Source organism: Micropterus salmoides, unplaced genomic scaffold (genome assembly GCF_014851395.1).
Source record: "Micropterus salmoides isolate LMB-PRFRI ecotype aquatic unplaced genomic scaffold, ASM1485139v1 Ms_hic_scaffold_2, whole genome shotgun sequence".
Classification (NCBI taxonomy): Eukaryota; Metazoa; Chordata; class Actinopteri; order Centrarchiformes; family Centrarchidae; genus Micropterus; species Micropterus salmoides.
In genome coordinates, this window is record NW_024041150.1 from 19,682,603 (window position 1) to 19,804,498 (window position 121,896).

General features: G+C 41.2%; 2 protein-coding genes and 1 long non-coding RNA gene across 3 annotated transcripts; 2 read left to right on the top strand and 1 right to left on the bottom strand.

The window, feature by feature from the left end:
- Window positions 1-13,584: 13,584 nt before the first annotated feature.
- On the top strand, window positions 13,585-14,189 carry LOC119912926. The gene is made up of 3 exons (XR_005446297.1): window positions 13,585-13,713; window positions 13,819-13,919; window positions 14,133-14,189. It is a non-coding gene; the product is annotated as an uncharacterized LOC119912926 (long non-coding RNA).
- Window positions 14,190-33,970: 19,781 nt separating this feature from the next.
- LOC119911479 (carbohydrate sulfotransferase 12-like) lies at window positions 33,971-38,799 on the top strand. Its single transcript, XM_038730372.1, has 5 exons — window positions 33,971-34,317; window positions 34,645-34,817; window positions 36,302-36,445; window positions 36,599-36,903; window positions 38,064-38,799. The coding sequence occupies exons 1-5, from the start codon at window positions 34,215-34,217 to the stop codon at window positions 38,302-38,304; spliced, it is 966 nt and encodes a 321-aa protein (XP_038586300.1). The 5' UTR covers window positions 33,971-34,214; the 3' UTR covers window positions 38,305-38,799.
- A 20,782-nt stretch (window positions 38,800-59,581) lies between these two features.
- On the bottom strand, window positions 59,582-120,405 carry sema4f (sema domain, immunoglobulin domain (Ig), transmembrane domain (TM) and short cytoplasmic domain, (semaphorin) 4F). Its single transcript, XM_038732122.1, is given in 16 exon segments — window positions 59,582-60,740; window positions 60,743-61,304; window positions 61,503-61,693; window positions 61,841-61,896; window positions 63,770-63,921; window positions 64,030-64,139; window positions 64,565-64,778; window positions 64,902-65,043; window positions 65,631-65,812; window positions 65,909-66,063; window positions 66,205-66,324; window positions 66,477-66,588; window positions 67,318-67,416; window positions 73,460-73,519; window positions 74,158-74,303; window positions 119,592-120,405. Coding segments are annotated over 16 exon segments (2,550 nt in total). The 5' UTR covers window positions 119,686-120,405; the 3' UTR covers window positions 59,582-60,585.
- Window positions 120,406-121,896: the final 1,491 nt, after the last annotated feature.

Here is a 121,896-nt window from a genome sequence, read left to right on the forward strand (position 1 = left end):
GTGCTAGCTAGCTAGCGGTAGCTAGCTACGTTCATGATAAAGGTGGTGACAGCCCCCGAAGCCCCTACCCTTACCACAACCATCAGAAATGTTAGTACCTAAATCTATGTCACTGAATGTATAATGCATGTCGACCAGCTAACCCTACAGTTGCGCACATCGGCCTCAGGGCAATTAATTAATTGCGTTGCTGCAGTGAATGAAACGGTTGCGTTTCATACGGACGCTGAAGGGTACCTTTAGCGTAAAATCCTTACGCTTTGTCACGCTGTCTGAAAGCGTCAGTTATGACGCATTGAGATGAGAATGTGTTGTTCTGACACATCGCAGACGTCTGTCAGATATCTAGCATGCCAAAAAACTGGAAGAGTCGGCCTACTCAACATCCACATCCAGCCAATGAGAGCAGAGCAGGCAGCTACTTTTTCACCGCAAACCTTTTACTCACCTCCAGCTCTCTCTGTAGCTCAGACAACCCCTGCTACCTGCGTGTGCTAATCCATTCTTTCACCCATATTCTTTGTCTTTATAATTGCTATCTTTATAATAACAAACAACAGCTGTTTCATGTAGGTTTACGTCATTTCCCATTTCACGTGTGTTTTCTTGACAAAATGCGGTTTGGAGACCAGCGTCTGGACTGGGCTGGACCGGGACAAAAAATGTGCCATGCCAGATAAGGATCAATGATAGAATTGAACTTGTAAAAAGTAATTTTTAAAGTAAACGTCTACAGTCTAACACATCTTATAGTGGGTTACAGTTTCTGGTCTTACCTGTGATGAAATTGGTAAATGGAAGGAGAGCTGCTGTACAGTCGAAGAAGGAAAAACTAATGACACCAAATCATGCTTTATATACCCCTGGTGTGTGAGTGTGGTGGTGGTGGTTGGGGGGTATTTGTCACTGTGTCATTGTTGTTACAAGGTGTGTGTCAAGCAGTATTTACCTTGCCACTATGTTTACTACTTCTGTCCGTCTCCTTAGTTTCATTTTCACAGAAATTGTATTTGACAGTTTCGCTTTACAGGAATTTGTAGGGCTGCTCTCTTTGTTTACTTTTTTACTGGTACTTTCTTAACTTTTACTTTCTTTTTTTTTATTTTTTTATTTTATTTCTAATGTATGTTTAATACCTGCTGTGTAGCTTTCACAAGCCATGTCACATGATTTTCTCTGCTTTGGATGATGTAATATTATTTATATTATAACAATAAATTACTTTGACTTGACTTTGGAATGTACCAACATCAGTTATGGCAGGTACATACTGTATGACAATCCAGACTGTTAGACAACAACCAAGTACAAAATATGTAGTATAAACCGACCAGCACCACAGAATACAGTTAATTACAATTGTGAAACAGAAATTACAGAATTACAGAATAAATCTGCTACTGTAACAGACAGCAAATAATGTAAATATAGTTTTCAACATGATATGTTTTAGCTCATCTTCTGCAGTGGATGACAGCTGGGGACTATGGTGACAAAATGTATTCATTTGACAGCTTTAGACAGGCTACCAGTTACTTCCAGGCCTTAGAAATGAGTGAGGTCCAGCAATTTATTTTTTAATAAAGCTTATTTACAGTAATTCATACCAAAATTACACCTAAACACAACCAAAGTTATACACTACAGTCACACAAACAAAAAATAAAATAATTTTATTAAAGATCAATTTTGCTCTCTTCTTCTGTGTGTGTGTGTGTGTGTGTGTGTGTGTGTGTGTGTGTGTGTGTGTGTGTGTGTGTGTGTGTGTGTGTGTGTGTGACACGTGAAAGTAAAGCAGTTTTTGTTATGCCATCAAATGTTTGTATTTAGAAAGTCATTGTGTGATTGATTGATCTGGGCCTTTTGGAAAGAAAACGTGCTAGTGTTTTTGATTTTGAGTCAGGTTTGCTGTGTTTCGAGTTTGTATATGTTATTTTGCATTTTGACATGTAGAGTTGGTGTTGGTGAGTTGGTGTCCAAAAATGTGGTTTTGAGCAGAAAATGTACTATTTGGCTAATTGTGTGAGGTAGGTGTGTTGCTGTGTTAGGAGTTTTGATAAAGTATCTAAAGTTTAGGTAAACGCTTGTTAGCAATTGAAAAAAACTGTAAATTTCTTTTTGTAAATTTAATCAAGATAGTAAGGTATGATGTCAAATACAAATTTAAAGCAGAGGCCAGTGTAAAATTTAAGGCAAAATTTTATTATTGCTTTTTATTATATTATTAAGAAATAACAGTAAATTGTTTTCTAAACTTACCAAGATGCATGTTGAAGCCACTTTTTCAAAACTCTTAATACAGTCTGCATTACCAACAGAGCTCACAGCCAGGAGCTCTGTGTGAGTGTGTGTGTTTGAGTGTCTTTATGTTTGGGTTGCGTGCTGGGAGCTTGGTGTGTTCTTGTTTGTTTGTTTCTGTTTGTTTCTCCCTCTCTCCCTCCAGTCTGGGAGCTTGGGGCGTGTCTGTTGCGGGCTCCGCTCACTCCTGAGATTCATCCTCATCAGCACACCTGACCTGTGTTCTGCTATCTGCCACAGCTTAAAAAGCAAAACTCAGACACCCAATCTCCGCCAGATCGTAGCCCTGCCCCTTCCCCAGCTGCCGTTGGCGCCTCTGCCTAGTCCGATCGGGAGCCAGTGTTGCCAAATATGCTATTGAATTCTGGACCTTTGCGATGGAAAGTGGCTGGAATAACGAGGTTTGACTGAACAGTTAAAGGATGAACTTGTTTTATATTCTGAGAGCTCTAGTCTGGATGAATTAATCACTCTGTCCATCCATATAAACAACCGCTGCCGGGAGCGAAGGAGAGAGAGACGGCTAGCAGGAAACGCTAACAGCTCTCAACCCCGAGCACAGGGGTTGAGCTGGTTGTCAACCAGAGGGAGCAGTCTCCGGAGGCCGAGCCCATGCAACTGGGTCGTTACCAGCTGAGCCCCGAAGAACGCTAGCGTCGCTGAGAGACTAATTGCTGCCTGTACTGCAGCCAGCCTGGACATCACCTCGCCACCTGCTCCAGAAGGCTGTTAAAAAGGCGGGCTCGCTAGAGATTGGAAGTGCTCTAGCGAGGCGAATTGCCGCTCCACCACCTTCCCGTCGACTATCTTACTGCCAAGCCACCATCACTCACAGAGGTCAGTCAAGTGTCTTGCAAGCCTTAGTTGGTTCTGAAGCAGATGAGAATTTTTTGGACACTAATGTAGTTGAACAGTTGGGCCTAGTAGCCCTGGATGGCAGACATCTGTCACTTCCAGGACCTCGTCGCTGCAGCTCCAGCTTTCTGGTAACCATCAGGAGCAAATTAGTCTGTTCATTATTGACTCACCCCCTTCTAGGACACACTTGGTTAGTAAAACACAACCCCAGTATCGATTGGTCCACAGCCAAAATAACTAGCTGGAGCCCCACCTGTCACTCATTGTGCCTTAAGCCTCACCTCAGTCAGTTCTGTTACCCAGCTCCTCTTCCCTGACTCCTGACTTTGCTCATGTTCTCCCAGTTTACCATGACCTCCAGGACGTGTTTAGTAAACAACAGGCCATGACCTTGCCACCTCCTCGTCCCTATGATTGCGCCATTGATCTGCTGCCCCCCTCCGGGCAGCCGGCTATACAATATTTCCAGACCTGAACGTGGGGCATAGAAAAGTATATCAAGGACTCTTTGGCTGCTGGAATCATTCGACTTTTCTCCTCTCCCCTGGGACAGGGTTCTTTTTTGTAGAGAAGAAGGATAAGAGCCTGCGGCCTTGTATCGACTACAGGGGTCTCAACAATATAACCATGAAAAACAGGTATCCCCTACCCCTTATGTCTGAGGTGTTTGATTCCCTGCAGGGGGCAACAATTTTCACAAAACTTGATCTCCGTAACGCCTCCCAATTGGTCAGAATTTGACGGGGAGATGAATCGAAAACAGCGTTTAACACTTCTTTGGGTCATTTTGAATATCTGGTGATGCCCTTTGGTCTGACAAATCCCCCGGCTGTGTTTCACTGTCTCATTAATGACGTGTTGAGGGATATGCTGGGTCGCTCTGTGTACATCTATTTAGACATTCTGGTTTTCTTAAAGAACGAAACTGAACATGTCTGCCAGGTTCAACAGAGATTGCTGGAGAACAGCCTGTTTGCTAAACCTGAGAAGTGTGAGTTTCAAGCATCTACTTCTGAAATCTGTGTTTGCTTTCTGACAAGTAAGTAGTTTTGCGAAATCTAAACTGTGTCTTCCTCTGCTTCAGATTACCTCCGTAAAGCCTCAGTTAAACCACCCTGCCAGAAACACTGTTCCGCCAGCAGCCTGGACCTTTTTTTCAGTCCGCAGCCCGCCAGCAGCCTCCCTGTGTTTCCCTTAGCCCTGGACCCCTTCTCTCTCGCCCAAATTCCCTGCACTATTCTCTTTGTTAAATAAACTGAACTCTCTGCCATGATGTGCGTTTGGGTCTTTCTCTGCCAGGACAGCATCTTGGCCAAACAGTTATCACACCTCCAAAAGTCACTAAAACCACCAAAACACTTCATGGAAGTCTCAAAATAAAAATTTTCAACCAAAACACTGGCACCAATTCTCACTCAGAAAGCATTAATTGTCACTTTTAACCAGTGGTGGAAGAAGTTCTCAATTACAATACTTAAGTAAAAGTACAGATACCTCATGAAAAATGTTACTCAAGTAAAAGTGAAAGTCATCCAGTATATACACTTATAACACAATTACCTAAAAAACACTAACAACAGGTAGCATTACAGTGGATGCATCATTTTGTTGGAATCTTTGAAGTAGTAAATAATTTTGAGTTCTTTATTTTTTGGTTGTGTGTATGTACATTTATATTTTTTATTGTTGATAATAGAAGAAACGTGTACATTGTCTTATTTAACAGTAAATAAAGTTCCACTTATGAAATATAGTAAGAATGGTAAATCTTCATACAATGTACAACAGCATACAACAGGAAGTTGCATCGAAATGCAACAGGAAAACAGGAAAAGCTTCACAGGGCTTTATTCTACAGTAAATGAAAATTGCGAGGGAAACAAAAGTCAGCACAGTAAATGCTTGCTTAAAAAACTCTTGTATCTGTGTAGCAGCACTCCATCAGAGGATATCACTGCACACATGGTAACATTGGCACCCCTTTGGCCCGGGACACCCACTTTAGCTCTTTTGCCAATCAAATTCTGTCCTCGCAAGCGTGTTGTGGCCATGTCCACGTAGATAAAGCACGGGTTGTGTGATGGGCTTCCAGCTCCATGACTCTCTAAAAGATATCTCCCCTTTGGGGGTTAGTCATTGGGTCCTAAAGAAGAAATACAAGAATTTCTCCTCCATCTCTTGCAGGCTCCAGTGGAGTGGATGTGAAACAAAACATTCTAAAGATGTCTCCTTTTATAGGTGGTAATGAGATCACTAGGTGAAAAGACCAGGGTAGGGCTATACAGTTTTTTTCAACTGCTAACAAGCATTTACCTAAACTCAAGATACTTTATACCTACCTCACACAATTAGCCAAATAGTACATTTTCTGCTCAAAACCACATTTTGTTCTTTCAACACAAACTCTACATTTTAAGATGCAAAATAACATTCTCTGCATACGCAAACTCTACCAAAACACAGCAAACCTGACTCAAAATCAAATCATTCTGTCAAAACACTAGCACAATTTCTTTCCAAAAGATACAGATCAATCAATCACAACCTTTTAAATGCAAACAGTTGATGGCATTACTGAAACTGCATTACTTTTCATGTTTCAGATCTACCAGCAAACAGTAGACAATGCGAAATGTGACAATGTGTTTTTTGATATTCAGCTTCCTTTTACTGTAAACCACCCTACATTTTTAGCTTGAGGGTTGAATGTGTGCATTTTTGTCAACAAACTATGCAAAAGTGAATGAGTCATCTTTACTTTATAGAATGTATAGTAGAAAAAAATAGTGACAAAATTACAGAAGTTAAAGCTTTATTTTCAACATGAAATTCAGCCAGTGATCAACAAATAATCCAAACTATGTGGCCTTTGGTTCAAAATGTGGCAAAATATTGTCAGATACACAATTTGACAACACAAAAAGAGACAGATGGGAAAGAAACAAAATGCACAGTCCTGTTCTAATCCTCAGCATTTGGCCACATGTTCTCATCCACATCACATCAAATGTCATCTCTTGCTATGCACCTTGGATAGAAACGCTTGGGATGCCTTATCCACCCCTGGCAGTCTTCAGCTGAGATGTCTCTGCAGCCGGCATCCATTGCATCAAGTAGAGACATTTGGTCATGTGGCTGATGATCGTACACTTTCCACCTCCAGGAAGAAAAATATTCCTCAATGGGGTTGAGGAAAGGCGAGTAAGGGGGGAGGAAAAGGGAAACCATTCTTGGATGGGCCGCAAACCAGTTTGTGATTGCATGTGCATGGTGATATGCAACATTGTCCCATGCAATTACAAATGTCCGCAGGTTTCCTCCAACCTGTTCCCTTTCTGCTTCTGGCACGAGTTGTTGGTGGAGGTCATCTAAAAACAAAAGAAGTCTCTCGGTATTGTAGGGACCAATCTGGCATTTGTCCAGACCCAAACCAGCACTTGAGATTGCAGCACACATTGTAATATTTACCCCTCTCTGACCCGGCACATGAATGGTGGCCCTTTTTCCAATGATGTTTCTTCCCCGCCGACGTTTCTTTGCCAGGTTAAACCCTGCCTCGTCCACATAAATGGTATCATGTGGGGTTTGATTAGTCTCGAACTCCATGACTCTCTGAGGGATATCCAACACAGTATTAGTACCGTAACTCATGTTTACATGTAAAGCAACAAAACTCACTATAGAACAAGACATATTGGACAGACACCATACCTGGACGTATTGGTGTCTGAGTTCCTTGACCCGCTCACTGTTCCTTTCAAAAGGAACTGTTTACAACTGTTTCATCCAAACTCTGTGTTTGCTCAGAGTCCGAGCAATGGTGGTCAGGCTAATGCTTTCCACATTGTGAAATACCAAGTTGTCTTTAACAATTCTGGTCTGAATTTCTCTCAGTTTTATTGCAATGACCAGTCCTACAATGGCATACTCTTGGTCTTCACTGAGAAGTTTTCCTCTTCCACCAGATGGAGGGATACGTTGCATCTAGAGGAACAAAAATACAACATACTGTATTTGCATTGGGACTGGTGGCCTACAGTTACTATGAGAGATAGCAACTTTACTGTAATGATAGAGGAAGCCCATGTGAAATCACTGTAATTGCTTACCTGTTGGTTTGTTGAAAAATCTGGATAATGGAAACCACGGTAGACCATCTGAGATTAGGCTGGACTCTTTCACCAGCCTCTCTCATTGGTTGCTGTTATTTCATTAGTGACAACAGCTCTCCTTTGAACACCACCACGCATTCTTACTCCTCTCCCCCTACCTCTCCTTCTCCCTGGTTCTGGTCTAATTACTCCTCTCCCTGGTTGAGCTACTCCTCTCCCTGGCTCTCTTCCTCTCCCTGGTCCAACTATTCGTCTGCCTTGTCCAGACATTATTTTTTCTTTTTCTCCTCCTCTGTTTTGGTCTGTATCCACATTGAGTAAACTCAGTCCAGAAAGTCCCCTTTATTATTATTGTGTATTTAAATGAAAGAACTTCCACATCTGGCTATGTCTCTGATTGAGATTGGAATTAGCTGTGGTTGATCTATTTTACCCAAATTACAATAAATCAGCTATTTCTCAATGTTTCATTGATATGTTCATTAAGAAATGCTCATCAGCTGTTTCAATATATATTTTGAGCTTCTTTTATTGCAGAAGTAGAGTCTTTATGCAATATTTAAGGTTTTGATCATAAGGTCTTCATTTCTGACATGTTGTGTGCAAGCATTTGTAAATAACACAAAAAACATACATAGTTTTGGTATTGGGTAAGCTTGTGAATGAAAAACTTAACTTAGCTTAACTTGTAGAAATGGGTTAATTGACTGCATATTTAGTGGAAAGAGTGAAAGAATGAATTGTGTTAAAGGTATGGAATGAACAGACCAATGTGGGGCTAACTGTGTTTAGAGTTTTGAAACTGTGACTACAGATTGGACAAAAGGATGTTAGTGGTTCTAAAAAACTGTAATTTGTATTTACTTGATTGATCTGTATTTATGTTAGTATTAGTTTTGTTTTACTCTCAGTCATATTGTTAGTGTTACTCTTACTATCTATAATGGTAACTATCATATTTTGTTTGAATGTAAGACAATCAGACAAGCCAAAAGTTTTTTTTAAAATGGGTGTCGTTTTGAAGAATGTTCTTCCTTTGTTAAGTAACATGTGCTAGATGAAATGACATAAATACAGTGGAGTAAAATGTTCTGGTTGTGGAGGTGGCTTAGCAACAGTTTTTAAAAACTAATAAAAACTATATATATACTTCAATTTTGAGGTGCAACTTTTAATAATCAATGTCACTACCCCTGTCCTATGTGCATTAATGTAAAGACTTCCTACAACTAACTAACTCTACTGATCTCCTGTCAATTATGGTTTCCCGCTCTAACAAACTGTTTGTTTTTTTATGTAGGAAATTTTATTATTCATAAATGTTGCCCATCTAAACCTATGGTCAGTTCTCACACCTTGTTGATTCTTTTAATCTGAATTAATCAGTATCAGGTCCAACACTTCATAAAGGTAAAAATAGATCTTGTGCTATCATCCGTTTATTCAGTTTCCAATCTTGGAATTATTGATACTGCTGTCTCTGACCATCTTATGGTTGTGTTTGATTCCACATTGCCTTCTTCCCAGTTATCTGAGGTGGTCTTGCATAGGAATCTTGCTTACTGTTCCTAAGACATTTTACAATCCTATTTAAGGAAGTTTTTGTTACAATCTGCCCCCTCTTACTGGCTATAATTAATAGCAGTTTAACAAATGGTGTCATCCCTTCCACTTTTAAACATGCAAATGTAAATCCACAATAAAAAAAACTGTAAAAACCACACTGTAAAAAATGCCTGTGAAATCCACAGTAGTTGCAGGATACTAATACTGAGTAACTGAGTATATTGGGTGATCAAAGAGTTACTGTGAAAATCACAGTAATCAGGTTGCTACCCTAAAAAATCACAGTAACAATGTACTGTAGATAATCACAGTAACTAACAGTGTACTGTAGATAATCACAGTAACTAACAATGTACTGTAGATAATCACAGTAACTAACAATGTACTGTAGATAATCACAGTAATGATCACTGTAGTTACAGTATACTAATACACACTAACATATTGTGTAATCAAAGAGTTATTGTGAAAATCACAGTAATCAGGTTGCTATCCTAAAAAATCACAGTAACCAACAATGTACTGTAGATAATCACAGTAACCAACAATGTACTATAGATAATCACAGTAACCCACAATGTACTGTAGATAATCACAGTAACCCACAATGTACTATAGATAATCACAGTAACTAACAATTTACTGTAGATAATCACAGTAACCCACAATGTACTATAGATAATCACAGTAACTAACAATTTACTGTAGATAATCACAGTAACCAACAATGTACTACAGATAATCACAGTAACTAACAATTTACTGTAGATAATCACAGTAACCAACAGTGTACTGTAGATAATCACAGTAACCAACAATGTACTATAGATAATCACAGTAACTAACAATTTACTGTAGATAATCACAGTAACCAACAATGTACTATAGATAATCACAGTAACTAACAATGTACTATAGATAATCACAGTAACTAACAATGTACTATAGATAATCACAGTAACTAACAATATACTGTAGATAATCACAGTAACCAACAATGTACTATAGATAATCACAGTAACTTACAGTGTACTGTAGATAATCACAGTAACTTACAGTGTACTATAGATAATCACAGTAACCAACAATGTACTATAGATAATCACAGTAACTAACAATGTACTATAGATAATCACAGTAACTAACAATGTACTGTAGATAATCACAGTAACCAACAGTGTACTGTAGATAATCACACTAACTTACAATGTACTGTAGATAATCACAGTAACCAATAATGTACAGTAAATAATCAAGTAACCAACAGTGTACTGTAGACAATCACAGTAATGATCATTGTACTGTAGATAATCACAGTAACAAACAATCTACTATAGATAATCACAGGAACGATCATTGTACTGTAGATAATCACAGTAACCAACAATGTACTTTAAAAAATTACAGTAACCAACAGTGTACTGTAGATAATCACAGTAACCAACAATGTACTTTAAAAAATCACAGTAACCAACAGTGTGCAGTGAATATCACAGTTTATTAATTTAATACCTGCAGACCTCAGTGTAAAGAATAAAAAGCAACGGTAAAAGGACACAGCCTTGCAGGGGACCAGATGACATGTACAAGACATCAGATAATGGGACACTGAGCAGGACTCTCTGTGACCTGAAAGTCCATTATCCACAAAATAAGTCTATCATCTAGGTGGAGAGTAGAGAGTTTCTCAGCGAGAAAATGTGGGTGCAGGGTGTTAAATGCTGAGGAGAAATCAGCAAAAAGGAGTCTGGCTGTCATTTTGGGAAAATCCACATGTTTGTGGATGGTGTCTTTAATAAAAACCTTTGCATTGTCCACCTATGTACCAGCGCGATAAGCAAGCTGAAGTGGGTCTGTAAGTCTGTTATCTTAATAATATGATTTTTGATGACCCTCTCCATAGCTTTCATCATCAGAGAGGTGAGGGTCACTGGCCTGAGGTCATTCATGATCTTGATAACACCTTTTTTTAGGTATGGGAATAACTGTGGAATCCTTCCACAGCTGAGGGACTGTGCCACCATCCAAGGATCTCTGGAAAAACAACTGGAACACCCCCCCAGCTGCTCGGCACAGTACGTCAAAGTACGACCATTGAAGGCCCTGTTGCTACACTGTAAGAAAAGATACAGCATATCTACTCAATAAAAATGAGGCAACAGATTACAAGCAATATTATTAATAAAATTTTACAATGTTTGGTATTGAATGAATATTAATTAAATGAGACCCTTAATAGTTATCCATTCAATATGAGTAGATTCAAATAGAAAACAGTACAGAATTAATTATAACCTAAACAAAAAGAGTTGATTTGAAAAAGACAAACTCCCTAATGTGTAAATAGTACTACTGTTATGAGCTGGCTCAAAGGCCACAACAAAAGGGAGACGCACCATGGTAAACATTTAACAAAATATGGTTATTTAAACCAATAAACCATAGACTGTATAGAAAAAAACAAAAAACAGTATATTCTAAACAGACACGTTTAAAAAAACATAATTCACACAGTACATTTTGTATTTCAAACAAATAGGAGACTTGGATTTTAACAAAACTCCCTTCACCGCCATGCTTCATGGGAATTATTGACAGGAAGTGCTTTTCAATTAAAATTTGCCTGATCAAATTAATTTGAATTCACTCAATATCCTCTCTATTTAGGATTAGATAAATATAATGCTTATGCTTTTGGATTTTATTCCAAACATCCAACCAACCGCCTAATCTGCGTATAGGGTTGTGGGGGGCTGTAGCCAATCCCTGCTGTCATCGGGCAAAAGGCGGGGTACACCCTGGGTAGGTTGCCAGTCCATCACAGGGCCACACACAGACAAACAACCACTCACACCCAAGGACCATGTAGGGTCACCAATTAACCTAGTATATGGACGGTTGGAGGAAGCCAGAGCACCCGGAGAGAACCCACGCAGACACGGGGAGAACATACAAACTCCACACAGAAAGGCCGAGGCAACCGCTGTGAGGCGACAGCGCTAACCAATGCACCACCATGCCGCCTTATTCCAAACATTTTTATTTAAAATTTAATTAAATATTTGCCTAAAAATCAAAAACACAAACATATTGAACATATTTTACCTAATACATTAATTCAAATCTACATGACCACAGAATCCTTTTTTAGTGTGTATTGAGGGGTCAGTATTCACAGTTGCCATGTTCTTAATACCCTGCCAGCTGGTGCCAGAAAAATAGTGTGGTGTCAGCTGAACCAAGAGGTGGTAGGTCAAAATATTTATTTGCCCGTGGAACTGAGCAATAGTATTTATCCAATGTCTTCCTCAAGGGGTAGTGCAGAAGACTTATTGGTTAAATTTTTTTTATGTTTATCAAATGAACAATGATTAAAATCACCCAGAATGAATTTGGGAGAGTCTGGAGATATAACTTCAATTTTTTTTAATGTTCTCTTAATGTGTTCGATGACTGTGGTTGCATTCGCTCTGGGATGAACATACAACAAAATAAAAAAGAGCTGTGGAATTTCCCTAGGTAGGTAGAATATGCCTGGTCTCAGCTGTTAGTAATCACTAAAGAATAACCTCGTCGAACTACATGGAGACTTTGATCCTCGACAATAAAGATCCAAACACCATATTAAATGTTAAAAAGTTGCATTGAGCAGTGTCCCAGAAGCATATCAGAAGCAGAAAGATAAAGAGAGTAGTAGAAATGCAAAGATGTGGATGCAAATTAGAAGCAATCCTACATGTACATGTCTTCACACCACCGAGATTGCATTCTCTGATTGACCCACCCAATATTAAATACTGGTCTGAAATCAGTGTATACAGTGATTTAGCACTGTATATCCCTGTTAAGAAAATGATAGGAGTGTTGTATTATGTACAGTATTTGTAATGGTTCAATTTCTTTGTTTATTGACATAAACCACACACACACACACATCTCCTGAATACAATCACGTTCGCCAACCTTCCAACTCAACCCTTATTCTCATTTCCTGTATGAAGTCAGTGCATGTCTGGGTACTTCAGAAGTGAATCCTGGCCTTAAGTAGTGTTCTGGCCAACACTCTAGGTTGAGAGCGGTGGTAAATACGACTGGTGCCTTACAGCCCTGCAACCTAGCTGTTATGTCAGTTACAGTTGAAGGTATTATAAAATTTGAAACGACCCTAGCTGTTACTACTATTATACTAACTATATTTATCTATTTGCTGTCTGTCACAGTATCACAGATTTGTTAAATTTTGTTTCCCATTTGTAATTTACTATATTCTGTGGTGTTCAGTTTATGACACATTTATACTTTATTTTTCTTATTTTACATTTGTACTTGGTTGTTGTCTTAGTTTGTTTTGTCATACAGTATGATTACCTGCACTAACTGGTGTTGATATATTCCAAAGTCAAGTCAAAGTAATTTATTTTCATATGCACCAAATTACATTACATCATCAGGAGCAGAGATAATGTGACATGGCTTGTGATAGGTAGGCATTAAACATATATTAGACATTATCTATATGCGTATGCATTTGAAAGAAATACAAAATATTAAAATACAAAATTAAACTTAAAAAATGTAAACAAAGAGAGCAGCCATCCTACAAATTCCTGTAAGGAATGCTATTTCTTTGAAAATGAAACTAAAGAAGAAGTAGTAAACATAGTGGGAAGGTAAACAGATCCTGCTTGATACACCTTCTACCAACAAAAACACAGTGACAGATGCACGCACGCACACACACACACACACACACACACACACAGGTGAAGTTGTGCCATGGGGAGGTGACACCAGGAGTATATAAAGCAAATCTTGTAGTCATCTCTTTAGTTTTTCTTTTATCACCTGTACAGCCGCTCTCCTTCCATTTACATCACAGGTAAGGTCAGAAACTCTAACTCACTATAAGATGCATTGGACTGTAGACTTTTAAATATTACTTTTTACAAGTTAAATTCTTTATTGATTATTTATGCTTTGTCAGTTTTATTTAGAACAGCGATGGCAGCTTTGTCCAGGAGCAGAGGAAGCCTGTTCTTCATCTTCACTCTGGTTTGCTTTGCATGTTCACACAGGAAGAAATGGGTAAATTTATTGTTGCTTAACCTTCCTTAGCAATAGAAATAAATTCCACATGTATATGCAAGTTCACAGCCATTATAAGTAAATTTACTGTTCAAATTTTCTGAATTTTTTTATCTGCATTTGTTTGCGCCAATGTGCTCTACAATACAGCTACAGTAAAGCTTACATGTCTTAAAATGCAACTGCATGTTGATTCTCACCCTGAATGTGCAGGAAATTTACAAGAAATTCATTGAAAAGCAACAACAAACACTGGACAGTTTAAAGGCAAGTCTGTCAGTCTGTTTCCATGTGCTCAAAAGGCCGGTGGTAGTAACTTTTGTCATGAAATACTCAGGGAAAACAGGAACACAGGAACTCATTCACAAGTGAATGTAACAACATAGAAAATTGAGTTGTATTTTTTTTTCTCCCCATTAGACAGAAAGGGCCATCACTGCAGAGCTCATGAGTTACTCTATGAGTATGATGGACCCCCTGACAGCATTAGTGAAGAAACTCACGGAAGAATCACCTGACTTTCCATCACTGGAGGGATTTGTGGAGGACGTCAGGGGCTACGTGGAGAAAAAAAAGACTTACGTAGATGAGCAGAATGAGCATTTTGATGCAATAATAGAGACCACTGAACAGAGTCTGGCAACATTGAAGAAATTAATCAAATTCCTTGAGGAGCAAGAAGCTGAGTTGTAACTTCCATGTCAGTTAGTGCCTCTATCTTTGATATTGCATCTAATTTACCTGTTAAGAGTCTCTTTCTCAATGTGCAGGTATATTTTAATGTTTCTATTTTCAATGTTTCAACTCCTCTTGAAATCATAAATCCCTTTTAGTTGACATAAAATAGGATGTTAGAGAAGGACTCACTATTGACATAGATATGGGATGTGTTGATATATTGACAACTTTTAATGAATACATTTACACACCAAGTGTAACCATTACAACTTGGGAAGTGGAAACAATGTTTCTGCAAAATGACACAAAATAAACAGTAGTTAAACTGTTACTTCTGGTAAGCTCAAATATTAAGGTGGCTAACTCAAGTTAATTGTGCATTTTCTGCATTGCGTTTTCTTTTGTGGGTTTATTTTTGACAGAAACCATAAAGCAAACTATATGATGTTCAATCTACTTTCTAACACTTACTTTGTTGTTAAATTGTTAAAAATATGCCATAATATTGAGGAAAGATGCCTTAGCTGTTATTAAATGCAGTTCTTGGAGTGTGAAAAAAGGTTCCAGTACTCTCCTTTTACATGTTGGCGTGTGTTCTTTAGCAAGTTAGTTTTGTATTAGTTTGATAAGGGCTAATGTTAGTGCGTCCTTTATAATTTCAGAAAATAGGACTACTTCTATATAGCTTACCACTAGTAGGCTACAATATTAATTACAGTGTGACAAAATAGCCGTTTCATTTATGTGTGTTGCTTTCATTCATTAAATTATTGTGGAAAATGCTCTAAATGGTGGTTAGTCTCTAATTTGTTGATGTCCATAACCAAGTACTAACTTGTCATATTCATAACCATTTATAGAGAATAACAAGCTCAACATTTCAAAAGTTTGCTTATTGCTGTCAACGCTGTGTTGAAAAGTGGTGGGTACATAAGGGCTCAGATTAGGGGTGTGACCATATACTTGGGTCACGAAAGCAATACAAGATGATATTTTTATAGAATTGGGAAGAAATATATGATGGTGAAGTTTAAGAGTGTGGTGTCTGGGGGTTGTCCCCCAGAAGATTTTGATAATTAAACTCTTAAATTACTGCATTCTGGAGACATTTTCAGCACCAAGTATTTGTGGAAATGTCTTTATATGATGGAAAATAAAAAAATGGCCCATATAATTTGGACAATGCACATTTGTTTGTTGTTTATTTAAATTCACTGCATGTTTTCTTATTGTGCAAATAAGCCTTTTCAAATATTTTCTTTTGTCATTTATTCTTTCAGAACATTTTTATCAAATGCTTTCAAAAAGTGATGGAGATTCTGATTCTGACATGTTCCCAGGGTCCTCAGTGTAAATGACACCTATGGCCACCACCGTTTGTCCCACCCCATCCGGGCTGTGACTGGTCGGTTCACCTAAAGTGACATTGATGAGCTACTTTTTGCAAACAGCTGCATGAAAAGCACCCAAGCTTCTCCCTCGTCTGTCTCCTGCCAACAAATATTAGCAGGCAGGAGAGGAACAGGTGAGCATTACAAGATGCCCGGATAACCTGATACGGAGAGGGCTTAAAAGAGTACCAGCAACTTGTGAGAAGTGCCAGTACGCAAGAAAAAGTCGCAATAGGCCAAAGAGTAAAATGTATAAGTGCTGGTACTGTGTAGGCCTACCGGTGCATACCTGCACACTTTAAGCACAGATTAAATGATGATGTAACTATTGAGTGTATGTGGGCAGCCCAAATTAATTAAATATTATTGTCTGATGCCATCCCTCTTGCAATCATACTATATAAAGCCTTGAGTAAAATTTTAGTCATTTATTTATTTATTTTTCTCTCTCTCGCATATGTAATGCACTTTGACAAATAGATGTGTATTGTTTTAATCTTGATTTTATTATCTATTGCACATTAATTATCTAGCTTTATATTATAAAGTACCTTTGTATCCGTTTTTGGATCTTTGTGTCTGCAAAGCACCTTGAATGACTGTATTGTTTGGAAGGTGCTATATAAATAAAATTGCTTTGCCTTGCCCTGTCCAATAAAAAATATTTTCTGTGAAGATACAATGTCCAGCTGGTAAGTTAGCTTCTCTGTTGCTTCTAAAGCTTGATTTGTACTCCTGCGTAGGGTCTATGCCATGCATTTATACTTGTGCGTAGGTGTCTCCGTCATTCTGCAATTACACCCTCAAACTCTACTTGGCGGTAGCGCTACAGCATCCAGTGTGCTGACTTTTGCTGGCCGAGCAGGCTAACTTCCGGTTTAGGCCTCCGCTACCGTGAATGGGGGTAAAATTGTATACGTGAGGCTGTTATAGCCTTTTCAAATGTTATCGACCGAATGGATGACGAAACTAGTCATTTTGCTGACTCGTCATTTTACTGACATGTGAGCTGCCGCAGCATCTCATCTCTTATCAACCCACAAAGTTATTACATAATAAGATGTGATAGGGTCACTGGTTCTTTCATTTTCAAAATGACTTTTAAGGAACTACCAAGGCCACACCCTTGCTTTTGGGAATTGTTTGCTGATGAAGTACAAACATTAATAGGGCAGTCTGATGATGTTCTTCTTCCTAGTGTAAAGAAATACCAGGTGCAGATGCACTCTGAGGACAAATAGAACAGAGAGGAAAACATGGTGAGCACGAATAGATGGGCAAGACACTAATAATTAAAGGGACAAATAATTTCCGAACTTGAATTGCATTTTTTTATGACTATGTAATGGAGACCAGGGGTTTGATTACCTGAAATAGTTAATTGAGTATCTAGGTGGGGATAATTGATAAAGCAGGAAGGCATACACATTCTTATTTTGATTGTTTATTTAATTAGTGAAACTTTCTTTGCTGTGAGTAGTTCCAGAGGTGGCAAATATTAGTATATTAATTGATAGGCTAGTGAGAGACAGCGATTTAGGACAGATATACTAACATATTTATAGCAATAGCTAGGATAATTTAGTGACATAGAGTGAGATAGTGATAGAGACTAGGCTAGCACTAGATAGGTGTGTAGATAGATAGATAAATGTAGATTAAGATGGAGAATGCACAAAAGAGATCCCGTTCTCTGATGTGGGAATATTTCCATTTGGAAACCCGAAATAAAGTGAGGTGTATGATTTGTGATAGGCAACTTGCCTACTGCAACAATACATCCTCGATGATACGTCATTTGAGATGCATTCATCCTACCATTTTAGAGGGTGCAGAGGGTGGTAACATTCCCCATGCACAGGCCTGCCATCTAAGCAAGGTATGCATTGTTTGAAAGATAATTCAGAAGAAGAAATCCCAGTGTGTTAAAAATCTCACTGAGAAAGTCTTCAGTTTTAAAAATGTTGACCTGGTAATACATCTACAATGTCCAAACCACAACGACAACAACACTTAAAATAACTGAATAGTACTAAGAGGCCAAAAATGGTGGCTAAAATGGGCCTTGTATTGAATTAAAATGTTTTCAAAGCTACCTGCTTATCTAAGCAACAAAGAGTAATGGCCCCATAGTTGTAAGTGTGTTTTATATAATAGATATTTTAGTTAACATAATTATTTAGAATTTGAAATGTGAGTTAATTTTTCATACTATTTGGCCAATGCTGTCCAGCTTACAAATAATGGCCTACTTGGCCTAATAGTCTAAAGCCCTAGGTGCTATTTCAAGCTAGATCTGTTCCGTTTCAATAATTTTGTCAAACTGAAGGTTTTATGTTCTTTTTAAAGGCAGACAGAGAGAGCTGGATGAGGCTTTGGTGAATCTGGTGGTGAAGGATCTACAGCCCTTCACTATTGTGGAGGATGAAGGCTTCAGGATCCCAACTACATCCTCCCCTCTACGAAGACGCTGAAGGAAATGGTCAGTGAGAAGTACAACACTGCCAAAGAGAAAGCCAAGGCTGACCTAGAGAAGTCTTACTTTGTCAGTCTTACGACTGACATGTGGTCATCCATTCATATGGATGGGCACCTTGGAGTTACTTGCCACTACATAACACCAGAAGCAAAGAGGATAACTGTGGCACCATGTTCCCACAGTCCCACACAGCCCAGCACATAATGGAGGCAAAAAGTGTGCTCATAGCTGAGTGGGGAATAACCTCAAAGGTTCAATGCCTTGTGACCGATAATGCAGCAAACATGGTCTTACGTGCCCAGCTCCTGAACCTACGTCATGTTGTGTTTTTTGCCCACACCCTAAATCTTATTGTGAAGAAGGCCATTGATCAAACACCAATACTTCATGAAATCCACAACAATTCAAGGAAGGTAGTTGGATTATTCCGACCCAGCTGCAAAGCCAAAGACAAGCTTGTGGAGATGCAGGGATTAATGGGCAGACCAATACTGAAACTCACAAAAGACGTGAAGACTAGGTGGAACAGCACATTTGACATGCTGCAATACCTGTATGAACACATGAGCCAGTTGGTGCTGCACTTGCCAACCAGATCAGTGACACTGTTCCTCTTACAAGCCTGGAATATGAGGCAATTACAGAATGCTTAACACTGCTCGAACCTTTCAAGCTATCAACAACAGAAATGTCAGAGGAACAGAGACTGAGACAAGTTGATACCACTTTAGAGGATGTTGCAGCGCAATCTCACAGAGAAGATGAAACATGCAACACGAGCCAGCTGCACAATTAGGTAGACTGCAATGACCGCAGTGCTTCTGTAATTGACCAAAAATGTTACATATTATGTTAATTAATATAATTAATATGCCATGATTTGCTCCTGTTGTGTATATTAGGCTCGTACCTGAAGGATGGCCTGCACTCCAGATGTGGGACTTATGAATCATTCTGGGTATTGGCCCTGGCCACACTGCAGGATCCAAGATTTAAAAATCTGGCATTTGGAAATCAAGTCAAAGCCCAGGAAGCTAAGAAGAACCTAATACTGGAGTGTGCTGCATTAATGCGTTCAGTAATTACTTCCATAACACCTGATGGTGAGCGGTTTCAGGCTATATTTTATTGTATGTATGTGTTGTAAGACTAATGTAATTAGGTTAATGACTTAGACATACCTATGCTGCATAACTAACTTCAATTTCCATTAAATCAGCGCCACAGCCATCAAGTTCCTCACCACCACTATCCACCATCACCATCCACCATCTGCTGCAGGAGCAGCAACAACAGCAACCACAGCAAGCTACACAGACAGTCTGTGGGAACATTTCGACAGCTGTGTCACTGAGACACATCACATTCACAGTGCAACTGCTGATGCCACTGTAGAAGTAAAAAAAATATTTGACACATGGTTTTGTTCCAAGGACACACAATCCTTTGATGTATTAGCAGGAGCGACTTGCTGTGTATCCGCACCTGTATGTGATGGCAAAATACTTGTGCATGCCAGCAACAAGTGTTCCATGTGAACAAATGTTTCCAAGGCTGGGGATGTCATTTGTAAAAAAAAAGAGAGCCTCAAAACAGCCAAACAACTAAAATTTCTGAATAAAAATCTTGAAATAGAACAAATGTGAGCATTGTTGTTCATCTTTTAATTTATAATTCTTGAAATAACCATGACACAACACAACATTTTCTTTATTTAAACACACTGTTCATTGCAATCACAATTTGCCGTCTCTGACAATCTGAAAGTGGGTTTTTTTTATGTGATTTCTCAGAAATCCTAAGGGTTTTGCATTGATATGCATTGATCTGTATATGCTTGTAAGTCATTGTTTTACTGAAACCACTATAAATATGTGACAGTATCAAACAGTGGAGACGGGTGTTGAATTGGTTCGAAGCCTTGACACAAATCCGGCAAAATTGCTTTGAACGTTTCAGTGTTTCAGAAAGCCTCGTTTTTCCCATCACTAGATAAAGCAAACAATGATAGTATTCACCTCTTCCTGGTTGTATCCACAGCAGGGGGCAGAGGCAAAGGAGTGTGGTAGGCCCAAGACCCTGCTTAAGAGCTACAGGAGCAAACCACGAAGCAGAGGGTTGGGGGTGTAAAGGCATCAACAATGCTGATATATGTGATTATTATTATTATATGAGTGTAGTGTTATTGATTTATTGATAGAAATTTGTATTTATGTTAATATTCATTCTTTGTACTCTATTTTCTATGGTGTTGGGTTTTAGGTAAATATTTATTATTTTATATGGTGGTGGTCCCACCTAAGAGGTTTTGTCCACTTAATTACCTGCAGTAGGGAGTGAATATAAGGCAGCTAGTTGCTTTTATTTGAAGTTGGTTGTAGTGATGGGCAAATTAAGCTTTTGTGAAGCATTAAACCACTTGAGCCAATTGTTTCGAAAATGGGTTCATTACTCGAAGAGTCAGTTATAGTGACCTCTCCTGGTGAAGTGCAAGCCAAATCAGGCAGTCTAGCTGGAGGACAGGAGACTTTAAAATGCACGCACGCACCTCAATAAGCAGTCTTTGCTTTGATTACTCTCGGATTTAAATGATCTTTACTTTGAAAATTCTTTGACAAACATTAAGACTGAAAATCGTGTTCTATTTACAAATTAAGATTGGTGAATGCATGTATTGTGTTATAGAGGAGAGAGTGCAGGGAAAATATGGCATAGGTTAGGTGTGCTCTATGGCAGGGGGCAATTGTGTGGGGAACACAAACATTCAAAGATTTCGAGACGACTGATTAAAATAAAGTAAAAAATAAAAAGTGTGTGTGTTAAAAAAATAAAATATTAACATAAAATAAATCAATACAACGTGCGTCCAATAGACAAAAAATATATAAATCAGTATCCAATGTAGGGCGGCGCGGTGATGCAGTGGTTAGCACTGCGCCTCACAGCAATAAGGTTGGGGTTCAAACACCGGCTCCCCTGGCCTTTCTGTGTGGAGTTTGCATTCTCTCTCCGGGTGCTCCGGCTTCCTCCCACCGTACAAAGCCATGCAGGCTATGTTAATTGGTGTCTCTAAACTTGTCCTTAGGTGTGAATATGAGTGGGAGTGGTTGTTTGTATATGTGATGGACTGGCAACCTGTCCAGGGTGTACCCTGCCTTTCGCCCAATGGCAGCTGGTATTGGCTCCAGACCCCCATGACCCTGTACGCAGGATAAGTGGTTGGATGGATGGATGGAGAATCAAATGTGAAATAAAAAAACAATTACAAAAATAACCGAAAATGAAAATAATAATAATTAGAGTCTGTTCTGAGTTACCACTGGTTGTCCTCGGTTTGTGGCATGAGGAGACATATTTTGCTGCAATTATTTGGCATTCTGGCATTTCTCCCAGTAAATAGGGGAGTTTATGTCTGTCTGATTTGAATTTGAATTCAGGGTATATTTGGGAAATGTTTGCAGTGTTTGGAAAGGTTAGAAAGTGTAGCTCTGTCTCTACCTGTCCTGTGTCACACTGGGAGCAGAGTCTCTCCTCTTGTGGTAACCAGCTTTGTCTGTGGCGACCCTTTTCTATGGCCAGGCTGTGTTCACTCAGTCTGTATGTTGTCAACATTTTTCTTAGTTTAGGACATTTTATTGTGCTTAGGTAATTTGCCAGTGTGAATTCTCTTTTTAGGGTCAGATAACATTGTAATTTACTTTGTGTTTTGGTTGTTTCTTTCCAGTATTCAATATATATTTTTTGTTGATAATTTGGTTTTGTCGGCTTGAGTTGGTGTTGCTGTCCTGAGGCTGTTGGGGACTTGTTACTGCAGAGAGCCTCAGGACCAGCTGGCTGAGGGGACTCAGCTCCTGGTATGTTAGGGATTTGTGATGGTATGTCTGGGGGTTAAATAACTTTAAGTGATTGTCAAATTTAATTGATCTTTTCTGTATTTTTAGTAAGAGGGAGTATTGGCCGAGCTCTGCTCTGCACAGATTATTAGGTGTTTTTCTCTGATTCTTCGATTCTATGATTGTTTTGTCACATTTGTCAAATTCATTATTTAGTTTTGGTCCCCGCAAAAAAATACAGCCATGTTGAGGTTTCCTGTGTATGTAATGTTGAGGCCAAGGTAGTTTTTTGTGTGTTGCAATTTAGTGGTGTCTAAATAGAAATTGTGTATAACCTGATTTCTGGATTGTTTTTGAAAGATCATTATCTTAGTCATTGCCGTGTTTACTGTCAGAACACAGGTCTGACAAAATCTCTGCATACAGCAGACCTCTGATCTCTGTGTCGTTCAGGGTGAGGCCAGGTTCTAGTTGGTTTGCTAATTCATTGATATATAGATTGAAGAGAATTGGGCTGAGATTGCATCCCTGTCTCACTCCCCAGCCCTGGGAGAAGAACGGTGTTTGTTCTTTATGGCACATTCACTTTTTGTATTCATGTTCTTAATCAAATCATGTGTTTTTCCTCCAATGCCACTTTCAAGTACCCCTTAGAAAAGGCCCTCATGGCAGATGGAATAAAAGGCTTTTCAGAAGTCAACAAGACAGGCATATACCTTTCTTTTCTTAATGTTTAATTCTTGACCAATTAGAGTCTGGAGGGTAAATATATGGTCCGTTGTGCGGCAATTTGGCAAAAAAAACAATTTGGCATTTATGCAGAATATTGTGGTCATCAAGAAAGTTGACTCATGGGGAAAAGAAGGCTGTTCCGCTCGTTCGTCCTACTTTGAGGTAACTGATATTTCAGTTTCATATTTTCTCAGGATTTTATTGTTTGTTATTTTATACTTATTTGCTGTAAGCATCATCCCTGATCAGCATGACAGTCTGGGCATTCTAATTGCATCTCATACTATATTGTACAAACCAAATGTTCATGTTTGGCCACTTGGAGGCAGCAAAGACAACCTATCAACACAACACTGGCATAAAGTGGGGGAAATCCAAATCTCCTTGCCTGTCTTCTGATTACAGCTGGATCAGCTGATCAAAGCTGTCAGCTGTCAACTGGCTTTAACAGCTGGTTTGATTGAGTTTGGATCTGCACATATGTGCACTGTGCTGATACAAATAAAGACACACAGGTATTACTGCCGGAGCAGCATGTTTTCTCTCTGTACCTGTTTAACAAACACCTTGGTGGTGTAGAGGTCTTAAAGTAAAATGTCTTTAAAAATGGAGAAGGTATTGAATTTAACTTTTCTATTTTTTTCTAAATATATTCTGTTCAAGGAAGGTTAAAATCGAGGGCACCTGGACTAGGTTGAAGATACTTCAAAACATTTTGCCTCTCATCAGAGATGCTTCTTCCGAAGTCTTCAAATATCTTCAACCTAGTCCAGTTGTCCTAGATTTTAATTTTCCTTGGTTTTATGTTTTTTCTGCACTTGAAACTTGGTGCAGTTTGTATGTGTATCTTTCACGATTCATATATACAGTATTTAATTAGAAAAAATAAATAAGGTAAAACGGTTTTTTTTACCTTCTGTGTTGTAGCATGTCTACTTATGATCTAATAAATTTATGAGAATTAATACAAAATTATGAATTTTAATATTCAGAGAATATTAATTCATAAATCTCTCGCGGGGCACTACCTGAGATTCCATTCACCCAGGGTCTCGGGATTCCCTGGGCATGGTTAATATTTATACAGTTATTCACTAGTGATCAGTTAGTTAACAATCGCTCAGTTATCTTAAATCAATCAGTCAGTCTCATATCGAAGGGGTAATCGTGGCAGGGACTTGGAGACAGGCAATACACACACACAATTCCTGTGATTACAGCGAAGTCTATTAACTAACTAAGGTGACATAAATGCGGTTAAATATACATCAAAGAAATAAACAATGGCTAAACAATGAGAATGTGGGGTTCTATTGTGGGGAGAATTTGATTCACACAGGCAGCTAATGAACGCAAGCTATGAGTTTTAAGGACTAAAGATAATGGATTAACAGACTATTGGACATCACTGATCACAGAAAGTGTTGACCGTCCTCCAATTAGGCTGTTCTGTTTGGATGTCCTTTGTTACTCCACGTGGCTGGTTCCGGCGTTGGTGGGATTAGCTCGACGAATAAAGCTTAAAAAGAACTTGGTCGTTCTTGAATTAAACTAGTGTAACTTAACGGTCTGATAACTTTTAACAAACAAAAGAAAAGAAAAGAAAAGCAAGTAATTTGCTGGAAACGAGGGAAAAATCGAGTTTGCGGTGTGGCTTGAAAACAAAAAAAGGGCCTTTGCTGCGCCGGGTCAAACTTCTTAGGGCGTGGCCGGGAGACGGGGCACGCTGGGCATGTGCCGAAGTGCAGTTGGAGAGAACCAGACAAGAGAGAACAAGAGAGCGTGCGAGCATGGGTCGCTGCTTTTGTCTGTTGAGGTGTGGTTTCCAGAGAGCAGTCCTTTGTTCCTCTGAGGGAGGGCTTGTTTTCGGTTTCCTGAGGGACCGTCATTTCTTTAACTTTTAATATGTCTAATCAAAAATCTATTTGCGCGTATTGTAATCAAATATCTTCCCAAAATCAAACCTTAATTGTCAAACGGTTATACTGTTCTTAGTTTAAGCATTTGATAAAAAGGAAAACAACTGTTAGTTAAACCTTGAGGTTAGCATTTCCTAGAAATCACATCAGATGAGAGGAACTTAACTAGCTTTCTGGATATATTGGCTGTTACACGTTCTTAAAGAATATAAGCAAGATACACGAATGGCATGCAATACTTATTTTGTCCACTTAGGGGAGCTCTGGTTACATGAGGATAGCTTTGATTAATCTTAAAACAATCTTCTGCTCAGGAGCTGGGGAATTTAGTTATTTAACCTTAAATTCGAGCTGGAAAATTGCTTGAGTAGAATAGGATGACATTTCTTTATCATCATTTCTAAAGGAAGTGTCATAAAGTGTTGGGAACAAAGCATTGGTTACAACATGAAATAAAGGTCAGGGATCCTTGCTGAAAATTAAAACACTGCAAAATGAAGTTGTTTAGATTCTTTTCAACAACAAATAACACCAACATGGTAACATAACTATTCAAATGGAGTGGAGAGACTTAATTAAGTAACTTAAAGATTATTTAATTAAATAAGGTAATGCTTTGAGTTTTGAGGAGACAGTGCTCTTTGTTTACACAAAGAGTTCAGGGCAGTCTTTCGGGTGTCCTGGAGTTCCTCACGAATTTACAACTGGGTGTGAAGAGGAGAATATCCTTTGATGTGAGGTAATTAAACAAAGAGGGAAGACAGTTGCCATGGTTACGTGTGTAGGGGGCAGTTTAGGGTTTCCTGCCCTCTTTCCAAAAGAGTTTTGATAGGCTGGTTGTAATCTCTGGTTAGTGTTTCTTTGTCATTTTAACAGTCAGGCACCGAGGCTTATCTGGCTGCAGCATCAGAGTTGGCAAGTTTTATGATCGAACTGCCCAGAAACCTTTTACCTCTTCCTTTGGGGTCTCTTCAGCTGTCTGTTGAGAGTTGATAGCAATAAATTTGGACAGTAACCCCCACTTGTGACTAAGTGGTCAGGTTGAGAGCAGCTCCCCCTGGTGGGTAAAAATATTTTGGAAAATCTTTTCAAATTTAATTGGTTAGAGACCCCCAATTGTAACCTAGTGGTAGGTGAAATTGCAACAGGGAGACACAGAATAGTGGCTAGAGCTGTGGGTGGCGGACCAAGATACCTGGCTTCCAGGTTCTGTTTTACAAGGCACGCACGTGAATTCTAATATGACCTTTTTAACCACTAGCAGCTATCGTCCCTAATTGTTTCGGGATTTCTGTTAATTATTAATTTATTAGGACGTTATCGTTCCCGACAAGTCCCATGGGATTTTTCTGAAGCTTGATTTGGTCCAGAACAGGTGGATGTTTGTCTGTGACCACAGAAGGATCGGTCCAGTGGGGATAGAACTTGTGTGCAAGTCTTCCTGTTCTCTGGCCGTCCTTTCCTTAATGGGGCAAAGATGTGGTGACAAACTTTGTCCCGCTCTCAGAGATTGTTATGAGACATGTTTTGGTCATAATAGACTTTGCATCTTTGTGTGCTGTCTAAATTATTTTGGCCTGTGAGGAAATGTTTATTTCCTCTGGCTGGTTCAGTTAGGGGTTCCCTCTTGTCCAATTGTGGGTTTGACAAGGGAAAAGAAATGCCTCTCCGTTGTAAGGAGGCTGTGTGTGATGGTTTTGCTGGTTGAGACTGGCAGCAAACCTTACAGGTTTTGATGTAGTCTGCTACGTCTTTTTGCATGTTTGGCCAATATGCTACTTGTTTAAGTGCACTGTGTGTTGCACTGAACCCTTTGTGGCTATTGTAAGGTGAGTCATGGGCGTGCATGAGCATCACCCCCCTGTGGCTCTGAGGCACCACGAATGCAGGTGAAGTGCGGGCGTCTGAGACATACGAGAGAATGCCCTTGATGACACGCAAAGGAGAGCGCACCAGGTAAAGGTGTTTCAAACCAGGGATGGAATCAAGCTCATTGTTGGAGACAGGCTCTGCGTCAGAAAGGCAGAGGAGAATTTTGTGAATGGCGGGATCAAGAGTTTGAAGTCAAATTAAGTCAGACTCACCGAGAGAGTCAGGGACTGAGATGTGTGGCGCAGGGGTGGCTGCCTGGGCTGTGGTGTCATTGCAAGTGATATGGGCGGGATGGGTGGGGAGCAAATCCGCCTGGGAGTGCTGGGGTGTGTCTTTAACAGCACCCTGTTTGCCTAGTGCTGTAAACTTAGTGTCAAGTTCAGCTGTAGGATTACAATATGTGGTGTCTGACCCCCCTCTCATGCATTTATGTAACGTCATGGAGGATGACTCTATTGAATTGTTGACAGAGAAGGTGGTGACAGTTTGTGCACCCATCTGTCTGTTATTGGTCATGTTGCCTCTGGAAACAGAGTCATTGGTAAGCGGCAAAGAAGAAAGGCTGACAGTAGCCTTTGAAGGCTCAGTGTGATTCACTTCCTTAACAGAGAGGTCAGGAGGCAAGGAAGAAGGCGTGTGCCACATCTCTGGAGTCCTGAGCTCACAGTCATGAATGTCTGTGCTGATCGGCCAATCCAGTGGAGTGGTTTTGGGGATCAGTGCGTCATTTGAGGTGGTAATTAAAGCACAGAAGCAGGCTTCTCGTTCTGTGATGTGTTCAGATAGTGAGATAGGCAGGGGTCGTTTCACCTGTGCCCAGATTGTCAAGTTCTGGAAGTCAAGCAGTGGCTCAAAGCGGTTAAGGAGGTCTCTGCCGATGAGCAGAGGTATGGCATTAAATGGTGAGACATACACCGGGTGGATGAGGTCCATGGGACCGATAGACATGTGGATTAATGCCATGGCTGTCAAATTGAAGTTGGCTAGACCTCAAGATCACAAGTCTGTAGTCTCAAGTCTTTGCGAGAGCGGGTCATAGCCTGTAGCTTCATGAAGAGAGCTGACGACATTACAGTGATGTATGCAGCTGAATCAAGAAGTGCTTCGTGCACCAGAGTGTTTTCAAGTGTTACAGGCAGGTAGAATTTCCCCTTTCAGTCAGGTGACACAAGAACTGTTGGGAGGGCGGACTGCCCTGAGTGACTTTGGACTCGGGGCAAAGTGAGAGGATTCTTTCTTGAGTCAGACTGTACCACCAGGAGTGTGCTGGAAGGAGTGGTTCTCTCAGTCCATCTGTGTGATCGTGTCGGTCGTTTTGACAAAGTGTCAGCAGAAGGGGACGTTGGCTTTGCAGCAGCTGCAGCCAAGTGCTCTGCCTTCTTGTCTTCCTTTTTGGACAGGGTTTGGAGCAGGCGCTTGAGCGCTTTAATTTCCTCCTTACTAAAAGTGGGTGTGTCAGACTCACCTTCAGTGTCATCGTTATTTGTGTCTCTATAGTGAGATCTCTGGAGTGCAGCTCTCTGTCTCTTCAGCCGTCTGTTGAGAGTTGATATCTCACCCCCCCTCTTTCTCTCAGAGAGAGAGAAGGAATTTTGGGTCTCCAAATTATTTGATATAAAATATCCTTAAACATTTGTACATTCAGTGTACTTTTATTGTTTCTGGTTCATTGATAAAGGCTGACATGTTGTATTACTCCAGATGCTTTTGATTTTTGATTCCTGCTGTTTCTCGGATTTCTGGAATCCATGTTCCTCATCACGTTGTGTAAATGACACCTATGGGGTCAGTGGACCAGTTAGGGTCAGACAGCAGAGTGGAGAGGTCAAACCTCCAGGCCGCCCTCCTGACCTTCTCAGTCTGTCTGGTTGACCTCCAGGTCTTCCACGTGAACTGTCTTCCCCCTCTTTCCTGCCTTCAGGCCCTTAGGCCGTCTGCCTGAGTCTCCCTATCTGTTCTCTCTTTCTGCCCCTGACCACCCGCCTGCAATTCTTTGCTGTGCCCCTTTCTGACATCGACCCTGGCCCTCCTCCTGTGCTCCCTCCACCCACCCTGGTTCAGTTTGCTTTTCACTTGTCCTGCTCCCTGTTTTTCACCTGTTCTGAAGCACTTTTTACATCATTAAACTTCCTTTCCATTCAGTCGCGTGAGTCACGTCAGCCTTATAATTCCTGAGGGACGGGATTTATTTGAGTTACATCATTTCAATTTCCCCTGAAACATTTAGCCTAATAAAACATTTCTAATGTTCAAAAGACACTGTGATCATGTTCTGGGTTATTCAATAAATTCAAATTCACAATCACTATATCAATACACAGATTAAAATAATTAATAAATAATATCAGGCACGCGCACACATGGACATCAAAAGGGGATTCAGCTTATTTCTGGGATACTTTTTTAAAATTTATTTAAATAAATGAATATACAGTATATGTTTGCGAACAGATTCCCTGTCAAACAAATATATTTATTGGGGATAAAAATCTAAATAGGCTATCAGGTCGGAAGATGAGACTTTGGAGTTCTGATGCTCTCTCTCTCTCCCTCTCGCTCGCTCCGCATCTCACTGCGCAACCAGAGCGCAGCACACAGACAGCAGCCCCTCCAGCTTCTCTCCCAGCAGTGTTTTTCTTGGCTTGTGTGGAGGTGAGTGGTGATGAACAAAAGACTAAACTACCAGTGCCTCGTTTACCGCTAATTAAACAAAAGACAGTAGGCCTATGTCTTGCTAACATGCATGACTCATGAGCTGAGCTAATGTAAAAAGTTAGCTGAAGTTTAGCTAAGGCAATATCTCATGGCCAGACAGGCTAATGTTACTGTAGAGGGAGACACTTAACATTTGTGTCTAATAGCGTCATCACAATCGCCACATTGATATGCAAATAAGGCGTTAACTAATTAAAATGCGCTAATTTGCACACATTTGACAAGTCACTGTAGGTGAATGGGATAAACAAAATAACTAAAGCATGTCACCACAGAACTTCCCCAGTTAATGACTTACATCAAGAGTTGGCTATTTTCCTCTGAAATGTGCTGTGTCAATATGCAGGTTAGCTTGTTTTGGGTAATATAGAATAAATCTACAGATGCAAACAGACAGAGTGTAGAAGGCTTAAAACCGACACCATCTAAAGGTGTATTCTTGAAGTTTTATTTCCATTAGAGTAAAAGAAGACATGGAAACAAAATAGACCAAAGTCTCAAAATTGACCACTCCATGAAAAAAGTACCTTAAAGAGTAACTTCATCATTTTGATGATAGGCTCATCATCTAATAACTCTCCATTCTATTGGTTTGTTGTATGCTGATAGATCCTTATATAATACAGACAGCCCTCCCTCAAATGTGAAACTAAGTCCATGTCACCATCAGTAATGTGTGTGTGTGTGTGTGTGTGTGTGTGTGTGTGTGTGGTAAATGAAATATAATAGCGATAATAAAGTTTTTGATCAATACATTAATGTATTCACGCAATTTAGTTTTCTGTTGCTTGGCTGTGTGAAGCTGAAGGTTATCTGTACTCATTTGGCGACTTGTTTGTGAAACAAAAAGTAAAAGTATTTAAATTACATTTATTTTAATTATGCCTGCAGCCCAATGCCACAGTTTAGTGTGAAGATTTATGTCAAGTGTTATTTATTCCAATAACACCAAAAGAATTGAAATGTTTATTGCCTTGTGAACAACTTATTAATGAAACTATGTCATAAATATATACTTGAAACTAGTAGCATAGAAAACATGAACATTGTGGCATAATTTGCTTTGCTGTCGCCTGCTCCTGTTATAAACCTAGTGAATACTAAAGAAGACCGTGGTCTCTGTGTGAACTGATTATTTTGTAGAAAAGTAAAAATGTTGTTGAGTTAATATATTTGTCTTGTTTAAAAAAATGCCCTTTTTTTCACTTGTGCCCCAGCCCACCAAAATGTCTGTGCACGTGCCTGAATAATATGTATTCCACCAGCAGAAATGCCTCTGAGCATGACACAGTATAAATTGGAATGACTTGACATTAATTTGACTAAACACTTGTCAGACAATAAGCCATGAGGTGTGGCTGAATTGTACAGCCTGGATGAGGACATTGAACAGTCAATATTGGCTGTTGCATCTCAAATATGTTCATACTTGTTTTGTCCTCTGCTTTAAGAGTCTATTCATTCACATCAGTGTCATTACAGTGGACACAAAGTAAATATCACAGTAGACTGAAACAGTATCTGGACATGTTTTGGTAGTCTGGTGTACTGATCTGTGGTTTAATTGGATCATCAGAGAACACAAATAAGTCTAGTTCTCTGAATGAAGCAGCAAGTGCCTTTCACAGAAATTACCAAAGGAATATGAAATCAGTCTTCATGTTTGTTCAACCCTTTCTCATGAGTTTCTCTCCCCGAGAGCACTTAAGTTCTAACCAAATGTAAATGCTCTGTATTTGTATAGTGCCTTTCTAGTCTTTTTGACCACTCAAAGCGCTTTTACACAACATTTGCATTCACCATTCACACACTGGTGGAACAGCCGCCAGGGGTAAAATCAGGATCTTGCCCAAGGACACTTCGACATGCAGCCTGGAGGAGTCGGGGATTAAACCGCCAACTTTCCGATTACCAGATAACCCACTCTACCTCCTGAGCCACAGTCCCCCCATCTTTAGCAATGAAAACTGTCCATCCTGGTTCACAAGAGAATGGAGAGATGAGGGAGGTTGAATCTGATTAGTAGTGGATATAAGGACTGAATATAGCAGCAGAGATCCAGTGAGCAGTGAGAAGATGATGGTGATGGAGACCAGGAGGCGGAATGAAGGCAACCTGAGCAGCACAGTTCTGTCCATAACAAAAACAGCCTGCACAAAACATGCAGAGTAACCACTCAGTTATTCATATCAACAGTTCACTTGTGTTTCTTCTGACACTAATAATATCTTTACAAACTAAATGTATCTCAATAACTATACATTTTCACAGCATTTCACTTCACTCCAATTTGTTAGGTGAAAATAAAATGAATTAAATAATTTGAATGACTTGACTTTTATCTGACTAAACACACCTGATAAACCACAAGGCGAGGCTAAACCATAAAGCCTGGATGCGGACGTTGTACAGTCAATATTGGCTGTTGCGCCTCTCCAATTATATATTGAAATTTCTATTGTTCTCTGCCTTAAAGAGTCTGTTCTTTTTACATCAGTGTCATTACAGTACATGTAAAGTAAAGATCTCTGTAGGCTGCAAACAGTATCTGGACATGTTTCTGTAGTGTGGGTTTAACTGGATCATCTATTAGAGACCTTTGCAGCAAGCTGAGTAATGTTATGACTGATTATGTGGGCTATTTAGGTTGCAGAAAACCAGTGCAGGAGTTATCATAAATTAATTTGAAGAACATTGAAACAAGATTTTTACACATTTTAGACAGTTTGTATGTGTTTGCAATTGCAGGTCTTTAAAGGGGGCAGGATCTTATGGCGCCGCTCCATAGACTGTATATAAGAAATGGACGTAGTCATCGTGACGTCACCCATTGGTTTGTGACTGCCGTTTTGAAGCCTTGAGTTTGGCCGATAGGGCGCCGCCATGTCGAGTTTTTGCAACCAGGAAGTGCCCGGAAGTGACTATACGGCGGAGCTAACGGCCGTTTGCGGAGCTAGCTAGCTTGCTCAGCTAGGTGCAACTGTAACTCACGTTAACTGTCATTTTAACCAGGCTGATAATTTTGTCTAGCGAACAACAGTCTTAAAACTAAATTTACTCACCAGAGAAAGTGAACAGCCAACTCCTAATCAGCTTTTGCAACGGCGCTGGTTAAATTTACACAGTGCCGAGGGTACGAGTCGGCTCTAGCCTGATTGACAGGTCGCCATGTTAACGACTTCAATCATAGATAATCCCGCGCTGAAACATACTCTGCTTTGTGTTCTATTTTAAAATAATTGGGACCATAATTTACTAAATGAACAAGATTTTGTATTGAAGAAGACTTGAAACTAGCGACTGGGACCATAAACTCATCAGGAAAGTGTTTACTGAGGTAATTATTCAGCTGAGAAGTAGGTCATTTTCCCATTATTTCTAATGGAGCCGGACTTCTTTTTGCAACCAGAAAAGTCGCCCTCTGCTGGATTTTCAATAGAATGCAGGTTTCAGGTACTTCCGCATCGGCTTCATATTGTAGACCGGAAGCTTCCCGCTTGAGCTGCTCCTTTCCAAGAACTGGCTTTTTCGGCTCCCAAGCGGCTCTTAAATTAGTCCTGCTTCTGCTGGGTTACTTCCTAAGTTACATTCTTATTTGTTGCAAAAAATAATACCAAAAAACTTAAATTAAAAGCGGGGTGCTAATTAGACTCCTGTCCCTTTTACAGGCCTGGTGTGGCTACACTTTGTGACAGTTAAACGCAGGTCTCAATTAGATACCTGGACTGTTAGAAGTTCTTTGGATGTATAAAAACTTTTAGAACTTACTGGATAACCTGCTTGAGCTAGTTCTAGGCTGCTTAGATGCATACCAATATAAATGTTAGAATTTTTGTCAATACGGACATGCTACAAATGTTAGATCCGTTAGATTCTCCACAATTCAGTCATTTAGTTCATTTCATGGAAACAATGAGCACCAAAGTATCAATTGAATGCCTGTCCCAGCAAGGTAAGTTCAGTAAGTTTACGCTATGTAAGATTCTTCATCTACACATGAAATCTTCTGTAATACTGATGTAGTTGTAGAAAAAATAAGTGTCACATTTCTGGTGGTGTGTGTCTGTGATTTATGTTTCCTGTTTTACTTTGAACTTCTGTCTGCCCCTAGTGTCGTTGTCATTTTACTTCCTGTCCTTGTGTTTCTAGATTAATCATTTTGCCTGGTCTTATCTCCACCTCCCTTTGGTATTTAAGTCTCTGGTATCTAGTTGCATGTGCATTGTTCTACACTGTTCTACTGAGTGTTTCTTGTTTCTTGTGACTCATCTGATTATTCTCTGTGTTTTCTCCGGACGTTTGAGGATCACTCACCTGGTTATTTTAAGGATTACCTTAGTTTGTTTTTGGAACACCAGTTTCACCACCATCAGTAAGTTTATTCACCATTTGTGCAAATAAAACAGCACTCAAGTCTTTTTCTCTTCGTGTCTGCATCTGGGCTCTAAATGGGAGCTGGCTCCCATCATTCACTTAAAAAAGCAAGCTCATAGAGCCAACTCGTTCATGAACCATCCCTACTATGTGCATCTTTTGTGACTGGTAGTATTTAAATAAGAGTATAATGGCTTTTTCCCTTAATCACTTACGTGTACTTAAACATTTATACATGCAGTGCATTTCTATTGTTTCTGGTTCATTGACAAAGGCTGACACGCTGAATTACTCCAGCTACAATGGCAGCATGTAGAAAATTCCTGCTACTCCTCGGATTTGTTGGATCCATGTGCCTCATCATGTTGTCCTATCACATACGGGACATGTCACAAGAAAAGAGAGGTACAATATTAGACCATGTGTGTGTGAATGTCTTACTGTTCCTGCTGTGTATCCTGGTCCTGGTTAGGAATGCATGTTTTTTGTTTAAATAATGTTTGGTTTGGTTTGGGAATTGTGATAGAGGATCTGTGACCTCACCCCTGATTACTTTAGGATTTAGCTAAACACGGTTCATTTCTGCAGTACGGCTTTGAAAATTACAAATGTTTGGCCTTTGGCTTTAACCCCTGCCTGTCATCTCTTAAGAGAAAAAATACTAGAAAGTTAATTTAGCACTAATAATATTCGAAAGCTAAAATACACATATTCTTCTTCCTCTCATCACAGCTGCGAGGATCCATCAGCTGCAGGACGTGAGAAAGCAGCTGCTAAGAGAAATATGTGAAGACAAAGAGGCATTTTCTAAAGGGAAACACCGTTTAGAAAACATGAGTAACAAAGAGCTGGACAATCTCATTGTGGATGACAAACATGGCATTATCTACTGTTACATCCCCAAGGTGATTTATACATGTACACATCACACTTAAAGTACACAAAGTGGACATACAGTAAAGTCTTTCACAAAAGTTTAAATGTTGGATTTATGTCTGTGAAGGTTCTCAGTCATGCAGGTCATAGTTATCCAAGGAAGATACTAGAAACTGTCTAGTATACAGTCAAGTCCAGTTGCCCTTGATTTAAACCTTTCTTGGATAATGTTGGATTTAGTCTTTTTCCCTAAAGATTCTTTTACTGAGCATTTCAGACCTTAACAGTACGAAACTGGATTTGAGCACATCATATTTTTCAGCTTTTTCAGTACATTTCACAAATCTGTAATCGGAACTACTCTTCGCAAAGATCACACACAGTGCCATCAAGTCAAAAGCAAACAAATGAATGACATTCCTATCAGCATCACAGACCTGCAGGGCTCTATACCCTTACGTGGCATTCAGACCAACTGCTAATTTTTGCCTCGCGACGCTTTGCCCGCGTACATTCGCCTTCACGAGAAGGCGATATTAACGCGATAACGTGAATAAACACAACTCACCATTATTACAGCTGTATGAACCCAAAGTAAACATTTTGCTGTGATTAAATAGCAATAAACGGATTAAACTGATGCCGAAATATCTACAACATGATGCAGATTTGGTAAACATATGAGTTCATGCTTTGTCAGGTTTGTCAGCAAGACAGCAGGACAACAACTTCTAAAATGTTTGTTTTCTGATTGGAGTTTGGATCGATCAGGGCTATGCTATGCTAACTTGGTCACAGTAAAGTACAATGGTAGCTGGAATAAAGTTACAGACACATGTTTTCTGAACTTACCAGGTAGTTCAACATCCTCGCTTTCTTTTCTCCAAGTAATGACCAGTTTTGTCCAGTTTTTATATAAATATGAAGTCGTAGTCCGACAGAGCTAACGACGCTAACAACAACACTGGAACCGGATGTGCATGGAAGCAAGCTGCTGAGAAGCTCCAGTGAAGATAAATCAACGTTGAAATCCCAAAAACTAAAGTAAAAAGCTAATTTAATAAAATTTAACTCCGAGCTCCTCCTGCGAGTAAACGGCGTAGTTGTCAGAGCAGAATCCAACCGACTACAGGTGTTTATTTGTCCAATGGTTGAAGCGCTGCTCCCTGCTCCTCTCCTCAAAGTTTAGAAGCTCTCAGCCGGCCAGCAGATTTTCAATCCCCCTCTCTGTCCGGCCCTCTCCACACATCGCTCTGAAGCCTCGGTGACATACGCAGAATCTCAACACTGACAGGCTACCGCGACTCAGCATCATGCGACTTCTTCACTCATTCACCATGCACCATTAGGCCCCATCCACACTACTGCGTTTTAAAACGGAGACCTTTTGCCACGCCCCCCCACCCCCACCAACCAAAACGCTGGTGTGGACGGCAATTATATTCGTTTTAAAACTCCGTTTTTAAACTAAAACGGAGTAGTGTGGATGAGGCATCAGTCTTCTTATGTACAGGTGGCGTGTACCAACTGGAAGAGAGTCATGATTGTCCTGAACCATAGTGAGCCATATCAGGATCCCATGTCCATACCTAGTGAATTCACCCACAATTCCAGCAAGCTCACTCTCCTAAACAGCTTCCCAAGAACAGAAATGGAGGTCAGTTTGTACAATGACATCAGAAGGGTCATTAAAGTTACAAGTAGAAAACTTACCCACCCAACTAACAGACATGCAATATTTAGTCCCACTGGTTGATTCAATCAGAATAGTGTGACAGAGAGTTGATGTGTACTCATTTGATGACTTCAGGCAAAGCTGAAGCACTACACCAAGTTCCTGTTTGTCCGGGACCCGTTTGTCCGTCTCATCTCCGCTTACCGAGACAAGTTCCAGAAGGAAAATGAGTACTTCTACTCGTTTGCCCGGGATATTCTGCGCATGTATGGCAACCAGTCTGATCCACCACAGACAGCGCATGAGGCGTTTGCCTCTGACATTCGCCCTTCATTTTACAACTTTATTCAGTACCTGCTGGACCCGCGGACAGAGAAAGAGCAGCCCTTTGAACCCCACTGGAGGCATATGCACCGCCTGTGCCACCCCTGCATCATACAGTAAGGCTGTTTTTGCCAGTAGAACTGTAGCTATAAAGGTCATGTCGTATGTGTCTCTAAAAATTTAGAGGGTGCATTGTTTTAGGAGAATAACAGTGGGGTTTTTACAGGCTGATCAAATTATTTTTAAAACTCAGCATCGCTAAACAAACAAAAAAAATTTAAAAGGGATTTATTATTTCAGCAGCAGAGTTCTATTCTGACAAAATTAAGCGAAAGTACCTAGTTATGTTACTCGTTATGTTGCTATAATACTTTCACTAATCATCTAGTCTAGATCCACAGATGATGCTATACAGTATAGGCTATGTATCTAAAAATAATAACTAAAAAACAAAGTGTCTGCCGCCTTTATAACTAATAGCATATTCATAAAAGCAGTGAGGAGTTATTTTATTTTTTATTTTTTTACAAAAAACTTCTCTTAATGCTACCGGCCTAAATAAAAAAATAAAGCAAGTCAATCCCAAATTTTTAACTAATATTTTTCTGCACATGCATTTATAAGAGCACAAACGGAGCTTTACTTGGATTACTGGTGAAAATAATAATATTACCCAACACTGGACATCACGGAAGAAAAACAGAATTTACAATTTAAGAAATTATAGAAAGAAAGAAAAAGTAGAAAATGTAAATGGTGAAAAACTGAATTTTAGCAATTCCAAAAAATTCCAGCTACAACCAGGGCTGGTGTCTTGTATTATTCATCATTTAAGTTATTTTAATGTCTGACTTTCAAGAGTCTGATTCCTGAATTATCTAAATTGAAAGTTAATTTAGCTCAACCTAGGTTTATTCTTTCCATCATGTGACTTTCTTTGTAGTATTTTAAAAGTTCAGTCCAGTGATTTGTAAGTGTGTCCTCATAAAGTTAGGGGAATTATGAGACACACGTTTTAAACAGTTGAAAATTGATGTAGCAGTCGACTTTTAGATCCTAGAAAGGGTCAAGTACCAAAAACCCTGGACTTCCCATGTTGCAACTAAATATATTTTCACAGGCTGATTAGTACTCCTCATGGCGCGTTAACTGATCATGATGTTTAAAATTTTTGGAATGCCCTTTTGACATCCATAAATTACCAATTAATTAAATGATAATCCAGAACAATGCTTGTTTCATCTGTAGTTTGACATTGGATTCTTTTACTTCTCAGATATGATTTTGTTGGCCATCAGGAGACTCTTCAGCAGGATGCTGAGCAGCTGCTGAAGATCTTAAACCTGGAGGATGAAATTAAGTTCCCTCCTTCCTATGAAAACATGACTTCCCTTTCTTCTGTGTTGGACTGGTTCAGAACAGTGCCCCTGGAGGACAGGAGGAAGCTGTATGATCTCTATGAGAGGGACTTCACACTTTTTGGGTACAGAAAGCCAAGCGAACTGTTTGATGGTTGAAATGAAGTCATGGTTTGGACAACTTCACTCTTTCCTCTCCAGCCACTGGGTGAAGAAACCACAATTTTTAAACTCTGAACAAGAAACTAAGATTTTCTGCAGACACATAATGACAAAGAAATGACTTAGGCACTGGTTGCACAACAGTTCTGTTCTTGCATTTGTCTGATCTCTAGCTTTTCTACACTGCACCACTGAAATCTAGATTGTTCATCTCATAAATGTGCAGTGATTTATATTATTTTCAACTCAATCACTCACTGTTAGGGTGATTAACTTCACTTGTTAGTGAACATAGTTGTCAAAAAGCATCTACTAAACTAAACAAGAAACAGCACATTTTAATTTCATGCTGGAGATTTTCAGCAATGGCATGTTTCCAGACACAGTGCATGTTTGTAAATGTCTTTTTTCCAGCTCTTCCTGTTTTCAAACTGACTTTTTAAACAAAAATCTGTGATATCAATGTAAAAAATAAAAATTAATGTAAAAGGTGTCACGCGTAGTGAGGAAAACAGAATTATCACCCAACTCTTCCCCTTTTGCTACATCCTATCCTTGTTGTTTTGGTTTTACATCCAGTGATACTGGATTTTGTTTCACTCTTTCCGCTCATATAGTGTAATTTTTAGTAGCACAATGTAACTCTTTTTAGTGAAAAGGAATTGATAGACACTCTAATACTACCTGCCCCAAAGCAAAGACCAAAGTGGCAGAGTTGGTAACTAACTAGTCGCTAAGTGTAGATCAAATCAGAATAAGAGCGTTTTGCCTGCATGATTTTGCTTATATGTTTGGATTTTGTTCAATTGGTAATTAGTGCTTGCTTTTTGTGCATTTTCTATGATTAAGTAGGCTATGTAGTTTTTTGTTGTTTTATGATTGTGAGTCTGCACAGGGTATTTTATTTTTAAAATTGACCGGATTCTCTATGCCATTTTGTGTCTGACTTCCTGCCCTGTGCTGCTCTGTGCTGCTTCCGTCAAAAATAGACTAGCTACATATTCTCTGCAGAGAGGAGCAGAGAGCCCCTGGGACTCTTTTTTCTGAAATGAAGGAGCGAGAAAAAACACTTAAACAAAATATAAAATAAACAGCAATATTACATTGTGTTTCAAAAAACTTCCAAAAACAGTCCATCTAAACAATGAGAAAGACTTATGGTCCTGTGAGGCCCCTGAGCATATGTCTTTTAGAGGCGCACAAAAGAACAAATGCCTCTAGTTAAAATTGTTTGCCACCTAAGTAGTTAGACAGCTGCATTTGAGGCTGATGGCTAGTTAACTCACTGATGGTTACAGCAGGTGATTGATTTCAGTTATATTTTCCAGAGTGTGACAACAAATATTAAGTTGAGGGTGCCAATAATTTTGTCCGGTCCATTTTTGGAGTTCTGTGTGAAACATCTCAGATTTGCTTTTTGTTTTTTTCTTTGCTTTTTTGTGTTGTTCCAATGCAAACAAAAGAAATAAACATGACAATACAAAAGCATTTGTAATTGCAATTACAGTTTTCTGGGAGAAGTAGTGCATTATGTGTTAGACATGCCCATATTTTTGCCCATGACTGTATATCTGTGTCTTGTGTGTGTGCACATGGCTCACTATTCCTGCTGTGTATCCTGGTCCTGGTTAATAGATGTCATTTATGTAAACAATGTTTTGTTTGTATCTTTTGTTCCAATGCATGTAAAATGGTTTGGGAATTGTGGTACAGGTTTTGCGACCTCACCCCTGTTTACTTATGCATTTTCTTCACAGCTTTGAAAAATACAAATGTTTGGTCTTTGACTTTAACCTCTGCCTGTCATCTCTTAAGAGAAAGAAACTAATTACATTTTATAAGCTAAAATACACATATTCTTGTACTTCTCATCACAGCAGTGAGGAAGCAGGTGCTAAGAGACACGTGGTCAAACAATGCGCATCTTTTCAGAACAATGTAGATCAGCCTTAAATCTATTTATTTATTTGTAGCCTATTTATTTAAATGGATTTTTGTCATTATATATGTATGTATGAGTTTAAGAATATTACATTACAATATTACATTATGGCATAGGAAATTAATTGTGTGGTGGTGTATTGTAGCCACTGACCTCCTTGGGATTTGGGATCTCGCTGCCCTCGCTGCAAACCGTTTTCCTAGTTCAAGACCCATTATTTGGCTGCAAGTATTCAGGTGGTCTCACCTGCAGCGTAGTGAACTCTACCCTCCTCCTGAAGTGTCTAAATGAGGTAGCGTGGTTTACCTGTGCTGCTGTTGTTGTGATTTATTTAAGAGCATTATCATTAATTACTAGAGCGATGGTGGTCTACATTGTCATCATTTTAAGTGTTATTTTATAGTGTAAAGTTAGGTTTAGTGTTAAAACTCTATAGCTCTGAGTGTACGTTATCCTTTGTGTATCTAACTGCCCAGGCTCAGCAGTAGCACGTGTGTGTGTAAGCAGGCACATGTGCTTTGGGAGCAGAGTGAGGAAGCACAGCAAGGCATCATCAAAAACATCAGCAAAGGAAAATGTAGAAGCAGAACTAGTGAAAATTGTGTTACAAAACATACATGAATATAGTCCATCACAGTAAGAATGTCTTGTCTCTAGCACACAGCACAAAAGACACCAGCTTATCCTGTTGAAAACAGGCACCTTTTTCCAGAAAAAGCGCCTAAAATAACATACCCAAAATGAATCAGGAATAAATCCCCAACCATTTGGCCTGGATGCATAATTCTGGTCTCCTTTGAAAAGTCAGACGCTAAGGAATATAAATCCATTGTATATTAATATATTTATTTTACTATTATAAAGAAAAAATCTGATGTTTTCATCCTCGCCTGGTAAAAAAAGCTATATTTTATGCAATAAACCATCAAAACCATCATAAGGTAGCTTTTAATACAACTGAATATCTTCTAATACACCTAGAATGCAACCGATGCGGCCACAAAATTGCAAAAAACACAGTGTGTACTGAAGCAGTATGTTTCCTCTCTACAGAAGTGCTGCTTCCTGCTTTCTTACAGTGCAGACGCTTTGCTGCTTGCTCTTGCCTCTGCTTGCATTCCACAGGTTAGAAGTGAATGTGGAAGTGAATGGATTATGTGGGAATGACCACAAAACCCACCCAAAACAGTGGACAAGAGCTAATTAGCACCAACAAGACTACCAAGAAGCTGAAGGCCTGTGTACTGGGTAATAAATCTAAAAGTGGTGGTCCTCCCTTTACTCTTGGTGCAAAGCCCAAGAGTAAATCATTTCCTGGGAAAATGGGAGGAGTAACAGGCAGAACCCAGTGCCCTGAGATTTGTGATGCGACTGGCTGGCCTGCATTATCATCCAGGCAGAGCGCCTCTTCAACCCCTGTTCTTGGTAGGACACAGCCGTGGAAGTGGAGTGTGCAACAGCAGGACCCTGGATCTCCATCTGAGTAAATCAGAAAGTAAAAGGCTGCAGGGAAAGCTAACGACTGGGCCTAAAACTCTGACTGTGGGTGACTCTACTGTAAACGATGTAAGAAGCATGTGCAGTAAGAACACCAAAGTTCTCTGTTTTTCGAAGGATACGGTGTCTGACTTGGCAGAAAGAATCCTGCATATTGTGGCTGAACATCCTACTGTGAAAAACATCATACCGCACATCAGGGTCAATTATGTTGTGAAGCAACAGTCTGAAGTGTTGAAAGAGGATTTTAATAATCTGTTGAACACAGTCAGCTCTTTGAATGCTGAGGTGTTTATCAGTGGCCCTATACTGCCAATCCGAAGAGGAGCTGAGAGATTCAGCAGATTGATGGCTTTGAACACGTGGCTCTCAACGGCCTGTACTGTCCATTCAGTGCATTTCATCGAAAACTTTTACTTTCTGTGGGACCGCAGACATCTTTTTAAGGCAGATGGACTTCGCCTTAACAAGTCGGGAGTAAAATTGTTCAGCTCCAACCTGTTTTACTTTCTGCGTCACTCATCTGTTCCCTCTGCCAAGGACAAGAGACAATAGGAATCAAAACAAGAAGAAGACAACATGCCAGAAACCTTGAAGGAGAGCCACCCCAACCCCCACTGGAAGAGAGCTCTGATCACGGGAGACATCTGAGCCAAGAGGAAGAGTCTCCACCACTCTCACTGAAAACCAACAGTGAAGATTCAACATCTCTACCCCCCCAAACCCCACTTTCTCCCCTCTCCCCCCTGTTGGACTTCACTGATCACATGGAAGACCTGGTTAGAGCTGGGACCAAATTTACTCCCCGCACCTTCCCTCGTTCCACTCCCTTTTTCTCTACCCTAAACCCCCCTCACCGTCCACCTCCACCACTGGTTCTTAGTCCTCCAGGTTTGACACGTGTCACAAATACAGCGCACAACCCGCCATACCGCTCCGCAATGGCGAAAAAGCCCAGTAAGCTCTGTCTGATATGTGCTGGGTCCAGGCTACTTTTTCTTATTTTATTCCTTTTATTTTATTGTATTTTACTAATTTCATATTAATCAGTATTTCAGTCTTTTCAATGTTTTCATGCTCTTATCTTGTTTTTTGTATTATTCTTTATACTTGTTAAAGCACTTTGTAACTTGTTTTTGAAAAGTGCTCTACAAATAAGGATTATTATTATATTATTATTACAAGGAAAATAGCACTCATGACTCTTCCCAGGACAAGCCGGTGCCCGGTGTGCTGGTAGTCTTCTCCATCCCTGTCTTGATAGGTAACAGAAAAAGCATGGTGAATGTGTTAAGAAAAAGGAAGCACTCAACATATCCCGCAAATTTAGTATTAATTCCTCGTCAGCCGCAGCCTGTCGAAAAAAGTGGGCCAGATAATGTTTTTAACATACTAAAATTAGCTTTGTTAAACGTCAGGTCTTTGGCAGGAAAAACATTTTTAATCAATGATTTTATAATAACTCACAATCTTAATTTTATGTTTTTAACTGAAACTTGGTTGGACCAAGATAACAGTGCAGCTGTCCTTATTGAGTCTACCCCTCCCAACTTCAGTTTTATGAGTGAAGCTAGAGTGCATAAGAGAGGAGGTGGAGTTGCCCTTTTGTTTAATGAGTCCCTCCAATGCAAAAAGCTATTTTTCTAAATATCTACAGGCCCCCTAAATACAGTGCAAACTTTTTTGATGACTTTGGTGAACTGCTGTCTATAATCTGTATTGACTTTGACTGTGTGATTATTGTTGGTGATTTTAACATCCATGTTGACAAACCCCAGGAAAGAGGGACTAAAGAACTGTTTTGTGTTCTTGATAATTATGGACTGACTCAACATGTGACGAGGCCCACGCACAATAAGGGGCACACTTTGGACTTGGTCATCTCCAGGGGTCTGGACATTTCCAAGGTTGTGGTGACTGATGTTGCTCTCTCTGATCATTCCTGTGTTTTCTTTGAGAGTGCTATCTGCGTGCACACAAATGTTAAAACAGAGGTGATCACAAAACGGCATATCACTGAAAACATTAGTGAAAAATTTATTGAGGCTTTCTCCTCAAAACCCACCCTCTCATGGGTCTCAGTCAATGAGCTTGTAGATAATTTCAGTTCTAAAATTACAAATGTTATTGATGCCATTGCACCAGCCAAGGTGAAGGTGGTCTCTGGTAAAGAAGATCTCCATGGAGAAATGCCACGCTGGTTAGAACTCAAAAAAGAGAGTCGAAAAGCTGAACGCAGGTGGCGGAAAACAAATCTCCAGGTTCATTATGACATCTATAAAGAGAGACTTCGCATTTATAATTTAGAGCTGAGAAATGCAAGGCGGTCCCTCTTCTCTGACATCATCACCAAAAACACTAATAATGCACGTGCCCTGTTTGCTACTGTCGACAGGCTAACCCACCCTCCTGTGTCTATAGCCTCTGAACTTCTATCCACCAGGGCCTGCAATGAATTTGCTTCCTTCTTCACAGACAAAATTCAAACAATTAGACAAGCAATCAGTGCCTCCATGTCAGTAACAGGATATGTCTTGTCCCTGTGTCCACTTAAAAACAATTCATATAGCATCAGACAATTTGATTCTATTAATCATAAAAACCTGGAGGACAGACTACAACATCTGAAATCCTCCTCATGCTGCCTTGATATTCTGCCAACAGGTTTTTTCAAAAATGTGTCTAAATGCATGGTCTCCAAAATGTCAACGTGTCTCTCCTCTCAGGTTTTTTCCCACAGGCCCTGAAAACTGCAGTCATTAAGCCACTCTTAAAAAAGAATGAGCAATTATAGGCCCATATCAAATCTCCCATTTTTAAGTTAAATCATTGAAAAGGCTGTTTTTCAACAGCTTAATGCTTTCTTGGCACTAAATAACTGTTTTGATGTCTTCCAGTCAGGTTTTCGACCACACCACAGCACTGAGACAGCTCTTGTTAAGGTCATCAATGACATCCATTTCAAAACTGACAGTGGCAGAATTTCAGTCTTAGTATTATTGGATCTCAGTGCTGCATTCGACACGGTCGACCACAACATATTACTAGACAGACTTGAAAACTGGATTGGACTTTCTGGCACAGTACTAAACTGGTTTGAATCCTACTTAAAAGACAGGGACTACTTTGTGTCTATAGGTAATCACACATCTGAGCTGACAAAAAGTCAGCCTACTACCACCTGAAGAATATATCAAGGATTAAAGGACTTATGTCTCAGCAGGACCTGGAAAAGCTTAACCATGCATTTATCTTCAGTCAACTTGACTACTGTAACAGTGTCCTTACAGGGCTCCCTAAGAAATCCATCAGACAGCTGCAGCTGATTCAGAACGCTGCTGCTCGAGTCCTCACTAAGACCAAAAAGGTGGATCACATCACTCCAGTTCTGAGGTCTTTACATTGGCTTCCTGTATGTCAAAGAATTGATTTCAAAATCCTGCTGTTAGTTTATAAAGCACTAAATGGTTTAGGGCCAAAATACATTTCTGATCTTCTGCTTCATTACGAACCATCCAGACCTCTAAGGTCGTCTGGGGCAGTGCTGCTTTCTGTCCCCAAAGTCAAAACTAAACAAGGAGAAGCAGCGTTCAGTTATTATGCTCCGTATATTTGGAACAAACTCCCAGATAACTGCAGGTCTGCTGAAACAGTCAGTTCTTTTAAATTAAGACTGAAGACTTTACTTTTTACCATTGCTTTTAATTAAATATTTAAGATTTTTCTTTTTACTGATAACTTACACTGCACTGTAACTTTTACTGTCCTGTTTCTTTTTCTTTGTTTTTAGCTTTTTATTATTTTCCATTTAACTCTTTTAACTCTGATTGTAACACTGTAACTTTTGTTATATTTTATGTTGCATTTATGTTTTATGTAAAGCACTTTGAATTACCTTGTTGTTAAATTGTGCTATACAAATAAACTTGCCTTGCCTTGTGCTTACAGAAGTGTCGAAAGCAGGCAGGCAGCTCGCAGGTATTGCGCAATAATCAACATGGCGCCGCTTAGACTCGGAGCAACAACTTTTTTCAAATCAACTAATACCCCAACTCCATATTTTTGTTGGTCACTGGAATTGTAATTTCTTCAATGAGTTCAATTAAAGCTAGTGATGTTGACCTATTTCTTCTGAATCCATACTGGCTGTCAGTAAGCAGTTTGTGTTTATCTATGAATTTGTCCAATCTGTCACTGAATAGTTTTTCTAGAATTTTTGAGAATTGTGGCAGTATAGAGGCAGGCCTGTAATTTGTTAAGTGGTGTTTATCTCCAGTTTTGTACAGATGTATGACTTTTGCTGTTTTATTTTTGTTGGAAATTGACCAGTTTGGAATGACAAATTAAAAATGTGAGTTAATGGTTTTGAGATCCCCTCAATTACATTTTTTACTATCTTCATATCCATTTTTGTTACAATCAGTGGATGCTTTAGTTTTGCATTTTTCAAAATGTCTGTTATTTCTTTTCTTCTACTGCTTTAAGAAACATTCATCATCATTATATCTGTTATCAGTTATCTGTGTTTTTGTTTTTTTCCAGCTAAATCTGGTCCAACATTTGCAAAATATTTATTAAAGTTATTGACCACGTCCTCCATGTTAATGATGTTCTTTTTATTACCAATGAAATACTGAAGATAATTAGAATGTCTCGTGCCCCTTCTTATAATACTGTTTAGTATATTCCATATACCCTTCATATTATTTTATTATTATCTAATAGTTTATTATAGTATTCTTTCTTACAAGCTATCATAATCTTAATTAACTTATTTATATATTCTTATATTTGGAGAATCTTCTTACTGGACCACCATCTACACCTCTTTTTACCAGAGGGCATCGATTAGCAAACAATTAAACAAGTTCATTTGTATCTTTCACAATAAAATCATTGCATGACAGTTTTTTACTATATTTAGTCATTATGTTGTCATAAGATAACCCTCTATCCATATGGTAAAGAAAAAACACACAATGCTGACCACACTCTGTAGAATCCACATCTTGCACTTGTCTAACAGAATGTTGCGTGGACTTACAATTACTGATGAGAAAGACAGAAAAGGATTCAGAAAAATGTGAGTATACCAGAGAGTTCCCAAAACTGTGAAAGAATGATCCCACAGCCTGCTTGTCAATATAGATAGCGACCCAGTGTTGTCCTCCCAGGTGGGAGGGGTCTGTGTTTACCACCAACATGGCGACCAACGAAGGTTAAAATCAAGGGCACCAACATGGCGGTTCTATTTTCGTATAGGCTATTGGGTTTACCCCTTCCGCACGCCTGCGTAGCACTGAGAATTTTAGTCTACGCCCACCCACAGCGTGGGCCTCTCCTACGTATATAGGAGAGGCCCATAAATATACAACAGCGAGACCCACCCATTTTTTCTTCAGCACTGAGCTGTCTAAAGAGAAAACAAGAAGAACGATGTCTTCCAGCAAGCCGACCAGAACGGGGCGAGTCGCCGCAGCGTCTGCCACACGGGCTACATCGTGCTGGATGGTCACCGTCCCCGCTGCAAGGCCTACCTCGGACAGGAGCACGCCAGCCAAGCGCTCACTCTCGGTTCGCACTGCCCGTTCTGCGCCCTTCTGCCCCCCCTCAGAGTGGCGGCGGCGGGTGGATAGCTTTGCCGTTCAAGACGAGGAGGTGTGGTGGGCCACTCGCTTTCTGGACGAAACCCTCGATCTGATGTTGACGGTAGACCGGGAGTTGGATGGCTCCACTCTTCCCATTCACGGGTCTCCGAGCAGCTCCGAGCTTACCCCGTTCTGATCTCCGATGATGCGGCCTCGACGCTACTCGGTTACCGCGGTGAGGTCAGCTAACAGGGAGCTAGCGGATCAGGCTGTCCGTCCATCTACCCTCGTAGGTCAGAGTGGACCACTGGTAAGCTATGGGTCGAAAAAGAGCTGTGTGAAATCTTGTTGCTCCTTTTATGGAAGTTGTTGAACAAATGCTGTCTGTGCCTGACTCAGTCGAACCATCGCTGCTCCACACATTACGCCCTTTGAGGGGGCCCCTTCCCCATGGGTCGTGGCTGGGAACCCCCTGAACCAAGGGCAGCAGAGTGGCTTCTCTTCAGGGCCACCAGGGCGCCTCATCAGCAGGTCTGACCGCTTTCAGAGACGCTACTCAGAGTGGCTCACTTCCTGCTCGATGCATAGATGGATGGACAGCCTGATCCGCTGGGATCACAGGCTGCAATTTGCACCCCGACCCCACCTCCCTCCTTCGTCAGGATTGTGAACGCCGCCCTCTGGGCAGAGCTTCAGGCATAAGGAGTTCTACTACCGCTACTTCCTGGTCAGGAAGAAGACGGGCCCATCCTGGACCTGTCACTGTTCACATGTTAACAGTAAAAACAGTTGATGGAGTGTGTGCGGCAGGGAGGCTCCATCTACGTGAAGGACACATATCCCTCTCTCTCTCTCTCTCGGTCGGGGTCCCTCTGGGCAGGGTCACTTCCCACATCTCGGTCTTCACAGACGCCTCCCTGATGGGCTGGGGTGGGACCTGCCTCTCTCAGGTGGTGGGCGGTCTGTGTCAGGGCCGCAGCCCTCTCCACGGTGTGGAGGGTGATCCGACACTTCTCCCCTCTGCTAAGGGACCAGCACGTGCTGGTCCGTACCGACAACAGGGCTGCGGCTGCCTACATAAACTGCCAGGGCGGGGTGCGCTCGTTGCAGCTACTGGGTCTGGCCAGGCGGCTGCTCCTGTGAGCGCGCACTCACCTGCTCTCCATCAGCGCAGAATACATCCCTGCCGTGCTGAACTGAGGGGCGGACATCATGTTGAGGGGAGGCCCTCGCCCAGACGAGTGGCGTCTCCATCCCGATCTGGTGGCCCAGATCTGACTCCAGTTCGGCAGGACAGAGGTGCATCTGTTTGCCAACAAGGAGAACGCTCAGTGCGCCCTTTGGTTTTCACTGAGCCCACGGGACAGCCCCCAGCCTCCCCGGCTGCTGTATGCCTTCCCGCCGGTGCGGCTGATTCCGCACCTCCTGGATCGCCTGCAGTTTTCATCCTTGGCAGTGATTCTGGTGGCCCCGGAGCGCACCAGCGTGTCCTTGTTTACCTGTCTCCAGCGGCTGCTGGCAGGGCAGCCGTAGAAACTTCGCTGGAGGGGGGACGCTCTCTTTCAGGTGGGGGGTACAATCAGGAGTTACCAGCTCCTCGACCAGCCTCTTTGGGTCTGAGAGGCGAAGCCTGGAGGGCTTAGATCTCTCACATGAGGTGGTTTGCACCATCCAAGAGTCGAGAGGCGCCTCCACTCAGTCCTCTTATTCCTCTAAGTGGTTGGCTTTCCAGCGCTGGGTCTGGAGTAGGGGACAGATCCGGTCGCCTGGCCGCTGCCAGCGGTGTTTTCGTTCCTCCATCTGCTCATGGACAGGGGGTTGGCGTTCAGTAAGGTTGAAACCTACACTGCGGCCATTTTGTCCTGCCACAAGGGCTTCGGGGACAGGATTGTGCTCTCCCACCCCCTGGTGAAGCGCTTCCTTAGAGGGTGCAAAGGCGCAGCCGGTGACGCGGTGTGTTGCCGCTGGTTTTACACGATCTGGCTGCCCTCTCTGTGGTTCAATTTCAATTTCAATTCAATTTTATTTATATAGCGCCAAATCACAACAACAGTTATCTCACAGCGCTTTTCATAAAAGAGCAGGTCTAGACCGTACTCTGTGATGTTATTTACAGAAGCCCAACAGTTCCCACCAAGAGCAAGCACTAGGCGACAGAGGCAAGGAAAAACTTCCTTTTAAGAGGCAGAAACCTCGAGCAGAACCATGGCTCAGGGTGGGGCCATCTGCCTCGACCGGTTGGGGTGAGAGAGAGAGAGAGAGAGAGAGAGAAGGAGAGAGAGAGAGAGATGTAAGGAGAGAGAGATGTAAGGAGAGAGAGAGGGGAGGGAGGCAGCCTACACAATATACACACAGAGGTACACACAGTGAAGGTAATGTTGCTATAGACTAAATGAAAAATGGTACAGATATTTATAATAGTGTTAATGGTAACCATCGTAATGTTAATGATTATAATAACAATAATAACAATAAGACTAGCAACAATAGTCGTTGCAGCAGAGGGTGTCGAGCAGGAACACGGGGCAGCAGGTGACCCGCAGCCACAGATCCAGACTCCACAGCTCCAGAGCCAGAAAACCTGCAGGAAGTGATAGGAGAGAGGAGAGAGACGAGAAAGCACAAGACTACCGGAAAGGGGAGAAGTTGTGTTAGTAACATGCAATAATGGGATAAGGTTGCATACAGAGGGAGAGAAAGTAGAGGAGAGAGGAGCTCAGTGCATCATGGGAAATCCCCCGGCAGTCTAGGCCTATAGCAGCATAACTAAGGGATGGTTCAGGACTACCTGAGCCAGCCCTAACTATAAGCTTTATCAAAGAGGAAAGTCTTAAGCCTACTCTTAAATGTGGAGATGGTGTCTGCCTCCTGAACCCAAACTGGAACCTGGTTCCACAGGAGAGGAGCTTGATAGCTGAACGCTCTGGCTCCTAGTCTACTTTTGGAGACTCTAGGAACCACAAGTAACCCTGCATTCTGGGAGCGCAGTGCTCTGGTGGGGTAGTAAGGTACTATGAGCTCTTTAAGATAAGATGGTGCCTGACCATTAAGAGCTTTGTAGGTAAGAAGAATGATTTTAAATTCTATTCTGGATTTTACTGGAAGCCAATGCAAAGAAGCTAAAACAGGAGAAATGTGATCTCTTTTCCTGGTTCCTGTCAGAACACGTGCTGCAGCATTCTGGATCAGCTGAAGAGTCTTAATGGACTTTTTCGAGCAGCCTGATAATAAGGAATTGCAGTAATCCAGCCTAGAAGTAACAAATGCATGGACTAGTTTTTCTGCATCATTTTTAGACAGGATGTTCCTGATTTTCGCAATATTACGTAGGTGAAAAAAGGCGGTCCTTGAAATTTGCTTAATGTGAGACTTAAACGACATGTCCTGATCAAAGATAACTCCAAGATTCCTCACAGTGGTGCTGGAGGCCAAGGCGATGCCATCCAGGGAAACTATATCTTTAGATAATGCGTCACGGAGGTGCTTAGGCCCCAGAGCAATAACTTCAGTTTTATCTGAGTTTAACATTAGAAAATTACAGGTCATCCAGGTTTTAACATCCTGAAGGCACATTTGAAGTTTAGCTAACTGATGAGTTTCATCTGGCTTGATCGATAGATATAACTGAGTATCATCTGCATAACAATGAAAGCTTATGGAATGTTTCCTGATAATATTGCCTAAAGGAAGCATATATAAAGTGAAGAGGATTGGTCCAAGGACAGATCCTTGAGGAACTCCATGAGTAACTTTGGCGTGCATGGAGGACTCATCGTTAACATGTACAAACTGAAATCGATCTGATAAATAGGACTTAAACCAGCTTAGAGCGGTTCCTTTAATGCCAATGAAATATTCCAGTCTCTGCAATAGGATCTGATGGTCAATGGTATCAAATGCAGCACTAAGATCTAATAAAACCAGTACAGAGACAAGTCCTTTGTCTGATGCAATAAGGAGGTCATTAGTAATTTTCACCAGTGCTGTCTCTGTGCTATGATGAGCTCTAAATCCTGACTGAAAATCCTCAAATAAACTATTGCTCTGTAGAAAGTCACACAGCTGTTTAGCAACTGCTTTCTCCAGAACCTTAGAGAGAAATGGAAGGTTAGATATAGGTCTATAGTTGGCTAAAACATCCGGATCAAGTTTGGGCTTTTTCAGAAGAGGTTTAATTACAGCTACTTTAAAGTACTGTGGTACATAGCCTGTTGATAAAGATAGATTGATCATATCTAGTATAGAGGTGCTGACTAAGGGTAAACATCTTTAAGCAGCCTAGTCGGGATGGGGTCTAAGAGGCAGGTTGATGGTTTAGATGAAGAAATTATTGAAGTTAGTTGGTAAAGATTGAGGGAAGCAAAACAGTCTAAACATGTATCTGGTTCTACAGCTGTTTCTAAGGTTCCTGAGTTAAGAGATAAGTCGGTGCCAATTGAGGGCAGGTCTTGGTGAATTTTGTCTCTAATAGCTAGAATTTTATCATTAAAGAAGCTCATGAAATCGTAACTACTGAGAGCTATGGGAATACTTGGCTCAATAGAGCTGTGACTCTCTGTCAGCCTGGCTACAGTGCTGAAAAGAAACTGGGTTGTTCCTATTTTCCTCTATTAATGACGAGTAGTACGCTGCTCTGGCATTACGGAGGGCCTTCCTATAAGTTTTAAGACTATCTTGCCAAATTAAACGAGAATTTTCCACTTTGGTGGAACGCCAATTCCTCTCAAGTTTCCGTGATATTTGCTTTAATTTGCGAGTTTCAGTATTATACCATGGAGCTAACCGTCTTTGTTTTAGTATTTTCTTTTTTAGAGGGGCTACAGAGTCGAGTGTCATTCGCAGCGAGCCTGCAGCACTATCAACAAGATGATCGATTTGGGAGGGACTGAAATTAGCATAGGAGTCCTCCGTTACTTTGTGACTAGATAATGTATTTAGAGCTGATGGAATCGCATCCTTAAATTTAGCTATGGCACTATCAGACAGACATCTTGTATAGAAATTTTTGCCCAATGGCGAGTAGTTCAGCAATACAAACTCAAAAGTTATCAAACAGTGGTCGGATAAAGAGGGATTCTGTGGGAACACCACTAAATGTTCAATTTCAATACCATACACCAAAACAAGGTCGAGGGTGTGGTTAAAACAGTGAGTCGGTTCATGAACACTCTGAGAGAAGCCGATGGAATCTAACAGAGAGATAAACGCAGTACTAAAGCTGTCATTCTCAACATCCACATGAATATTAAAATCCCTACAATAATAACTTTGTCCGTTTTAAGGACTAAAGTTGACAAAAACTCTGCAAATTCAGATAAGAATTCAGAGTACGGGCCAGGTGCTCGGTACACTATAACAAAAAGAATTGGTTGCAGTGATTTCCAACTTGGGTGCGAAAGACTAAGAACAAGACTTTCAAATGAGTTATAGTTTAGTTTAGGTTTAGAGCTGATTAGTAGGCTAGAGTCGAAGATAGCTGCAACTCCACCTCCTCGGCCTGTGCCTCGAGGAATGTGAGTATTAATATGACTGGGAGGGGTGGATTCATTTAGGCTAACATATTCTCCATCACCCAGCCAGGTTTCAGTAAGACCAAATAAATCAATATCATAATCTGATATTAGTTCATTTACTAGTACACCTTTAGAAGAGAGAGATCTGATGTTTAAGAGTCCACATTTAACTCTCCTATTCGTTTGCACTATTGCTCTTGTGGTTTTAATTTTTATGAGGTTTTTATGCACAGCTCCTCTTCTGTTTACCTTTTTAAATAATTTCGATGGTCGGGGGGCAGACACCGTCACTATAGGATTTTCACTAAGTAACTCCTGAAATGGAGGAGCAGAGAAGTGTGTTAGACTGCGACTCTGCGTAGGGTTTTGGGTGGGTAACTGCTGAAAAAGAAGGGCAGAGAAGTGTGTTAAACTGCGACTCTGCCTCCTGGTCTCAACTCTGGGTTGTCATGGATTTGGTCCACTAATAAACTTGGCCAGATTTCTAGAAATGAGAGCTGCTCCTTCCCAAGTGGGATGGATGCCGTCTCTCCGGATCAGACCAGGTCTTCCCCAGAAAGTCTGCCAATGATCAACAAAGCCCACATCGTTTGCTGGACACCACCTCGACAACCAGCGGCGGATGACGACATGCGGCTATACATGTCATCACTGGTCAGATTTGGCAGGGGTCCAGAGAAAACTACGGTGTCCGACATTGTTTTTGCATATGTACACACCGACTCAACATTAATCTTAGTGACCTCCGATTGGCGTAACCGGGAGTCATTACCGCCGACGTGAATAACAATCTTACTGTATTTACGTTTATCCTTAGCCAGCAGTTTCAAATAAGACTCAATGTCGCCCGCTCTGGCCCCAGGGATGCACTTAACTATGGCCGCTGGCTTCGCTAACTTCACGTTTCTCAAAATGGAGCTGCCAATGATCAGAGTTGGTTTCTCAGCGGGTGTGTCGCTGAGTGGGGAAAATCTGTTAGAAACGTGAACAGGTTGATGATGCCCCGTGGACTTTGAATGCTTACGACTATTCCTCCTTTGGACAGTCACCCAGCCCCCCTTTCCTGGCTGCACAGGGGATGCCGGAGGACGGCTACCAGAGGCTAACTCAGGCCGTTCCGCACCGACTACCGGGGACTGGCTAGCTACAGTAGCTAAAGACTGATCTACCAATGTGCGGAGCCGGACTTCTAAATCACTGAGCCTCGCCTCCATGTCTATAAATAAACTACACTTATTACATGTACCATTACCGCTAAAGGAGGCAGAGGAGTAACTAAACATCTGACACACCGAGCAGGAGAAAGTAGGAGAGAGAGAGGGAGAAGGAGAAGCCATCGCTACCTGCTAAGCTAAAGTGCTAACGGCTAAGCTAAAGTACTGTAGCGTCAGCTACCAAAACTTTAGAACAACTATGAGATTGAACAGCAGTCACTAAAAGATGGAAAGAACTGTGAGTGCTTAGGCAAAATTACTGTAAAGAATAAGTGTTTAGCGAACAGTTGGCGCTGTAATCAAACAAATGTAACTGTTATTTAGCGAGAGCAACAACACGGTACCAACACACAAGCACCGGAAACGGAAATGAGTCGACACGCTTACCGCAATACGTTCATTGGCATTGGTTCCGTCGTGCCTCAGGATTCAGGGCAATGGCAGCTCAGCTATCCTGCGCCATAACCCTGGGGCGGCTGTGGCTCAGGAGGTAGAGCGGGTTGGCCGTTAATCGGAATGTCGGAGGTTCAATCCCCAGCTCCCCCAGGCTGCATGTCGAAGTGTCCTTGGGCAAGATACTGAACCCCGAATTGATGAATGTGTGTGAATGTTAGTTTCTGCTTGAGCACTTAGGCTCAGTGAATGAATGGTGAATGCAGATGTAGTTTAAAAGCGCTTTGAGTGGTCGAAAAGACTAGAAAGTATGGAGCATTTACATTTAACCTGACGTTCATGCCTAAAAGCATTACGAGCTCCTTTCTGTCGCGGGTCATCACCCTCTCAGGCTTTTTTCCTCCCCCCCATGGGTCGTCAGAGGACACCACGTCCCACCTCCTCCTGGTCGTCCCCATGCTCTTTCATCCGTTTCTACCTGTGGGATGTCTCCCGTCTCTCTCTGACTCAATCAGTACTGAGTGTTTTGGCTGAGTGATCCTCCTTGCGGTGCGCCCTCTCCCGCAGGACGGTGTGGGGGGGCTTACGTGGCCCTGCCTTGTGCGCAGCTGATGTGGTTGCTGTCATGACCTGTACAGCTGCCCCCCACCCAGTTTGCATCCCATGCTGCGCCATCGGTTCTCGCGCGCACGGCCTAAGCCTTAGAGGGCTTTAAGATACTTTCCAGTTGCCGAGTACAATTGATGATACTCCCTGATGGCATTCCCTCTGGTAAAGTTGGGTTGAAAGGGTTTTGAAGGATATTGTTGGCCGTCAACTTATAAACATAAAAACTCTATATCATAATGGTTAAATGTAAATGGATTACACGCATAACTACCTGTAAATGCCTCATGATCTTCAAATCCTACTACAATAAATTTAGGTATTTGTCCCAAGAATATATTTTCTTGATTACAAACACGAGTGCCTGTTGGGACGCTAAAATTTTTCAGACTCTGTCTATGGGATATTTAAAATTGCCATGCGTTAATGCCTTAGCGTGTGCAGCTTAACAGTCGGAGATACGGTGACTTTCTTTACAAACAGGCTTGCTGACATAATGTTAACCCGAAAGTCATCTACAGTGTTGCGCATTAAGCAAAATTCGTTTTTAGCTCTTGTGAATTTTATCTTGAGGTCTACTCCATTTATCATTAACTTGTCTTGAAAAAACAAGTCAGAATGTAAAGGGGATATTAGCTCCACTACGCGGCCGCCTTGTGTGTACTCCATTCTTTTAACTAGTCCCTCATTGCGTCCTCCAGCCGTTGCGTCGTCCATATGACCTGCTGTATCCATGCAAAATAGTCCGGATCCAATCTGTGTCTGCAGAGCGTCCTTTCCATAGTTCAATAGGCACTCTATTATACCCCTGTAAGGATATGTGTTTGTTGATTGCGTTATGAGTCGGCCCCCAACGATATGTTGACCTGTGAAAATATTGTACATCTAGGTTGTTGATAAAGCCCACTTCATCTGCTTGATCCAGGTTTCCGCCGTTAGCTTTGTTGATTTTACGAGTGTGTACAGAAACGTATTGTTTAGATCCAAGTAGTCCTCTGTACTAGCTGGAATGAAAAATTCAAGGGGTGCAGAGTCTGATATCGCTGCTGGAGGAGGGAATTCGTCGTAGACGCATTTCTCAATACTTGTTTGTGTTAACAGCACCATAAACAGGTCTAGCTGACATAACACACTCTTGTGACAGACTATGTACCAATGAAATTCTCGTTAGAAAATGTCTCTTGCCTTCTGACGTTTTGTCAACTTGCTTCTCCTTGCTTGTTTATTTTTTCTAGTCTTAGCATGGGTCTTCTTATTTGTTGTTCAGCTACGCCTCCTTGGTAGGGAACTCCCTCTTTCCCCAGGAGGTCGTTTTATTGGTCGGGGAGCCACGGCCACTATACACGATCCCTCTTGATGTCTGTTCATGACGTTAGTAACAAATGTAAATCCTTTCTTGAGTAAGAGGAATTCTAGTCTAAACAGACCCCTAAAGATACCTCCTAAGCCTGCACCATACTGAGCACCGAGCCCGTTGTATCCTGGTACATCACCACCCGCTTGGGCTGCAGCGTATTTGTCCGCATTGTGAGCATATGGCTGGTACATGTTTGCTCCTTGTCTAATACTGATATTTTACGGGTGTGGTCTGTCATAAGTATTTGTGATCATATGGTTGTTTGGCCCCGATATATGTACTATTCTTAAAAGAGTGACATAACTATCCCCTACTGTTTGATGATCAACAATATCGGTATAAACTAATATATTATACATCCCTACATTAACGTCTGTGTCAACACTGTGTTAGTTCATGGCTGATATCTAAATGTTGCAATTCCCTCCTGAGTTTTAAAAGCCGCTCCGGGGGTAAATCCCAACATTTTTTTCAAGTTTTCCTTGAAATGTTAATTCTACGTCTCTCGTTGGTAAAATGCTTACTCTGTTGGTAATATTGTTGTAATCAGCTCAATGTGACCCATGTCGTTTTCAGATAAACAACTGTTTAGTTCAGCTATTATCTGTGACATTGTTGTATAGAATCCCTGTGTCGCTGATAGAACTACCCTCTTGTTGGACAAACACAACAAATTTTGAGTCTTCTGATGAAAAAGAATTCCATGTTTTTGGATATTGGATAGTTTTGTTCTAAAGTTTGCTATTGTATTGCTCGGGTAAAATAATGCAGACAAGTTGCTGGGCAGGGTGACAAAAAATCCTCTGTATCCATGTATACGTGTTTTTGTAATCTGCTAAGGTAGCTGAATGACCTGTTTTTCCAAAATCCATGAGTTAAATTTATCTAGCCATCCGACCCATTTGACTAACACCATGTCCCAAGTATTTTATTTCCAACAACATATGCAACATATCTGTCAATAAGTATGCAGAAAATTTTCAGAAGTCAGTACAAGCACCTGTGTTTTTACAAACCAAATATTCAGTTAAGCAATACATCACATCAGCTACATCCACATGTTGTTTTCTGGTTAGCATTAAAACACAAAAATCAATGCTAAAACAAAACACAAGACCCATATGAAAATTGTTATCGTTCACGAAAAACATTTGCTATATCGTGTAGAGTAGATTTCACATCTGCATATTTATCAGCTGTCATTTGCACCATGATACGCCATCCCGAGGTCACACATTCTGTCTGTTTGTCAAATCTAGAACAACATAGTATCCTATCTCTCTCACATATTGTATTGTTCACAGCTTCACACAACAGTGCTCTCATCTTATATGTATGTATATAATGTAACTCTTTTTGACATGGTTTAGTAGACTAGACACATTCCCCATTGTTTTTAGTGTTGTTCCCCCTTCCAGATGTCCAGAGATTCCTTAACTACTGCATTCACACTGTCCTCCACTCTAACTACCCGTTTAGGCAAAGCAATGACAAAAGGATTCCTCAGCCAAATCTGTAGAGCAGCTACTGCAATGTCTCGAATACTGCATTCACACGTTGGCACCGACCCACATAGCTGTTTTGAGCATCAGCGAAATTTTTGTTAAAAAGCTTCTGCGGAATTTCTCCCTTATGTCCTTTGATATAAAAGAAGGGCAGCGTGTCAATGCATATGTGAGGTTGCTTTCTTCTCCATTCATCTGTATAAGCACAATACGCACGTTTGTTTAGCTTTTTGCTGAAGTATATCGTTATTGCTAACATAAGGTTTATACCATCTGAATAATTTATCAATGTGCAAGAAGAATTCAACGGTTCTATCCCATTCTCCCCACTGGACCACAAAACCGGTGCTGAACCACGTCTCCCACTCTTTAGACGTGATGGGGTAGCCTTTTTGTTGCTCTGGGGTCCTCATCCTTGCATTTTAAATGATAGAATCGTCTTTGTATGATCTAAAAAATATGAAGGATTCTGAGTCGTAGACTTCAAGGTTTTCACGAAGAAAAATTTCGTCAAGCTCTCTTGTATAAAGGTGAAATTTTCCCTGCTCAAACAAGAATCCTGACATTCTAAAATCTTCCACTGCCCACTCAAACTGAGGCGCCCAAGCCTTTCGGTCCAGAAAATCAGCCAATGTTGTTGGGGGAGTATCCTTTCTAGGAGCCATGCTCATTGCAACAGGATCTATAATTATGCGTCGTTTTGGAGTCATTACTCCCAAATAATTACCTGTGATGTCCATTATTGTGATGCTGCAAAGATGGCGCTGTTGTTCTGCATGAAGATAGCTTTGTCCGATACGGATTCACCCAAAAAATCGTTCAGTCACCCTGTTCCACGCTCTCGGTCAAATGCAAGTCAAAAACTATACCTTTATATATAGCTAGTAACTAAAGAATAGATACTAGTAACTCTTTTTTTAGTTACTAGTAGGCTAACTTAAGTATAAGCACTTGTAACTAATGGAATAGTTAGTTACTAGTAGCTTTTAAATAGTGATTAGTAACTTTTAAGGAATAAATGTTAAAACGGCTTGCATCTGATACTTAATTTCCCTGTGACATACATATATTGAAGTGAATTTTTTTGGTTACTAGAAAACTTATTTCCATCCCACTGATGAACCATATCTCACAATTAGAATATTTTACTTACTGATAGAAGACTTAAAGAAAATGAGCATGACTCCTTTGTCTTACCTTTGATTTATTGGAGCTAAGATGGAGGACACACTCGTGGACAATTCATCCACTTACTAAAATGTCAGTGGTGTTAAATATAAAGTGCTCTTTCTCATTTAAATGCACTAACCTAAGTTACACTCCAGTATGAGGCACACCCAGACCACAGGTTGTGCTGTCCTAATAATAAATTTACCCTTAACAAGCTTAGTTTCTAAGTAGTTTTCGTCAGCTGTTTGGAGTGGAGTTATCAAACTTTTACACACACACATAATGGGCTCCTGCAGAACTAAAGTCATTAATTAAGCAACATATGTCCAAAAAAAAACTTAACACAATCATCTCACAGCCACATACAACTTCACACACAGAATTTACTTAAAGATTTGGTCCATTTCAGGGGAAGAACCATTTGTTTCAAGTCTTTGAACTGTTTCACACCCTCATTTCACCAGACAGTATGGGAACAGTGATAATAGCGACATTTTTTTAGGCTTTATTACAAAACAACATGACAAAAACAATACATTTTTATGTTGAAACCCACACTCACAAAACGAGGTGATGGTGGCTTTGTGTCTGGCAAGGTCCATTCCTTGACGCTGAAATGAATTTCACAGCCTTTGAAAATCGTCTGCCTTCTGTCTCAGTTATGTGAATGTGCACAGTGACAAATCTGAGCAGCTGTCACTTGCATCTGCTGTGCTTCTTCAGCTTTCTGCACTGACTCAAATCCGATAGGTGTCTGTCAGCCCTATCACCGTCTTGACCTCTGCAGCAGTGTCGGCAGGGACAGCCCCGTCATGGTCACTGTAGTCCACCTGAAGCCTTCGCAATGAATTCATTGTTCTTTAGTCTCTGACAGTGGCATCTCTCTGTTTGAAGGGCCTTCTATGACTCACCAGTCCTTTATCACTTTGGACCCATCAGGGTCTGGGATTTGAGTGGTATGTCAGAGAGACAATTAGAAACACAAGAGACAGAGAGAGCTACAGAGAGATTCAAAGTGCACTTTTCTTTTGCAGTGCCATCAGGAGACGATGAGAGAGCAAACAACAACAGGAGTTAAGGTGAAAGACAATATGGCTTTTTCATGTCCACACATGTAGACACTTTATCTTTGATTCTTTGTAACATTTAAAATGTGCGATATCACGCTCAGCTCCATGACAACAGTCCACACATTCAGACCGCTTATATTTACATTTTATATTTACACCCGACACATTTATTCAGCTGTGGCTCTCATCCTGAGTGAATCACAACACTCTAATATGTTTTCTGTGAAGCAGTTCTCTCCAAACACAACATGTCTCTTTCACATGCTTAGACTTAAATATATTTCTCATATATCTCTTTAGTCTGTCTTCATGCCACAGCTCCCATTCAAAGGCATTTGGCAGTAACCATTTTGCATTTCTTCCAGTAGTATTCAGTTTCTTTGGAGGATGCAAAATGGTATAATCAATAGTATATTACGCTTTTCATATTGAACTTTCTTCACACTGGGCCAGTGGTGCTGGTGATTTAAACATAGTAAGGCTAGACAACTCCTCCTCCAGTACTTTTATCCCTTCCCCTAACCCATCCCCCAGCCCCTCATCCACCTCGTCCCCCTCCCCTGGCTCCCTCTTTACCCTTCGGGCCTCTCCCTCTCCCCCGTCCTTCCATCCAGCATGTTGGCAACTAAAATGTCTGTAATCTTCAGCCCGCTGTTACTTGTGTTGCAGTTGGAGTACAGGGAATTCCCATGGCCATTACTGGAGTTGCTGTTGATCAGTGTGCCACTGAAGCTGTTCCCAATGTGACCGCCATTACCCTGGTTGCTGAGGAGAGTTGTAGTCGTGGTTGTGGTTGCCGTCCCGTTACGTTTTTCTGTCAGTCTGAATCCCTCGGAAAACAGGCTGGCACTGCTGGGGGACTGCGGCGTGGCTGAGGAGCCCAGCAAGTCCCGCCCCTTCTCTGACGACAGCGAATTATCTGGCAGGTGGTGGCCCTGGCGACCCAAGCTCTGACGACGGGTCACGAAGCAGATGAGGAATACACCTGAAGTTAAACCCCCGCAGAAGATAAGGATGTAGACGGCTAGGACGTGACGACTTCCTGGTATCGCTACCGTTCCTCCAGCACTGGGGCCTTCTAGTGTCAGCTGATACACGGCCCTGCGGCAGGGGGTGGGGTCCCTGATACCTGGTCCTGCCTCCTGGAGTAGAGGGACATGACAGAGAACAAGAGTTGTTTTGATCTGTTTGAGTTTACCCCCTTTTTTAAATCACATAAGCAGTGGAGAAAATTGCCTGACTCATTTAGTAATAGGCTACTTATAGCAGGAAATAGCAGGAAAGTGGAATAGGCATCTGTGAGCCCTGTATGTATATTTCTGTATGTTTGGCCTGTGTACCTGGCATGTGCAGGTGTATTTTCCCAGGCTGTCCTTTGTGACAGTCACCTCCAGGTCAGAGTGGTGCTGCCTGGTGTGTCTGTGGGGAGGATGCTCCCAGCTACAGGGCCTGGGAGACAGCTGGACACATGGCAACAGGAGGCGCAGACCCATAGAAACCCGCAGCTCCCTGATGGACGGGTTGCAACGCCCTGGAGGACAGAACACACAGCGAGACAGAGAGCGAGAGAGGTGAATGACAGACATACCATAGTCATGGAAGTGTTATTTGTTTGAATCATTTTAGACAGCAAGAACTCAACATTTGCATTGTCTGTGATCTCAAAATAAAAACTTACCCTCCTGCATATCACACTGTCTTAAGGCATGGTCTACCATATCACCTGGAACAGGCCTGGACACACACACACACAAAATAGGGTTACACTTTTGCATCAAAAGTTTTAGAGGGAACAGAGATCTTTCCAGATTTCTCTTCAAATATCCAAGGAAAGTTCAATCAAGAGCAACTGGACTTGGATGAAGATTCTTGAAGACATTTCACGTCTCATTCAAGAGGCTTTCTTCAGTTCTACTTGACAGGGCATCCCAACTATCAAGGTGATGGATGCTACAGGTTGACACCAGAGTGGATTTTCACTCCTGTCCCATGCCGCTCCCAAAAAAAGTAATCCTGTCCTGTCCCAATTCCATGACAGAGAAAAAAGAAAATTCCTGTCCCGTCCCAGTCCTGGAAGAAAGACCCCCGTCCCATCCAGTTCCCAAGAATAAAAATCAAAAATAGCATTTATTCTATTAGAAATTCAAATTTTCTATTTAAAAACTGACCTATGATTCCCATCCAGCGCACTCCCGTTGACTGTATTTCCAGTGATGATTAGTGAAATTGACTCCCATCCAGCAGGAATCCCACAGGATCCCCGAAAAATAGCCTTTAATGGATACCACTTCATTAGTGCTCCTGGCTGTTGTAACTACAATCGTTATGGTTGTTGGAGTCCCCTGAGGCCAAGTCTGAACGACCATCACTGTCATTGTCACAAGAGGCCGAGTGTGAGTGTGAGTCTCTTGAGAACAGATGAAAGGACAGCATTGTAGGTGGGGGATAAGTGGTGTCTTAAGTATCTTCAACCAAGTCCAGTTGCCCTTGATTTAACCTTCCTGGGAGAACTATGACCTGGATGACTGAGAATCTTCACAGACATCTTTTCAAAAAATTTAATGAGTCTATCAACAGATGGTTCATCATTTCCTGCTTAGGTGATTATTACACGGCGGTGTTTCCCCTATTTGCATTCAGGAGCGGCGGTGCGCTGCTGAAAAAGTGGTTTTGGAAAAGAAAGGACGGTGTTGACTGGAGGAGCTGAGGTTAGTAAAGCTAATTAGTGATGCAAACTAGTCCTTCTGAAGGACGAGACGTTTCTTTTGGATTTTAATGTGCAAATAAAATGCACCTCATATTGCCTTTTTTTAATATTAATGTCTACAGATAAATGTCAGAAGCTGTAAAATGAAGACACAAAAGGCAAACGTGAACAGTCGTATCTATAATGTTTCTGAGGTCATATTAACAGGGTTTTCCTGCCATTAAGGCTTCGGGGTGATGCCCAACACATGCTGTGCCATTACTGTAAAATCACTGTGGAGCAACAGAACCAACTAAATTACTTTCTCCAGATCTAAAGGTTGTAGTTCCTCCCCAGTAGACTGATCTTTGGGTGTTGTTTATTTATTATCTGCTCTAGCTTTTCCAACTATTTGTTCAGAGGTATGGTGAAAATAATGGCCCAATATGATGTGAAATTACATATTTTTCATTGGAAAACATAACATTTTTTGTGGGGAGGTCTGTCCCCGCTGCTGAAAAAAATCCTAGAGGAAACACTGCACAGCGTTTTCAAGATTGTTTTGGTTGTGATGTGTTTATTGATGGTTTTATTTCTCTCCTTTTTTCCTGTCGGTTTTACTGAATCATTTTCAAGAGTGAGTGATGTTTTTGTTTTTATAAATGATTGGTCTACATGTTTTACATTTTGTTAGCAAGGTTAAAACATTAGGAACGAATGTTAAATTTGTAGGTAACACAGGAGTGTTTCCTACATTGCTTACATTTTAGGGGTTAGAAACAAAATACACAGAATGATTAATGTACATACTATAAATACAAAATGTTCCTTTTTTACACATAACTAAACAATTTTCCGACCTAATACTGCTGCTGTCTGCCTTTGCTTTATATTTTCTGGAAGTCTTCCTGTAGTACTCACTCTACTGTTGTGGACCCGCAGGCTTCTTCTGCTGCATTCCACACACAGCCCAGCCCTCTGGCTTTGGCACACACCTCACAGCTGGTATACAGACCGCAGCCTTCAGCCTGGACACGAGCCAGAGACAGCGGGCTGCCCACCAGAGCCCAGCCCTGGAAACACACAGAACCACCATAGAATCACTGAGCAATGTAACAGATATTTCAGAGCACTGTAGATTCATATATGTGATATGTGATCTAAATGTGAAAATGCTGTACCTGGTGCAGTAATATATTGTTGACAGGCTCCTGCGAGGTGAACAGAGGAATTTCCTGCAGTAAGGTGGCGTTCTGGCCCACTACTGCCACCCGGTGGAGCTCCCCGCGGTCTGCAACACACACAAATGCACATGGTGAACAATAAATCCCATCTTTTAGGTAAAAAATATTAATAAAAAATATATTTTTGTTTTATTTACTACATTTAATTTAGTTTATTTCATATTAAGTTGTATTTACATCATTTTAGGAGGAAGGTTATACAATTTTGACTGATATCCAAAGTGTTATATCTGTCATGTTCATTATTTGTACATGTCCAGAGAGAAATATTTCCCAGAACATTATTTTTATTAACCCATAAGCCATCACAGTTCAACATACTTTAAATTAATTAAAATCTATTAGGTTTTTCTTTCTCAGTTATTCCATTTGCATTAACTCTAGATTTGACTGCCGGTTTGAGTTTATCTTTTGACATTTCCTGTCCGTTTTATCGTCCTTTCTTCTTATCGCTGCCTACTTCTCCCCTCACCTGTTCCAAGGTGCAGCACTGCTCCTCTCCGCATCTCCCCGTTGCCCGTCTGCGTTACAGCCAGCTTGGTGTATGTGATTCCCTTCCGGACCAACAGGGGTGCTGCAGTAACACTGTTCTCCATCAGAGGGTGGTCCCTCACAAAGGTCAGCACCTTGTCAGGAAGTTTCAAGGACGACTCGAACCCCTCAGCCTTCAAAGCATTGTTCAAACACTAAAAAAATGTGTGAGGGAAGAAGAAAAAGTCATTTTTAATATAGCAGAATGTAATGAAATGCACTGTATTAAGTAGACAGGGTGATATGCATTAGTAATTAGTGGTTGTACGGTTTAGTACCTGGCCAGGCCTTGGTGTGGGGACAGGTTCAGGGTTGATCCAGTTCTCGCAGGTCTTCTTCAGCTCTTTAAAGGGACCGTCCATCACTTTGATGATGTCCGACAGACTGTAAACACACACTGCTGATAACTCTTCACGCTCCCTAACAAAAGGAAAAAGAATGGTTAACATTAAACCGTGATGCTGCGACGTTTGAAGGGGGAAAAGTTGCATTAAGAGTTCATTTCAAAGTCAAAGGAAGAGTTTGGCATTTTGTGAAATATGCTTGTACTTGATGAAAGTTAGATGAGAGGATCGATACCAAATTCATGCTGTACAGTCAATATGAAGCTACAGCCAGGAGACGGTTAGCTTAGCATAGCATAAAGACTGGAATCAGGGGGAAAAAGCTAGGCTGACTGTGCTTGTAGTCAAGAGTGACGTTCTGACAACTTATATAAGAAAACTACACAAATGCCTGTAATACTGTACTGAGTCAGTGTAAAGTCACCACATGCGGAAGAAACCCCTAAATGTGATCTGACATCAATAGAGCACCTCTATTGGTCTCTCTTTATCTTTGCTCCCCCTGCCTCGCTTATCAATCCTTCCTCTCCTATTTTGCAGCTTTTATTTCAATGACATCACCAATAACAGAAAAATAACAAAAAACTAAATTGACAATATTCCACTATCATATAAGTGAGATGCTTTTTTTCCCCTTTCACCCCTGCTTGTGCCTCAGCTTACCACTGGGAGGTGAAAAGTCCGTAGAAGTGTGTGCTGCTGGGGTCCCCTGGTGTGTGTTGCGTGGTGAAAACATCTGTCAGGATGTTGTAGCGCTGACCGCTGGGTTTGTCCTCACACACCAGCTCAGCCTTGAGGAAGGTGGTCCAACGTCGCTGCAGAGTCTTCATCCCTCCCACATCAGACTGAACAGACAGGAGGAGACAGATTAAACCCAGCAGTGAATTCACATGAGGCGATGAATCAGTCAATCAATCATTCAGTCAAGACGTTTGGGTTACCTTGCAGACTCGCGCCACCCTGGGCACTTTGACTTTGGTGTAAAGGTCATACTCTTTGGCCACCTCAGTGAAGAAGAAGTAGATTTTGTCATCGTCTCCGGTTGGGTTGCTCTCTGGAGACTGTTCTATGAAGGCTGAGCTCACAAACTCTGGGTCTGAAAAAGACACAGTTAGACTTTTTCTTGTGAGAACATGATAAAGATAATTTCAAGTGAACATGTTGGTGTGCCTGTGCAGAAAAACATATATGGATATCGGGGTTTCCAAGTGAGTGCAAGTGTGCATGTGTGTCTCACCACTCAGCCAGTTGATGGATCGTTCAGTTCGGATGCGCTCCTGCTCAGGGCCCGTTGCCCGGGAGATGTCAAATAGCGTTCCCAGGAAGTTACTGGTGGCTGCTGTGTATAAGGTACCGCCTAGACAAAAGAGAGAGAATTAAGTGAGTTTTATTTAAATAATGCACACAGAAATAGAAAAAGAACCCAAAAATAATACCTTAGATTGAGTCGATATCCTGATCAACTAGACAAACAATTAGAATATAAAACATTCAGCAGGACTGTCCCACCTGCCATAACAGCTGTGTAGTGCTGACTGGGCTCAAAGGGACACTTGCCCTTCCCCGTCTCCATCTTTACCCCTCCATCCTCGGCTTTCTCCAGGGTGAAGGAGGAGAGCTCCTGGAGGACGACAGGAAAAGAGAAGTTAGAACTACAAGGGCAACACTGAATTTCCAAACGAGTAATGGTAATTATGTAAATTAATCTTTTTTTTTTCACAGCTGTCTTGTGTTTTATTGTCCTCTAAATTAATTGCAAAAATAAAAAGCTTTGGTCTTAATTTTATCTCTTAAAATGTCACTATAACTGACTCTAATTATGCTATTTTATGCTAAAAGCTTTAGTGACTTTAGAGTTCAAAGTACCTTCTAGAAAATGTCACTGGCAACAAATCATCTAAACACTTTTGTTGGTTGACAGGCACTAAACATTTTCTAACAATTACAGAGAAAAAGTATGTGAGTGGAGACTGAAAAAGAGAAAGTTTAAAAGTGAATAAATTCACATTGGTGGTAGGGTAACAGCATGTGTGTGAGTGTAACCTCCTGCCTGCCTGTCCCTTTGGTGAAGGACTTGGGTGTGAAGGAGTGTGGGAGCTTATCACAAAGATTCATTTGCAGCTCTTAAAACTCATACTTTAGGTGAAACGACACACAGATACATGTCTACAGGGACACACGTACATGCAAGCAAAAGCAAACACACACCAGTTTGAAATTATAATGTGTTGAAGATGAGTGTGTGCCTCCGGCATAGATCTGCCCTATAATGCCTCGCTCAAATATAAATTCATACATGGACTAACAGGAGGACGGCTTCACACACACACACCCACACACACAAACTAACCAGGAAGGCACACTGTGGGTCGAAGGCGTAGGTGCCACACACGTAGATGTGTTCCTTGCCAAAAAACTCCAGCAGACGGATGTAGTTGTGGCAGTCAACCTGCAGGGGGAGACAAATACCCAGGAATTAAGACAAGCCAAAATTGTTTTTGCATACAGGCTCAAATTAAGAAATTAGGAGGGAATTTATATATATTTTTTACTGTACTGTATATGTACCCATGTATTACATTTTGCATTGGATTATAAACAGTCCGGCTCAGTTTCCAGATCATGAAACATTTTACATGTGAAAGAGGAGGTTCACTTTCAGTTAGCATAAAATGATGAACTTGATACATGATAAAATATACAGGGTCTGAAATATAGCTGTATTATTTATTTAAACTGATATTCACTTAAATATATACAAGAATATACACAACATGTGAATTTTATAAAGTAGACTCAAAATCACGTCCGTTTTGACAACGAACAGAAGTGGTCCCATATTTAACACAATGAGCGGTTGGAGTGGATTGTAAGAACAGCTGGAGTATCAATCATTTTGATTGGAAATTGGAGACCCCCACAGCTGGGACAGACACTTGAGACCCCCACTGCTACCAGCAGAGACCACACATAGTGACTCACACTAACACAGGCATGCAAACTGCAACTTAAGACCACTTGCACTTCCATGTGCATAAATAATACACACTTATGTGCTCCTTTCATAAACACACAACATAGATAATGTATTTGTTGAGCTCTCCTCTCTTTTTAATCTCTGCTGTCTTTACACACACATATTCAGTCCCTAGCTGTCATGGAAAAACACCCTCCTTATGCCTCCCCAGTTGCCGTAAAACCATGACGCAGGCAATTTTCAGTAAGCTTGTGTAGGTGTGTAGCTTGCGTGCCATCCTGGATGAGATCCAGGTCTGAGTCACTTTCGCCCCCCCCCAGGGACCTGATCCTCTCTGATGCCCAGATCATGTCACCCAAATCAGCCCCTACCAACACACCAAAGGCCCTCATGCTGGTACAGCTCCACGTGAGACAGACAAGAGAGCCAGAGAGGGAGAAAGAGCGCTCAGGCTGGTAACAAAGGGATCAGCTTGGGATTAGCTATTTCATTGGTCCAAATTAACCTCATTCATACTAATAAGCTTCATTCACAAACTGGCATGGGGTGAATCGAATGGCTCTGTACTGTACTTCAATTCTATTTTATTCTATTCTATATTTGACACTGTGACATCTTACATCAGTTTTTGTGAGGACATGTGTGTGCCGACTAAAACCTTCCGCCCATACAACAACCAAAACCCTGGTTCACAGCGAAACTCAGGCAGCTTCATCAGACCAAAGAGGAGGTCTTTAGAAGTGGGAACAGAATCCTGTATAACCAGGCCAGGAACACGCTGACTAAAGAGGTCAAAGCAGCAAAGAGGAGCTACGCTGAAAAGCTAAATAACAGCTTTGCAGCCAACGACCCTGCGTCAGTGTGGACAGGCCTGTGGACACTCACCAACTACAGGAGACCAACCCCCAACACTGCTGGTACTCAACAACTGGCAGACGAGCTGAATGGCTTTTATTGTAGGTTTGAAAAGCCCACAGTCACACCTCTCCCCCCGCTCCAACACCATCTTCAAACACTCACCTTCCCCCTCTGACACACTGCCATCCCTCCTCTCTGACCCCTCACCTGCACTCATGATCTGTGAAGAGGATGTGAGCCAGCTCACAACTCAGGCAGAAGATCAGGAAGGCTCCTGGCCCCAACGGTGTGTCTCCATCCTGTCTCCATCCTGGAGCTGTGTGAAGTTCCCTCCTGCTTCAAATGTTCTACAATCATCCCGGTCCCCAAAAAACCCTCCATCTCTGGATTAAATGACTAAAGGCCTGTCGCCCTGACATCTGTAGTCATGAAGTCCTTTGAAAGACTGGTGTTGGCCCACCTGAAGGACATTACAGGCCCCTTGTTGGACTCCCTGCAGTTTGCCTACAGGGCTAACAGGTCAGTGGATGATGCTGTCAACTTGGGTCTGCATCACATCCTGCAAAACCTCGACTCTCCAGGGACAAATGCAAGGATCCTGTTCGTGGACTTCAGCTTGGCGTTCAACAACATCATCCAAGACAAACTCACCCAGCTTACTGTGCCAGCCTCCCCTGTCAGTGGATCACAAAGTTCCTGACTGACAGGAGTCAGCAGGTGAGACTGGGGAACATCACATGCAGCACCCGGACTATTAGCACTGGCGCCCCCCAGGGGTGTGTGCTCTCCCCATTGCTCTTCTCCCTCTACACCAACGACTGCACCTCACGAGACTCATCTGTCAAACTCCTTAAGTTTGCTGACGACACAACAGTCATCGGCCTCATCTGGGACGGTGATGAGTCGGCCTACAGATGGGAGGTTGATCAGCTGGCACTCTGGTGATCACGGACTTCATGAGGAGCCCCCCCACTCTGCCCCTCATCACCACATTCAACAGCCCTGTGTCTGCTGTGGAATCCCAGGTTTCTGGGATCCACTATTTCCCAGGACCTGAAGTGGAAGCCCAACACGGACACCATCATCAAGAAGGCCCAGCAGAGGATGTACTTCCTGCACCAGCTCAGGAAGCTCAGCCTGCCTAAGGAGCTGCTGATCCACTTCTACGCAGCCATCATCCAGTCTGTCCTCTGCACCTCCATCACTGTCTGGTTTGGCCACCAAAAAGGACAGGAGCAGACTACAACGGACAGTCAGGACTGCAGAAAAAAAATCATCTGTGCCAACCTGCCCTCCATTCTGGACTTATACATTTCCAGAGTCAGGAAACGGGCAGGAAACATCACTGCAGATCCATCTTACCCCGGACACAACCTGTTCCAGCTTCTCCCCTCTGGTAGGCGCTACAGAGCACTGTACGAAACTGTAACAGTTTCTTCCCACAAGCCATTACTCTGATGAACATCTGATTTCTGACTCAAGGTGTCAGGAAAAATTCCTGTGAATTAACCCAGTAACTCTGCCTCTAATCAGCACCTGTTTACTGGCTAACAGTTATTATTCAGTTATTCACCACTCTCTATTTGAGTGCTGTTCATACTGTTATATTGTCATATTGTAGATACTGTATACCAAATCCACCTACCTCAACTCATCACTCCTGCACAAAATACTTATTTATTCCAGCATCCTTTGCACTATGCTTTTTAAATGCGATTTTAAATATATTGAGATATATTGCAATTTATTACCTTTTTCCAACTTCCAATTATGGTCCCTAAAGTCAAACTTTGTCAACATCTGTTTATCTAAAAAGATACATTTCTCTGTTTGTTCATATCACTTTTTCAGTCCTCTATATGGTCCTGTTAAAGTCTATTTTTAGTCCACTAGAAAACTTATTATTCTAGTACAAAAAAGTTAAAAGTCCCATCTGCAATTTATATTATAAAATATCGATACTTGGCCTCCGTGTATCGATACAGTATTGCCATGGCAAATATCACGATACTATGCTGTATCGTTTTTTTCCCCCACCCCTAGTATGCATGTATATGTACCTGTAGATCACATCCACCTCCAACATGTACATACTCCTGCATCCTTTGCACTCTGCTCACTGTACTATTTATCAATATGTCTATATTGTTTTTGTTCATAGTGTTTATTTGTGTTGTCTACACTGAAGTCTGTGTCTGATTTTATTTTATTTTTATTATTGTGATTTTGTATTTTTGTATGAGTAAGCACATTGTGAGTACAATGTACAATCCAGAGTCAAATTTCTCATATGTGTACACATACCTGGCAATAAAGCTGATCTGATTCTGATTCTATGTAAGTGTACTGGATATTATCATTCTGATTATGCTTCTTTATGTTAAAAGCTTCCGTGGAGGTGTCCTGCCACCAAAACACCTCAAAGCTTTCATGCTGACACACACTCCTGTACCACAGTGAAATTGTCAGCATTCATTTCACTCTGAGAGTGCAAAAACAAATCCTGTCCCGTGCGTTCATCAGTCAAAAACCGATCACCCTCATGTAGCAAGTGTTGACAAGTCAGCACAAACCTGCACGTATTCTATGACAGGTAAACACATCTCAAGTCAACACCAAATATTAAGCACAGATGAGTCAACAGTTCTTGACACATGAATGAACTTTAGGTTTTAGACATTCGGGTTCTTGTAGGCTGGGATTTGGGGGATCATTGACACACTTGAGCTCAGTAGAATAGTGATACACTACCGTTTTTGTCTCACAAAAGATTGCGCATTTCTGATGTTTTGTTCTGCCGCATGATCAATCCAATGTTGAACTCCAGTGAAATACTGCTCATAGCAGCAGAGCATTGTGCACCTACTAACTGCTAACTAACCCTTGCCCAAATCTCAAACCAAGTCTTCACCCTAAAATTTAATGATTTACCTTACGGGGACTTGCATTGTGTCCCTATATGGAAGGCGAGTCCCCACAGTGTGACTGTGTAAACAGATTTATGATTATTTATTTATTTTTCCCCCACAATATTAGTTATCTGCCCACACACAAATATACATCGTGTCTCTCTGGGTCAACTTCAAGGTAGTTTCTTGTTGACTCGATTATCTTGTCTCTCTAATCTGTATCCATTTCTTGTCTCCTGCACTCATTCTCTCTCTCTCTTGGTCTTCTAACAATGCTCCTTATGCTTCCTTGCTTTCTCCTATCTATCATTCTTTTCCTTACCTTCCTCCTTCTTTTTAATCCTTCTATTTCAAATGTAATCTTGTAATCAATGTTTTCTCAGACAAAAAACCTAAACCCTTCTCTTTCCTGCCTTTAGAGAGTGTTTTTCACAGCCTTTCACCTCTCTATCTCCTTACAGTGGAAAGAAGAAAACTGATGACGGTGATTATATAAAATGGGTCAAAACTAATTGCACTTCCCTTCTGTTAATACACTGACCTTCCATTAGCTTTGTTTATCTTTGGAATTGACCTCATTTCGCTGGACTAAATGCATTTTTCAGGCATTTTTACCATTATCAGTTCATTAGAGTAATCTCAAACTCTACCTTATGATGCGGAAGCTCTATTTCAGCCTGGCAAAGCCCGGTAAACTGTCTATGAACCAATGAATCAGTAAGACACAACTCAACAAATATAGTTCCAGTGAGCAGTTAGTTTACTGTAAGCAGTTGGGTTGATGTCTTATTGTAATCAAAGCATAATGAGGTGTACAGCTTGAGTGTACAGTACGCTCTATTTCATCAGTTTCCGTACACAGTTACTCGACATCTGTGACTTCACATACGCCCTCTTTAACTCTCTTTCTGTTTCTACACACACACACACACACACACACACACACACACACATACCCCTGATGAGGTCTTGGCATAAATCCCAGAACTTCCTATCCAATGCCTAACAGCACGGGGTTGTGACACACACACACACACACACAAATACATGTCCATGCAGGAGCACAAAAATATATGCCCATGAAATCACACATTTCAAATGTCTGAGGCCACTTGAATCCAATATATTATACTTAAAATAACATGGTAAGTAACTGCTAAGGTTGGGGTTTTAAAAAATGTGTATAAATAATTTAAAATGAATACACACATGTGAGACTTTAAATATTATAGAGGCATAGAGGCAAAGAGCTGTTCCTGTAGGAACTGAACATCATTTTAAACATAAATTTCCTGGATGTTTCTGTACAGCATCATTTCCACAGGATTAATGGAAGACAAAGCTACTGTAAACACTGTGAGTCACTGTCATCACAGGTAGTCTTAACGACTGTAACGACTGTCGTCACAGCAACAAGGAACACTAACGAACCAGCGGTATCGATGACCCGGGCCAACGACCCCACTGAGGTTAATTAAATAGCTGAGTTTCCCTGCCAGTCAGTCAGAACTGAAGAAGTCCTTTGGATGAGGGACGAAACATCTTCCAGTATCTTCAACCAAGTCCAGTTGCCCTTGATTTTAACCTTCGTTGGATCTTCATAGACAACTTCACACACAGGCATTAATGCGTGTTGATGGCACCTTTCTTACAGTTAAAGGTATTAATATACATGCTGAGCTCAATTAGACAAAATGAGAAGGTGTGTGAGAGGAAAACACACACACACACACACACACATCTCTCACCTCTGTCTTTCCCTTTGCCACACAAGACCTCCTCTTGTCCTCCGGCACATCCCAGACAATCTGGAACAAGAGAAAAAGAGAGGCAGAGAGAACTGAAAAAGTCATTGTCACATGCTCATCAGTAGCTGATTATTAGTCAGTGTTTAGAAAGCAAAGTTGCACCTTGCCCCCCCCCCCAATATATTATTCAATAAGCTCAACAGTAGAATGCATTTACGAAAAAAAAAAAACACTTCTCTAAACTCAGAAAATTGTCCCTGAAAACAGCATTTGAATCGGTTCCACAGTCAAGTAGGAAGCCGCATTCAATAGATAATTAACCCCTAGTTGCTGCAGAGGTGTGCGACCTCTGACATATGTAGGAATTGTAAGTTGCTATGGATAAAAGTCTCAGCTAAATGGAGGCAGGGGGAAAACCGCTAGCCTAGATTCATATTTAGCACACAGCTATGAGTGACATCGATCTTCTCATCTAACTCTTGATGAGATAGTGAATAACGGCATTTCCTGAATGTGAGACTATTCCTCTCTCTTACTGGTTGATTCATCTTTTAATGGCAAAAATAAGTAGTGAGATAATTCTTTCAAGAAGACAGTCCATCAGTTCAAATCAGTTAGTGAGTAAATTAACACTGTTAATACTATGATGTGACAAATATAATGACCAGTCACTCAACACACACACAAACCCTTCAAACCTTTTTTGGTTTTTGGTCCAGATTTTTGGTGTCCACAGCCAGTATGGCATCCCTGGCGCCCAGGAACAGTGTGTCTGATGAATGGTCCAGTAGGAAGGTGCTGAAGTTTGCAACGTCCCAGGACTTCTCTGGGCCAAGAATGGTGTCTGTGGACCAAAAGGGAGAGACAGGCTGAGGTTTACAAGACTCAAGAGAAGTTTGTGCTGCTGTCAATGACAATTTTAAAAGATTGAACTCAAAGAGCTGGCAGACTGAGATTTACTGGAAACTCAAAGTTAAATATGTGCAGTGCCTCCTGTGTCTGTGTAAATGAAATGGTCGACTGGATGAGATAAATCAAACACCATATTCCCAGCAAGAGGTTTAAAGAGATAAAGAGATAAGGAGTGGAGGGATGAGAATAGCCAGGAGATGAGATGAGAATAACCGCCGTTTCACCTTGCCCTCTCACCCAATCAGATTTACAGATTCACTCCTTTAATCCCTCTCAGTCTTCATCACTCTTTTTCACTCTGTTTGTGTCTTTTTTCTCTTGTCCTCTCTTAACTGCAAACAGCAACTCTTGTTTTCTGTCTCGATTGTTCTTCTAACATCCATCTGGATTCCTTTTCTGTTTGCCTCCATATCTCCAACATACATTCATTCAGAGTCAAATCCACTGCGGAGGAGAAATACAATAAAGTAAATTAAGCATAATTGTGATTTACAATAAATAATGCATTTACCTTTTACATAATGCATGATGTATAATCTCAGCTATATTTGTCTGTTTAATCTCAAAACAATCATATGAATCAAATCCAAAAGCTTTTGGATTTTGCTCCAGCTCTTGTTTGCTCTCTCAGTCACTCTCCCTCCTACTCTTTCATCCACTACAGGACAAAGCATATGAGTCTGTGTGTGCTTGTGTGTTGATGTCTCTGCTCCGCTGCTGGGAGGAAAGAGCACAGCTGTGTACTGAACATCTTTGGAGTTCTGGTGAGAGAGTGTGTATTTGTGTCTACGTGTGTGTGTGTGTGTGTGTGTGTGTGTGTGTGTGTGTGTGTGTGTGTGTGTGTGAAGGTTTTTTGAAGTCATACAATGCTGACCTTAGTTGACCTTTGTTGTTGAGGAAGAGGAAGCAGTGATTGGTTGTCTACATGTAATTGCTAATCACACGCACATTCACACACCTCGGCACACACTACAAAGGAAAGAACTCATAGTACCACAGATTAACTCATCAGGGGATAGATTAAAGACTAATGCTAATGAATAAAGCCTGTGATGTTAATTTAACATCAAACAAGCCAACAAGAGCAAAACATATTATATATTACTCATTACACATTACTCTGTATTTGCACAATCAAACAATTAATGGAACATGACTCACAACAATAATAAAGCCTACGCCCCAGTTTGTGCAAACACAAGCAGATGCAGACTCTTAATATAACTAGGGAGCCGCTAGTCTAAAGATCCACAAATAAAACAGCAGGACAAGGACAAGGTTAGCTTCTTGCAAATATGTCTCTATGATGTCGGCCAAGTAACAAGTAACAAGAAATGGAATTATAGAAATGTCAAATAAATATCTGAAGTCATTTAGAAACAGTGTCTCGAGTAGGGCGTTCATAAAGATCACTGACATAGTGTTATCCAGCAGTAACAACTGTCTGCTCACTTCAGTCATACTTCTTTAATAGCCACTTTCAGGGATCCTTGTCAAAACAGTGTGGTATCTTACATGTATATGAAAAAAATAAATATATACATATAGACAGATATGTTGTCGGTATCAGCTTCAAAAACAGTATGAAGAAGACTAAAACAGACTTGAAAAGGTGTTTTGTAAGTATGGGAGTCTGCTGGATATGTGCTAACTCTTAGCTAACATGTTAGCACTAAGCACTTGATACGCTGGTGCTGCATCATGAGTGCTTTCACGCAACTTGTTCCCCAGAAATAAATTAATATAACTTTCAATTATGTGTTTTGTTGCTCAGGAATTTTCATTTGTACGGGGATTGCTGTGTTAGTTTTTATTTCTAAGTAGTTTTAACCTTTATGCCTTAAGTTGCCATATCATCCTCTACAAACACATGGGCTCTAATATTCACACACACTCTCCTCTACTTAATGTGCAGGAGTCATATAGAATAATAAACCCGTAAATGAGAACTAATAGCATTCCTCTCTATAATGGGCTTTTCTAACTCTAATATGGGAATTCAAAGAAAGGGAGATGAAAGGAGAGAACAACAGCATTCATGTACACACCCTGTATTATTCTGCAGGTACAGGTGAGGAGGTGACAATGTAACACGTTAACAGAGGAGTGTTGTCAACAGCAAAACAGAAAGAAGCATATGTTTGATGTGAGTACATACAAGTAGAGCCCGACCGATATAAGATTTTTAAGACCGATACAGATTTTGATATTTGAGGATTTTAAAATCTGATATTCTGATTCATCGCCCGATTAGTGTTGGGCCGATAGACGTCCAACCATCGTCCATCGCCGATGTTTGACAGACGTCACAATGTTGAGCCATCATCATGATTTGATAAGACATCGCCCAATGCTACGCCCGATATTCTTGTTTTTCTTCATTTAAGAAACACATAACATAAACAAAGTTATGTGTTATGTGTAGTTATGAGACCTCACAAGATAATATGACATAATGTAGTTTAAAATTAAACTTTTTTTTATTGCTATAAATAGTACTTTGAACAAAAGTACAAAAAATGTATTTATTCACCTTCATCAAGATAATTGCTAAAAGGAAGACAGTTAACTAATAATTACTATTAAAACTTAATACATTTCCAAAATTGCATGAAAGAGAATGTCATTTGCGGAAAATCCTTTGAGGACCACACATGGAACATGGCCCCCCAATTTGGCAGCTGTCGACTAAAAGATTTAAACTAGCACTACCATCCTCTCCTCCTGTTATGGTGGATGGGACTCAAAGTACCATGTCAGGATATTCTGATAAATGGCACTCAGCTTTGACATGGTTTTCCACTTAGTCTGTGTTTTTCTGTGGAAAGAAAAAAGATCCCAACACACTGACATGTGTGCCCGTAACTGAATCACAGACATTTTCTCCATCCAGACTCCCTCATCCAGTCAGTCTGCGTCTGTTTCCAGTAACATTTCACACGAATGTCATTTCTCATTCACTAAGAAGCCATCTGTTCAGCTAAAAGCCTCCGGGCAATCAAACAGCAAGCTGCGCTCTGATTTGCTCGCAGAGGGCCAGCGCTTCCTGAAAATCAGCCAATGTGAGGAGGGAGCTTGCAGTCTGTAAAAGCAGATGCATATGACAGACAGACATAGACACACAGACACACACATTTGTTTAACTGTTCCTCAAATACAACAAAGCTGTTGTTTCTCTGTGTTCCCCTTGATTCAAAGTTTTGTAGTTTAGTATCCTTCTTCTACTTTTACACACCGAGCTACTGAAATAAACACTTCCCTCCTCAATCTGTCAATCAAAGCTGACTTCAACTGAACGCTGAAGGAGATAAGAAGTGAGGTAACAAAAACATTAGAGACCTCTCAGTCTCATTCTCTCTGTCGTCTGCTTTTCTAATATTTGCCCCTTTTGTCGCTTCTCTTCATCTGCTCTGCCATCCATACACCCTGCAGCCTCACACTTCTTTAAACACACTTTACAGTCTATGTCCTTCTGCTGGTCCGATACACACACACACACACACAGCAAAGTAGATATAAGTGTTAGTGACACAGGCCAAAGGCAAGGTCTAGAGAGATGTCCTTGCACACTGGTCCTCGCCGGCTGTGTAGGACATGGCGACACACACATATATGCGCACACACATGCACACGGTGCCACCACCTGCTGTGCACCCTAATGTAGAGAGATGATTCCTACAGCTACACCATCTGCCCACCTCACACACAGCCGCACACACTTACAAAAAAAAGAGCCTGACCCAAGATAAACAACAATACAATTTCTTGCTTTTCATCTCCGGCTTGTCTTTTATCAACATGATGACATACGGAGCTGTTTGTCAGAGGCACTTTGTGAAGACATTTGATTTGACATGTGTCACACGGGAAGAGAGGATGCTCTGCAGGTTGGGTAAATGCCTCCTCTTTGACAGCAGGAGCCTGCAGCTCCCCACGTATCAAATATCATGCACACACAGTGCCCATTCGTATGTACTGTGTGCTTGGTAACATTATCAAACACATGTTGCAACAAAGAACAGCCATAGGACATATGTGTCTGGCTATGCAAATCCTCTTTAGCTGCTAAATGCTGCACCAGGTTTACTAGCTAGTTGCTAACTTTGTCTGTCTGCTGTTTGGTACTAGACAGGAAGTTTTACCATCAGAGTTTATTTGTGCTATTTCACTGAAAACGGTTGCCTGCTGTGGCTGAAAAAGTGGTTAGACACTTAGTACACACAGTAGTAAGCCAACAAAACTATCAGAAGAACGCTAAAAGGCTTTGCAAAGATGGGGGGATCTCCAGGTTTGGGTGATAATTCTCTTTAACCTCATTCCTCGCAATTTGCAACCCTTTTCTAATGATACAAAGTCATCTTGATCCATTTTTAATACAAAATATTGATGCAGCTATGTGGCAGCTGAAGCCAGGTGTTGCTGTGTAAAAGAACAGGTCCGACACAGACCTTCATTGTAATCCCCCGATAAGTTAATATTAAAAATAGAGGAGAGGTTATTAGAGAGCTTTATAAATGCTGTGACATAATGTAACTGGGACAATAATGTTTCACATTAGAAATGATTCGGATGATGTGTTTGGAAAAACTGCCAACCTTTCACATGCGAGGGGGGGAATCACACCCAGGGTATATTTTAAAAAGCGACTGGTGTGAGTATAAATGAATAAGTAGTCCTAAAATACAAAATCCTCTCCCCTGCCATGAATCATTCATTCATTATACATTAAACATGACTGAGAGGCAGCCAGGGAGAGAGACCAACATGGTTTGTGTGTGTGTGTGTGTGTGTGTGTGTGTGTGTGTGTGTGTGTGTGTGTGTGTGTGTGTGTGTGTGTGTGTGTGTGTGGCGTGTCCATTAAGGGTTTAATAAACTGGCTTTTGCTCTGGGGGACCAACCCTGGTCTCTGGCTGCAGGGCATTGTGGGATTGGACCAACCAGGAAGTGATAAATTATACACCTCCCTCCTTCGTCTGTCAATCAAAACTGACGGGATGGAGAGAAGAGATGCGGAGAGGCGCACACATGCTCCTACCCCCACAGTCTCTTAACACACACACACATCGCTCTCAGCCCCTGCGGTGAGACAGGACACAGCTGCATGATCAACACAGTCCCACACTCGGCAGAAACACACATTTATAGCGCTATCATCCACTCAGCTCAATGCCATTTTCCAGCTGCTGTTTCCTCTGAATTGTTCAGCAGCAGTCAGACGAGATGTACTCCACAGGTTAGAAGAATGCACCAGCTTTTGGCAGATTCTCCCATTCAACAGAACAGCCATTAGCAGGCTCCCCTGGTCCACGCTCACACTTCAGCATGCATTATGATGAGTGACGGCAGACCAGTAGCATCATCCGAAGTGAGACAACCGCCCTGTCATTCATACACAGGTGTAAAGCTTAACTGTGTTTTTTTTTAATATTACATAAATGATAAAACAAATGAATAGCGGTCAAGGTTGTTTTAGTATTTCAAGTGAACAAGCCCATATCCAAAACAAACACATGGCTGAACATCAGTGAATTGTTTTTCTTTTCTCACGTTAATGACAGAAGCTCTGCTTTTGTGAAACAAGCAGCTGTGAGATGAGGTGTGGCAGCCCTCAAGGGCACGTAAATGCATAGTGCATCCTTGGTAATATTATGTTTACAAAATGAAATGACCTCCACCGAATGCTGCGCAGACATGATGATGTTTTCTATAAGCAGTAGCTTAATTTGAAACTGATTTACAACAAGAAAAATACCATGTCTGATGCAGCATCCAGACAATGAAAATGGTTACTAGGATTGTGCTTGTGCTTGTGTGTGTGTGTGTGTGTGTGTGAGCGATGTTTGGTTAACCCCTTCTTATTGTTCCTAAGTGGTTCATTGTCTTTGTGTTGATTGATGACACAAGTCAGCTATTTAGGCATATCCTGTCTGAAGAGCTGTTTCTACAGTGTGTTAAAGTAAGAGAGAGAGGGACGCAGAGTGTGTTTCAGAATATGAATTTTTAAAAATATAAAACTGAAGATAAATAGCTCGGCCTGCATCTGTTGTTTAGTCAAGATCTCTCAGGACTTTTTGTTCCTCTTTAACCTTGGTTTGGTCAAAACATCACACTTCTTGTTCCACTCTAGCTTGGTTTGACAAAACGTCGCATTCAGTCTCATTTATCAGAAGTGTGACAGAAATCACGAGAGTAAGTGAAAACAGAAAGTCAAGCCTCCTCTTGAAGCAGTCATGGTCATTTTCAGTCTTTTTTTTTCAGTCGATAAACGCGCCTTACAAAAGACTCAAAGCATCAAAGCCATGAGCTCGAGAGAGAGACTGGTCATCGTTTAGCTCCTGTTAGCATCAGTAGCTACATACCAGTGCAGCTGAACGCTACAAAGGCTAAAACATAACACCTGCATGACTTTCCATCTTTCTAAATATGGGCACACTTGAAGTCAAAAGTGTTTGCAGCTGTGGTTTGGCTCATTTACTTGTAATCATCTCCAAAGAGGCATACTGCAGAAAGAAATTGCAGTAGCCCATATAATCAATGCTCCAACTTTCTTAAAGATTGCATACAAATTCTAAATTGCTTTAGTAAGAGCAATCATGTCTGAGGCTACATCCACACTAATATTCATACAAAAACAATCTCCATACACACAAGGCCTTTAGCACCGTTTCCGAAATGCCTAAAAGAGCATTTCACATGACCACAGGCATACACCGGGCAACCAAGAACAGCGATGCTGAAAAGTAAGATCATAGATTTCTTTGCTTGTACTGACTACGAGGTGGATCAGCTGATAGACAACAAGGTCAGAAAGGCCTGTAATTCATCATCCATTTTGAATTAACCGCTGGTTTGTTTTTTTCCAGAAAAGGGTCACATAATAGGGGCATGACGAATCAGGGAAGTAAACGTCGTGACTGATAAGACCCAATTAGGAAGTGAACGTGGGTGTGTTTGAGTCATCGTTTTTGAAAGTCTCTATGTCTGCCCCGTATTAGTGTGGATGTAGCCTTAATACGAGCAGCATTAGACCATACGATGCACGATTAGTTGCATGAGATGCACCAATGTCACAGCTAAATATAAACTTTATAGTCTAATATAACAAATATATGACATAATCCAAAACAAATCTACCATAAAGAACAAAAAGGTCCCTCTTAACTCACAGCTGAGTACACGTACGCATTATAGTCTTGTAACAATGTCCTTCTAACAGCTTATTTTTTTCTTTGAGTTAGGTTTATTAGAGCCACAGTAAAGGACCGCCTGGGTGCCAGTGTGTCTGCAGATTTCATTAAGTCAAATGTAATAGTTTGGAAAACATTTTATGGTAACTTTAATAAAATGTAAAACCAATTTTGCCCCTGAAATGAATGGATAAATGAAAAACCAGTTAGTCAGTGCGTGCATGACTGAGTTGATTTCTCACTAGAAGCATACTGATAAACTACTCAGTGTTTAACATTTAAAGTGAAATAAGGGAGTAACAGCAGTGAAGGTTGCGTTTAATTTAAACCATTAACAGCAACAGAATATGATGCACTTTAGGTGACCACTTTCAAATGAGAAACCCTTTATAAAGTATTTATTATTAGTAACTAATGACTTTGTTAATTGTTCACTTTAAAGATATATTAGAAACCATTAATAAGAGCAGGTTTTGGGTTGCCATGTTGTAAAAATCTACATGGCAGTGGATTATCGTATCTATTTGGTAATAATACAGTTCTTTAAGAAAGGGTCACATTCTGATATGCCCTCAAGTCCACAGATCTAAAAGTCAAAATGTCAATAATAAAGGATTTGTACAATAATGAGTCCGACGTGCAGTTAATAAATTGTAATGATTTTGGGCCAAAGGGGCTGTCTTCACTTATTTATTAAGCATTAACAAAGCCTTTAGTCACAACTCATAAACACTATGTTATTAATAAGAAAAGTGCTTCATTGGAAAGTGGTACCAACTTTGTAGTGCACATACGGCCTTCTTCTCCAATCAGAGGTGAAGACATCAAAAACTCCAAGAACACCGGCCTCTCCTTTGAGGTTCTGCTTCACTGGGAGCAGCAGCACACACAGAGCAAAGGTCCTGAGGGAAGTGGAGGATTACCAAGTATAAGAAGAAGAGAAGAGGGGAAGACTGGAGAAGATGTAGGAGGAAGGGAACAAGGCATCAGAAAGCAAAGGGTACAAGGACACAGAGAGAGAGAGAGGCAGAAATAAAGATGAAGGGGAGCAGGCTTGTAGGGAGGAGGAGGAGGAGGAGGAGGAGGAGGAGGAGGAGGTCCAAGGTTGCAGTGGCTGGTTGCCCACTTTTCAATTAATACTCTGCTACTCTTCTTCTTCTGTGTATTTTTATTATTCCCTGTTACCTCCCGGGGTGTGTGCGTTAGTGATGAATAAAATAATAAAGATACTGAAATACAAATTCCATTGTGTGAATCCACATTGCTATACCTTCAATTCTCCAAACCTCTTCTCACGGTTTCCAACCTCCCACTACCTCTTCCTCAATTTCCCTCCCACATCCAAACTCTCTCCCTCTCTATCTCTCTCTCTCTCTCTGGCGCTGGGTGATAAGCAGTAGCACTACTAATCAGGCTTGCCCTAAATTCGTCCATGCCCTCCAGGATTAGCATGTGCATGTGTGAGTGTGGGAGCAATGTGTTTGTGTGTGTGTGTGTGTGTGTGTGTTAGTTTAGAAGCCGGTGCCTGCAGCATCTCCCAGCCCTCACACATGAAGTGTGTGTACATAAAGCCCAGTGTGTGTGTGTGTATGTGAGGGAGAGTTTCTGTATGAATGAGTCATTGAATCAACACAATCCTGTTATTTTTATCTTACTGTAAGTAAGACTGTACTGCTAGATATAATAAAGTCATCCTGTTGCGTAATATCAATATCTCAGCATAATATCCTAAGTAATCATAAATATTTAAATATAAATAAATATCAGGCCCATTAAAAGTCTTTCTTGTATAAGGGAAGAGCGGGAGGAAGAGGCAGGATAGATGGAGATACATCAAATAGATGTCTATATATTCAATATATCCACAGTATTGACCTCTAAAGGCCAGTGTTACCTGAAAATTAATGTTGAAAAACGTACTTTCTCTTTCACACAAAGGAACACAGACACAAACATTCACCTGCGTGGCTGTGTTTAAGTTCACGCTGGTAGATTCAGACTAAACAGTGAGACAATCTGTGTCTCTTTAAAGCCAAACAGAGCCGGAGCAGCAATAACATCTGTTACACTGGAACAGTTGTCCTGTTCCTTTTTGCCTTGTGAACCCTCACAATGACGCAATATGTATTTTTAAACCTACATCACAGACTGCGGCCTTGGTAGCGACGTTGATTATGTGCAGTTTAACCAAATAGTAGCTTACTTTAGTAGATGTTTTTACTTTTTTACGAAGGACTTTTTCTCATTTTGATAGACTGTGCATGGTAACTAATACTTTTGAGCGAGAGGGAAGTACCATCGCTTCTCTTGCACCTACAGGTATTTGCATTAGTTACCACAAATATATTTCCGTATGTTTCCTGTGTGTGTTGAGGTGGTTAGTAATAATGAACTTCAGATGGAGGACCAGAGTTTAAACACCCCATTGTCAGCATCATCCACTTTGGAGAAGTGCAAGACACTGTATCATTATCACCTCAAGGGCTGCTGTGCTGTAGCTGAGCCTGACCTTTGACCTCCCTCTGGAGGGATAAATAGAAAAGAGATTGTCCCTGCAGGGATCAATGACGTAGGTAGTGTTCAAAGTGCTGAAGGCTTCAAAAGATGTGCTATCTAACTGTCAACGCCACAACTTGTAATAAGCTACATCAAGCTCTCTTCTCAAGAGAATCTACAGATTTTATCCGTTCTGATTGAATGGCCACGCAGCTTCTGTTATGTATTCACTTGTTTCATATTGTTGCTACAGATGTTTTCCTTTGGGTACAGTAGTAAACAACAGGACACTAAGTGAAAAAAGGGAAAGAAAGAGAGTTAAACGGGTGGAAACAGCAAAACCAAATGGCGTGATATGAACCCACTTGTGCCAACACCACAGGGACCATCAAGCACACACACACTCCCACACACACACTGACAGATATGCATCCTCGCACACACAAACACAGATGTTTTTCACCTGATGTGTTTGGCGGGTAGGAACTATAATTTGTGGGTTTCAGTTTGTGTTCACTATTAGATTCAGGCCACTACACACTGTGGCACACAGAGATACAAACACACACAAACTCAATGTCTGTTTGTATGTTACAGGCAGGTTTCTCGCAACTACATGTAAGCGTGTGTATGTGCATCTGCGTGTGCACTATATCCCCTGTGTAATTGGAAAATGCAATAGCGTACATTTCTTCCGCACTTCTTTTTGCCTTAGAACTTAACTGCATCTCTTTATCTGCTGCACACACAACCGCACAGAGACCCCACACATTTCTCATTAAAATAGCAGCAACCAAACAGCTCTAGCTAACATCTGCATGTGGTGGCACACTCGCACACACACGCCATGGACTGATACCCCACCAAGTGCTGAAGCAACAGCTGGTCAGAGTCACATGCATGTCACTGATGACCTCGGGGGTCGTGAGGCAAAGGTCAGAGTTTACCTGCTGTTCAAGCTGGAGGATCAGCAGGACCCATATGCACAAACACACACACACAGTTCAGTTTCATTTTTTAGTTTTTGCACATCACATTCACATTTTTCTGTGTCTAAAATAGAAAAATACAAACTTTTTAAGTCACTTAACAGTTTTTAAAAAATAAAAGAAGTTGCAAATATCAGACTGAGGCTGCGGAGAGCTTTGATTTGCCAATTTTTTAATACATTTAAATTAGACCACTTTAATGCTGAAGAAATTCACCAAACATTGTCATGCTCAAGAGGCTGGACTTGCACCACCAACTCTCTGATCTACTTTCCATGGAAAGTACTTTTACTATGATTTTAACCTGTAACCTGGCGGTGGCTGACGTACTGCGGTAAGCGTGTCGACTCATTTCCGTTTCCAGTGCTTGTGTGTTGGTACCGTGTTGTGCTGCTCTGGCTAAATACCAGTGGCATTTGTTAGATTACAGCGGCCAACTGTCCGCTAAACACTTATTCTTACAGTAATTTTGCCTAAGCACTCACAGTTCTTTCCATCTTTTAGTGACTGCTGTTCAATATCATAGTTGTTCTAAAGTTTTGGTAGCTGACACTACAGTACTTTAGCTTAGCCATTAGCGACTTTAGCTTAGCAGCTAGCAATGGCTTCTCCTTCTCCCTCTCTCTCTCCTACTTTCTCCTGCTCGGTGTGTCAGATGTTCAGTTACTCCTCTGCCTTCTTTAGCGGTAATGGTACGTGTAATAAGTGTATTTTATTTTTAGACATGGAGGCGAGGCTCAGTGATTTAGAAGTCCGGCTCTGCACCTTGGTAGATCAGTCTTTAGCTACTGTAGCTAGCCAGTCCCCGGTAGTCGGTGCGGAACGGCCTGTATTAGCCTGTGGTAGCCGTCCCCCGGCATCCCCTGTGCAGCCAGGAAGGGGGGGCTGGGTGACTGTCTGAAGGAGGAATAGTCGTAAGCATCCAAAGTCCACGGGGCACCATCAACCTGTTTTCAACAGATTTTCCCCACTCAGCAACACACCCGCTGAGAAACCAACTCTGATCATTGGCAGCTCCATTTTGAGAAACGTGAAGTTAGCGAAGCCAGCGGCCATAGTTAAGTGCATCCCTGGGGCCAGAGCGGGCAACATTGAGTCTTATTTGAAACTGCTGTCTAAGGATAAACGTAAATACAGTAAGATTGTTATTCACGTCGGCGGTAATGACTCCCGGTTACGCCAATCGGAGGTCACTAAGATTAATGTTGAGTCGGTGTGTACATATGCAAAAACAATGTCGGACACCGTAGTTTTCTCTGGACCCCTGCCAAATCTGACCAGTGATGACATGTATAGCTGCATGTCGTCATTCCGCCGCTGGTTGTCGAGGTGGTGTCCAGCAAACGATGTGAGTTTTGTAGATAATTGGCAGACTTTCTGGGGAAGACCTGGTCTGATCCGGAGAGACGGCATCCATCCCACTTGGGAAGGAGCAGCTCTCATTTCTAGAAATCTAGAAAGTTTATTAGTGGACCAAATCCATGACAACCCAGAGTTGAGACCAGGAGGCAGAGTCGTAGTCTAACACACTTCTCTGCCCTTCTAATTCAGCAGTTACCCACCCAAAACCCTACGCAGAGTCGCAGTCTAACACACTTCTCTGCTCCTCCATTTCAGGAGTTACTTAGTGAAAATCCTATAGTGACGGTGTCTGCCCCCCGACCATCGAAATTATTTAAAAAGGTAAACAGAAGAGGAGCTGTGCATAAAAACCTCATAAAAATTAAAACCACAAGAGCAATAGTGCAAACGAAGAGGAGAGAGAAATGTGGACTCTTAAACATCAGATCGCTCTCTTCTAAAGCTGTACTAGTAAATGAACTAATATCAGATTATGATATTGATTTATTTTGTCTTACTGAAACCTGGCTGGGTGATGGAGAATATGTTAGCCTAAATGAATCCACCCCTCCCAGTCATATTAATACTCACATTCCTCGAGACACAGGCCGAGGAGGTGGAGTTGCAGCTATCTAGTCTACTAATCAGCTCTAAACCTAAACCAAACTATAACTCATTTGAAAGCCTTGTTCTTGGTCTTTCGCACCCAAGTTGGAAATCACTGCAACCAATTCTCTTATTTGTTCTCTTTATTATGTTATAGTGTACCGAGCACCTGGCCCATACTCTGAATTCTTATCTGAGTTTTTGTCAACTTTAGTCCTTAAAACGTACAAAGTTATTATTGTAGGGGATTTTAATATGCATGTGGACATTGAGAATGACAGCTTTAGTACTGCGTTTATCTCTCTGTTAGATTCCATCCGACTCACTGTTTTAACCACACCCTCGACCTTGTTTTGGTGTATGGTATTGAAATTGAACATTTAGTGGTGTTCCCACAGAATCCCTCTTTATCAAACCACTGTTTGATAACTTTTGAGTTTGTATTGCTGAACTACACGCCATTGGGCAAAAATTTCTTTACAAGATGTCTGTCCGATAGTGCTGTAGCTAAATTTAAGGATGCGATTCCATCAGCTCTAAATTCATTAGCAAGTCACAAAGTAACAGAGGACTCCTATGCTAATTTCAGTCCCTCCCAAATCGATCATCTTGTTGATAGAGCTGCAGGCTCGCTGCTAATGACACTCGACTCTGTAGCCCCTCTAAAAAAGAAAATACTAAAACAAAGACGGTTAGCTCCATGGTATAATACTGAAACTCGCAAATTAAAGCAAATATCGCGGAAAATTGAGAGGAATTGGCATTCCACCAAACTGGAAAATTCTCGTTTAATTTTGCAAGATTGTCTTAAAACCTATAGGAAGGCCCCGTAATGCCAGAGCAGCGTACTACTCGTCATTAATAGAGGAAAATAGGAACAACCCCAGGTTTCTTTTCAGCACTGTAGCCAGGCTGACAGAGAGTCACAGCCCTTTGGAGCCAAGTATTCCCATAGCTCTCAGTAGTTACGACTTCATGAGCTTCTTTAATGATAAAATTCTAGCTATTAGAAACAAAATTCACCAAGACCTGCCCTCAACTGGCACCAACTTATCTCTAAACTCAGGAACCTTAGAAACAGCTGTAGAACCAGATATATGTTTAGACTGTTTTGCTTCCCTCAATCTTTACCAACTAACTTCAATAATTTCTTCATCTAAACCGTTAACCTGCCTCTTAGACCCCATCCCGACTAGGTTGCTTAAAGATGTTTTACCCTTAGTCAACACCTCTATACTAGATATGATCAATCTATCTTTATCAACAGGCTATGTACCACAGTACTTTAAAGTAGCTGTAATTAAACCTCTTCTGAAAAAGCCCAAACTTGATCCAGATGTTTTAGCCAACTATAGACCTATATCTAACCTTCCATTTCTCTCTAAGATCCTTGAGAAAGCAGTTGCTAAACAGCTGTGTGACTTTCTACAGAGTAATAGTTTATTTGAGGATTTTCAGTCAGGATTTAGAGCTCATCATAGCACAGAGACAGCACTGGTGAAAATTACTAACGACCTCCTTATTGCATCAGACAAAGGACTTGTCTCTGTACTGGTTTTATTAGATCTTAGTGCTGCATTTGATACCATTGACCATCAGATCCTATTGCAGAGACTGGAACATTTCATTGGCATTAAAGGAACCGTTTTAAGCTGGTTTAAGTCCTATTTATCAGATCAATTTCAGTTTGTACATGTTAACGATGAGTCCTCCATGCATGCCAAAGTTAGTCATGGAGTTCCTCAAGGATCTGTCCTCGGACCAATCCTCTTCACTTTATATATGCTTCCTTTAGGCAATATTATCAGGAAATATTCCATAAGCTTTCATTGTTATGCAGATGATACTCAGTTATATCTATCGATCAAACCAGATGAAACTCATCAGTAAGCTAAACTTCAAATGTGCCTTCAGGATGTTAAAACCTGGATGACCTGTAATTTTCTAATGTTAAACTCAGATAAAACTGAAGTTATTGTTCTGGGGCCTAAGCACCTCCGTGACGCATTATCTAAAGATATAGTTTCCCTTGATGGCATCGCCCTGGCCTCCAGCACCACTGTGAGGAATCTTGGAGTTATCTTTGATCAAGACATGTCGTTTAAGTCTCACATTAAGCAAATTTCAAGGACCGCCTTTTTTCACCTACGTAATATTGCGAAAATCAGGAACATCCTGTCTAAAAATGATGCAGAAAAACTAGTCCATGCATTTGTTACTTCTAGGCTGGATTACTGCAATTCCTTATTATCAGGCTGCTTGAAAAAAAGTCCGTTAAGACTCTTCAGCTGATCCAGAATGCTGCAGCACGTGTTCTGACAGGAACCAGGAAAAGAGATCACATTTCTCCTGTTTTAGCTTCTTTGCATTGGCTTCCAGTAAAATCCAGAATTGATTTTAAAATCATTCTTCTTACCTACAAAGCTCTCAATGGTCAGGCACCATCTTATCTTAAAGAGCTCATAGTACCTTACTACCCCACCAGAGCACTGCGCTCCCAGAATGCAGGGTTACTTGTGGTTCCTAGAGTCTCCAAAAGTAGACTAGGAGCCAGAGCGTTCAGCTATCAAGCTCCTCTCCTGTGGAACCAGGTTCCAGTTTGGGTTCAGGAGGCAGACACCATCTCCACATTTAAGAGTAGGCTTAAGACTTTCCTCTTTGATAAAGCTTATAGTTAGGGCTGGCTCAGGTGAGTCCTGAACCATCCCTTAGTTATGCTGCTATAGGCCTAGACTGCCGGGGGATTTCCTATGATGCACTGAGCTCCTCTCTCCTCTACTTTCTCTCCCTCTGTATGCAACCTCATCCCATTATTGCATGTTACTAACACAACTTCTCCCCTTTCTGGTAGTCTTGTGCTTTCTCGTCCCTCTCCTCTCTCCTCCTATCACTTCCTGCAGGTTTTCTGGCTCTGGAGCTGTGGAGTCTGGATCTGTGGCTGCGGGTCACCTGCTGCCCCGTGTTCCTGCTCAACACCCTCTGCTGCAACGACTATTGTTACTAGTCCTATTGTTATTATTGTTATTATAATAATTAACATTACGACTGTTACCATTAACACTACTGTAAATATCTGTACCATTTTTCATTTAGTCTATAGCAACATCGCCTTTACTGTCTGTACCTCTGTGTGTATATTGTGTAGGCTGCCTCCCTCCCCTCTCTCTCTCCATCCATCCCTCTCTTTTTCTCTCTGTTCCTCTCCTGCCCTGTCTCTCTCTCTCTCTCTCTCTCTCTCTCTCTCTCCCTCTTAAAAGGAAGTTTTTCCTTGCCTCTGTCGCCTAGTGCTTGCTTTTGGTGGGAACTGTTGGGCTTCTGTAAATAGCATCATAGAGTACGGTCTAGACCTGCTCTTTTATGAAAAGCGCTGTGAGATAACTGTTGTTGTGATTTGGCGCTATATAAATAAAATTGAATTGAATTGAATTGAATGATTTTACTACAGAAAAACTAAAGGTTCAGAGTAAAGGCTTTCAGCAGAAACTACACCACACCACATCCCCAGAGAGTTCATAGAACCCTGAAAGCCACAATAGGTGACAAAGCAGTCTAATTTTGATGACTTGGATGAGGGGGTTTTGACTGACACTCTAAGTCAAACAATGACTAAGAAGGGCAGAGTGTGTGTGTCACAGGAATAAATCCCATGACTGGGCTTAAATCTGCACAAAAGTTTAATAATTAACGCTAAATTCCTGTCAGTCGCTGATAATGGCAATGTTGATACACCTGCACAGATGTTCACCACGAGGCTTCCTGCATGTTTTTACTACCTTCCCGTCACCCACCCACACACACAGATGATTCTCACATTTTCACTTCCTGCTGTCTCAGGCAAATATGTGTGCTTTTTATAAATTTTACATACACTGAGAATGTCTGTAAGGACATTAATCATTAATTAATTATCTCCTCTGTATACAGAGGAGATATACTGAAGGGTAAAAAAGCGAGAGAGACTGGATACTCGGAGAACAAGCTAGCAGCTTGTCCATTTGTGGACCACATAGTAATAGAGGCTAATAGGGAAGGGAGTCTGAGCTAATCAATAATAGATATGTCAATTAGTAGCCTGCTGGCCTGTATGGCTGAGAGGAGAATGCTTTCTGATCTCTTGCAACACAACAACTATTCGTCATTCCACTCCATGCCTCATCCACCCTCCCCTCTCAGAGGTTGAAGGTCACGTCATTAATAGTGATATGATTGTGTCAGAGACAGAAAAAAAAGAAGTGGAGGCGGGAGGAAGGGAGTGGGATGCGGAGGTGTCACGAGTAAGTGGGAAGAGTTGTTTCAACATCAACACTTAATGAATAATGACACAAGCTTATAATAAGTAAGTGTGTGACCACACTTTAACATACAGGGAGAGGAATATAAAGGCTAACATGGAACGATTTAAATGGAAGAAGAAAAAAACGCATTGGCACACACCAGTCCTGCACATGTCTCATTAACATTAGTAGAAACTGTAGAGGTCTACCTCCCATCTGGTAAAAAAAATATATCTTCCATCCACACAGCCAGCTGGAGAGGCCACCAAGTCTACCACACAAACACACACTCTCATACCAGATGACCCCACATCCTAGATACCACAGCCTAACCCCTTAATCACACCGCTAAATGTTCTCATGAATGTTTGCTTCCATGTACCACATTTGTTTCCATCCTTTCCTTTCCATCATCTTAGAAAACCAACCCTCTTACAATGCAAGAATGTTGATAAACCCTGGATAATGAGGGTGGTTACAGTCAATAAAAGTGACTGTGAAGGGACAAAACTCCGGTCTCCTGCCTAAAAGCCAAATGGAAGCTCAGCTGTTAGCAGCTAAGTTGTTACCTCCTACGTAAAAGCACTTGAGTTATCACGTTCATGGCTTCCCTATTCAATCATTTTAAAGAGGCTCGAACACTTTGGTGTTCATGATGTCTGGGGCTGGGTCTATTCTTGACAACAGAATAATATGGCCAGTGTGTTGAACTGAGTTTGGCCACTGACAGACACCAGAGATCAAAGCACCAAATGTTTAGCCACTGGCCACTGACTTACCCTGAGAGTGTGTGCGTGTGCGCACGTGTGTCTGTGTGTGTATGCGTGTGTGTGTATGTGTGTGTGTGTATGTGTATGCCAAAACTCTTAAAGCCTTCATTGCTGCCATCTGAACAAGTGCCCAAGTCAGTGTTTAGGTTTGAATGAAATGAAGATTAAATAATCCTCAAAAGTCTATTAACATATGATCAAAGTTAATCTTTCTCTCATTTCCTCTTTCTCCCTCACTTCCTGGACTTGCTCCAGGTACATGAGTTGGTCTTCAAAGATCCAGGAGGCCCTGCTGGAACTCATCCTGAGTGGGGAGAGATGCTCTCAGCACCTCCCTCTTCACCCTGCTTCTCCCCTACTCTCTTTTCAGTATCACTCAGTGTAAAGAACAGTGGACACATTGTCGCCGAAGACACATGTGACTCTAAATGCTCTCTGTGTCTGTCTGTATGTCTCCCTGTCTCAAGTTACCAAAATAACTGCCTCTTCCTGCACTATCCAAGTGTCCAAGCTTCAAACTCACTAGTGCATGTCACGGGCCAAAATCCTACAAACACACACCTCGCCATGTGGCTGTCGATGAATTTATAATAGCGGTTCCAGTCGGGTAGCTCTCACTGACACAAACATGACACCCTCTTTGACCTGTGACCCCTCTTCTCCATGCAGTCTGATCCTTTCACACACTTTTAGCACCGCAGCCACTGATAACACTTTGGAGTCAGTGTCACTGTGTGTGTGTGTGTGAGTGGTGGTAGAGGACAGACGATGACCTTGCAGCTGCACAGAAACCAGTCTCGCAAACAACATGATAAAAACATAGAGAGTTTCCAAAACAGAGGAAGAAAGACAGAGAATGAGAGAGAGAGAAGCTTCCTAGTAGAGCTACAAAATCCAGCACTTCCTCTCCTCTACCACTCTCTTTCCTCCTCTTTTTGGCTGCTATCCTTATTTCCTGCCATACTTGGCTGCCTTATGAAGGTCAGCTGGATCATAGGTTGGTTTTTTTTCTGATGCTCCTTCAAATTGCGTTTGTTAGCAATTCACTACCTCGCTCTCTCTGAGCGCGTCTGTGTGTGTGTGCAGTTTCAGAAGCTACTTAGCATAGCACCGAATCACACAAGAGGAACTCCACAGGGAGGGAGGAGAGAGAGTGAGAGGGATGGAGAAGAAGAGGCATTGGGGAATCTGAATAAATAAAGGTACTATAGAGAGTGAAAGGAAGGACAGAGCGAGTGAGAGGTAAAGAGAGAGAGAGGCGAAAAATAGAGGAGATAGAGAGATGAAGAGCGAGCACAGGTAGTGAAGCGCAAACACAAAAAAGCCATCTGCACTCCCAACTGGAAAAAGTCTTGTGATTGTGCCAACATGTCTCTTTTTGGTAATGTGAGCAAGTGACAGGATATTGCAATCCGATGAAACAGACCTGCAATAAAGACTATAAAGAGACTATTACTGCAGCCCTGAGTATTGTTGAGTGTTTGGAATAGCTAAAATATCAACACTAATGAATGTGCGGCAATGCTGAAGGCTTTAATGTAGACATGCTAATCATACAAAATGCTGCATTTCAGTGTGTGCAAATTACTATTAAGGCTTACTTTTAAGGCTATATACAACATTTCTTATCATGATCAAAGTGTAATATATTTACTGTAGGTTTTAACAAATGTGCAGGGGCTGATTTTTGGACGCTTTTGGATATGTGGACTTATGGCTGAATGCATTTGATTAATTTGTTTATGCACGATGTGAAAGATGTCTGCCTCGTTCACAAGTAGGTTATTTTCAGTCAAAACGTGAAGTGGATGATAACTGCATCAGCTGCCTTGAGTCCTGTAAACTGTGACGTGAGCGGTTGCACTCTGCGTGTATCTGCCACTGTTCACAGGACTGTCGTGACTCCAGGTGTCCTCCAACCTTTTCTAAGATTCCGCATGTCCATATTGATCGAGATGAAAACCCCGTTTGAAAGCAATTAAAGATTTTCTGTTTCTGTATTGCTTTGAGTGCAATCCTTCTCTCCCTCTTAGCAATAAGGCATGCACTCACTGACCTGACAGAGAGAGAGAGATGGAAAGTGCAAGATGGACAGCTTCAGCCTTGTAGTGAAACCAGGGCCATTTTCTGAGCCCTCTGTTATAGCAGTGCAGCGGTTCGCCGTGTGTCTTAGATGATATATAGCAGTTAAGGTCGATGGGTTAAGTGCTCTGTTCTTGTGAAATGGGTGCTGAGGTCCTCTGTGTCTCCAGAGCTGATAGCTTTATCTGTCCTGCAGGCGACCCTCAGGATCAAGAGACCAAAGTGAAAGAGCAGATGGAGCCTTGTGCATCACGCATCTCTCGTTCAGCCGTCAGTCTTTTTAAGTCTTATTTATCTGGGCAAGTTGACTAAAAAAACACTCTAATCCGGGATTTGGATTCATGTGGGGAAATAACTACCAATCATCAATAACCACCACCCTGATGATGGATGTTGCAGGTGACAGATTGTGTGGCGATGAAGTGCTCAACTGTTGATGTCTCGTATAGCTTGGAGGGAAGATGTGTTGTCGGGTGAAAACGTGGCATTTCCAAAATGTCAACTTTCCAGGAAATTAATGAAACGCAGCCTTTAATTTGGCTGGACGTCCACGCTCTTTTGAAATAAAATTTTTGGTGGAATTTCACGAGCCAAAATGTTATTAAACTTAGACCTGGCCATGTAATCCCTCTGCAAAAGCAAACAGATCAATTAAAAACTCATTTTGGAGTTTTTGGAGAGAGAGAGAGAGAGAGAGAGAGAGAGAGAGAGAGACAAAAGCAAAACAAATGTTCTTTCATGTCTCAAGAGGGGAACAAATATTTCATGAGAATTTGTGTGCGTGCGTGTATGAATCTCTGAGCCCCAAATCATTGTCTGCCTTGGGTCTGTTGTTGAGTTGAATGAGCTTAGAACCACACCTCTTACATACACACACACACACACACACACACAGAGTCAAGCATGAATAAAACATTTGTTAAAAGAGATCAGGGTGTGTATGTGTATGTGATTATGTGCCGCAAACAATAGATCACTGTAGAATCTGCTTTATTTATTCATCGTCTGCCATGGTCACAGGTTCCTGCACCATCAGCACCATAACATCACTTCTTTACAAGCGGATCATTTAATGTTTATCAAAAGCTTGGTGCTGAAAACAAATTAATAGACTCTACAACAGCTAACCAATCAAAGCATTGAGCACACGTGTGAGTCCAAGTGTGTGTGCACATGAGCGCTATTCTTGTCTTCATGCTGTCGTAATTCACACATCTGTGTGTTTGTGTCAGAAAATACTGACCCAGAGGCCTTTGTGTTTGTTTGTTTGTTTGTTTGTTTGTGTGTGTGTGTGTGCGTGCATCTGAATGATCCCTATCATTAGATATTGTGCTGTCACGACATCACACATCTTTTTGTGTGTATGTCTGGAAATGTTGGTACGTGACAGTAATGAGTATCTTTGTTAAGCCGTTCTCTTCTGAGGGAGGTAATCTTAGACAGGTGAGAAAGCAACGTATGATATATAGCACACACACATGCACACACCACAAACACACATGCTATACACATTTTAAATACAATGATGAGAGCCTGTGGGCCTTGTAATGCCTCATACCAAACACAAACACACACACACACGGGACAGTTCATGCTAAATAAATGATGTCTATTATTTACACATGGCTGAAGCTTCTGTGCTGATTCACAGCAGTGTCAGTGAGCTGGAGCACACACACATACACACACACACACTTTCTGCATGCACATGCCAAGTTCCACTCAAACATTAAACATGAAGCATGGTGTTTTTCTGGACTCAAGTCTCTGATGTTAAAGGCAGTTAGAGCATTTTAACACAGAGGGGGAGTGGGGGAGTTAAAGGGTGAGGCACAAGTCAAGGCATACTGTTTATATGAAACATTTAAAGTGAGGCAGGATGAGGGGTGAGACAAAGTTCAACCAGCTAGTAGCCACTGCTTCTGCAACTCTGAGGCCTGCTGGAGCTTCAGTAGGTGATGAGTGGCTATAGGCCACTGTCGGGCAAGGTTTTCCTTTAAATTAACTTCAAAACAAGAGTAATACTTGCGAAATGTTTTCACACCCAATTCTTATACTCACAGACAACAGGAAACAAACTGGATTGAGTTACATGGACTTTTTTTGTGCTGTAGGTGTAAAGTTTACATCGTGATTTAAATGCCCCTGCAGGGTGACACAACCTGTAACGTGGAGGAACAGTTCGAGCTTCAGGGGGCAGTTTTTGGCTCTGCAGAGAGGAAGTATTGTGAGTTGTCCTGCTCGAAACACTTGTCACTCATCTTGTGTGATGTCATCCTGAAACTGCCTCCAGCCTAGAAAAGGAAACCAGGACTCCTAAAACCCATTCAAGTGGTGAGGTGAAAGGGGACAATACGTCTGCAACAAAACCTCAGTGCTGATGTTGATATGTTTGCTTACCTCAAGCTTAGGTTAGAGTTGTTGCCACAACCTCAAGTTAACTGAGAAACACATTGTTTTTGGTTCTTTGTGTTTCTGCCTTTCTTTTTTTTGTTGCAACAAATGAGTTTTGGTCAAACATTTGCAAAATTAAAGGGAAACTCTGTAACTGTACACATAGAGAGCAGTTTAAATGTCACAGAGTTACATTCTCCAAGTGTATAGTTTGAAGAATGTTGGCATTTACTAGACAGGAAGGGTGAATCAAAGAGAAGTTTTGGTTCCATCAGGGGAAATATTTGACAAATAGAATTGACTAAAAGTCAGAATATCTCAGCCTCTGCTGATTTGATTTTAACCCTTCTTTTTCAACTTTGAAGACATATGGTACCTGTTTGGGAAATATGTTTACAACAATATCAAGCATTCACTGTAGTCATTTTGCCAAGATCAATTGTACTTTCATAATGTCCTTCCATTTTTCTTCCAACTGGGTTTCTGGCAGCCGTTTTTCATTAAAAAGATTTCATCAACAATTATTAACTGCTGCAGAGCTGCAACAACAAATCTGGTAGTCCACTGACAGTAAATTAATTGCCAGCTATTGTTTCTTTAAATGTGTCCTCCTGCTTCTCCAATGTGATTTTCTGCTTTTCTTTGTTTTATGCGATTCTAGATTGAATATGGTTTTCAGACTTAAACCAAAGGCTGCAGCTAAAAATCCTGTGTGTGTATTTCAGTAAGTAATGAAACTTAAATGTATATATGTCCTAAATGCAAAGGTATCACTCAAATTATAAAGCCCAGTAATGACACAAATCAATAGATAAACATTATCTCTCGCTCCCTCCCTCGTACCGCTCATTTGATTAATGTCTGACCAGAAATCGATACTCTCCCCTTCCACATGTACAGTAGGAAGAAGAGTAAGGGATTCTCCATTTTGTGTTGGCTCTGCGCATGCTCTGTGTGCACTGCTTCCAGTCTTGGATAAATGTTTGTAAGTTCAAGACAGGAATCTGACAGTGAGGGCTGGAAAATATCACCAGTATTTGTCTCTGACGCCCTTTTCTGCTGTTTGAGATACTAATCTGAGAGACACACACACACATACATTACACTAAATAAATCCTAGTTGCCTGCAGGGACATGATACTGAAGGTTTGACATTTAGAAAATATCAATTGTTGAAAGGACATGAGGAAGACAGAGGCAAACAGCTACACATATACTACACTCACACATACATACGCAGGGATGTCTTATGGGTTTCACCCCTGGAGCAGTGATGCTGTATCCCTAAACACTGCTTTCCCAGAAGCTATTTCCCTCCCCCACACTCAGACCCTGTATACAGTCTGATAGCTATATGCTCATATCTGCCTCTGCATACTTGGCTCTTAGATGACATGAACCATTTTAAAATATTGTATATTAAAGAGTGCTTCCCACCAAATACACTTCACTTTCTCAGCCTCTGCTGCAGCCAGTGTTTCTTTTTAATGAAATACTAGATAAGTAATTAACGTGGAAATATTATGCTGAATTTATGAAGACAACCTGTCAACGAGGGAAATTTGAAATAAAAACCTGTCTTTTTCGCCGCTATTTTGACTGTTTTTACCGAGATTGTAGAGCAAACAATCTGGATTCGCAGTGACGATCATGAATATGAAAAATAAATATCGTACAATAAAGAGGATCAGGTTTGACTGGTGTGAGAGACGGGAAATCAAAAAAGCAAAACAATGGAAGTTGAAAGGCCTGGTTATTTATAACCCATTAGAATTATGGGTGAGCAAATATGTATACTTGGTTCTTCTTACCTTTTTTTATATTTCCCTACGTTGCTTTTATGTTTTATGTAAAGCACTTTGAATTGCCTTGTTGTGCTACACAAATAAACTGCCTTGCCTTGCCCTAATAATACGGCCTGGTTCTCACTGCCTTTATGGTAATTTGAGAGTGTATGGTTTTAGTACATCAGATTTAATCAGGAATGAACACATTTTTTGATACTAAACACAAGCAACCCCACAAGAGATTTGCCTCAATAAAATCCAGTCTAAAATATGATTTAAAAGAGGAACTGGCTGATCAAGGAATAAGTCAAAATACTAAGAATATGACAAAGAACTAAATACCAACTTCTGGTATATTTGATATTTGGTGCTTTGGACAAATTTCGAGTGCAACTCAAAAAGTACACACATACAATTTAAGTAGAACATACAGGTCGCTGCTAATAATTGTAGAATGTAATAAAACATCACCTTTCACATATACCATAACATTGCAGATGATAAGTGAGGTCAATAATATAAAAAATTGGATGTATATGTATATGAGCTGTTGCCACCAAACCCAATATGTACAATATAACACAGGCTTTGTAACGCTATGTTAATACTATACCATTTTGGTCACAGGCTAATGGACTAACAACTATGATTGATAGAGGTTTGCAAATGTTTGCAGGAACATTTATGCTCAGTGTAGATTTATCATGTAGACACAGTACAGTAGCTACACAATAAGAGGCTCAGTTACATCGGGTCCACAGTAGGTGTTGCTTACTGTGCACAGCAGCAGAGTATATTTCCATGGGCTTCGATTAATGTTAATAGATTCCTGACGCATACAGACTGAGGTTAGCATCAACACAGCAGCGCACACACACACACACACGCACACACACACACACACACACACACACACACACACACAACAGCAAGACTAAACACTTGAACACAGTATCTAGTCGTTAATCATGTCAGAGAGGCTGTCTCAATCCATTTATCTATCCCCTCTCTCTCTCTTTCTCTCTCTCTCACACACACACACACACGCACACACAGTGACAAATTGCTGACATGGGTAGAATATTCTGGAGATGAGATTCACAGTCCCACGAGTCCAGCCCCCAAACCTGATTTCATACATCTCTCTCTGTTTTTCTACCTCTCTCGGGTCACACTCTCGCACACACACAGCACACCACACACACACACACACACACACTGTTTGTGCGCATGCATCTTCCATGTGCTGAGGTCTAAAGGTCATTTCCCACGATGCCCCACAGCTCCGGGCTCCTCTGTGACGTCACCGTCACTCTGGGCGACAAAGGGAAATAAAGAGGCAGGGCCTTTCCTTCCTGACCAACCTCTCCAATACAATGGATACACACACACTGTTTTGGGGAGAGCAGGAAAAGCTCTCGCATGGGTTTATGCAAAATCTGTTTGTATGTAAATGTGTGTTTGTCTTCGGTGCTTTATGAACTCCACTCCGCTGTTCATGTTGTGTCATAAATAAGTCATAAATACAAACAAAGAAAACACGCCAGGATCTTCAGAAGGTCAGCTTTGGATTGGTTCCACATGCAACAGGAAGTAGAACTAAATCTGAAGTGCATGTGGCCTTGTGGCTACAGAAACATGTCAGAAAGCTTTTTGTTCAGTTTAATAACCAGACTCTCTTCTTGTGAAAGAGGCGAAGATGCAAAGAAATCTCAGCTCTGGTTAAATATGAAGATGCAAACAAGTTTGGCTGCTCTTCTGTGCTTCTCTTGTAAGTCATTTGATCTGGCTCTTCTGAGAAACCTCATAATAGTGCAGGAGTGCCAGCCTGTACAAGGTCACGCACAAACACACAAATTAAATATATATGCCTCACTGGTTTTTGATTTCACAGATTTTGTATGGCGAATTACCTGCTTTAATTTATTTTTTTTAAAGAAGCACATTAGTTTAAACATTTCAGTGTCTCAGTGCACTCAGAAGCTCTGCATGAAGATGCTGACCACTATAGTTTACAAGATTAAGTGAACTACGAAAAAGGTTGCATTATAAATTAACGTATTTGTAAAATCAGATTTTAACCCAGATTTTATTGGTAAAAATTAACATTTAATCCCCGTTTATTTAAAAGAAACCCAAGTACCACATATCAAAAAGACCAAAAGAAGATTTAACATTAACAAATGACATCCACTATAAGAAGTAAGACTTTCATTCAACAGCTCGTATACATACTGTACATCTGCCTTTAGGCTGTTGTGGAGAACCCGTATCCTCAGGTACTATCCGCCCCCTCAGTCACACCTGCAGGACCTGCTCTACAACATATTGTGTGTTTGTTTGTGTGAGTGTGTGTGTTGCGTAACACTAAAATTGGGGCAGCTCGGGGAGGGTCAATCATCAGCCACAACCTGCCAGCTTGTTGCCGTGCCCAGAAACAAAAAAAAGGAAGAGAGATAGAAGGAGGGAGGCAGACAGTTCATGGCTGTGGTGATACGCGAGCCGTAACGTAGTGTAAGGTTGCTAATTGCATTAGTCTGAGTCTTTTCCTGGAATGCAACTTTTACAGTGACAACATCCTCCATGTGTTTCCTCATATCTGCCCGCTGACTGAACACACATTCTGCAGTGGGATTTGACCTCCTTTTGAAGCATCGACCTCACAAACCTACACCTTCAAGTTCAGCAAGTCTTTGCTAACAATAGACACTGTCCTTTACTGCCTTATCTTTGATTGATGTTTACTTTTAGGTGAATATATGCAGCCATTTATTTCTTGAAAACAAAAGTGTCCTTGAGACAACACTAAATCATCACCTGTTCACTCGATGTAACTACAGGACACATCAGCTGAATATTTAATGCATTTAAAAAAAAAAGTTACATAAATGTTAGAATATAGCTAATTTATTGGAATCTAAGCATGCTGCAGCAGGCTTACTGCTCATTAACCTGTTTTGCATGCTGTCACTATGGTGCCACAGATCACTCATTGTTCTTTCTCTGATTGGGCTGGTGTGTGTGCCCTGCTCCATTTGCACACAGAAGAGTGAGTCAGCACAGTGTAGCATCACAACACAGGTGATTTACGTCTCCTGCAGCTTCCTCCTGCAGCAAAACTACAAGCCATAACTCCAGATGAGCTAAAGGAACTTACTAAACTGCAGCTCAGGGTTTGGGGTGAGCTGGGGAGAAGCTGCAGCCAGGACTTTATAAAGTATTGAAAGGATGAGTCTCATTACATCCTCCCTTAGCCCGGGGAGACGCTGTGCTGGAACAAAAGCTCTGCAGAGCTGCTGTGTCCTTACGTAATCAGCTCTAAAGATCAGTCATTCATGTGTGAGGACAGTGTGTGTGTCGGGGTGGGGAGCAGAAAGACACATACAACAAAATGTGTACTTGGCAATACATTAAAAGGATGCGTACTAAGTGCATGTCTCTCGCTCACACACACACAGAGCAGCATGCTGTAATATGAATGTTGACATGGACAGCACTGGCTTTCACGACACATCTAATTGATGTTGACCTTCCTAATAAAGACAGCAGATCTCTGCTGTCAAAGTAGATAAAAATGAATTCCTTCCTTCTTTCTTTCTGTCACTTTGATCCTCCTCCGAGGAAATAGGTAGTTTCTTAAATCACTATCTCTCTTTCGTCTGCCCTCCCAACAGTGTGACTTTCCTCTCAGCCACCGCTCTCTGTCAGCGCCGGCTCCATCCACTGTGAGCCAGCAGGGGTGGTCGCTCTCATCTAATAAGCCCCTGTCACCCAGATTAATGCCCGCTGATGATAAATCCCCCCTCAGAACAGCTCAAACCAACTGTCTGCTTGATTATGCCCAAAGGGAGAGACAGAGCGGGTCACACAGCAAGAGATCGCGAGAGCGAGGGAGTGAGGGAGTGAGGGAGTGAGGGAGGGAGAGGGGAAAAACTCCTCTTTTCATCTCTCCTCCTCTCAGGCTGCCATCAGTCTACAAGACATGACAGCTCGTCTTGACTTCCTGCCCTTGTTCCACATCTTTCTCCTCTCTAGCCATCTTACTTTCATTTTCTACTGGTGATGAGAAAATGTCCTCTTAGCCTCTCTATTTCTCTCTTTTTCCTCCCACTCTGACCCCTCTTTCCATGGACATGGCCACAAAATTTACAGCTTGGAATAGCTAAGGCTATTCCTTCTTTCATTTTCTGCCTTTCACCTCCTGTACTCCTGTCCTCTTTGCAGTTTTTCTCCTCCTCTAATCCTTAAAACAACTCATCCTGGTGTATGTCAGTGCATATAAAAACCATGTAAAAAAAAAAGCCTGTTTCTGAAGTATAATCACTTTGTATAATCACTTTGGTAGAGATTAATCTTGGTCTCATCAGTCCATAAGATTGTGTTCCAGGACTTTTGCAGCTCATCTCTGTACTTCTTTGCAAATTTTAATCTGGCCTTCTTCTTCCTGCTGATGAGTGGTTTGCATCTTGTGGTGTGGCCTCTATATTTCTGCTCTCTGAGTCTTCTTCCAACAGTGGATTGTGACACCCTCACCCTGCACTGTGGAGGTCGTTGCTGATGTCACTTACTGATGTTTTGGGGGTTTTCTTCACAGCTCTCACCATATTTCTGTCATCAACTACTGCTGTTTTCCTTGGCCGACCTGTTGGACGTCTGTTGCTCAGTACACCAGTAGTTTCTTTCTTTTTCAGGACGTTCCAAATTGTTGTGCTTGCTATGCCCAATGTTTCTCCAGTGGCTCTGGTCGATTTTCCTTCTTTTCTCAGCTTGACAATGGCTTGCTTTTCTCCTATAGACAGCTCTCTGGTCCTCTTGCTGGTTCATCCTCAGGAACAGGAAATCCAGTCTTTATAGGTTTGAACCAAGGATGAAAACTTAGACTAGTCATGCAGAGCTATTTAATGTTTGGACAATCAACCTAAAAGGCAACAGCTGGGCAACAAGAAACATCTGACAGTCACATGTTCAATAGTTTTGCTCACTTGAAAAATGGGTGGGTTCAAACAAAGGGTGGTATGTCCAGAGTTGTTTAACACATCTAGATGTGAATACCAGGAAATGAGAGCTGAAATTCTGAACTCTTGTCTCATACTCATCTTTTGATCTTAAACCCAAATGTCTTCAGTGAACAACAAAAACAAAGGATTTTGCCTTACTGTTCCAATACTTTTGGAGGGGACTGTATTTGTGATAAGCTAAAATCAGTTAAATATCAGCTATGCCGATGTATCAGTCAGGTCCTAATGAAGACAAAACAACAACACAATACAGTGTGTGCTTAAAGAACATCTTCTGTCCAGCAGTAGCAATAACATGAGAACAACTATTTAATTCTTCTGTACCCCCTGCCTTCATAATCACTAAAAGGTTTCAAATCCTCTTGTTGACTGCGGTGGCTCCACAGTATAAAATCCTTACTCACCACTCAAACAATCATCTGGCCGGGCTGATTTGTTTTGTGTGTGTTTGTGTGGAACACGCTTGCATAACACACAAACACGTACAGATGAACAAATACTTTATGCACATTCAAAAGATGAGTGACCCAAAACAAAACCAGTGGAATTCCAGTGGAGCAGCACCGCCCTGTTTAGGTCTATTTATTTGTGCATTACAGCATACTCACGCATACATGTGGTTGCACCTGTATGTAGGAACTTGTGGGAGGGAGGAGCTTCACAGATCCTCCTTCGAAATGATATGAGAGAGAGGTGGTGTTCATTTACAAGTGAAAAACGAGATGGAGGGTAAACGGAGAGAAAGCCCTGGGCAGTTTATTTGTTGTGCCTGCCAGCTTGTGTGGGCATGCAACCATGTGTGCATGCGAGTGTGTGTATACATGAACGCTTATGTGAGGGTGAATTTGGTCATTTTGCTTCAAGAAAGGCAAGATTAACGACCCTGAGCTCATTCCTGGCAAATACTAAGACCAGTGTGTCTGTGTGTGTGTATGTGTGTGTGGCAGAGCTAACAAGGAAAGCTTTGTCCATATAATGGCTTTTAGCTGACTGGGGAAGAACTATTATATAGTGTATATATCAGCATTTATACTGTATATCTTGCACCTTTAAAGAGCAATGATATCAGTGGCATACTTGAAGGACATATAAATATACTGATCTTTAAGCTCATATAAGGACATTTCAGTTGAGTCTAAAATAAAATGTCTGTGTAGCTCAGGCAGACAGTGTCCACTGTGGTTATTTTCATAACATCAGCAGTACTTGTTTGACATCTTTATCAGTGGTTGATAGCTGTAAAGTCGATATAACCGCAGTGACTGTTTCACACACACACACAGATAGACACAGATAGACACAGATAAGTAAAGGCACAAAGACAAAAAAATTGGAGATAAAACACATGAACATGCACTATAATGTGTGTACAGTACAATACATCACACCCCGTGCAAGGTTGAAGGTTAAGTCTATAGTGTGGGCTTATGGCTCCTTTATGTATCCTTCATAAGGACACTTCATACACTGCACTACAGCATGTTTGGCTCATCTGAAGGCACACACACACACACACACACACACACACACACACACACACACACTTTAAGCTTGTCTAAAGCGTTCAACTAAAGTAACAGACGGTAAAAAGGTTAGGAGCGAATAATTGACCAGACCAGGGTGAATTTGGAGCCACCAAGCCACTTAGCCTTATCAACCAACAACTGACACTGATACACACTGCTGTACATCATTAAACTGTTGAAACAGTCTGTTGAAAAAGTCACAGACCTTTGCTACTGAATATTTTTCTGCAGTGTGGGATTGTGGATGCGTGAATATTAACGCACTGCAATGATTGCCATTATTTTCCTTGCCTTTAGCTGCCACATACTCACAGAATTTGACCTTTACAGTTTAAACAATACATTGCACCTGACAACAACGATGACATGCAAAAACTCATTCATAATGCAAAGCAGTCAGGCTGACTAAAATAAACTAACCTAGGATGTTGAAACATCCAGACAACATATAATAAAGAAACAGAACCGGTGAACAGTCTGGAACCAAAGAGACGGGGAACTGAACCTCATCTCACTTTCTTAATATTTTAAGGAGGCCAACGTGACCTCACTGTCTCAGCACCAAAGTAATGCATTACTATAATCAGATTACTTTCGTCTGTAACGCAGTAGTGTAACGCATTACTGTTGATAACTTCACTAATTTCTCATTTATTTATTTAAGGACAGTGCACATTAATCAACATTTCTGTAAATGTGCCAGTGTTAGCCAGCAGGCTAATTTTCAACTGTAGTCCATTGGCAAGATGTTATACTAGGCACATAATGGCTTAAAAGAAACAAAAAAAACCCACATTAAATCACACAGCAATTGATATACAACAATAAAACATAATGCCATAGCACTGGCTCCATTAAAACATAACATCATAAAACATATAACATATAACCATACAGCCATACAACTGTTAGGGCATTAATAAAGTTACCATCTAACCATCTATCTAGCATACATATACCAAAATCACATTACAATTACTAATAACAAAATAATGACATTACTTAGTTAAATGTTCTTTAACTATCTGCATAACAGGAGGAGAAAAAAATAAATCAAACATCCCTTTTCGTGCATGTTTGCGTAACACTTTTCCGACCTCACTTTTGACTTTAGCGCCAGTTCATGAGGAAACAGAAATGGCAGAGCAGCCAAGATGTCTTTCGAGGGGTGGAGGTATTCTCATTACTTCATATTGTTTCATATTTGCACTAGATGGTTGGAAGGACAACCTATTTTAAGTTATGCTGTATTGTAATGAAATTCATTATTTAAAAAATTAATGTTTCCAATGAAATTTCTAGTTAAAGTTCTAAGCAATATAGTACTGTACTCTAGCCTTGTTCTTCTCTTGACAAATGTTGGGCTGACGTTCACAACGTTGTTGTCAGCTTTGTAATATTAAAGAGAATAAAAGAGAGATCCTGTGTATGTCCTCATTGTAATAAGGGTTTGTGTTGATCTGAGCATATATGAGGTGTAACTTTATATTGTTGTGCATCGCGGGTGACCTTTAGCAGGCATTTTAGCCTCTAGTATCTAACTCTTCACACTATAAATAGTGTTGTAATTGACACTTACAGGGGTCATTAATGGAACTGCGCCTATAAAACTAAATAAGCGCAGCACTTGTTATATGCCAGTTTTTTTCACTTTGAATTGTCATCACTACCACCGACAGTATGTACTTTGTGTGAGTGTCAAAAAATCCTTCGACGAGTAACAACAGAGGACTTGTAGTTTTAAAATCTACATACACAGATGTTTTGTAGTTCACAATCCTGTTATACGGCACAGTACCATACAAAGCGTTGCTCATTATTGTGTGTTGGGGAGATTGTTTTCACAGGTAGGTACATAACAGGTCCCTGGGTCTTATCAGCCTCATCAGCCTTATCATAACGGAGCGAGTCTACCAGGCTAACAGCAATGCCTACTGTTGCGTGTTTTCTGACGTATATAACTAGATCACATGACTAAGCTATTCTGACCTCCTATTCTCTTTCACACACACGCACATAAACACACTTCCTGTGCTCAAAAGCAAACAGCAGGTCCTGCCAGCGCAAAGCTGGATGTGACAATCACAAGCAGTACATTAAGACCTCATCAGTGGTTCTTAAAGTAGCCACCTACCAAGTGCATAATGTCATCAAACTACAGGCACACAAACACACACACAATCCTTAGACAAACTCATTATAAGTAATTCACATTAGGTCCCAAACTGCAAGCTAATTCCCTCTTAAGCACACACACACACACACACACTTGTGCACAGTTTGACCTAACCCATATGTTTGAGTGGGATAAGTGCCCATCACCTCTTAATGTCTTTAATGCATTAAGTCCTTTTTTACAATTCCGTATTAGTGCATAGCCAGGCTCTACACAATAGCACACAAACCCCGCCCACACACAAACACACACAAACAAACAATCCCATTAACAGATTGATGTCCATCAATACCTGTTAGCTCAGTGGCTGAAGGCCTACATGAACTACATTTAAATGGATGCAGGCATTTGTTCAAGCTCCTGTTCTGAAGGATTAAAGTGAACAGGCAGACTGAGGAAGTATTTCAACAGTGACGACGATGTAATGGAAACAGATGATCTCAGCCAGGAAGCATTTTATATAATATGTGTACAGGCAGATATTTTGCCTTGTAGAGACAAAAAGCAGGTTATACTTTATATATTCTTATCTACAACTTATCTGGTGATTGATTTTTTCAATTAATTGATTGTAATAGTCTAATAGTTTAGTCAATAAAATAGTAATAAACTTAAAAAGGTTTCCTAACATTTAAAAACTCAAAGTATGTATGTATGCAAATCTGGAAATGCATGCATTTGGCATTGTAGCTTAATAAATTACTTAAAGGATTAACTGATTATCAAAATTGTTGACAATTAATTTCCCTTATATGCAAGACAATTAAATGCATAAATCGTTTCAGCACTAGAGTTTACATCCAAACAGTAAACTAATCAGCAAGTCTTGTTTTAATCCAAATCTTTATGCTAACAAACTTTTGCATTTTGCAGCATTTACATGATTGTGCAGCAGGATTTTGTTTACTTGTTTTATACAGATACATGGTTTTCATAGAATTTTTCACTGATTTACACAAAGCATAAACATGGGTTTGGATTACTTCAATTTTATGAAACAATATGAAATGTTTTACTGTGCATTTGTGTGTGTACATACATACCCACATGCATTTATATACGTTTCCTCTGTGCCTTTGTAACATATTAGGCAGCATGATATTAATCCAATCTGGACTGCCGGGATCTAATTTCGATTCTGCCCCATGTGGATAAAGGGGCCTTTAAATAAAAGCACTTAAGCTGATGAGATCGGCCAAGACGCTGTGATGTCATGCTGCCATCTGACTGGACACTCTGCGGTATGATGTCACATTGGAAACCTATAACTTTAAATCTCAATTGGATCAGTGTCCTGCAGTTTTATAATGGAATTGTTTTAAACTGTGTCGGAGTTCACAGGTCAAACGCTGTATTAAAACTTTGGATATGATGAATGCCTTTTCCTATGGATACAGTACTGTATATTCCAATTATTTTAAGTCAGCGAACCCAACAAGTACTATGCTTTCTATCATTTTTGTTGTTTGTCTGTACTTTCCTCCATTCAAACAAATGCTCAGTCAGCGTGTTCTTACTGTGATGTCACCGCCTCCGCCTGTGAAGCGGCTGTGTAGTGCTTTGTAATCGACATGCTTTCTAGATCAGCGTGATAATGCGTTTAGGAGTTTTTTTCCAGCATTAGTGATGTGACACACACACACACACACACACACACACATACACAACCACACATTTTAAGGCAGCAAGTCTTCCATTGTAATGTTGAGCTAAAAGATGAAAGTATGGTGTCTGTCTGGCTCTAAAGACCCTCTCTCTCTTTCTGTATTCTCCCTGGACACACACACACTCACACGCGCGCAAAAAAAAATACACATAACAGGCACAGCAGACACCTCAATTATGATAATGTGGATCAGCATTAATGTATCCTTACAGCACGGCTGGCTTTCAACAATGTGTGTGTGTGTGTGTGTGTGTGTGTGTGTGTCCCAGACAGCAGGAGAGGAGGGGCAGCTACTGTATCTCATTTAACACAGGTTACTCCCGCCAGGAAAGCAAAATGTTGAGGCCTTCAGCATTTCTACCTTCTAACACACACACACACACAAGAAGATAACGACATATACACAAACAGACTTACACAGACGGTTAAAAACAAAGTTTTTCATGAATGCAACAAAGGAAAAGATAGAAAAACAGAAAGATAAGAGGATTCAGGGAAATGCTGAAGCTAGTGTCTGCTGAGGGAAAGAACAAGCAAGACAAAGAAAGGGACAAAGTAAGAGACACTAAAATAAGCCTATCTGTGCGTCTCAACAGTCCAGATGGATTGGAATTTGGGCAGAAGAAACTCAAATTACACAATCTAAACAATGTAAAACATTCAAAATGCATCATAATTCACAGGCAAAGAATATGCAGAAGTGCAATAATGGCCCACTAACTTGGCAGTCTTGTGAATAGCTCATGTGAATAACCAGACTATTCAGAAAACATGCACAAAATGAGCAGAAAGCGCACTTTATCTACCTACACACCTCCTTGAATAAAAAGTATAAACTCTACTCATTTGTCTGAACGAGCGATACCAACAGCATTGGTAATGTGACTGCATGTGCACCACATACAGTCACATAAGTGGAGGACAAGTATTATTTGAGAAAACCACTACCGGTCAGGCCTCAACAACTGCTCCTCTTGAAAAGGTGTCTCCCCTCTCTCACCTCCTCCACAGCTCAGTCATCACAGCCCTGCAGCTTCTTCCTCCTCCTTCTCTTCATCTGAGCCCCCCATCCCCACCCACCTCCTTCGTCCTCCTCTCCCAGACTCCTTCCCTCCCTGTAATTACCACCTCAGACTCCAATTAAAAGAAACCACAATAGAGAGAGCAGAGGAGGGAGACCGAGGGGCGGTGAAGGAAAGAGAGAGGGGACGAAGGAGAGAGAGATGGGGGGGGGGGATTTAATGAGAGGTTTGTCTACACACACACACACTCATATACATAAATACATACAATCCAAAATTAGTAGCATATGCAGGTAATACAACATTTCAATGTTAGAGAAAGATTTAAAAAGGTGTGTGTGTGTGTGTGTGTGTGTGTGTGTGTGTGTGTGTGTGTGAGAGAGAGGGGCTGCTTTTCCTTTGTCTTTTACTCCAGCCAGTTTCCTGCCATTAATGTTCCCAGTACTCTGCCTTCCTTAACTGCACACACACACACACCAACACACACACACACGCGCACACCAAATTGAAAAAAGAGAGATGCAGAAGGTCGCTATGCAGAAAGAAGAGGATAAAAAAACTAAAGACGACAACAAGTCATGGAGTCAACGTTGAGAGAGAGAATACAACACAGTCAATATTTGCTTTTAAAACTGACAAATGTACACACACACACACACACACAGCTCTCTTTTCCTGTCTCCTCTGGTGATTTGAATACTATACTTCCTTTTGCCCTTTCGTCCTAGACACACACACAAACACGCACACACTTCATCTCACCACACTTGTTTTTGGTCAGTGATCTCTGGCAGCCACATATGAAGCTACATGAGCAGCGTGTTGTCGTCTCAGGGTTTGTGTCAGCAGAGGTTGTTTAAAAGCTGGACACCTCTTTTTGTGGTGAAACTCCTCACACCAGCGCTGCATTGGCAGTAAGGAGCAGTCAGCTTATTCCAGATTTGTGCCTGTTGGCATTTTTTACCCTCAGTGACAGTTGGAAGCTTGAAGAAGCCACCGTGTGCAGACTGCTGAGTTTGAGTGCAGAGGAAATGTCTTGTAAATTCCAGTTTTATTGCTTTCTTACAGCAGTGAGAGTGCTTTCGTGCAAACTCACCAAATAAAAGTATAGAATGATGGGGAGAGGCCCTGTAGAATATTAACCACAGTACACAAAAGTATTGAAAACGGTATTTTCTGTGATAAAAATTAGGAAAACTTTTTTTTTGGTCCAATTCAACCTATTTCCAGACATTGCATAATTAAATTCTGCTTTCATTAATATGGATGTGTCATTGTTAATACCACAGTGATCGATATACTGTAATACTGTATTACAAACTTTCATTTTTTGCAAACTCAAAATGTATTGCTTTAAAATTCTTGTTTATATTTCGATGAAAAGCTTAAATGAGGACAGTTGTGGGGCTATGGCCGCTACAGATACCATGTGGAGACTGCAGGAAATGTGATTGGTCAGCACGGGCTGCTTGTGCGGGCTGCTTTCTCCTACATGTTTCTAATGCAGGTGGAGGTTGTTGATAGTGAATACAACATTAAGGAAGCTGAAGGATACTCAGTAAGCTGCTGCTTTTCAGTAACAACAAGCAACTAGCAAAGCCATCTCCACTGCAAACATGGCGATTGCATGGCAGTCATCTTAAAATTTAAAAGTTACCTGATGTATGTGCATAGCACACTGTCACTTTATATCACAAAGAAAATGAAAAAATGCAAACACAGTTACTGTGGGGAATATGATTAAAGCATTATAAGGCTCGGTCATGCATCTGTATGTATTACCAGCTGGGAAGACTTAAGAGTTGCACTTAAGAGTTCCATATTCCTATTAATTTGGATTTAATCAAATGACATACATGGAGTATTCCAGCATGGTAAATCTGTACAAAATGCACAGAGACTTGGAAGAAATTGAAGTTTAATAGGTCGGCAGCTAATATTTGCCCCGTGTCCCTCTAGCAGTTAAATCTGGCCATGTCTGAATTCAAAGGTCAGTTTTTCTAAAGTGCCAAATTATAAGCAGAGTGTGTGAAGCACACGCACATCTAGCTTCGCATATACGTGCTATTATTAAGACAATTAAAATACATTGCTTTTCTACTACCATCCATATCTTTTTAGATTAGGTTATTAGCCAGAGTAAATATATGGGACACACCAGTAACACACAACAAACAAGCCTCTCTAAAATGCCTTTTCTCAGAACTGAACCATCAGGTTTAACTGGTTTACAGTTGTAAACAATGAACGAATTCTTTGGTCCAACTGGTCTCCAAAGAAAATTTAAATGCACCACACATATGTAGTTGCATATGTAGCTGTGGTATTTAGTGAATTTACAGTACAACAAAACTGGTAAAGCAAGTGCATATGTTCATACACACTCACGCACACCACAGGGTGTTTTGCATGTCACGCAGAGCAAGTTACCACTCCTGCTATGATCAAGGTAACACACCTGGTCATAAATTTAGCACAGCGACTCCTGTCTGGAACACACACACACACACAAACTAGTAGTCTTCAAAGAGAATCTGAGTAATGGATCTATTCAATAAAAAGGAGAAACTGATAAGGCTGCTCGAGTCTACTGTGTGTGTGTTTGTGTGTGTGTGTGTGTCGAGCGTTTGTGTGTCTGTATAATGAACCAAGATATCTATTTCCTCTCTGTATATTGTGGTCGTTTTCGTTTTGGCAGCCTAGTAAATCAAACCACCTCTCTGCACTCCTTCTCTCTCACTCTTTTTGTGTATGTGTGTGTTTTTTGGCAGTCTTGGTTGGCACACAACCACGAGGCCCATTTTTTCCTTACATACACACACACACGCACACACACTCACACAAAGACAGCCTGACAGTAAGGGCTACCCTGCTGTTCCTACTTTGTGTTTATTGATTGTTAGTGTCTTCCGCTGCAGAGAGAGTTTCTTTGGGAATATTGGCTGTGTGTGTGTGTGTGTGTGTGTGTGTGTGTGTGTGTGTTTCCTTCCCCTCTCACACTCCTCCCTTTGCCTTAATGCTGACACAGGTCCTGTATAAAGAGCAACATGTAGACTTGAGGCATTGACCTAAAATGTAAACACATCAATCTCAATCCCTTCAATTTTGAATCAGTTATTCATGAAATCCAAACTTATTTTATGTATTGCAAATGAAGTTTAAAGTTTCAGGATAAAAAGTGATTTCCGCAAAGACACACATAGGTCGAGCGTGCCTTCACGTTCCAGTCTTTCCTTTAATAGACGCACTCACTGACCTGAAGACACACCCGCGCATCCCGATACACAGACTGATTGACAAGCCAATCGACTAATGACTTTTGTTGATTCCAGACTTGCAATCAGTCTCAGTAAATAGCCACCAACTCTCTGAGGAGCTTCTCATTGTGACTGCAGAGCGCGTGTGTGACCTTGAAAAAGCTAAAAGGTTAAGTGCATGCTGTCCGTGCCTCAACGTGAACAGGGTGACCATTCGTGACCTCTGGCCTTATCTTAAGCCTGTGACGCCCATCACCTCCTGTCTGTCTGGTTGGTTTTGTCCTGGACGAGACGGATCAATTAGATTCTCTTTCTCTCTGTCTTATTTCATCAATAACTATTCGTTTCTGTCTCTTTTCCCAAAGCTTTCCCAAAAAAAGTTTTCTTTTTCAGATTTTCCCTTAGATGTAACCCTCTCCTCTCCAACTTTTCACTTTTGTTTTCTTGGGTCATTTCATCACAACGTCAACATTCAACATTGTCTTCGTCCCTTCTCGATCTCCTTTAGGTCACCTTGAGTTGATGAACAATAAAATCAATACTGATTGATGATGACGATGCTTCTCAGACAATTCTCAAACTCTTTCCAGATTTCATAACATGAAGTAAAGTTTTAACGCCTCTGGGTTTGTCCAGGTTTGATTAAAATTCGAACAAAGCTTCATTTTAACTTGAAATTATATAGAACAAAGGGTGGGAGAAAATTAAACTCTTAAGCTTAAGTGAAGCCTACGTGTCTAAATGCTAAAAACTGTTCTCCGTCCATTATAATTGGTTTCAGCATGCTCTGTATCAGATGGGATTTTCACGCAACAGAGGGCTTGAGGGGAAGGAGATGAGGACAGAAAGCAGGTGTGAATTCCAATGAGTTGATGATAGATGCTACATGAACTGTGCACTGAAATCATTTCTTCTAAAGCCCTCTGCAGGTAATACACACTGAATGATCAACACTCTATTGCGCTAAACCCTTAACTAAAATAAAGTTTACACACTAAACTAAAAACTTTTATTCCAGAAAGTGTGCAGAAGCTGTGTTTCACCTCATGACACAGCACATTTCACAAGACTTTTATGAACGAGGGTGTGGAAACAAGGAAGGAGAAATGAATGAATGAAGGAGAATTCCACCTACACAATCAGCCTACCATGTTGTTGACCTTCAAGTTGTGTTTAAACTGCTCACAGCGGTCACACTAGGTGAGGCAGGACGGGTCAGAGCAAGAGACGCAGAATTAGGGTTGAGTGAAATAGCCATCAAGAATCCCAATCATGAAATCCTCCCGGGAATGCAACACAGGGAATCTGCGTCGAGTGTGTACGTGCGTGTGTGTGTGTGTGTGTGGACTTTGACATCTGACTCGGTTTGACCTTTACGCTGACAGGCTCCAGTCACAGGAGTGCCTGTGTGGGCTGACCATTCACAAACTACGTGGGAGAGTGCATGAACAACTATGTACGTGTACACCACTAATGTAATTCTGAGACTCAGAGATTCATAGAGAGAGCATTATGAGTAAAAGCGCAAGAAGAAGTTAATGAACTTTGCTGATGAATGTAATGAGTGAGAGAATATTTTCTGTAGGTGGCCAACGACAGCTGAGAATTTTCTCCTCTCATCCTTCTTTCATTCACTTCCTCTCCGTCATACCCACATTTTCTGGCTAAATATTTCACTCATTTTTTGCCATATTATTTCCATATTTTTCACAAATGTTATGTTACCAACGCTGAACAAGTCATACTAATATTGGGTTCTTGAATGTATAATAAAAAAACCTACCTGTTAACACCTGGTTGTTGCCTTGTTTTTGTTAGAGGCTTTAGCTTAGTTTGAGGTTTAGCTTTAGCGTTAACTTTAGCGTTAGCCTTGTCGTCTCTTTTTCTCTGAGCTTAGCGTCAAAGAAAAAGAAGAAAAGGGGGGATTTGGATGATGAACAGAAAAGACAAGCGAATGAAAGAAAACGAGCATTAGCAGAAGGAGAAAATAAAACAGATGTGGCTAGAGAGAGAATAAGTAGCAACACAAAGAGATGCTAAGCCAAACAGAGGTATAGATAGGAGAGCAGGTTTTAAAATGCCACAGCCTTCCATTATGCACTGAGGCTACAGCCAGCAAAGAGCTAGAGCTTATCAGACAAAACTGAAAGAAGCGCCAAAAGCATTTATCTTCCCTTTCTCCATTCCCGTGGTACCACTCAACTCCACCAGGCCCCATCAACTACACTTAGAAGAAAGCGGGGGATGAGGGCTTGAAAAGACTGGCAAAGAAACAGAGAGAGAGAACGGGACACAGCGATGAGAAAAGGAAAGAGTGTTCTCTTGTCTTTGGATAACCACTTCACATTCCCTGGTGGGAGACAACAATGCAGCCTCAACCCAAACACATAATCTACTGCAGTCCACATGTATTCTCACAGGCAAAACCCTGTTCAGACAGTTTAGTGGTTGCACTCTTCCTGGCATAATCCCAAGGCATTTCTCTGATATGAAAATATGCAGTGATGACAAAAATGAGCCTGACCTTCCCTCCAAACAAGACATCTCTGACCAAATAAAAAGCCTGAATAAAAGCCCCATTTCAATCAATATTAAGCATAACTTGCCTTCGTTACACTGTAACCACACAGGGTAATAAGAACTAGTCTATAGATTCTGAATGAAACAAAGCATATGATCACTCTGTTAAAACTAAATTCACACATATTTATGAAATAGAAAAAGTGACAACTGTTTAAGCCATCATCTGCTTGCAAAATTTATCATGAGGTGCTTCAGGCTTACCATGAGCTAAACAGATTCCCGAAGGAAACCCTGATTAATACTTCATCTGAAATCTATTCTCTTCTGACTTCTGTCCTTACTTTGTTAAATACTGACAGAGCTAAAGATGAATCAATCAGATGAATATTAAATACACAGACCCCTCTAGTGATACAGCACAAAAGGTAGAACCACTAGAGGAGCAACCAAGAACATTCAGCTGAACTGTAATTCCTTGAATTCATCTAAGTTTGACAGCCAAAACCGTTGGCAGCTGCGGCACTTTTTACACTTGTCACTTATTATCTGTTGGATGCTTCCTCGTTTTGTCACTAGTGTTTCAGCTGGCAAGTAAAATTCACGAGAGGCACAGACCAGGCCAGACGCGTCTCTAGCCCCAGCATGTTGTGAAATCAAGGTGCTAACTGTATTTTCCAGCCTGCTTTGATTATTCTTTGTTACACGGGGCTCCCATCCATCCACCCACACACACACACACACACACTAGCCAAGTGCAAATGTTGGCATGAAATCAGAAAACTACAATAGAGTAATAAATCTTGAAAGCTACTGGAGTGAGACACGTTTGAATGGAGATTCTGTTAAGCTCCTGTTGACTAAAAACAAAGGGAAAGTATAGTTTTGGTGAGCAGGCAGGCTAACTGATCTCCTAGCCAAGCAGGTGGTACAGTAGATGGACACTGGGTGGCCTTATGAGCGACATAATGCTTATGTACCTGCATAGTTTCCAACTAAACAAGCCAATCAAATTAGACGTAGCTCCTCCCTCCCTCACTGTAAATGGACCCTGATCCATGCAGTCGGTGCACCATTGGTAGCGCTCCCTTGTGTGCCGACACCCTAATGAGTTTCATGTGAGGGGCATTAAAAGGGCTGCGGTGAAACTGAACGGAGCTTGCAGAGGGGCACTCTCTGATCCAGACACACACACACAGAAATGAAATGTAAAGCCAAGGGGAGTTTTGTTTAATATTTAAATGCAGTCCCATTTAATCATTATTTCCATTTCTATAGACATTACAGAAATTATATCAGCACTCTTGTACGGCCTAAAATAAACATTAAGGTGTTCTTCACTAAAATATCTAGATATAGGTTGTTTACTTTATTATTTCATGTGTTCTGCCATTGCTGAGCCACATGCAAAATATTTTTGTAAAAACACAATTATGATGAACTGCAGAGGCTTCTTTGTGATTTCCATAAATGAAAATCACACACTCTGATGGTAACTCCATTATGCTGTGGGTAATTTCAGCCAAGTAGTTTTATGACTTTCCCCCAAACCCTTAACCAGAGAGTTGGAACAATTCCACATCAGCCTAATTAGCCGACCTCACTATTTCATATTACGTCTTACATGTGCACCAGACACAAGTACCACAGCAGCAATGAGCCAGTGAAAATATTTGTGATGCAAGACAGATGGATCATATGGACCAAATGGAATTCCAAAAAATTTAATTTATCTTTACTAGTGTTTAATTGTCATTACACACCAGTAAATACAATATATTGATGAATGGAATGGAGAGACATATTTGCTGTTCTTAAATTTACATTAACATTCATCTTTAAGTACAGCTGAGGCTGGCAGAAATTCAGTATTTATGTTTTAGAGATACCCCTGTCGTAAACTGAGACAATCACCAACCTCGCCAGAATTCATCCTCTTGTGAGCATACATGTCCGACAGTGTCTATACCTTACGTGCTTTATATGTGCATCTGAAGGCAGGGCGCATTGGCTTCAACACGCAGCTTATGCACCTTGTCTTGGGATATAACTTTTCATGCAAACCAAGCTTAACACACAGAGACGAACACACACGCATCACCTGACAATTTTCTCACAACAACTACACTGCCTTGCATAAGAGTCTCTTTCTTCCGTTATCATAAGACGCATGCACACACAGCAAGTACACAGACGTGGACACACACCCTGGTGAGGGTGCTTTCAACTCTGCAAGAGTGAAATGTTGTTGTGCCCTCCAAGATAAGAGGCGTGCATCTTTGCACTTAGCAGGCGACCTTTGATGTATCTGATTTAACTGCAGCGAAAAACAGAAAAACAGGGGTGCAGAAACACTGGTGTATTTCTAAATCTACAACTGTTTTGTGAAAATAAGAAGACAGCTCTGTGGGGCATCATATCGCTCTCTCTCTCTCATTGCTGTTTGTTGGCAACTGTATTTATTGTGAAGCCAGCGTTCCACAGGCTACAGTTGCATAATGACACACAGAGACAGGGAGCTAACTTACAGACACTGTCTTCATTCAGAAAATGAGCCTGAATCAACAGTCAGCAGTGACCAGGAATTTAGATGCAGGTCAATCACAGATTGGACATACAAAAGGGTTAAAGCACAGTAAGATCTGCTGCAGAGAGCAGTGGTGGGTCAGGTGACTGGAGTACAGGCGGGTCAATGGACACACAGTGACGCAATCTCTAAATCTTTTCCTCCTTGCTGCATCTGGGTGTAAACACCATCACAGGTTAGAGAGAGGGGGGAAAGGCCAAGAGCAAATCACGAAACACAAAATAATGAGAAGGGAATGAAAGAGGAAAATACAGGAGGCAAAATAACAGGGTCAAATGGAGAGATAGCACAAACAGAGTTAATACTCTGAGAACACATTCAAAACATGGACAAATGAAGACATAGGCACACTCAAGTAGCAGCCTGCAATCCAATCTCCAAAGGGACACAAAATAGCTCTGTATGAGTATTGCCCCATAAGCTTCTTATTATTTTGTTGTGATGGATGCCTCATCTCACTTTGTGTTTTCCATTTTAACTGTCAGTCAGTTTCTAGAAAACAGGAAGGCTAGTGAGTCTGTGCTGCTGACCCCGACACTCCCAGGACAAAGGGGGAGCTTGTTAGAGAGCTGGGCTTGTCTTCTATTCACTCTTACAGCTAGCCGAATCTGGGTCTGGTTCTCTTTTGCCCTTCATTATTTTCCCACTAAAACTTTTTGAATATGGTTGTGAATGTGATGCACACAGTCTCTTTTCAAGAAAACTAAGGACCATTTTGGGGTCATTGTGGAGATCCACAGTCGGAAACCTTTTCAAGCCCCTGCATCCACTCTAGTGAAGTGTCCCTCAGCAAAGATGCTGAATCACTGCCAGCTTTACAGAGCCACTGATCCTGACCTCAGCCTTCTCGGGATGAAAAGACAAATTCCCCACATGCATCAATCCCTCCAGCGGGAAGCGCATTTAACTGAACTGTCCCTTTAAGTTTGAAAGCTGCTACGTGTCTGGATGACCCGACAGCCCAGTGTTAATGCCCAGTCAGTGCACTTGTTGTTGGCGTTGAGCAGAACAAGTCTGGCACCTGCATGCTTCGCCAGCATCACCATTTATCAAAGCTGAATAAAGGCAGAAGGCAGCCCCCTGGCACCGCGCGCCGAGTGCGTAAAACAGCAGTGCAGGGCAGAGGTTGGCGGCACATACGCAGGTTTAAGTTTGAGTTAAATTGTGTTTTGCGCCAAACACTGCCAAAGCTTATGACACTTAATTTTAGGGATACGCTTTCGGTTGTGCACGTGATTAAATGATATGCATGCATGTTATTGTTTTGATGGCTGTGACCATCATAATCAGCAGCAGCTGGGATGCTGTGGATGATGAAGCATCAGAAACACTTTTCCTATTTGCAAATAGATGTTAAACACATGGACTAATCTATAATAGGCTACAGCCTATGAAAACGACAGAAGCCTGCGCAAAAAGGAAAAATCACATTTTTTTAAATATCACTTCAGCTTTGATCATCAGTAACAGTGCCCTCCTCGGTGTTTGTTTTCCTCTGCCTTGCCGGCTGTAGCCTACTAACCTTCCAGCCTGCGTAGGGTCGCTGCCCAGGAGGCTCCGGAGAGCAGACACAGCACCGGGAGAAGGATCAACATCGCAACGCCAGGACTCATCATGATTCGGCTCCTGTTCTGGTCCAGGAGGGAGGTGGAGGTCCGTCCGATCTGATTTAAACACCAAAGTCCCGGACTCAGCTGCTTTGCATCCTGATCTGGATCAGGGCTTCACAGGTTTCTCTGAGTTCAAAAGGCGCAGAGGCGCGGAGCTTGATCCAAAAAAGGTGATAAATAAGTTGGAGATTATTTCTAATTAAAATAAGTACCCACTCACTCAAATGTTGTGCTATTCTGCTACAGGTTAGAGCTTTCTCTGTAGCTATAATCTGCACAAAGCGCACAGAAGTGCATGCATCCGCTCAGCGCAAATGTGAGGCTTGTATTATCCACTAAAGGAAGGGGACACGCTGAAAACCAGAAGATAAATTACTGTAGTTATATTTATCGTGTATTCCAGTCACAAACTGTATGTAAAAGTAATCCAAAGTACCGTCCTCTCGTGCAGGAACAATGTCCAGTGTCGTGGGTTATAATAAACTGAAGCCTCGCTCTTTTCCCCGCTCTCTGTGCCCCGGTGTCGCCGAGCCTGTCAGGCTGCTACAGAAAAACACCGCTCGTCTTCAGTTTAAAATGATCTGAATTAAAGCAAGAAGGTCCAAACTAAATTCCGAGCGCGCGCTGTGTCCCTGGTGCTCGAGCGCTTGTACGGGTGCACAGCGATACGGAGGCTAGTGACCGGTTCGGAGATGTGCTGCCGTAAAGCGCGAGCGCTGACTGAGCAGAAGCCAACGGTTTCGCGCCCCGCCCTCCGGAACAAGCAGCGCCAGGCGACACAACAGGTAAGATGTCACGGCCGGCAGGTGCAGACCCTTTCATTCCTTTTTTCAGAAACACCGCAAGTTAAAATCAAACTATTGAGTTGTCTTGTTCTGTGTTGTTTAAGGATTAATTTCATTACATTTCCTGTGGAAATGACAGGCAGCGGGGCCAGGGAGTAATTAGTTTTCACTGGTCTATTAGTGGTACTCTGCCCTGTCATAAAGTTAAAGTGAAACCTCTCATTGCAATAGTCCTAAAACCAGGAGGATGCATGTAACATTCTCGAAATAATTCAAACTGAGATTATAGCCTATTTAGAGTGTGAAATGTTGAAAAGAAGCCAGGTTGTAGACAAATTAGGCTACTGGATATATTCTTCCCACTATTCAGAGGAATAGTACAGTATGCAATAGAGTCAGACTGATATATCATGCAGTTGATATATATGATAGGCTACATCTGCCAATAATATCTGTTTCAGGTTTTTGACATTTTTCATTCTTTACCAATTCAAAATATCCATTTAACCAGGAGTGTTCTCTTCTACCTGCTAAAAGGAAGCCACTGTTGCCAAGTGCTTGCTCATGGTGGAAATTGTTGGGTCTCTGTAAATAATATTACAAAGACTATGGTCTAGACATACTCTATGAAAAGAGCAATGAGATACCTTCTGTTATGAATTGGCGCTATAAATAAATATCGAATAGAAGTGTATTCAATTTAATTCTCTATGCTCATTTTTAACTCTGCTCCTGTGGGCTGGTTTCCTTAATCCACCTGTCAGTCATCATACATCATGGGGGGGGGGGGGGGGGGGGGTCTAAAGTAAAGATGATTAAACTGTATGTGAGGTCAATGGTCTGGAGGCCTAGCCACACTAATAATCCCCACAGAGGCTGTTTCCTGCCATGTGCTGTTAATTTGTCTTAACATTTACTTGCTTCAAAAATATAAATCGATGTGATTTAACATGGTGATCACACACATGCAGTCACAGTCATTTGAAAAAGTCTCTTTAGTATAGAAATTGCTGACCTTGTGTTGTAATTTTTATGTTTTTTGATTATTGTGCAGCAGCCTGCAATACTAGAAACACTCTACCCGTTCCCTCTCTATTCAATGCTGGCGGCGCTGACCGGCTGATTTCACGGGGCGGCGGCGCAGACATGTACCCCGATTCCGGGACAAAAGGGAGGGGTCACAGAGGGACTTGGATTAAAGGATTTAGTAGACGAGAAGGGGGAAGGAGGAGGAGGACAGGGGTCAGAGGTGAGGGAGCAGTGATAAAGAAAAGCCAAACGGAGTAAAGAAGTGAGCGGCGGCGTCTCTAATCGAGCCTGATTAAGCTCACACTGTGCGTGTCTCATCTTTAGGCGGCCAATGACTTTTGAACGATGAAACGTTATTCAGTATCACAATGTATGTCTTCATCTGTGGCAGTTGGAGCGGCAG

Bases quoted from the DNA above. Each gene is read 5' to 3' on its own strand.
- LOC119911479 (XM_038730372.1), top strand. From the start codon at position 34,215: ATGGCAGCATGTAGAAAATTCCTGCTACTCCTCGGATTTGTTGGATCC. The intron at 34,318-34,644 runs GTACAATATTAG...CTCTCATCACAG, and splicing joins CATGTCACAAGAAAAGAGAG to CTGCGAGGATCCATCAGCTG. The intron at 36,446-36,598 runs GTCAGTTTGTAC...TGATGACTTCAG, and splicing joins TCCCAAGAACAGAAATGGAG to GCAAAGCTGAAGCACTACAC.